This window comes from Platichthys flesus, chromosome 15 (genome assembly GCF_949316205.1).
Source record: "Platichthys flesus chromosome 15, fPlaFle2.1, whole genome shotgun sequence".
Classification (NCBI taxonomy): domain Eukaryota; kingdom Metazoa; phylum Chordata; class Actinopteri; order Pleuronectiformes; family Pleuronectidae; genus Platichthys; species Platichthys flesus.
The window spans coordinates 14998476-15124675 of record NC_084959.1 but is presented as its reverse complement, the minus strand read 5'-3'; the positions used below and the strand labels follow the sequence as shown (position 1 = coordinate 15124675).

General features: G+C 42.1%; 1 protein-coding gene across 2 annotated transcripts; it reads left to right on the top strand.

The window, feature by feature from the left end:
• The first annotated feature begins 22712 nt into the window (after positions 1-22712).
• LOC133970208 (seizure protein 6 homolog) lies at positions 22713-106531 on the top strand. 2 transcript variants are annotated; one of them, XM_062407088.1, is made up of 18 exons: positions 22713-23111; positions 67574-68257; positions 68721-68842; positions 80434-80626; positions 89532-89717; positions 90757-90925; positions 91519-91685; positions 91779-91973; positions 93024-93162; positions 99854-100050; positions 101309-101503; positions 102045-102236; positions 102908-103102; positions 103285-103323; positions 103410-103518; positions 103619-103715; positions 104441-104505; positions 105436-106531. In XM_062407088.1, exons 1-17 carry the CDS (start codon positions 23027-23029, stop codon positions 104462-104464), a joined length of 2988 nt encoding a protein of 995 aa, XP_062263072.1. In that variant the 5' UTR covers positions 22713-23026; the 3' UTR covers positions 104465-104505; positions 105436-106531. The 2 variants fall into 2 exon arrangements, with proteins under 2 accessions (XP_062263072.1, XP_062263071.1); XM_062407087.1 differs by lacking the exons at positions 104441-104505; positions 105436-106531 and having other exon boundaries at positions 103619-104433.
• The last annotated feature ends 19669 nt before the right edge of the window (positions 106532-126200 follow it).

The following is a 126200-nucleotide window of genomic DNA, read 5'->3' as shown; positions in this document are numbered from 1 at the left end:
AAAGACGCAGCAGAGTTTGCTACTTGGGAGCCTCTCTTTGTTTGCACAGATCATTTCCACTGTATCGACAACTGCACAGTAGTGGGCCCTTGTAACAAAGCCCAACGGTAGACTCAAACATTGTTTACATTTTGCAGAGGTCTTTGCAGGGCCTGGGGAACAATAAAAGCTTTTTTTTGCTCTTCCCGTGTGGGCCTTGCTATTAAAGTACATCAGTTTTAAGCACTCAGCAGAAAGAAGGGAAATCTTTGATTTATCATATTTCATGCCATTCCATGCCTATAAAGCAAAAATAGTAAAGCTTTAAAAAAAATTGCTAAAAGCTTAGGAGTTGAAAAAATGAAACGTTGTAGTGTCCATTACCGACTTCCATGTTGTCCCTATCTCCTCTCCAGAGCATGCAGGTAGCCAAAGACACCCTGCTGTGCGCAGAGCTGTTCAGTGCTTAGTGTCCTGCCAAAGGAGAGTTTCTGTCACTGGTTAATGTGTGTGTGTGTGTGTGTGCGTGTGTGTGTGTGTGTGTCTGTGTGTGTGTGTGGGTGGGTGGGTGAGGGCGAAATGAGGACTTAGGATGTACTCTACGGCAGTCTGCGGAAACTAAGGGATTTGAAAAGGGTGTAAATGGTCTTTCTCCCTGTACTGGCCCCTCTCAGTGGGAAAGTGTTGGAAAGATCATTTACCTGTTTTCGCAAACGCCTCTAGCACTCGCTACTGCACTGTACTGCAATTTCATTCACAACTTTGACTTTCCCTTGCTATATGGTTATAGACAGGATATTATACATATATATATATATATATACATACAGTATATACATACAGATAATCAGCTCTGAGGTCATACTCTGAGATTTATAGAATTGGCTGATTACTCTCAGATTTGGAATGACACAAACCCCACCTGTTTCAACTCCCACCCACTGTGAGGCCTACTTCCGTTTTCAGCTCAGCACAAGCAAGACAATATATCTACTGCCAAATCAGACATACAAGAAAGTACTTTTGTAACAACAGTATTTTTTGCATCGTTCTGAATCCTGCTCAGCTCTCTATTGGAGGCAACTTTATTGTCCATATCAATTAGCGGCCAAACAGATGGGAGGGTTGACTCGGGCGGGGTTGGTGACAGAGACTTGCGTAGGAGGCTTGCAGCTGCATTTAGCAAAGAACCGCACTCCCGCATTTGCTGCAGATTTGATTGGCCGAGAACGCTCCCCATTCTCCCTGCAGCTATGTCCATGTATAACGGTCGATTTCTAATGATCCTTGAATCTCCAGGTCCTACTTCCAGCCAGGAGGCCATGTTGCTTCCTGCTGCCAAGCTGTGCCGCTCCACTTCATGGTCATCACATTCTGCACATGAGCATGCCCCTGTCCCGAAAGATCCCTGTGCCGAGTATTCCAGACACTCGTTCACTGCAAGAGCATTTTTCTTAAGATGAATTCATCCCCTAGAATGCCGAGGTCTTAAAGTTGGAAAATAAGAGTGAAAACGATGCATCATTGTGACTTTACCAGGCACTTAATAAATTCCTCAGGGCTGTCAGTCCACAAGTCGTTGCGCCGGGAGATAAAATGTTCCCGTCTCGGTGCCAGCAACTGACAGCTTGGTGGTCTTTACTACAAAACTCACCAACGCCACACCAATAAACTGATAAATAGCTGGAATTAACTATGCATTTAATTGCAGAATTTATAAGCATAACTCACGGAGCAGATGGAAGTCGTTAGAGCATTTTCGAGTCACTTTATTTAAACCTCAGGATACCGCACTACATCACTGTCCAGAGGAGCATGCTCCTCTCCAAAGTGAGATTTATTTTCAACAAACACAAAAGCCCAGTGGCCATTTGGCTCTGAACCGGTGTTGGACCATCGTGCCTGGCATGTGCGTGGTGGAAATGCTCTGCTGGAATCTACAGCAGGGTCGGATGGCTGTCGAAGACCATCTGCATATCACTGACGTCAGGTGGCCCTTATAGTGTCATTCTACAGTATAATTCTCTGAAAACTGAATTCTAATGAAGCTGACCTGTTTGTATGTTATGGAAAGGGTATTTAAAAATGTTTGTGATGTCAAGCTCTGCACAACAACAAATAATGTGACATATGAAGTCTAGAATCATCAGAATTAAGTGTCAAAATATAGTTCCGATATCAAGTGTAGTGTTTTTAAATGTAGCCATCTGAATAGCTATATATCAGGGCGTCTGATATTTGGAGTTGTATTTTTTTGAAGGTTTAATTTTGTCCTTTCTGCAGTGACTGAAAGAAAGTAATTTCCCCTCGCATCTGATCCCTGAATCGAAAACATAATTTCTTTTCCATTTCAACTTAACCTCGCCGAAATAGGGGGAAAGCAATTTGAGGCCGCAGCCAATTGGATGAGCTTAAACAGTTATTCAAGAGGGAGGGGGGAACCAATCAACATCCAGCCGCGAGGCAGTGAATGGAGCTGGTCAGGGGCTGAATAATTAAAAAATATATGCATAAAGTGATAAAGTGGTCCCTCAAACATGTCTGGTGATGGACAGTCGGACAGTGAGCGAGTCGGACACGATACTAATGTCTCCTCTGTCGTCCGGTCCTCCCTTTTGAGCAGGGTCCATCTCGCTGCTCATGTGGAACTGAGTCTGAGTGACAAGCCGCTGACATTTACAATCTCTCGCCCTCAAAGTGTGGGAAAGCTTGGCTGTTTCCAAATGCGAGTGCAGTGGATGGTCGGACACATCATCTGTGAATTTTCATATATTATGCGCATAGATCATTATTTCGTGGCTCGTTTATTATTCTCTGTTGGTATTTTCATATTGGGCTCATTGCCTTGTGCTCTCTCAGTTGGATTAATTCGTTGGTCGTCAGAGAAGAATGATTTGAGCAGAGATAGATAAAATACAGTTAATTAAAAATAAGCATATTACACCATGTAGCTGTCACCCTGACATTTACGTGTTTAAGTCGTTAAGGATACTTTAATGACCTGGTATGAAGGCCCTGAATTACATAATAATCTTAAGATATTTTATAATTTTCTTTTCTTTTAAAGCCAAAAAGGGATATATCTGTTGTTATGGGTAAATTCTGCACAGCTTTAATTAAGGGCTATTTATTGTGATAACAAAAACACAGAATCGGATTAAATATCAAAGAAAAATAATAAAGAAAGGAAAGGACGATATATTCTAATGTTTACTTGCACACAAAAGGACTTAGGTCTAAAATCAGAGGTCATGCGTAAGGAATTTTTTTTTTTATGTCTGGAATACGTGTTTACTGGTAGCACAAAGACAATCTGGCAGGAAGTGGAACACAGGTGGTATAAACACAAGGGGGTCTGATAGGTTGATTCAAAACAGATGATCAGACTAAATCTGACAGGAAAATTAACAATAACAGGAAGTAGAACTAACTGAACTGAATGAAGGGACGATCTAACAAAATAAAACAGAAAATGAAGTCTAGCATTGTCCTTAGTGCTGATGCGAGCTATCACATTTATACAGAGAAATACATGGTCATAGTAATTTACATGTATATTTATTTTGTATGTGTATATGTAAATGTGTATGTTGGCAAAGCATCATGAAGCAAATTTAACAAAGTTATATGTCAGTACTTCTACCCTATAATGACGGCATAATAGTTTTATAAAATAAATGATATCACATGCTATGAAATGATATTGACTATCCGTTCACAAACCTGTGGACACTTGGGGTGTAAACCTGCTTCAAACACTACAGACTTTTCCCTGGGACGATACACAAACACAAAACCTGAGTTCCCTGTGACATAACGCCTACCTGACCACGGACAGATGTTGCTAGGATCCTTTGTGTCCAGGTAAATGGTCGACTAATAGGCTCTGAATTATTCACAAACAGCTCTGGAGGTGATGCTGTTAACAACAATGAACCCAACATGGAAGGTCTATTTCCTCCCCAAGACTTTTGCAAGGGTAAAAAATGAGCCGCGTCCTTGGAAGTTCAGCCGAGCCCGGCTATGTGTAATTTCCTCACCTTCATCTTTTGCTCTGCTCATCGAAGGGCACGCAGTCGGAAGTTATTCTGTGTTTTTTTTCTCTGTTTTTTTTCAGAGCGCTGCTTCAGTTTTACTGAGCACAAAACCTTCACACACTCAAGTGGCACAGATTAATCCACAGTGCCTGTCGACCTGCGACGAGCCTCATACAGTGCAAGGACATGCATTTATTTCACTTCTTGCTGCGGGGGCCAAACGTACAGAGATGTATAGTTTAAAGCTGTCGTCTCTCACTGCCGGCTGTTTCCTTGACTAAGCGATACAGCGTTTCAATGAGGAGTAAACCCTTACCCAATCCTGTTTGTGCATTGTTCCCCCATGTGTGAGAAAGCTGGTCTCATGAAGAGCTACAAGGTGTGTTTATAAATCTTCAACGTTAGAAATTATTGGATGATTTGAAATACCTTTCCTGTCAATGTCATGTGGCGGCAACAGTGTATTCTCTATGTGGCAGCTTGCTTGCGGCCTTGCTCAGGAAAATAAGAAAAGGCACGCATGTCGGGGCGGCTGAGGGGGTAGAGCGGTCGTCCTCTAACCAGAAGGCTCGGATTGATCCCAGTCTTCCCCATCTGTATGCTGAAGTTTCTTTGGGCAAGACACTGAACCCTAAATTGTCCCGCATCGAAAAAGTGCTGGCCATAGATGCACTGTGTGAATGTGTGTGTGAACGGCACATAACAGTACTGTAAAACCCTTTGAGTCATCATCAAGAATAGAACACCCCTATATAAATACAGACCATTTCAAAAATAGAGCTGGCAGTGTTATTCAAGGTTCACAAAAGCCTTTAAGTGGTTATTATTTTTAAGGCAGTATCACTAAGTACAGACAAACAAATGTGGTGAAGGGATTTATTGAAGAGGCAGAACTAGATGGTGGGCTGGAAAAAATGGCATGCTCCCAGTACAGCTAAACTGGTTGATTTCTTCCCATCCTATTGTAGTTTCATCATGTGACAGACATGCATTTGACATAACAACTCCAATTCACCGGCACCAGCATCATCACCAGCCACAACACCAGCACCGTGCAGCCTTTTTTCACCGAGGCAGTTCAAGGGCCGGAGCCAGTGGCAAATCTTCAAACGCTGAGATCCACCGTTTTCAAATAAACAATGCTTGTTGATTATTGTTGATTGTTGAGCTTGAAGTCTGTGATTATGTTGCTGGTAAAACACGTTTCGATGTAGAGACGTATACAGTGATGTCAAAATAGTCATTGTGGCTTGAGCTTGCCCATTGCAAAGCAAAAAGGTTCTTAAAAGTTTTGCAAGTTGAAAACGAAAGAAAGCCATCTCTGGCACAGACGCAGCACTAGTGTTCAATTTTTCTCCTTGGTTGAAAATGGCTCCATCATCATTTAAATTTCTGAAGAGTCTACACATGAAGATTTCATCTGACTTTTAAATTGGATTTGTTGTATTTCTTTTTCTGTTGCCACATCATAATCAATATTACTATCAGTGCAGTGAAAACATGAGACACTCAGATTTTGTTTGGACGAGACATTCTTTGATGTGACTAATAGCATGACGACTAAATTGAGTTTCACATTCGCTTTTGACCTGACGCTATAGCACTATCCAACATGTGGCTAGAATTCACTTTGTGGGGCCTCTATTGGATTTTGCAGAACATTTGCACTTATTATATTTCACCAAACCAGACAGAAGTAAAAATGGGGCTGCTGTTGAACCAGTAGAGGCGATAAACATTTTCTTTTTCTGGCGTCTAGCAAAATAGCCAGAGAGAGACACAGTAACACTACCGTTATAATTGCCACAAACGAATACTAGAAATCGCTGCTGAAATATCATTTGAAAAGATGAATAATTGTCGGATGTTTAAAACACACAAGCACCTTCAATGTTGACAGGAGGAGGATGTCTCCTGGATTTGATCACAGTGCCTTTTGGGAACATGGTTTTCACTCACTGATTCATCTCCATTCATCCAAAAACTATTTTTGTAACCCCTGGCCAGAACTCTTCCTGATTGGTTCACTGCTACAGTCACTATTTATACAATGTTATTTCTCAACCAGACCTACCTACAGTTTCCAATGTGGGTAGAAAAAAATGTATAATGCATTTATGCAAGTTTAATTTAAAAGTTTAGGTCATATTTTTCCGGTTTTTACTATCTTCCCATGGCCACAGAATAACATGAACAACAACCATCTCAATTAAACGTGTGTGGTGACAGTTTACCTCCAGATATTGTTGACCTGTGTATTAAGAGTACGGCCTGTGAGAGGTATATAGTGTGCAGGCTCTGTCACCACAGCCAGTCCCTCAAGGACCGGAGGCGGCTGCAAATCTCAGAGAGGCTGCCTCAAATCGAGCGACGCCGGTTGATGGATGGCCTCTGGCATGATGTATAGCTGTTGCATTCTCCCCACAGGGCCGCATTGGGTTGTGTTTGGTCAAGTGACCTCCGCTTCCTGTGCCTTGCCGCTCGTCCCTGGAGCCCAGATTGGCTGTCCGGGTGTAAATATGATCCATGGGCTCTACACAGGAGCTGCTGAGCGATGGGCCTCATTGTCCGGGGGACGGAAATCAGATTCTCCCGGCTTTGTTCCAGCAGCCTTTTGCACTCCTCCGTGGACCAGGGATTCACTGCCTCTAAATTTGGTCGGTGAGTGATACTGTGTTAAGTTGGAACAGAATTAGTGTAGTGCATAGATCAGTGTTATGCAGAATGTGTTGACACGCTTGATAAACCTATTAAGTAAAAGAGCAATGCAACTCTATCTAAATATATTAAAGATCTACAGCATTCTTCATTATATCTTTTGTGAACCTTTATTTCCGCCCGAAACTGATAAGAGATTGCTGACAGTGATCAGTGCCATATGAAATACTATAGCATGACGACTAAATTGAGTTTCACATTCGCTTTTGAGCTGACGCTATAGCACACTACAACATGTGGCTAGATTTCACTTTGTGGGGCCTCTATTGGATTTTGCAGAAAATTTGCACTTATTATATTTCACCAAACCAGACAGAAGTAAAAATGGGGCTGCTGTTGAACCAGTAGAGGCCCACAATTATTATTTTGAAGTCTATTTAAATGCTCGTAATCAAGGTTAATACCTCGTTCATTCAGAGGACGTTTACCTATATTAGTCTCTGTGTACTTACATGTTTAAATCTGGGTTAAATATCTTTTGCTGCAGAACAATTATTATTTATGACAAGGGGGTAATGGGAACGCTCAGTCAGAAAAAACAAATCCATAAACTGCACAATAGTCCACCTAAAATCCTTCTTAAAGCATTACCCGTCATTGTGGCTCAGAGGCGCCGTAGCAAATTTGTAATTTCTCACTCTGCCATCATATGATTCTTACTTTCACTGCCATGCACTGCAGTGCATACCACACCACTAAATAATGGGTCACTGAACTTTCATAACATAGAGAACTGCCAGGCGCTGACACAATACATTTTCCCCCTCGCTATAGCAACTCTGGTAAATACACACTCTGAGAAATTAGATTTGGCAGGTCGTTCAACTCTCCCCCCCTCCGGGGATATGCAACTTTGCGACTGCAGTGTTGTTTTTTTCTTCCACTTTTTCGGCTTAAAATAAACTGCTCACCTGAAATCCTCTGAGCAGTTTGCAGATTTGACCATTTTCCTCTTACCTCTTCAAATATTAGAAGGCAATGACGGGAGCTGAATACTGACATATTACCCACTAATCCAAAAGCGTGTGAGGGAATCTATCCTTGAATTATGAACATTTTTAAACCCTTCTCCTTTTTACTAAGAGTGAAATCAGGAACAGTGCCAAATGCAGAATAAATTGAAGGATTAAATTCACCTGAAGGATCATTTTCAAATCACAGGAATGTTTTAAAAAACGGTTTTTAATCACATCATTCCTGACTGAGCAGTGGAAAGAAAGAGAAAATAGAAAATAGTCAAAGTGAAGGAGTTGGAGCCAAAGTTTGATCCGGAGGAGCCACAGCTTCTTTGGCTCCACTGCTCAAGTACATTTCAGTGGCATTAGCCTCACCTCCAACTTTGTCCAGAGCTGGTGGCACTGCTCGGGGATAAAGTCCAGCTCACGGCGCTTGCAGATTATTCATGTATGTCCACTGCAGCTCCCTTGGCAACAGCGAAGAGAGGGACCCATTCAACACATGCCGCTCCAGACGCGGAGATGCTGCTCTCTGTACAACACCATCACTCCACTTAAATCTAAAGATATTGCTGTGTCTGTTTAGAGATCTAGTTAAGAACATGAATCATAAATCAATATCACCGCTGAGGCTGCAGACTTCTGTTGTTGTGGCATCCAACCTTTGCTGTTTGACAGTTCCCCCGCCTTCAAGATGCTGCTGACATTGAGTTTGTCAGTTTTGTCTTTACTTGACACAATATTTTATTGTACACACACACCTTCATCTTTCTTACTTTAAGTCAGCCTTTCCTATTTCTGTTTGACATGAGCTACATGCAAAAGGTTGAGGTTTGAGTTGCCCCGCAGCAACCGGAGTCTGCCAATCGGATTTGCTCTGACAGAGAACATCTGCTGAACCCGCAGATCTAAGTGTGACACATGTAGAAACACTGACAATCATTACAAATTATTTAGACTATTGTCATGAGGATTTGTTGGAAGAAGGAATTCAATTTGACAAATGAAGGTCAGCTTACTTGTTATTTAGAGTAACAGTCGATCCACCACCTTGTCCTTTGATATACTGACATACTTCACTTAACCTTTGCTTCTAATGACATACCCATCCTCCCCAGCTGTAATTCATGTTCAGGGTTTATAAGCAAATACAAGCACAGTGACACACAAGCAAGATATTTTTCCCTCATAGCACTGCTGCACCTGCGTTCACCCTCTTCAACATGACTCTTAAGGAGCTTTCACACCAAGTTTGTTTGGTCCATTCATTCACACTTTTTGGTTTAGTCCACAACAGGTGAAAGATGCCTCTGGTTCTAGAGACTAACATTGTTTGGATCAAACCATACATGGTTCAATTTTTTGCACAATATAGTATCTGAACGATGAGGAAGTTCATTTTGCTGGTTGTAATACCGTAATGAAATTTCAAAATCTATTCATTTTCTCCCTTTAAATAATAAAAACTACATTTTTGAGGCACTTTATTCAAAAAATGTATTCAAATACATTTGATGCTGAATTGACGGCACGTCGTTTTAGACACCAGCCGTCTGCAAACCACTCAATGCCAATTAAAGGCAGAGGCAGCCCACGTATGTGATGACGAAACATAAGGTTACAATGGAAGTCTTGAGTGCGGTTCTTTAAATAGCCCTCCAACTTCATAACGATAACGTCACTGAGGTTTTTTTTTAGAGACATTTTTCTGTGAAGGACAGCAGTATTTGAAATTCCTTTTTAAAGTCAGCCGCTGTGAAATTATAACTTTTATTCTTTATTTCACATAACATTATCTCAGTAATCCTGTTCATCTGTGGTGATTCTGTCTGCTTCCACTCCTCCTCACTGTCCAAAGGTCTCCGTTTATACAGATGAACCCGACCCCCTGCTTCTGTTCTGGGTTCTAAGGGAAGGCTGATGCAAAACACTATATCCAAAGAACATATAGTTGGAACAGAGATGTTAAATTGTTGTTTTTTTAACTCTGCCAAGCGGGACCCCTCTTTATAAGTTCAGAGTCAGGGTTGTGCACATGCCAAGTCGAGAATGGAAGGAGATGGTTGGGAGAGCGTCTCATCTTACTGCCTCTTTCTCTAAACTTTGAAATAAGCGCGCATCCATACACACACACACACACACAGAGACACACACACAAAGCCAGCATGATTTGTGTATAAAGTGGAAGGCGACCTGCTGCTCAACCAAAATTACATTCTGGCAGGTGTAAAAATTTGCTCTGCAAGGACTCTCCACACCGGTTGATTTTACACCTGCTTGGCCATTTTACAGGTGCTATTCATGGCAGCGAAGACAGCACCTTCCTCTCTCCCTGGTCTCCACCTCACCGGCGGCTCCTGTGCCTGCCAGCGTGGTAGAAAGTGAATCATGTTAATTCAGGAGCCAGGAGCGGATTCAGCCGTAGAATTGTATTTCTACAAGACAGGTGAGATTCATTAACTCTCTGCAGCTCTGGTGCACTGGCGGGCTTCTCACCATCATTTTTATCTGCCCGGAATCCTGTGAATAATTAAATTCACTGAGTGAAATATTGACTTTATAGTCTTTCCAGACATAAATGTTTCTGTAACCTCTATGGGCAATATTGGTTTGAGCTGATAGGGACCAACCATAGTAGCATCGCTTCATGTGTATATGTTAGAGGGCTGACCGCACACGTGTATTATACATATTGAAAAAAAGCAGTTTTAGAAAAAGGATACTTAATTAGAATCTCTTGATTGAGAGAGACCACTCTCTCCATTATCTCTCTTTCATCCCTCAACAAATACTATAAGCTGTTGTCAAGCTACATGCATCAGCTTCAGTAGAAGAGTAGAGGATTGTGGTTTCTACATAAACATCTACTCACCAAGGTTATGTCCGTAAGTCCGTCAGTTTGTCTGTAAGCAAGATAATGAAAAAACTACAAGACGGATGTCCACAAAACTTGGTGGAAGGATGCGGTGTGGGCCAGGAAAGAACCCATTCAATTTCTGTGCAGATATATTTAGATAGATTAATATGAGATTGTGCAATTTGGTGCAGATAAGAACCTGGTTTCATCAGGAGGCTGTTGGCCCCCACACACTTAGAAGCTCTACTAATGCAATATGCTAATGCTGATGCATGAATTGTTAGTAATTAACTAATAACCTTTTTGTTGACTCTCTTTACATTCACTTTAGCATTTTATCGACCTCTACACAATGTGAATAACTTAGTCATTTTTTCTTTTTGAAAGGCTTTGATTGACTCTCAATAACTGAAAATAATGGTTAAGTTTTCAAAATTTCTTTGAAAAATAAAGGTACAGCCTGTTGACGGTCTGACAATAACACTTTTCAGCTACTGTTTACAGGATGTAGTACAAATAAAAACGCAATTAGTACTCAGGCAGACTCCGGATTGTAGAGTACAAATCTATGATTTTGTGACTACCATCTAAATTAATACGTTCTAGCCTGGCTGTAAATTCAGTGTGAGGATAGAAGAGGTTTATTTTGTGATTTCCTGTGTGGGGGCTGAAGGACCCCACGTCTTAATTACCTGTCCCACCCGCATACAAGCCACACTGTTTATTTTTGGACCTGTTCATACTCGGCTTTCTGCTGAATATTAATGACACTCTCGAGGTTGCACACAGGTTAATATGCGTCCTTTCTGATGAATAACTAAGGGCTAATGTATAATGCATGAGACCCGCTGTTCCCCGCTCGGGGCTTTGTCGTCGTCTCAGGTGTTGGAAAGTATTGGGAGCCACCATCTGGATTTTTTATTTTTATTTTTTTGTGAGTGTCTAAAATAGAGTAATTGCTGTAAGATCCAATTGAACACCACATTAACTTCACTGAGGAAATACTCTGCTGTCAGTTGCAGAAATTCTAATATGGATTTATTGAGTTTGCTGCTTTGAATTAGAGTAAAGTAAACACTAGGAGAGGCGGTGGTCTAGTGGCAGAAACTTGGACTGTGGGCAGAGAAGGTCTCTGGTTCGTCTCGGGTTCGACTCCACGGAGAGACAACAAAAGACGAGCCTGGATTGATCTGTCCAAAAATCCAAGAGTCTCCCTACCCTGTCTAGTGCCCCTGAGCAAGGCACCTTACTCCCCAACATCTGCTCCCCGGACGCCGTGCATGGTCGCTCACTGCACCAGATGGGTCAAAAGCAGAGGTTACATTTCCCTGCATGACTGTGCCTGTGCATGTCTGTGCATGTGTTTGGGACTAATAAATGCATCTTAAAGGAAACAGCCAAGATGAGAAAACCAAAGCCATGTAGGGCTATAAATCGTGTATAGCTGATACCATCATTGCCCGGGGGGTTCTCTCCATGTCCATGTGCTGTACATATTTACTGTACGCTGAAGGCATTTGAAGCGAATACTCCCACCATTCTTCATGCATTTAAAGTGCAGTTCTCGGCTGTTTTAAGGGCAGTAGAAACCAACACATGCCTCCCCATCACAGTGCTCCATGACTGTCTTGTCTCCAGACACTGTTTTGTAAAAGGAGCTGCTGGTTTTAGAGGCGGCGGCGGGAGGCTGGTGAAATAATGGAGGGGAATATACGAGGATGGCCAGAGGCTCTGAATTGTCAGCTCGCTGAGTGAAGCTGCTTTTGCTGGACCGGCTCACAGACCCCAGTGCGGCCATGTCCATGTAAACAGAATATTTATTTAACTGTCTTCATGGCATGTGGGACTGTACCAGCTCGAGTAAATTGCTGCACTTGGATTTATATCGGTCTCTCTACTCGACAGAGACCCAGGGCTTCTGATCGTGTGTAAAACTTTCCCTGTTTATTGATTAGTTGGTGTATCGATTCAGGGGAGCATGTCAGTGGAAGATACTGTTGTTAGCTCCTTGATTAAAACATTCTACCACTCAGCTATTCACCGTGGATGAGCAATTTGAAATGTGTCTTTTCTGAATGGTGGAAAAAAATTGTTTTGTTTGTGTGCACGTGTGTGTGTGTGTGTGTGTGTGTGTGTGTGTGTGCTCGGTCCTATCTCGTGATGACACATGTCTTGCCCCATGTTGTGAGTGCCCCCACTGAGCTGTAATAACACACCTCACTGCTGTCTGAAATATTCATAGCCAGGTAAGCCCATCACTCCGAGTCAGTCACATGGATTCCTTATTATCACCCCCTTCTGCGCTCCCCCCAGGTCACTTTATTCCACCTGCCTTTTGCTGCATCCCTCTCCCTCCTCAGCTCCTGGCTGCTCCTCGCGTAGCAGCCCAGTGCAGAGCTCTAAAAATGCCACTGTCCCACTCTTTATTGAATTTCTTTTTATTCCCCACTGGTTTTCAGCCAGGGGTTGGCACAATTCTTTGACATATAGGATACATGTTTAATCAGCACCTTTATCATTTATTTATCAACAGAGTTGAAAGAGTGGAAATCTGTGAGATCCTTGTTGCATGTGATCTGTGTCGCTGGCTGCTGCAAACTCAGATTCTATACTAAACATTTATTTCTTATAGTTTTGTGGTTGAAATTCTCTCTGTAATAGCCATTCATATATATGTATATATATACATATATATATAAATATTCACTAAATACCTCTTTTTACAGCTGCTATTATTGTTGGAGGTGGCATTGACCATTTGCACCCTGGATTCAAACTGCCTATACCTACGCAGTCTGTTTATACTGAATATGCTATATATTTTTTCATTTGTATTATATTTTGCTCAGTGAGTATTTGTCAAACTAGTAATGAGCTGGTACATGAGAAACATATTGAATGGCCTTTTTGTAGTTTATTAGGTTTGTGTCTTCCTGCTTTCTGACAGACTTCTTCCTCAGAAACTACACAGAAAACCTTTCTTTTCCTATTGAAACACGTGGAAGTGCATCAAAACATATGTGAATTCATCATCCTTTGTTCAGAAGCTGTTACATGGCTCAGCTTTTGTGATTTGCAGGGGTGGAATAGATGCAGTGTTGTGGAGCACAAATACAGCCGAGCAGAAGTGTCCATTAGTAACAGCAGAGAGCTCAGTGGCCACATCAAATACAGCAAAGCATTTCACATTGAATAATATGAAATGATGTATAACATGACCCGACATAGCTGATACATGTAAACTGCTGAACAAAAGCACATTTCATAAATAATGCTGTTTCAAAATATATTGTAAGCCTGAGCAAGGGAACCTCGAGCCCTTACATATGCTTACTGGATCATGTTGTAACCTGTTGATCTATAAAGAGTCATTACGTGATACTGGTTCGTTAGCATAAGAAAGACCACCTCTCTACCACTGTAGATCAGTGGAAGAGTGGGTTGACCATTAATCACTGGGGTCAGTCATTCGATCCCTTGCTCCCACATGTTGGAGTATCCTTGAGCAAAAATCACTAAATCGCTTCTGCTGTGCCTCAACCTCGGCAACTGATTATAACTGATTATAAGAAACAATAGAGAGGAAAGCAAGCTGCTCTTTTTTAGAACATTCCGAAAGCAGGTAATAGCAAACATCGATATCTGCTCCTCTCTGCTGTAAAACGCTTTTCCTGGCCAAACCGCTCTCATGTCTCTGCAGCTGAAGCCGATCAGAGAGGTCAAAGTCAATCCGCACCAGGTCATGGCCTCAGCCCGGCACCATGAGCATAACTCTGAATAGAATAACATCTTTTCTTTTTCTTTCCATAACGTTATTTTTACTTATCTATGCTGTTTTGCTTTCCTTTTCAAAAACACCAATAACGGCTGCTAGCATCCATCCACAATCCTTTACATTATTGTCAATGGAGTTCCTCTCAATTTCAAAAGAGAACAAGCCAGATGAAACAAGTATTTACAATCCACACAGTTTCAGAATTTCAAATTTAAAACCTTAATTTATTCAATAATTTACAAAGTCACGTTCGGAATCTTACCATCATGGCAAAGTAATGATTACAGTACAAGAAAGGAGCCAGATGGCATTATGGGGATCAACCGTTTTTAAAAAGGGAGGTCAAGAAAAAAAAAAAAAGATGTAGATACATAAAGAAGGATCTGGATCATGGTCCTGTCTACTGTTACAGTCTAATGAAGAATCCAAGTCCTCAACACAGTACAGGAAATCGTGAATCCTGTTGCCTATGTCAATCCCAAACCACAGTGCCATATGAAATACTTTCTGCTGAGATGTCACAGAGGAAACTAACTGTAAGGGTCAGAGCTGTGAAGAATAGAGCGCTACCGAGGATAAATCTGAAATACTTACCTTTATTGAAGCTTAAAACTGAAGAGACAACCCGACAGTGGTCACCGACCCTGAGCTATTGCTTTGGATGTGTTTGTGAGAGATGCTGTAGCCTCTGCTGACACCTCACATGCAGTAGAACAGACAAAGGTGAGAGTTAAGCATCTGGAGAATGAGAGGGATGGGATCTGGAATAGAGACACAACCTGGTGAGGAAAGAAAAAAGCTATGATAGAGCATGTGTGTGTATTGGAGCAGCAGTGCAAACATGAATTTAGTCACTGTGTTTGCGGGGTGTTTGAAATATAAAAAACATTTGTAGTGACTGTTATTTAGCATTTGGCTTTAACCATAGAGCTCTGGTCTAGAGCTGTTAACAATATACTGAACAGTCTGCGATACAAGAACCTTTCATTACCTTGAACAGACCTTTGCTAAAAATGAATCCGTCAAGAGAAAGCAACTTAAAATGTCCCTTTTAAATAGTGTGTCAGTTTCAGAATGCGTTCATGATCAATAATAATAATAACACAATTATGTGTAAGTCAAACAGCTAAACTTTTTCAAGATGAACCGTCATCTTCTGGGGAATGAGAACATGTAACAGAATGACTGCCCATCCTCCCTGACATTTAGTTCTTCAGAAACATTTCAGATACTCGCTGTATTACATCTGTACAACCATCATCACACCATCCTGCTCCACTACAAGAAGATACTGGGGGAGATGAATCATCTCACTCCAAATCATTTGTCAATGAGTACAATCTCCAGCAGTTACCTTTTACATATAGTTAATGTAGATAGTTGCACTATAATCCTTTAAATCCTGCTGTATCTTGAAATGTTTTCAAGTCTGAGTTTCACAATTGTTTTTTTTTATATATAAAAAAACTAAATATGTTCTGCGTGTCAAAGATCTATTGTAGCAGTATTGCCACTACTGGTTTGCAGTGTCACAGATAGTCAACTTGTCATTGTTTATTAATATTTTGACATAAACATGTGTATAATGTGTGTTTGTGTGTCTGTCTGTGCGCGTGATCGTGTGTGTGTAAGACAGAACGAGCAAGAGAGAGCAGAGGAGAGAAAAGGGAGGGAGAAACACAGTTTGGCTGGAAGGAACAAAATAAATTAAGTCTGTTGCAATAAAGAAAAACTGCCTTTGGAGCCTTTTCAGTAACAAAGACTTCCCATGAAAAACATATATATATATATATATATATATATATATATATATATATATATATATATATATATTAATGAAAAAATTGTGTTTTAATTGAATAGTTGTCTTAATATAATAATGAAATCCAAATGAAATGTAATGGGTACAAGAAAGGAGAGACAAAAACCTGATTGTCAAAATTCACCCACCACCTTCCATTAGAGAAATTGCTAATACCCTTTTGCCGAGAATGACACAACTTTCCCATCATCGAAGCTGTCAAGTTCGAGAGAGCTGAACAATGATTGCTGGCTGGAGACACCGGCCCTCCCTCCCTCTCTCTCCCTCTCATTCTCTCTCTTCTGGCAGACGGGGCTTTTATGGCTGAAAGTGGAAAACAGCCGGTGAATTGAAGAAGGTGAGGCGGGCGGGTGGCGAAGATGAAAGGTGAAGCCGAAGTGGCAGAGGCTTTCATTTCTGTGACTCAGGGCCTGCATGGTTTAACAGGATGTCACTAAACCAAAACACACACGCAGCCCAACGGACATCTGTGTGCCATGAGTGTGTGTGTGTGTGTGTGTCGGGAAAGCGTGTAAATGTGTAAGTGGGGGGCAGATCTGTTGTCTTGTGCAGCCACCCGCCTTTATCCTCACTTAACTTCTCATTAGTGGCTCGTGTGACATTAGGCGGCAACCTGTGACCAACCAGGCATGGTATATGGGCGACGCCCGCTTGGAGGGGGCTGGGGATTGGAGGAAGGGCGGTGGGGCTGTTTGTGTGACTTGTTGTCACTTGTCAGGTACCGCGGCCACTAGCCTTGAGATACTTGGCTGTTGTCTGCGAGTGCTTTATCATCTTGATAAATGCGGCCTTGGAGCGGTGCACTATCAGCATGCTCAGAGGCATGAGACACACTCTGACTAATGAAAAGAGAAGGTCAAGGAGAGGGAGGGGTGCGGAGTGAGAGGAGGAGGAGGAGGAGGAGGAGGAGGAGGAGGAGGAGGAGGAGGAGGAGGAGAGACGCTGAACAGAGATGTGCGTGTAAAAGGACGGGACGACATGTCACACGTCCCTTGAAAGGTTTGTGTTACAGTGGCAGAGAGAATGCTCCTTTTTGAGATTTGAATCAAGGCTCATGTGTGTCCCTGCCATGCAAGGTGTGTAGGTGCTGTTTGTCTTTGAGCATGTGTTACTGTGCAAATGCATGTTTGAGGTTAATATGTCGAGGCCCATCTGGCCCAGCCCTATTCTGTACATACAACTTATTTATGATTAGTTGCATTTTCTCACAAAAGACAAATTCACTACAAATGTTCAACATGGGAGAGTGAAGAAAAAAAACTTGAAATACTGCGGTTGTATGTCTCTGCACAACATTGGAGTTTCAATCATCTACATAAATGTTTTTCCTGATTAATATAAAGTCCCAGTGACCTTTAAACCTTTAACCTCTAAGATCGTACATCTGTTCATCTTGAAGGCCTATGGACAACTGATCAAAAACATAATAATAATTAATCAGTGAGTCCTAATGAACATGTGGGCAAAATCTGAAATAATTCAGTTGAGGTTTTTCCTGAGGCAAAACGTTTGTTTCGAGAGGTCACAGTGACCTTTGACCTACACAATCCAGCCATCTTTGATTCCAACTGAAGGCTTGTACCACATTGGAAGACGTTCCCTCCAGCTAGTCCCATCCGAGCAAATCATAAACATACTTTGTAAGGCCACCGTGAACTTTGGCTACCAAAATCAAATCAGTGAATCCTTGAGTCCAATTGAATGTTTGTGCCAACTTTGAAAAACAGTTTTTGAAATATTGCTTGCACAGTTATGGATCAGACAGACGGACGGACGGATGGAACCTGAAAACATAATGTGATATAATATGAAAACATCCCAAACCAGGCCAGATAAAATGTTGGAAGAAAAACATAAACACATAAATATATACATACACATCCATACAAACAAACTGATGTATACATCAATATTGCCCACGTGTATTTTAAAAAGTGTTATCAAAGCTCTACAAGCAGAGACCCTGCAGGAAACTGCTCGTCTCTGCCGGGTTTCTCATAATTTCTCACTTCACCCTTTCAATACATTTATCGCGCCACCTCCGTGCCACCGTGATTATGATCACGTTTGACAAGAGAGGTTACATTAATTCTCTTGTACCTGCATTACCGAAGACATATTACGTCTATCATGAATGTTATTACAGCAGGTGTTGAGAATTTCCAGTCCAGTGTTAATTTTGGAGTCATCAAAGTGACAGCGCTGAGCTTGGGAATCCTTTCAGGCTCATTACCATAGTCCACGGAATCTATTGGCAGGGCCCCCGCATGACTGGGCAGACGATGCTCCTGCCTGGCTGTCAGATAGAGTCAATGATCTGGGGGGTTAACAGATGATGCTCAGTCTTTGGGGTCAGATCCACTCTATTCCCACCGTTGGAACTGCGTTCAGGGCAGAGTGAGCACGAACAGGCTACAGACGTGTAGTTTCCTGTGGAAACCAGGAAAACGGGCGCAGCTGAGAGAACCGTTTCCTCCCCATGCTACTGTACCCGACTGTTTCAAATCCATGGTGCAGTTTGTGAAATTCATAATTTTGAGTCAGAGGTCAGGTGGAGCTTGATGAAACCCCCCACCCCCATCCTTCCTTTTCTCCTTCTGAAAATGGATTTGTACAGAAAGCTTTGGAAAACTGTCGACGGCACAGATGACTTGCTCAGAGGGAGCTCTTTTCCAATGTTAATGAGGAGCTCGCAATTAACTGGGCTCCAGCAGGAGGAAGTGCAAAACAAAAAAAGGGGGTGGAGGTGGTCCCCGAGGGGGAGTTCAATACAAAACCACAAGCTGCACTGAACTATGAATGCATAGCATGGTCGATTAAGATGAAAATTTATGTTTATAGGGAAACTGGGTCCTTGAATTTGCAAAGGCTATGATTTAGCTTGGATGTGAGTATATATAATGTTTAGGCATTGAAAATAAAGGATTACATTCTATAGAAAAAGCACCGTCTATGCATTTTTGTAAGAACCTGTATTCTAAAGGAAATAAAAGAACGTACCGACAAAAGGTTTCTTTTTTCCTGACACAGCTTCAAATAACATTCACCGTTGTGTAATTACACAATATTGATGCTGAGAAAATCCAATGCCAACTGCCACACACGTGAAAATACAAAGAAACTGTAATTTCACGTATTGTGAAAAATCTGTATTGTGTTACTAATACTATTCTTTTTTTAAATACAGGTTCTAGCAATCGCACCAAAGGAAGAAGCTCTGGGAGGGAATCGATGCTTTTAGAGATTCACAATCCTCAGCGGACAAAATGCACAATAGCTCTTGCTGTTGTGTTCCCTATGATCAGACTTCTCAGAGTGATTACTACAATTTGATGATTTAAACTGTTTGTCGCACTGCTGTGGTAATGATGCAAATTTGCCGTTAAAGGAAAAAAACTCCTTAAAGAAAGTTTTAAACCAAAGAATCCCCTTAAAACCTAAAAATCAACAAAGAGGAACGGTCAGCCAAGGATTGTGTTGCAACACATGAGGAAATGGTCCCCAGTTCTCTCCCATTTTCCTCCCATCAAACAGCTGGAGTCGCAGCGGCACACAGTCTGATGCAAGACAAACAGCGGTAAATAACAGGGAGCGGTGAACGGATTTCAGGACAGTCCTCTAATTGGAACTGTTGGCTGAAAGGGGTCACGGCTGTGCACTGCCGATGTAATGCACGTTGATTAGCCCCGCATGCATTTGTGAGTCCTGTAACTGTGATACTGTTGTTGTCTGTGACTGTAATGTGGACTGTAATTTGTAGGGTTATAATGCCTGCGTGGGCAGGGACTCATTGATAGCATTTGGCACACAGCCTTTGCTCGGATGAAGCACTTAGCCGAGCCAGTCAATCTAAATATCAGATGGCGCTGTGAGTCAGTAGGAGTGTGTTTGTTCGCCGGCACACGCCACGTAATAATCTGGCAGTCCTTAGCCATCTAATGAGCAGTCATCATAAGATGTTTTACATAATACTGCCATATAAGATTACCTTAATGCTTGTACGGCCTCGCCACTGATGTGTGCCTCATTACCTTGGGACATTGGTCATTTCATTTCAAGAGTCTGATTTTCATTAACTGCTCAGCCCCCCTACCCATTAGCAGAATGAAAGCTCGGCTGCAACCATCTGGCTGCCAACTAGACCTCAGGGCTGCTTTATGGCTCCGCTGAGCTCCACTAAAGGGAAAGTTGCACTATTAAATCCCTTTTTTTTCATTTTTTTTTTCAGCGTCAGGCCGGAGGGAGCACGGGAGTGATGCAAGGAGAGTGTCCCATGCTCGGGGGATGTGAGGGGGGCAGGAGGGAAACAGAGATAAATTAAGAATGCATCAATAGAGGAGACAGAGGGAGGCAAAGTGAGACAAAGTCAAATCGAATCGGTAAAACAGTTTACGTGAAAAAGAGGAAAGAAAACAGAGACAATAAAGGAGTGTGTGTGTGTGCGTGTGTGTGTGTGTTTACAATGATAATTCCTGAAACTTATTCTCAGTCAGAAAGTTTCAGGCCCTGAGGTGCTAGAGAAAAGTGAGAAATTCATCCATGGACTGATGATAACAAATCCCACAAGGCTTATGGTTTAGTACTGCATGTGCAGAACTCAGGTGCACATTTCCACTGCTGCCACTACTTTATTTTTGGAACGAGTGGTCCTGCTTTTGAAATAGCATGTGCTTACATATACTATTGCAGTGTAGTCAACGTGTCTCACATCCCCCATCTCTATTCTCATCCTCTAATTACTTTTGTTTTGATGCAGTTTGTTTTTTTGTTTGCTCTGCCTTGCAAAATCAGACGTGTCTGTGGGCGCCCGTCAACCTGATGTGTCGTCCTCCATGCAGGTGACACAAGTGCAACACAGCAGCAAAGAAATCTCTCTGTAGACTGTGGACCATTTGGGAATTTTACAGTCGGTGCATCACTTGTTGAAATTACTAAGTGGATGAATGTGGGCACATAGCAATTAGTTAACTGGCTATATCAAGCCAACTTTGATATAACACAGTAATATGACCCAGATAAGAAAAGGGGTGTAATGATTAGCAGGGTAGATGCTATCTACTCATACTTTTTCGATTATTCCAATGTCATAAGGGGCGAGGATGTTTATACAAAATTATCTGACGAGTTATTTCTGAATAATCACTTCTGTCAGACTGGAGGATGAGATTGTTAATTAATGAAAAGCACGGCACTCTGTGGAGACGAGTTTGCTGGCTAAGAGACTCTTCGATAATTTACCTTGGACTGATTAACTCCTGTTACAAGAGCAATGATGTAATATAGATTTTTCAGGAGAAATCACCTTTTCACTTATTTAGACTCTGCAAGGAGGTCAGAGGTCACAGCAGAGGCCCCTTGAAGCTTGTTCAAGTGCTGGCTTTCTGCCGACACAGGCGACTATAATCCGGTATTCCTTTGAATGTGTGTCATTGTTTGTAACTTTCTTGTCATGTCACTAGATACTATCTTTTACTGGTTTTGCTTTAACCTTTATCCACCTTTCTTCATTTCAATTGTCCTTCGAGCACTGCACAGCCATTACAGATTGTCGCTGGCAGAGAGATACAGCCCTGCAACATAAAATGAGCTTAGACAAAAGACTTGACCTAAGACCCCGAGCGACTCATCTCATGATTATTTCCAGCACCTCAAGCCTCGTCATGTAGACTGGGAATGTGATTTAAAAAAATAACCCACAAAAATTTGAATCAGCTGCAGCCCTGCATGGAATTAGGGTCGGTAAATAAAGGTCACGCAAGGTAATGGTGGAACGGACGCAAACACGCATATATAAAAAATATTTTAATCACGCTCACTCTGAAGAACAAACATTGGATTTCTGTACAGAAGACAAATCGTTCAATCTGCCGTTCTGTCTTTTTATGTTGATATTGAAAACATGTTTGCCTCCCACCGACAATATCTCAAAGCCTCTGATGGATTACTGTGCTTTATTGCATGTGATAGACTCCTCACTCACCATTGTGTCCTCTGAGGCCAGGGAAAGACTGGGAGGACAATGATGCCAATAAAACCAAGGAATACAATCATGGCGGTGTTAGCGCAAATAGACCCACAAATGGGTGGAGACAATCGTCTATTTTTTATTTTCTTTATTTTAAATACCCCCCTCAAATTGTTTTGATTCAACTTTGAACAGTTCTTCCTATTACTCTGTTATCCGTGTAAACATTTGTGTTGGTGGTGAGTTTGTGAATTTCTGTTGCATCCTGTATGTTCCATATTTTGTCCTTTATAAAAAAATTACATTTAAAAAAAAAAAAGGGCTTGGAGGAGAAAAAACTGTCTGTTGGTTTATTGTGTAATGAATTAGCAGCACAAGATTCAGTAATTTCCTGAATATATCCACATTTTCTGTATATCTGACCATTATAATGACTGGACTGTGGATGGAAACAGTTAAAAAGCATGCTTGCTGATAATCAGATGTCTGTATTTTTTTTAAATAAAGGTTTTTCCCTCCATTCACTAACTCGAAGGGGGCTGTTCCCTGCGCTGACGCTAGGAGCTGTCCGCGGTGCTGAAGTCTCGGCTGCTCTCTCTCCTCTCCATGTGCCGCCAGCTCTCACCGCCAGGAATCCGCTGTACTGAGCGGCCACATTACAAAGAGACCTCCGCATTTCACTTGATTACCCTCGACTCTTTCCACTCCGCCTGTCGTGGAGGAAGTGCACCGGCAACCAGCGCGGCTCTCTTTCTATCATACAGCCCGTACTACCCTCGCATTGCTTATTTTTGACCCCCCCTCCCTCCGCCGTATTGTTTATTCTTTTCAAGCCCTGGAAGTATTTCAGTTTTTTTCTAACACAAAGACGCGGTGTGCGGCTGCACACGCGAGGAGCGACCTCGACTTTCGTAGACATGTGTGGGCGACAGGACTGTCAATTCAAGACCCTGCTCGCGGTTTTGGTTCTTGCTGCCGCCGCGGGCAACACGCACGGGCAAGGTAGGAACTTGGGGTTTGCACGGAGGTACTTTGTGTGGGGACTGTTCCTTCTTTCAAACTGTGGAAGGCGAAGCTACACAGCTCAGTTTGGGGAAATGACAGCAGCTTCACGACTCAGTGTTTGTGGTTGTGTTAACAAAAAAAAGAAATGCTTGCAAATCGAAAGTCAATTTGATGTGTGAAATATTATAATAAGCAAGGTGTAAAAGAGAAGTCACAATACTGCCAAAAAAGCAAAAGTTGCATGCCACAAATAATTCCTCCTTACACACACACACATTATGAAATACCACTTTTTTCTTCTTCTCAGATATTAAATCAGAAGTACGCAGGGGCTAACTGAAAATCGTTCGTCCATGTGGCTCCACACTGCACACAGAGTATATGGCTAATTAGAAGTTATAGATCCCAATATTTTGCCACAGGGTAAAATGTGTTTAACAGTCAGTTACATAATGGTCAGAACTTACAGCACCTCGTCAGAGCTGCCCCGAGTGCACGTACACACAGACACACGCTCACAAACACACATTTGAACACAGATGCAGCTTGAAGAAAAATCCTCGGGTGAACTAATAATAAGATATCCAAGCTACATCGTTTTTTTGTTAATCCATATTCAACCTAATGTGGTCGGATCCCCCTGTGACATTCTTATTTATCTGCTGCGACCCGCAGAGTAAACACTCAGGGAGGATGACTTGTTTGGGCACCGAGGTCTGTGTGACAGACGGTGCTCGGTAATAAGACTCTAATCCTCGGGAATTGCTGAAGATTATTGACCAAGCTGTTTGACACAGTTGAGTGCTTGTGGGAAGCGGCCACGGATCCGTGCACAGTGGCCTTGTCCTAATTATTTCTCTATTGTGCGTCTGCCCTCTCTTCATCATCACTATAACTACGCTTTCTCTATGATTCGACTTGTCGGCAAAGTTAACTTACAGTTATTGAGGATGTACAGTAAATCTCATTCTGTTAAGATAGTGGACGTAGACATGAGTCACACCCGGAGGTAGTGAAGGCAGATACAGTTTGTCCACTATGCTGGACATAAGTAAGGACTTTTATATTCATATGTAGTAAATACTAACATTTAAATAATCAGCATTAAGTGTTAAATATATAGAAACAATTACAATTTGCACGTTTGACAGTTTTTATTCACACACTTGATTTGACCATGAGTAACATACTTTATTATATCCCATTCCTTTTGCATGAGGTGGAATAAATGCCTCTCTACGTCTTCTTTTGATGAAGCCTTTTGTGAAAGCTTTCCGTTTGTGGATTGAAAATGAACCCATCTATGAGAACCGAGTGATTTCTAAACAACACAATAACTATGAAAATGACTTTGTCCTGCTGCGGCAGTGCGTGTCATTAGGATTCATCTCAGCTGCATCCAAAATCTGCCGGAAAAAATTATCTCACACTATCAACATAGCCCCTGCTGATTGAATTCCATGGTAAAAGAGAGGTGCTGCGTTCCTTCAGCAGAGTTTCACAACCTCAAAGTGCAAATCCAATTATTTGTTGTATAGCCTAACTCCCGCAGGAGACATTTTACATTCTTTAAATGTTTAATTAACTTCTTTAAGTTTACACACACTCAAGCAGCAGTGAACTATGAAGTAGTGCTTATGGAGTAGGATTATTTGTTGCACATATCAAAATAAAAACACCTGCATGGTTCAGTCACGGCTCAAAACTCCAGGGAGAGGACCAAGTGCACCGTGCACTTTTTTCTTTTTCAGAAAGATCTAATTAAACAGGCCCCATTAGTGAATTCTCCGCTGATGCTTGGCCAAGAAGCCTTCATCTGCTTGTAATCCTCCAAGGTGGGACATTTAACATTTGAATTCTGTTGGTTTTGATGTGTTGCCATAATCAGTTTAATATACATGAGTGAGAGATAGGGAAGTTTAGGTTTACAAGAGGTCTCACTTGTGGCACAGCCGGTGAATTTGCTTCAGTGTGATTCTCCTAAAGTGGGAACACAAACACACATCGACTGGAGCTCACAGTCGTGAGCACAGGGACACAGACGTTTTGCAAAGAACTTTGAGAACCGTGCCATTAGTTCCCCATGTGCACCGAGCAATTCATTGTGCGAAAAGAGAAAAATCGTCCTTTTCAGTTAATCGTTTTCCTTATAATTAAAGCTTCAGAGAGGGTCATCAAAGGTACAAGCAACTGATTGTTCCTTCAACCGTCGGGGGTTTTATTTTGCATTCATGTTGCGTTGTTCCTTACACTTGCTATTTGCGGTGCAAGATCAGACTGCTTTTGTTACTGGGGATTTTCACAATTGAGATTTAACAGCACATCGATTGTGACTCATAAAACACTCATTTCTAAAAGCTGATTATGTATTTTCCTATGTGCCGCACGACAGAAGTTATCAGCATCTCTGAAGATTTTTTTTTTTTTTTTTACAATACCAGTACGCAGGATTGTTTTATTAAAATCTCACTCGCTGAATCCTCTGTAGATATTAAATGGGAAAACATTACAACATTGCTGTTGTAATTTTCTTCTTTGTTTTGTGAATTATTATTCGATTTTATTGGCTTCTATGTTTTCATGCCTTTTCAGAGTCGGGGAAAATGTGGATGGATTAAAGATTCATTAAGGAAAAGACTGTGCAAGAAATACAGTATTTAAGACTATCGGCACAAAGTATAAGTTTATAATGGATAATGTTGTTATGCTAATGCGTTGGTCGAGCCTTTGTTGCATTTTTCATTCACATTAGAAAGAGGAGGTCATTTGGGGAGAGAGAGGGAAAGATCGTTAAAAGTTTGATCAAAACCTCACCGCCCTTCGACTTCCACTGCAGAAAACAACAACAAGAGAAATAAAACGCACAACCCCTAAATCTGGCTTTTCATGAGGCACTTTTATTTCGTTTGTCCCTGACCCGGATGTTGTGTAGAAATGTCAAAGGCACTCAGTGGTTCTGAGTCTGCGCTTTCCTTATATCGACATTTCATCATCCTCAGAAATGGGTAAATAAAATAAAACATATTAATTATATTTTAATATGAATGAAATCAGCATTCATTTCATTAGAACATTAATGTATTTGTTGTGGAGATATGTGTTGCATGTTTAATAGAGATTCCCAGCGACTACGTTTCGAAGACGTGATTTTCCAAATTGTAACAAGTCATTAGCGCCGTGTGAGAACGCCACAGGCATTTAATTATCTCACTGCAGATCTCTGAGTGACAAAACTTTCTGTGAACGTTAACTTGCACAGGCAACCTAAAGGCAACAGCTTCAAGTCGTCACAAGTGCTATCAATCAAATTTATACCCTGCTTTGAGCGTTACTTTCACAGGACCCTGTCACATACGATTCTGTGTCAGAAATACCGGAGGAACCAACACTGTGGAAATCGTCAGACTCAGTCAAGGTGGGTGTACTGAAACTTGAGTACATTCACTTAAAAATATATTAATCTTTTACAGCTATGACTCATTCATTCCCAAAAAAACGGCATCAATTTTCTAGATGTTTTCAAATTGTGTAATAAAAACATGACAGATACTTAATAGCTAATCGTGCGTCCATTTCTTGGCCGAGTGAGAGAAGTACTTGAAGTTTTACACAAGTTAACGACATTCAGCGAGGCCTATTATCTTTATGCCCAAGCATTATCTTCTGGCAACATTGCTGTGTAATGATCTGGGAGTTCGGAAAGTTTATGAATCCTACAGAGCTTCAAGTCTCTGATTTGGATTTAGGACCAAACACGCAGAGTCAGATGTAGCACTTCCAAAAAGCCAGTTGTGTTTATTCACACAATTTCAATCCAAGGAGTTACAGGAGTGGAATCTAAATTAGCTGAACAGGACAGATCAGGGTCAGGCAGGTGAGGAGGCCATGTCTCCACAACCCCAGGGATTGGGACTGAACCAGGGAGAAACCAGAACAACAGAGTGGGTGGATCTGGAGCTCAGGGAAACTGGGATTCATCTTCAACAAAACATGTTGGGAATTCCAGTTTGTCATGGCACAAATACCAATGTGGCAGATCCAACGATGATATTGTGTAGGGGCTGAAGAAAAAATGCTTTGGGGAACTACTGCTTGGTGCACGTCATTGTCCAAGATTGTGATAACAACAACGTTGGTTGGAGGGAATTCCCACAGTCAATTTCAAATGTTTATTTGGCATATACAATGATATTGTGAGGTATGCATTACCATCTTTAAATAAGAAATCAACATGTCTGTCTCAGTCTGGCTGTGATGTGCTGCTTTGCTTGTATTTACTTTTGTACGACAGGTCTGACTGTTCCCTGTTCCCTCTCTGACTGTTCCCTGTTCCCTCTCTCCTGTCCACCGCGACACAATGCATGATGGTATACTGGTTATACACTATTTCTTCAGGATGCATCTAGGGAAACAATAAGTGCACTATATAAAGTATAAAAAATGTCACTAAAAATAAGGACAGCGCTACAAAATGGCTAACTCACAATGTAGTGGTTTGTGAGTGGTTTTCGGACCCAGTCGGGGTCTTTATACTGTGGAGAACAGGATGATGGGATGAATGCAAGCAGGTGAATGGACCAGGAGGTGGGAAGGCTCCAGAGCTGGGGGGGGGGGGCACTGGTCTCACACACACACACTGAGAGGAGAGAAACAGACGGGAGACAACAGTGGCAAACTGCAAAATCCTGAAAGTGTGTTGGTTAAGTTCAGAAGATTAATGACTCATTTTGCACAAGACATCATTATAATATTTGACAAAACTTAACACAACATATTGCATTTTGGATTGCATCAATCAACCATGAAGAAAGATGATTTGTTCTGCTTGACGGGCTACAGACATTAGTTTGTAATCGTGAGAACGTCTCTTAAGTGGCAGTTGGGTGAGTGAATGATTTCATGTGCTGTTGAGGTTGTGGTGCGAGTGATGGCCTTACAGTTGAGATCAGAGAAGTTGGGTGTGGGAAACCCTATAATATTCGCAAACAGTATGGGTTATATATTGTAGTAGTAGTAGTAGTAGTAGTAGTAGTAATACGGGTAGTAGTAGAACATGTTGAAGAAACAGAACAGTAAAGCAGGATGAGTTGGATATCACTTTAGAATATTCTTGATGCAAATACCATACAAAATAAAATTGCATAATTCCAACATTCCTCTAGTTCTTAAAACAAACTGCAAATTTCACACATTCAAAAATATCTGTTCCGTAAATATATTTTTCATAAAAACAGGGAAAAAGTTAAAAAATTCTCTTTTCCTGCCATATAAAAAAAATCCTGGATCCAGACCAAAATTGAATGGCTTCACTTGTGACCCATGATGCATACACCGTAGTGTTTTGGATGCCGCGTTTGCCGCCATAGTAATTCACAGCCATGAATTTCGCGGCAAAGGAGTATTTGATTTGGTGTCGAGTTCAAATGTTAACAGAATAAATCACTCCACCTTCAAACGACAAAGTCAAGACGAACTGAAATACACTTTGCCACGAAGCGTTGGTCTTGATTCCAGATTAATACGGGAAGAGGATGATATTGGAATCGACTCCACTGAGAGTGTTCGAGATAATGAACCCACAGAAAGGAGGGAGGAACGTTTCCCCGCTTTTGTATTGACACCTGTTTTCACCACAGCGGAATGGAGCTCATTTCATGTTCCGAACCAGCACTTTGCGTGTGCTCATCTAACCCAATTGTGAATCTCTCCGTTTGTCTCGCTATAATTAGAGGTCACAGCACCGGCTTTCTGTTTCCCCCGAGCTGGAAGTGTCGCTCGTGTTTCGCAAAAATGAAATCTCCCGGGATCATGGCGCGCTTGAAAAAAAACCCTGAACTTCCTCTAATTCTAGGGGAGGTAACAGAAATCATTCAACACCTGTTTGTTAGATTGCCAGTGATTAACTCCATCAAGGGCTATTCAGCATCTGTGTGCTGTCATAATTAGTTTAACTTTCCCAAGGCCTGTCAATGGTAAATGAGAGTCATTATGCCAGAGTGGCCCTCTTCAAGGCTTGGCGCCTGCCTGCCTCAGCCCCGCTCTGTGCCTGTCTCGGTCTCTTTCACTGCCTCCTAGGTGGAGCTCACAGCTTGGCTGAATGCGACTCATTTCCAACTCTTCATGTGCAAATGCTTCTCTCGCTCCGTGAGACTGTTCTATGCATCCTAATTTGAGTCGTCGCCTCATATATTTTCCTCCGCTTTTCAAAAGTGCGAGGCTTTATTTTTGTCAGAGGGGAAAAAAGTAGTATTTCTGTGAGGATCTTTATGGATTTCATCAGTGTTTTGCACGGATGCGTTCACAAACAGCTGGTTTTACTCTATTTAGGAAATAAATCTTTGTTTCGTCACTTAATCTGACTGTACTCGGTTTAAATCTAAGTTTAAGTACTGTGAAGCGATTAGACTCATATTCCCCATATTCATTCTATGTGGTGGCTTCATCTTTCAAAATCAGGCCATTCAGAGAGAAAATGTTTTTATTTGAATTCGTTTTCGGAACAACGTAACAGCTTCTATCCACCAGGCAGATTAATATACACTGCTCAGAGTCACCAGTATGACGGACACAACAATAGCATACACTGACTCACACTCAACACAACAGACAGCTGTTGCAATAATGTTCACCTTGAGATTCTGCTGCAGCTCTTTGAACAAAACACGCTTGTGTATATACAGTAGACGTGTATGTGCATGTGACTGTATGTATATATACATAACATGTATTTATATAACTATATCATATTATTATTGAGCCAGACCTATGTTCAATATGTCTTTCCTGCCATTTGCTCAACTCATAAATATGAAGTCTATAGGTATAATTAGCTTGAACGTTAAAGTTACACCAACACTGACATCACACTCACGATCACCACTGTAATTAATATTGACCGTGCTGGATACGCTGCCATTTAGCAATTAAGCTATTAAATCAGAACCATGATAATATGAGCTACTGTTCAAGTGTCTCTTTATAATCCCTACACCTAGAGATACGTGTGAACACAGAGATGACAAAAAGGGTGCATCTTGATATGCTATTCTCCATTTGGTCTATATTCTATCGCAAATTTTTGTTTTGTTCTGACTATTAAAAATAGTCCATGCTGTAGGACTACCTGTTAGAATAAAGCAGTCCAATGCCGAGAGGAGAGTTTTTTTTTTCTTGATTTCCCATTTCCCACTCTGTTTGTTTAATCAGTTTGACAGTCTGGATAGACCTGAAATGGGTTCTTCCGTTTAAACAACTGCGTGAGAGGTTCCTGTGTTTTCTCAACACAGCAATCTCTTCGGAGATTTAAAGTCACACGTTTGGGATGAAATTGACAACATACATCGTCTGGCGGATGAGGGAAATTTTCTCTGCTTGTGCCGCTCTCCTTTTCAAAGCAGAGAATTGTGGTCCGGCATCCAGCAGGGAGGGCAATGGACTCGGAAACTGGTCCTGGTTAGTTGGCGGTGGTTGCAATTTATTCTGAGTGAGGACTACCCCTCCAGCAAAACCCTAAATGAAGCTATGCCTGCCACTTTTTCAAGGCTGCACGTCACCGGCTTACTTTCCACCTGCTTTGCCTTTGGCCCTGCACCTTATCGATCGACCAGTCGCACACAGAAAAAAAACAGAAAAAAAACAGTTGGCATGGTGGGGCTCCCCCAGGCCGAGCCTCCTTCCCGCACCTTTCACGCTCTGCCTGGCTGTGAGCACACCTCCCTAATCAGCACTGGCGTGTTTTGGGGGCTGCAGTTGGGATGGCGCTCTGAAACAATTAGGCCCGGCGACAGCTCTAGCTCTCTTCCCCCTCTTCTTCACGCCAGATCCCATCCAGAAAGCATTACATCTGTGCCAGTGGAAAGGCTTATGTTAGGTCAGAGCATGCTGTGTGGAAAGAAGCAGGTAATAGGCTGTGTAATGTGTTGGGGAAGGAGGGGGGCAGTTTTTAGTATTCACGGTTAGTTCTGACCTCTGGCAGGCTGAGCCACCCCCGCAGTAATTTCCTCCGAAAAGATGTAATTGAATTCATCAGGATGAGTAAACATATTATAAGTAGCACAGAAAGATAACAATGTTGTGGATAGATCAAGGAAGGGGATAGTACCTCCGCGAGTAATTGAAAATGGCCAAAGACAAACACGAGAGGAGAAAGTGTGAAAGACGCGGGGGGGGGGGGGAGTTATTGCGTTTGTAGCTGGAGTGTGTCGGCTTTTCACTCCTCGTGTGCTCTCACAAGATTACTTCATTTCTATTCCCAATGATGAATGGTTTTAAACAATACTTATTATAACATCACCCAAAACAGTGCAGTGGAAGTAACATCACTGAAGTCAAGGATATATCCACACGGCTACTTTAGTGTAGTAGTGTACGCAACGTCGGGGCTGGGGTTGAAGTCTGGACGGGCAGAAAGTAACAATGATGTAGAGACTCACATCCACGTCCTGATTGGGTGTTTTTGGTCATGAGGTAGCCTTTGCTGATTCGGCAGGATCCTGTCACATGACTCCCTTCCATAGGAACACTACAAGCAAGCCCCTGTAGAAATGCGGCATGGCCTACATGTCATTTGGCGGACATTTTATCCGAAGCGACGTATAATTAGTGCATTCGGCATCTATGAGGGGCCATTTAGGAGTTCAGTGTCTTGCCCAAGGACACTTCGGCATGCAAATGAAGAAGACTGAAGATCGAACAGCCGACCTTCTAGGTTGAAGAACGACCACTCTACCCCTCAGCCACGGCCGCCCAGGTGTTGCTGACCCTGTTGTCTCTGCTATCGCTGTTTTGCAGTTAAATTCTGCAACTACAATGATACCACTGTTTACACACAAAGAAGACAAGCTATTGTTTGAGCAACTGATAATTCCCGTGTCCAGCGGGATTCGCATGCCTTCCTGTTTACACCGGCACACGCATCCCCAGCGTTATGCATTTTAAGGTGTGTTAGTATGGATTAAAACTGATAGAAAAGAGATTGTTTTTTGCTGGGTTCAAATGAACATCACATCCATTCCTGAGCATTTTGTCCCAGCTCATGTCTTCAGTCCAGACAATACAGACGCAGAGAGGACAGCTGCCATGTGACAGCGGGCCTCTGTAGTGAGACTCGTCCAGGCAATGTCCCAGAGGACCTTGTCTATAATTTTCAGGTTCTAACATCGACCGCCATCTTCATAATATCGAACGTTGTCGGTCCAAGCGCCTGCCGGGTGGTCGGGCAATTGTCTGTCAGTTACAAGGTAGACCCTCCGCCCCCCCCCCCCCGCTTCCCTCTTGCATGGGGAGCTGGCTCATTGTGGCCGTTTCCATCTGTCGAAGCAGTGGGATACTCACCCGTATGAATGGACTACTTAGCAGGGCTCTGTGAGACCGCGCCATTGATTGCCGTACTGTAACTCTTAGCGGTGAAGGCTGGGCCTGACATTTAGATCGCGTGTGACAAAAGAAGTGATGCAAGGCTTCCTATTGATGGAGGTAAAGCTTTGTGAAGCTGATAATACCGTTTACTGCAAAATAACATGACTGTATCGCTTAATATCTGGTTGTGTTACCTGTTCTTTACATATCAGTTGGTGGATGGATTTCAATTTCAGGTCTCACTAATGAAACCTTCGGAATTTTGTGACGCTCCTCCCCCAACTCATTATAGCTTATTTTCTCCTTATTTACTCAAAAATATCTAATAAATATGCCAATCCCAATTCTCCTCCTCCAGTGGAATGTTGTGGTTTTGAGTGACAGCTTTACGATCGTTTACCATTAAACTCGGAACAGAAATCAGTAACCTTATCCACAGCCTTTAAAATCACCAGGTCAGCATTTGTCCAACAATTTGTATTTCAAGCAAATATCTGCAAAAGAAGGACATTCCCATCAGCCTCGGCTTGTGATTGAACTAATTAGCTCTGCCAAGGATGTTTTCCTCTACTTCTAGTTCCCTACTTGTTTGTTAGTTAGAAGAATCTGCAAAAAACACTAAAACTAAAATTTGGGGAAGGGTAAAGGAATGATGATCGGGATCATGGGGAAGATGGAGGATTCTTTTTTTTTTTATCGACATTGCAAGAACATTTTCATTGATTTCTCTGAGAGTAACTCATGCATCTTGATGGGAAAAAAACTGATGAAAGGGATCTGATAATTCTGTGTGAAAATGAATGCAACTAAGAAAACAAAAAGCAGATCAAATTAGTCAAATTAGGTGTGGTTTCATATGGCCTCAGCAGAGGTATGATCTCTCTTAGGCTATCGACTGCCATTGTAGTTACAAAATATTCACACGCTAACCCCTCAACCAAGGTGCTGAACATCATTGTGTTAGCGTTTCTTTTTGTGAGAATGTTTCCATGCTGATGTCAGCATTCGGATGCAGAACATCACTGTGTTTAAGTAAGAGCCACCTACATCTGCCCATGGACACTCTTGTCATAATCTCAGTGTGCTCATCTCTGGAGTAACCCATCAATATGATTGTCCTTTAAGGACCTTGCTGAGAGTGAAGAGGCCTTCTACCAAAAGTGTTTTTTCAATGAGTCATCCAACCTGCTATAAAGCAGAGACACTAAGCAATTGACTGGGAGGATCTTTCATTTTTCACCTATTTTGTTCGTTGTCTGAGTAGCGCTGTGGTTTAGTTGAAGATCCTTAATTGTGTTGTAAATATCAGGAATACCTCGGATGTCCTAGCATGAGAGAATCCTACTTTTGGTTTAGGTTTTCATGTTGCATTCTTACATTTTTGAACTGATGCATTCGTACAGGGGGAGTATCACTTGCCGACGGTAAAATGTTCATCTCTTCCATGAAACTGCTTATGGTTTTGCTTTTTATCCATCATTTTACACGTGAGACTGTTACATTTTCCTCGGTAATGTGTGTGCATATTGTTAAACTTTTCCTCTTGGTTGCCTTCTTGTTGTTCTGGGGCTGATGTGCTGAAGCCTGTAGGCCCATGTATCCACAGAGCATGATGTATTTCAATTAATTGGTTATTACTCAAGCATTGCACTCCGGTGATATATGTAATTACTCTCTTTCTTCCTTTAACCGAATAAAGGGTTTAATGCCATGACATTAGTGAAAGGTCAAACCCCAGGAAAATAAACTGAACTTATTTTACATTTCATGCTGTAGTATTGCTGTAGAGTCACATCTACAGTCTGTCGTTTTTTTACTTATTCTAGTGTGAATATGCCATAACCATTACATAATATTCTAAAAACCTTATCAAACGCCTCATTTAACCTGGAGGTTTGAAATGTAGCTCGGCAGCATCGGGGAGGAGCACATATTCACTGTGTGAAGCCTGGCTCTGTGTACTTTATGGGATTATGAGTGAATTATAAAAGGCAAACAGAGAAAAGGAATTCTGACAGTAGAGGATGAGCTCTGCGGATCTTCGGACAAGGCCTTTGATACAGTTTGTCCGTGGCAAACTGAGAGGCTCAGGAGGCCAAATGACTTTCTTTGTAATGCCATTTGTAGCACTAACTCCTGTGATTCCCTCATGTATAAAACATTGAAATGTGAACATCACTGGAATGAAAGAGAGTCAACCATCAATGTCAAATTTGCCAATTTACTGTCCTCCAAATACGGTTATTTAAATCAATTTTGGCCAAAATAAGTAATAATTTCACAAGCAACACATTAAGAGTAAAAAAATCACCAGTTCGAGAAGCAGTCCAAAGAAGTTTCATTGTAATAAGAAGTTCTTTATGGTAATTGCCAGTACTTCCGTGGTCAAACAGTATCATCAAACCAACAACCGTTGTAGAAACACACCTAGATGTCTTCTCACCAGGAATAGTGATCCAGTCTGACCATTGTCATAAGCAGATTATTACGTCCATTTACTAATCCTGTCTTGATTTCTCAGCTCAGCGGGGCTTTAATCCTCAGATCATGGTGTTCACCACTCTGTTGTACTGTTGTAGCATGAAGGGTTGTTTTTCTTTAAATCCACAGGGAATCTGATGTCCGTCAATGAGCAGGTCTGGATACACAACATAGTGAAATGATTGTGTTACATTGGTCATGATCCAGTATGAATGGTGGAAGTCAATGTGGGATGTGGTGACTCAGCTGCTTTGCGAAATAACAAATTCATCTTGCACTACCCACATTTATTTGGCTATGTTGGAGCAGGCACTCTCTTGTTTTCAGGTTAGCCTTGGGTTGGTGTCTTCGGTGCAGCAGGGAAAGCACATTTCTCAATCAAGGCCAGTGATAGACCGGTGATCTGTCCGGGAGGTACACCCGCTCTCGCCCAGTGTCAATGAGGACTGGCTCCAGCCCTCACAGGACAGAAATAATGGATGGATTGATGTCTAAATCTATCATTTAGTGTAGAATCTACAAAGGGAAAACCAACCAGATCCCAGCAGCTGTGACACAACAACATCCATGAGACCTGCCGTGCTTTTTAGAAATGCACAACTTCAAAGAATGCATGGTTGTCTCGCCATTTCATCTCTCATCAACAATAGACAATGCTTAAATCGCACGACAATCTCTTGGCCTGAGTACCTGCCCTAATTATAATATACATATATATATTGGTTCTTTTTCGCTATCATGAACACATCTCTGTTTTCCTTTAGAGGATGTTCTGCAGGAAAAAAACAAAACCAGGATGTTTTTCAGATGGCAGTATTGGAAAAGGAGGGAGAGTATTCCTTTTGGAAGATCATCCAGAAGTGTCCATGCTGCTAGCATAACACTCATACGCTCCTCGAGTTCTTTTCTCCATTCCTGTTGCCGCATTGTGCACGAAATGTTCTGCTACAGCCAGATGTCTTTTCACCAGGACAAAAGGAATAAATCTGGATTCAAGGACAGCTGTTGAAATAATGACTTGGTTAGACCCTCCAGAATATAGTGCGGTATCTTATTATATATATGCACACTGGGAGAATATGATTTTCTGGCCCCGGTGTGTTAATCATTCTGGATTCAGAGAAGGATGGAAGAAGAGGTAGCATTAAAGTGGTAGATTTCATTGAGGAGCACAGCACCTTCAGCAGGGAGGTTTTATCATGTGTTTTCATGGGAAGAATTGCGCCTCGGATCAACTCCGGTAGCAGGTTAGAAACACATTGAGAAGGAGGGTGTAAAAGTGAGAGCAGTTATAGAGAAGAGGGCAGACATGAAGACAAAGTCGTGGGGAATCGCGTCCCCTTAAATCCTTTTAGCGGTATAGCATTAGATTCACTATTTTGTCCATGCTTTTCATCCAAAGTGACTTAACAAAAACCAGGAGAGCATACAGAAGCCCACGCTGCTCAAATGGTTATATTCATGAGTGTTTTCATTCCCAGCATCCAGACAAGTGTCATGTTATTTCATGCCCAGGTGTACACAATAAGGAGCGCTGTTGGCCAATGGCCTGTCAATGTCAGTGACCATTTCCGCTTGAAGGTGACACGCTTGTGTTTATCTGAACTTATTATGTGTCCCCCGTCACGGGCGCCTTTCTTCTGGCCGGTAAACAAATCCAGACAAGGTTTTAGCAAAGCTGTGAAAAATCTCATCAGAAAAGTGCACCACTTGGGCCCAGTGCAATTACCTTCTGTAAATGAAGCTCAGTCTATCCGGCGTGGCACTCGCCCTCTGTGCAGGCGGGTTTTTCGCACATACACCGTGTCAACAAAGCGGCGCGGGGCCCTGCCGTTCAGAAGGTGCCAGGCTGTTTACCTTTGTTGCTGTGTGGATTGATGAGGTGGCTGAGGCAGAGGCGGGGGCATGAGGAGAATAGTTGGGAGTACGGCTGTGGAGAGAGGTGTTTCCCCCTCAAAGGCGGCTAACTGAGTTTGACAAAGCTGTTTCTGCTGAGAGGCTGCAGGGACGCGGCTCTGGCCCGGCTCCAGGAGCCCCGGCCTCTGCATGTGGACGCACGCTTGATGTGTAGCGATGAAAGGTAATGCAGAGACAGACGGGAGGAGACAGCTCCCAGGGAGATTGAGAGTTTGAATAGTGTGAGTGAGAAAATACAAAAATTAGATAATGCACGGTCTGAGGTCCAGGGCAGATCCATATCTGACATATTTGCTGGAGCTAACATTTTGTCTAAGCCAGATCTAATCACGGTATTGAGGGATTTCATTTACAAAAAAACATCAGGAAAAAAAACACGGTAACTTATTGATCTTCCACAATTTAACCTTTCAAATCTGAGCCAAGAGAAGACTATACAAGCTAAATTATTAATTAAAGAAGTTTTCTTCATTCCTCACAGCCCTTCCTGTTTTTACTTAGTTATTCTGATTCCAACCTCTGTCCTCAGGCTCTCACACATTCTGTTTGAATTTGTCTTTCTCTCTTTAGATTGAATAATTCTGAATTCGGTACTTCAGAATTTCCTGTTCGTGTGGCATTTAGCCAACTCTACGGCTTTTATGCGGGACAAAGCGCCATGTGATTTTTGCACGGCTCCAACTGCCAAGGAAATTGGATTAAACGTCAGCTGTGATTTTGGAGTCATTTCATTCTGCAGCCTCTCCTCTTATTGTCTGCATGTGCACTCTCCGTCTCCGCATCCCTCGCCATTTGCGAGGCTGCTCCTTGTTCGAGTTGAAAAGGTTAAAAGCTGCAAAGTTGATGATGGACTTTGGATTTTTTTCCTTCTTATTCACTGCACTCGACTGTAAATGAAATCAGGGATAAGGGAAAGGTCTCAAGCCAACTGGATTTGTCCCCGTACAAGCCAATGCGATTTAGAAGCTCACATTTAATTTCACAACACAATCCAGTCTGTCCAAACTGATTATGAAGGCAAATATAAGGACGCCATTTGAAGGCACCATTTCAAAGAGATTCTAAAAGTTCACAAATCTTTTTTTTATCCACTCATTTAACTTTCTGTGCCCATCTGCAAAAGGGACGGATCTGCAGGGATTACGTTGCAAACTGATTCTTTCAACGTACGTGTGGCTGGAAAAACAAATCTTTGTAACAACTAGAAATGAACTCAGTCGAGCGCATATACCTTCGCCAAGGACCGACAGTCCCTGTAAATTCAATCAAGCCCTTATAGCTAAGCAAACAAAAACAATGCTGATCACAAAATCATAAACTGCGTAGAGGGATGATGGGTAAAAAGACAAACCAAGCAAAAATGAGAGCATACTGCTTCCCAGGCAGACACCTTAAACTCAACCAAGCTGCACCGAGCTACTCAGAGGCATCAGTCCCCCTAAGTATGCCTCATTTTTTTTCATAAAGGTCCATGGATTTTTTTCTCGAGAAAAGGTTTCATGGAATTTTGATCCAAGTTGCAAGATACTAAAGTCCTGTTGTGTCTCATTAAAATAAAGTTTTAACATAGTTACGTGTTGTTACGATCAAAACATCTGACACCGTTTTTTCACGTGTTTTCCACTTTTACTGTCATATTCAATATCAAGATATTTCTACCAAACTGAATGAGGGCTCAGGATCCAAAATAGTTAAGGGTTTATTTATTAATTGGTGAGAGCGTTGTTTTTTCGAGCGAACATTTTCTTCATTCGTTCTTTTCGTGACATTTTTTGTTGGGGGTATAAGAAAAAAGACGAGACATGTCAGAGAACAACAACAACAGGATGCACTCATGGAGTGCAGCTAAGACTACACATAAAAGTGCGAAACCCGAAAAACAAAACTTGAATGTAGCTAAGAACATGTTTGAAAGGTGAGGGGTACTTTCTCAAGAAAACATTATGAACAAAACACCCGCTCCTGGGCTACGGTGGTTCGGGGCCTTTTAAACCAAGAATTATTGACCAGTAGACTCACTGGCAGAAATCGCAGGGAGGTGTCATATTCACGCTTTTCATCGACTCATGGACAGATCCTCTGAATCGAAGTGTGTTAATAGATCCCCGGGGGAAAGACATATCTTGTTGTTTCCATGGTAATATGAGGGAGGATGGTGGGCTTGCAGAGACCAAGAAACTTTTACTTGATACAAGGTGAATTTCAGACAACGGTAAAAAGCACTAAAGCCCGATCTTTCAATTTAGACGTGTCAAGAGTCTAAATAGAGTGGGACAATACAAATTAATCATGAAGGACAAAAGAAGTCTGGAATGATTCTCGAGGGGATGCAAGAGAAAAGGGTCAATACAACAAACACACACACACACACACACACACAGACACACTGTACAAACTCACAGTGCTCCACCATTAAGCAAATGGATGTGGAAAGGCACTTCAGTGTGTTTGCTCTTTGTCTCGGGCCGTCTGAGGATTCGGCGAGTTTGAAAACAAACCCCCCCTTGATCTGAAAGCTCCGAATCACGGAGGAGATAGATCAAAGCTCGTGCCGTCCCTCTAAGTCTCTTCCGTTTGTGTCGGGAAGATTGAGCGAAGGAAGGGGAGATAAAGAAGGAGAGGAGAGTGCAAAGTTTCCGCGTGTGTGTGTGTGTGTGTTTGCGTGCCGGTGCACTCGGTGTGTCTAATTAGGGTTGTGTTTTTTTTCCCGGTAAATACGTCAAAGGGCGGAAGACGGTTTTGGCGGAGAAGGGCGCGGAGGACAATCCGTGTTTCTGGGCTTCGCACACGCTTTGTCACACGAGCAGCGCCCCCCCCCCCCCCCCCCCCCCCCCCCCCCTCAGACACGTTGAGACAAAATGGGCCTGATAAATGATGAATACAAGTGAGGACTTGAAAATGTTACGGCTCCTTTTTTTAAATCATCTGAGATTCCGTGCCGTGGTTCTGTTCCTTGCTCATATTAGCGTGTAAGCTACAAACAGTGATTTTAAAGTTTTAAGAGCTTAGATACGAGGGCTGTCCTAGCTCGGCCAAACCAATTAGAAAATTGCAACAAATTTACACAAGGCCCCCCCGCCCCCCCAGAAAAAAATGATCTGGCCCGGATAGTGATTTCCTTCATTAAAGCATTCGGGCCCCTCGCATGTTCTCGGCTATACCCTGTGTTCAGTTAATGATTATACAGAAAGCTGTCCTTCTGGCCTTTATTTGAAATACTTCCTGTGAGAGAAGCGCCTTAAATTAATTATGTTTGCCTAATGAATAATTAAGCCAAGGGAAAGATAATTTGGTGTTACGCAGCGAGCCAGGCCATTGTGCATGTAAAGGAACTGGGGCTCTGCGTGCCTGGCTGGTTTCACATCGGGAGTGTGAAATGAGAATTAGCAAACAATTTGCCTCCTGTTCCATCCTTCACCATGACTAGAACATCAGCGCTGATTATGTCTTGACAAGTGTCAATACCGAACGCCTATTTGTTAATGGGGCCAGGCATATGTCGTTTGCGAGGTGTCCGGTATTGGATCTCATAAATGCTTGCAGCTTGTCAGGATATACTGCGGCAGAGGTTGAAGTGCAGCTCTTATGACGGGAGACGTAAACAAACATTAATAGCTTCTTCTCTGCGGAGGTGAGACGCACAGGGCATGAGATTAAGCCACGAGAGAAGGCATTTAATTACCCAGGTCTTGCAAGTTGTCACGGCGGAGAAATACATGGGAGACACCGGCGCAGGACTTTAGAAGGAAATCAGGCACTCCAGCGATAAGGTTTGTCGTGAAGCTGTCTCTCCAGACCAAGGTGCTGCGACATCAAACGATCCCATTTAGGTATTTATATAAATGTGTTTCACCTTCATTGGAGAAAATACAATTTTTCCTTTCTCCTTAATCCACTTGAAGGCCTCCTCATTCCTTCACAATCATTTGACTCTGCCTTTCTTTAGCAAAATGCAAACCTCGGATTCCTGCAAGAAGACTATCTCGAGCTTTTTTATTGCCTTTTCAGGTGATGTGTCGGATCAAACTAATACTTAGGGATGCTTGTTCTTGTGCACTAATATGCACAGATACATTCTAATAAGGCAAACAGCACTTACAGTTCCTGTTTTGTTTCACCCCAGTGATTTTATAGACACACACACACATGCACACGCACGTGCACACACTTTTCTTTCTATCTCCGTGTCCTCTCCCCCTCTTTGTCCCTCCCCGGTTCTAAAGACTGGCCAAGAAATCGTTGGCTCACCAGAGAAAGGGCAAATCCTCTTCAGCCAATTTAAATTCTCCTGAGCGCATGCTGCCGACTATTCCAAACTAATTAATAGACATGTTGTGAATAAAAACACTTTGATTATGAAAAGAGGTTGCCCCTCTGCCTCATTTTAGGCTTGTCATTAGTATGAGGACACATGTGGTGAATAGCTGGAGTGTTAGTACCGGCGGCCCGAGACAGCCGCAGATGCCCTCGCTTGATTAAATCTCTCGCTCCATGTTTTATTCAGGGCTGACTGCGTGGACCCGGTGCCACAGTGTGTGATTAGCCATACCTGTACCAACAAGAGAGCCAGGGCAAGCAGGAGAAGGAGGGCAAGGCCTGTTCTGAGGGCAGGACACAAAGACATGTGACCCCGGAGCCCTCGCTCACACAAGTGCACTCCATCACACACCGCCCTGCTGCTCCCTCTGTCAAAGTGACATACAGCGCAGATCTTCCTTTTCTACAGCACCACTAAACCTGCACTTGCCCGCTTTTATTTATGTGGCTGCCCCTGCGTTGTTAAGGTGTAGCGGCACATTGGCTGCAACTCCTTCGTGCGTATACTATATCAGCATAAAAAAAAATGTGTTTAGATATTTGTTTAGATTTTATTTTACACATATATGAGTGTGTTTTCTTCCTCTGCTGTGGCGTTAGAGTCACATGAAGTAACCCTCCAAGCATGTGGCTGAGTTTAGAAAAGACATGTAAATGCTTGTTATGATTTGATATAATTATAACAGAGTTAGAATACCTAAACATTTATATAATATATCTTTATATAATAAAAATGATATGTTAAATATGTGAATTGTCATGTTTATAATATATATATTTTAAATATAATAAATATGATTAGTTAAATACATTAAATATATAAATTTATATTGTTAAAATCTTATGTTAAAAATATTAAATGTAATGTCTTTAAATGACTGTTGTATCAAATCATTTGTCCATATTATCCAAAAAATGTAAATGATTTATACAAAAACATGCAAATATTTCTCAAAAGTAACTAATTATAAATCTGTAACTACAGACAAATCATGAGGTGTTGTCGGGTAAACACAGAGTCGTTTTTTGTGGAGAAAGACATCACACATCACACGAATGGAAAACACGCACGTTGGAGCTGTTAGTGTTACACTCCACTGCTTTATTGATCGTATGGTTGTAGTGTTGTAGATCTCAGGGATGTTCAAGCTCTCCAAGCTGGCTGTCAACATGTGGTCCTCAGCCCAGCTGACGAGTCCCAAGGGGGGGAGGGGGGAGCCGGACCCCCCCTGCAGGAGCCATCTGTATCCTGGACAAGACAATCCATCATCCTTCGCCACAACGCTCAATTTAGGGTTCTCCTGCAGACAGCTCGAGGCGCTAGTCAACAGCTTTACATGTGCACGTCGGTAATGAGAGCCCTCGAAAGCTGCCTAGTGGCTCTCAGAGCAGGACTCAAGGGCTGAAGGGAATCAATGAGTCCACCCGCCAGGCTGAACCCTCGCCCGTCCTCCAGGACTGTTCAGATTGCGGATTTCTTCTCTAATTGTCTCGTTGTGGAGGCCAGCAGCACTAAACTTTAGAGAAGGACAAGTAATAATTGTTAAAGGACACACTACAGTATTCATTTAAATGACTGCACAATAACTGCTCGTGCAGTTAAAGATCCTGAAAAATTCTTCCTGTTATCTATAAAGCATCGCTTTTTCTACCAGACAATCTAACCAGGATACTGAGGATAAGGAAATTCCTGCTTGAAGCAACTCTGAACCTTTATGTTTGCTACGCCCTGTGGCCCTGAGTGTACCACGTGCAACAACAGTCGTCCGAACATCCATTAGAGCTCTTGAGTATTTTGATCATAGTGTAACTCTGCTTGGGGCACCCCGGAATCATATTTATGGCGCTAATGGCTGGTGTTGTTGTAGATTTCACAGGAAATTTACATTTTCCTCTGCCAGGTATGTTGACTTATAGCTCTCTTTCATTTACATCCTGGGGGCAAAACTTACAGGGGAAAGGATGATTATACGCAATTTATGGAACTGTGTTCGTTCATTGCTCGAGGACTGCCTGCTGCAACCGCAGGAAAGTGTTTCTCATTAATTTCCCAGGCAACATGGATGTTCCAAGCAACCCCCCCAGTCACATGCCTGCTTCCTTAACCCGAGGCGTCCACCGGCCCATCGCTAGGAAACACGTAAATATACCTCAACCCTCCAGCCACGTCTCTGACTCGGTGCAGAAACAAGAAACCGCCATGAGAAGGTCCGGGGGTTGTTATCGTTTACAGTGCTCAGCTGTACCCTGCTGAGAATGTGTTGATCCGAATGGCCGCCTGAGCCGCTGTCACCCAGCGAAGGTCTGCTCGCTGGCACATGTGCTCACATTGCCCGGATTCAAAGTCTGTCAGTGAGTGATGCATTCATCTGTCCAGCAGGTAGAGCAAGCAGAATCCATTTTGTGTCAGTTAATTCAATCAGCCTCGGCCGTCTGCCGCAGGCTGACGCTGCTCCGAGGGGCCGCGGGGTCTTCAGAGAGAGGAGCCAGAGGAAGGATCCCGGAAGGGGGAGCGGGGGGGGGGGGGGGGGCAGCCCACTGCCATGGCCAGATGAGGCCGTGTTACACACCGACTCGGCGGCTCAGGAGCAGATAGCTGCGGCTTATCGAATGTAAGCTTCGGGAAAGAAGGCCAGTGGGCACTCCCAACAGTCCGTGTTGTCACATTGGGTTCACATCTCGACATTACAAATCTCATTCTCTCACGCTGGTGCGCCGCGGCTCTCACGCAGTTTCACGATAATCGCGCAGGCCGGACATCTAAATCCCCCCTTCCTACAGGTTCCCAATTCCACGTGAGACTGGATGTTTTTCTGAACCAGATTCAAAAAAATGCTGGAGGGGTTGGCAGGACACAGACAAAACGTCCATATCGTAGATCACCAGCCAGTGAGCTTCTGTAAGGGGGGATTGGTGTTGTAAGATTTGACATTGAGGGGATTCAATCGATCCAAATATGATTTAAAAAACACTTTAATCACGCTGTATCGAAAAGAATCAGCAGACTTTGCACACATTCTTCACAACTTTGGGAATGGGAGGAGTGAGAGAAGCCTAATGGGCCATGTGCAGTCTGAGCACAAAACTGTATCACTACTGGTAATTAATTGGAATAGAGTTTGAAAACATACATTTACAAGGTCAGGAATCATTCCATATTTAGTCACTGGTGTACCTTTTCTTTCTATTTTTTTAACCTTTATGCATTGAATAAATGTTTTGGCTAAATGTGTTTACAAAGGTTCAAATGTTTATGGTATCCATAAAACAATTCTAATTTTCAAAACTCAGAGATTAATGATTGCAAAACATTAGTTTTCCTTAAACTAGAAAGGATCCGTTTCTGCCGCAGCTCCCACAGTGGTAAAGTCGGATGCTCTTTGAACAAAGCTCTATTGGATTTCCATCACCACAATTTTTATATCACAGGAATTGTGAGCTGATGTTTTCGTTTCTATTCTTAGCCAGACAAGCCTCCAGAGGGCCCCTTTCTTTTATTTTGATCACGCAAGAATCCAGATTTTCCTTTCTTTTTTCCCAGTAATGATCCCCATCTTCCCCATCTGCGAGGATGCCAGCATGACTCCCCGTAGACGAGCAGGCAGTCTGAGAAATTAAAAGGGAACATCTCAGCCATGTGGATATACGGAGACGCTTCATCTCAAGCATTAATCATAGCATGAGCTCTCCTTTAAAGGGAAATACTACACGTTATGTTTTAACCACCCACGTAACCGCGCAATACAAAGCTACAATGCTCTTCTGCTTTTCAACTAAATGTCGAATCAAAGTCATCTTTATTTTCTTTGCATTTTCCATCAGCTCGTAATTCTCTGTATCAGCTCAAGTGAATGCGTTCAGTTTGCATTTATACAACATGTTTCTGCTCAAACCCTGTGAGTGTAATGTATGTCTGTGTCTGGGGATATGTGTGTGTGAGTGTTTGTGTGTGTTGTTCATGGCGTGTGCGTCAGAGCACTTGAGCATGTGGCCAAAAGGACTGTCACTAATAACGGAAATTAAATTTCTGTAGATAAACATATGGAGATTGCAGGGTGTGAAATTGACTTCAGGCTGTGAAATTAAAGGCAGCATCCAGCGAGGTGGTGTTCAGGGGGCGGGGCGTTCTCCACTGTACGCGTGTGTATGCCGCAATTCAATTAGCGCCCTTGATCATCTCCTTTAGCAAGTCTGATGTGCTGTGACTCTGCGATCCACGCCGCGAGACGCCGGCTCAATCTCGGAGAGATGTTTGATTTATTTGTTCATTAGGAACTCCCTCTGCAGTCTCAGACCTCTCATCAATCCCCGTTCACACTCACCAGGCACAATCAGCCGACGTTCCGTCCCATAGCCAAAGGGAAATAAAAGGAAAATTGGCACGCATCGTGGCCATTGATGAGGCCGTCCCCTGCCAAAATGTCCAACTAACCCGTAGCGTGGTAATCTCATCCAAAGTGGATTGAATATTGAACAGTTTGGCGTGTGTGAGGAAGGCGAGTGGGCTAGTGAAATGCCAGGAGGATTAAGTCGGTAGTGGATGTAGCGGCGTGGCAGAGGCATGCTGTCCCAGAGTTGCTGTTTTCTCAATAATAGAAATGTCAGGAAGAGGGAGGAGGAAAGGCGAAGAGGGAAGAGGGAAGAGGGAGGAGGAAAGGCGAAGAGGGGTGAGGGGAGCCTTTGAAATCACAGTCGAATCTTTGGTATTAGTGCCCACTCACACCAGCTTTGGAGTGGCATTAACCTTTCCCGGAAGGCAAAATTCAACACATGTGGTTTTCAAATTGTCTGCACCCACTTTGTTTGGTACAACCCCCCCCCCCTCCCCCCAACAAATACTGCGGCGTGAAATGCAGTCTGTCTGAAATTCAATCAAAATTGTATTCATTAAGCCTTTACAACGGCAGAAACCCCCGCTTACTTTTTCACAAAATTTGATAATCCAGAACAATCTGTTAATGAGCAATGGCGTTTAGTGAAACAAACATTAAAACAACCTTGCCTTGAGGAGGACGTGTTATTCATATCCATTTTTTCATGCTTTATTTTACAATGTTTTATCTCTCCCTGAGCGATCACTTTGTCGGCATCAGTAATGCCTATAAATCCTACTGTGGAGGAGATTAGTCTGCGAGAATCGCTGCTGCCTGCAGTAATTAAAATTCTGCTGGATGGCCCGGGTTTCTGCCGCCGTCATCTCCCCCCAAACATCACTCACTGTCTGTCTAACTCACTCTCTCTCTCTCTCTCCTTTCGTCCTTTTGTCCCTCTCAGAAGTTCTAATCAATTACAGTGCATTTCAAACTTGGTAACACCCGTCTTTTTTCGTGCGGAATTGGACGATAAGCGGGACGAACAAATAGCTTTTTCTCCCACCAGAGATTTCCAATGACAGCCATTGGACAGACATCTTTTCTCAGGGTTGGTGGTTGTGCTGGTGTACAGTATGTGAAAGTGAAAAGATTTCTCTGGCTTTTCAAAAAAGGCAGGTGGCAGAGAACGACCGGTGTTTGATTAAGGCTGGGTGAGACATTTAAATTCACAACATGACGGGCAAACAAAGTCTATTGACTCGTATTGATTGGCTGTTTAAACTATTATTCTGCAGCACAAATCTTCTGCAGCGAGGTTTAAACGTATTTTTTTGTAAGAAAAAAGATGTTTACTTGTCAATAATATATTTAGAATTGTACGTTGCTCATCATTTTCTCTCAACAGACGCAATCTTCACAAATGTGTAATTGCAAAGGGGCGTATCGGATCGACATGAAATGAGAAGAAAATAAACAATACTTCTAGAGCCAGGCAAAAGTCTGAACATTTGAAGAAAGACAAAACACTTTCACCGAAAAAGAGAACAATTATTAAAACAATAACAAAATGATCAAATCATTGTAAGGTGGCATTGTAAGCTTGACAATTGCATTCAATCACAGATGGAAGGAAATGCTATTGTGCGTCCTGTTGCAACATCAGCTCTATGCCGAGTCTGTGCAAACTCTGAAGCTTGTTTCTGACAAACTGCTTAATCATTTCAAATATTCACAACAAAACTTGTGAATCATTGCACTGGACCAATGCAGCAGTTTATATAATCTGTGGATGGCCTCTGCCGATCTGTCATCATTATCATCATCTCAGAGAAAAACTGTGTTTTCTTCTCAAACAATAACTTGACATGCAACACAGGACATTTAACAAATGACTGTAGTGAGACCTTGACTTTTACTTCCTTAATTCAGAGTATTACACACACACACACACACACCGCAGTGTAACACTGTACTATATTAAACAAAATGACAAATCACTGTGCGTTAAATAAAAAGTATTTTTCTCGGCTGCTTCTCGTCTCTCAGTTTGCGACATTAAATCCATGAGCTGCCCTCTGCCCCTCTGAATGAGGAACACGGGCTCTCCGCTTGCATGTTTGGATTTCCCCTCTTTTACTTCGGCACTCATATCTAAAGTGCAGTTGTTGCAACCGATTTGATCCCGACCACGTCTTAAGAATGATCTTAACTAGATGGTACAGACGGCGATGTCCCCAACTCAGAGAAGCAGCAGTGCACTGTGAAGGATCTTTGATGACAGTAATCTGCCCTGCTTTGCAAGCTGTGCAACCCGATCGTTTATCAGACCATATAAATGGTGCCGGCGTTCCTATCTGTTTTATTTATTCCTGCTCTAGTATCTCCACTTGTTGTCTCACATGTCAGCTGCTTGTGTCTGCTCTAACACACGCCCTTTTGTCTCTGAGTTACACTGATGTTCGGATTGTTCGATAAGTCTGTGTCTCATTTATAAGTTCCCAGAGGAGTTATGAGCAAAATCCCTGAGTTTTAATCAACAACCTTGGCCGGCTCTGTCGGCAAGCCGGTTTTGTTTATGGCGCTCCGTGACCTTTTACGGGCCATAAAACTCCACCTGTGCCAATCTCTGTGTCGACGTAGGGTCATCGCTTCATCAGTTATCTCTCTGCTATAACGGCAACGTGACCTAAACTCTCTCTGTCCTCAGCCATCAGACTGAGAGAGATAGATGGTTTTATCTGTATATGTAGCCACTGCGCTACACGTGCTGATATAAATTCGGCTGATAAGAGGAGCACTTTACAGGCCAGTCGGCAGGTCGGGGCTGCTGCTGAGTTTCCCTGTGCAGCATTGAAAAGAGGAGGAAATAAGATCGTCTGGCTGAACCCAAAGTTAACTGAGATGAGCCCAGTAAACGACAACTTATTTAAATATTTGGCAGTTTAAGTAACAGAACGCATTTGTCTGTATGAACTCCATGTTCAAGATCCCGCCTCGAGCCTCTGCTCTCAGGATGAACCTCCTCACCAGATTATCACGGTGCACTGTGCGACACGTCCCTCATCCTCAGACCTCAATCCAGAGAGTCAGCCATCAGCACTGAGCTTGATTACAAGATGGCAGAGGCCATCGATTGAAGAAACGGTTTAGTGGAGTGAGCGACTGGCGGTCTGGATTGGAGGAGAACCGCACGATTTATTTAGTTTTTGAAATCCTTCAGGACGAGCTGCACAGGATGCCAATTAATTCCAGTGGGCAAAACATCTTTAAACCTTGATGGAAAAACCGATGTATGAACCTTTACTCTTCATTTTTACAAAAAATGCATAAAACGAAAGTCGGCGTATTGAATCTTACTTTTTGTCCGTAAACATATTTTCTTTGGCATATTAATATTTCATTTAGATTCCTAATCCCTCCAGTCTTTTGCATGAAGCTTTTTTAAATCTCCCTTCTTTTTTTATTTTACTCTGACCTCAAAACATTTCGTTAGCGTGTGTGTGTGTAAGTGACTTTGATTCGGGTGCAGCACATTAAAATAACGGCGACGAGGTCCGATGCTCTCAGGCTCCAAGTCAGACTAAATCTCTCAAACACAAAACACTTTTTTATTTGTTCGCTTCCCCAGGAGAGGCTTTGAAACCGCGATGATACGTTGCTGTGAAATGAGAAACAGCAACTCGTTCGGGCTCGGTTAAGATCAGCATTAGCATAAACTCCATGTGAAGAGCCGTGCACGAGGGGAGCTGTCCCCTTAACCTTGCGACTGGCACCGCCTGCGGCACCGACCCACCGGCGTGTCGGACCTGCCTCGCTCAGTAACTCCCCTGCAGGACGGAGCAGACAGGTGTAGCTGGAGCTGTGTGTGGCTGCAGGTTGATTCAGTGGTGATGACAGCGGATGCTATAACGAGCCCTTAACATTGCCCCTGTCATATTTAACTGTTTAGGTCGCAGGCTGCTGTGACACCGAGGCCCTATTTAAGACCTGTCTCCGGGCACTCACACTCAAAACTAATAAATGCTGGGTCACTCAATTTTGCCATCACTCTGAATTTAATTTAAAAAGGAAAAAAAATCATTATTTGACACTGATCTTTATCCCCAGAACAAATAGATATATTTAAGGCAACGTGATGATTTAGAATAGGGCTTGCAGTAACTGTTTGCTTCCTTTATTTCTGCTGAAGCATGGGACAAATGTCAGGGTAAGCTCTTTTTCCACAGGAAGCTGAACTCATCAAACATTTAACAATGAGACAATGTGTATCACATAGTATCTGTTCCCATTAATGATGGCTGGGATGTTTTCCCCGCTGCGGGTAGATCTGCCAAGATTGAAAGGATTAGACCCGGGTTTTATTTTCCATGGTGCTGCAAACCGCTTAACCTTGCATTGCGGTGACAACCGTTCTCCACTCAGATTAACCAGCGAATGTTCACACTGGCCAGATGCACTCTGGGACAGTGCATGTTTGCTGTCCTGTGCAGGACTGATAACAATTATTATATTCCACAGAAATAAGGTCCGGATCGCAGAAGAGAGCTTAAACATTTATTATCGAGCTAAAAGCAGCATTAAAAGTGAACAGCAGGAGCAAACTTCAGACCAATGTCTTCCACAAGGAAAATAAAACACAGTGAGAGGTATCCCTAAGTGAAGGGTTTTAATTCTGAAAAGTAATTTATCAATCAGGAAAAGGAAATGTATCTTTTTTAATTTGATCAAAGATGATGTGTCCTCCAGATAGTGCCAGTTTCATAATTCTCCCTCTTCACTTAATTAATACCTCAGGTACTGATATGTTTCATTCAATGCCAGAAATCATTTCATAGCTGTAGTTTTTCAGTTATTCAGAAAGTTGATATTCTAATTTCAATTTGAACTTTTAATTTATACTCTCTCCTACTATTAATATGCGCTTGAACTGTTTCCCACAAGGCTTCAGCCAAGAGCGATTGTGGAGAGCAGAAATCTGATTACACAAATATCTGACTTAATCTTTTCATGTATGAAGAAGAAAAAATCCATCTAAGCCAAATATGGGGAATGATGATTTCTTTTCCCCTTTTAAATCCGAAGGTCAGAGAAGTAACATGTGATTTGAAATGTGCACTCAGTTAATAGAACGGCGTTTCAAATGATCTATAACCCTGAAGTTGAAATGAAAACATTTCTTACACAGAGAGTGCTTGCAATAGTTTCCCTGAGATGCATCAGAGAATCACATATGGTGCCATGCCACATTTGCTGTCTTTCATGCATTACCTTGTTCAAGTAAAGATGTTTAAAAATGTACATTTTCACAATAAAGCAGAAAAGTAAAGAAAGCTCCACATCAACATAGGATATCTTTCTCTCTGTTCACACCATGCTGTTGCAATCCCAAACAAGTCATCGCTGAAACAGAACAACAAAGTTGAGATTATTTTATTCTGAGGTTTGCATTTCAGAGTAGGATGTGTTGCACTGCATTGTATTTGTAGCCATGTGATTATATCCTTGTTATTCTCTCTACATGAAATTTACCTTGTGCTATAATTTAGTGTGCAATTTAATTAATTGGAATCTGGCATTTATTACTTTTAATCTTGAACAAAACACCCTTCAAACAATCCTTCCATTTCACTGATGCCTTCATCCCGACCTTTACCGTGTACACTTTGTGTACGTGGGTTCTGTGGGACGGCTCAGCAGTGATGAGGACTGACATTTGTGATAAATGCAGTGACCATAAACTGTCACATCACAGCAGAACCCGCCCCCCGGCCTCTCCCGGAGTTACACTCGGCACCCTTTCCCCCCCTGTCTCTAGTTCGTGCAGCGCCCCCCCCCCTTCGGCCCTGCGCGCGTCTGATGCGTTGGACACACTTGGTCAGGGTTCACTTTGATAGCAGCTAAAGTGAGTCACATAGTGGCCAAAGGCGTCAGCAGCCAGTGTTAGTCACCATCTCTTCACCTCGCCAACCTAGAAGCCTGTTTCGACTAGAAACCTTGGACGAACAGCAAATGCAAAATTGTGCAGGAAGATTTTTTCGTATGTGTCCTTTAAAGACACGAAGGACACCGCGGGGAAAGTGGATGACAATGGGCTACTGACATCAGGTGGCACACGCTTTTATTCTTTTCATCTCCCATTCATTCACCCACTTTATCACTCGCTGACAAGTTGTCACTCTCTCCGAGTCTTTTGTCCTTTTGAAAAAAAAAAAACCACGCTGAATTAGTCACCCTGCTTCATGCATGATACTGCCACTGTCGGTCCACTTCACTTTGAAAGCAGATAAGAGAGAAGTTTTTGGGTCATGTTTGTGGAAACCTGCCAGAGGATACTGATCAGCGCTGATAAGGTTTTTCATCACCCCCCCCCCCCCCCCCCCAAAAAAAAATGGAATATTGAGAGTTTCAGCTCTTAACTTTTCTCTAAACCTCTAATGTGAACAGATCTGTGAGAAAAGCAAGGTTTGAAACAGGCTGACATGTGACTGAATGAACAGTAGATGCTGTCCTCCGGTGAAATCTGTTGCAAGAATTACGAGATGCGTCCTGAACGGCAAGGTGTCCCTGCAGTGCAGAATGCAAGAGAACAATAACAAAACATCAGAACATAATTTTGTCATTTTCCTTACTGGGCGGCATTGTGGGGCAGTGGTCAGCACCTCACAGCAAGAATGTTAGTGATTCAAATTCCAGATCGGTCGGGGTCTTTATGTGTTGAGTCTGCATGTTCTCTCCGTGTTTGCCTAGGTTTTTCCCCGATTCTCCGGCTTCCCCTCACAGTACAAAGACATGCAGGTTGGGGTTAGCCTAAGTTGATACGCTGGAGACCTGTCCTAGGTGCACCCCACCTCTCCCCCAATGTCAGCTGGGATTGGCTCCACCCTCAACCACGACCCTTAAAGGATGAGCGGTATGAAAAGTGAATGCATGGATGGATCCATCTTACCTACAGCCTCTAGTGGTCAATTTCACAATCTGAAAAAGAACCACAACAAACCTGCACTTCCCTCACCTGCAGGTTCAAAATGAATGGAAGCCTACCAATCTGAGGGAAAGAGATTACATGGCAATGAACAACGCTTTTACTTTGGCAGTTTGATTGTGCAGCACACCTTTGATTGTGCAGCATAACGATAGCACATCACGGATCATCACGGCGCTGGAGTTGAAAGGGAGGCTTGTGTGTGTTTAAGCTGAAGAAAACTAATGTTTCTCTCGTGCTTTAAATCAAGAACTGTTCATCTTCTATCTCGCCACGTAGCTTCAGAATAAACAAACAGCTGCCGATGCGAGCTTCCGCTTTGATGTATGTCTCTCGCGTGTGCGGTGGCACGTGGGTTCACGTAGTCGTGGGTGTTGTGGCCACCTGCTGTCTTCAAATGATCTTGAGGAGCTGCGCTGGATTCTCAACAGGGTTTCAAACAGAGGCACACAAAAGAGACCCGAGAGGGAAGATTTCCCTCATTGCTAGAGAATTGCCAGTAATGTGTTGCCTCTCACCAAATACTCCACGTTTCTGTTATTTGTGTGCAAGTCGGTCCAGGTGGTATCAATCATTCATTGTGTTTTACAATGCAAATAAATTACAGTAGATTTACATCAAAAGGCGGACACAGCTTTCAGTGTAGTCACATGCTGCCCATTTGTTTTAGGAGTGGAGAAACACTGAGACTCTTCAGATCCACGATAAGTTCACATAAACATGTTTGGATTAGAATAAGTCAAGACTATCTCACCAATATTAAAAATTCCATGTAAATTATTATTCTAAAGTGGATGTGTTTTTGCATAAGTAATAGACACCAGAATGTACAGAGAACATTTGTTAAAAAAATATATATATAAAAAATGTTTATATAATATGTTATATAAACTAATTCCCCCTCACTGATTTTTATCATGCATTCCTCTTTAGGTATAGTAGTGTCCCATAACTATACCCAGTGAATTATGTATGTAGGAAGCGTTGTTCTGCATCTTAGGTTTTGTGGGTTTAGCAGCCCCCCCTTTAAATAACATCACCATAGTAGCACAATGAAAAGGAAACACTACCTCATCATTTATTTTTTTGTAAAGAGAATAATATATATTTCTAGGACAAATACACAATTTCAATCTCTGCTCTAAGTTTTATTCAACCACAATATCAGACATTTATATTGTAGAGCTCTTTGTTATTGTGTGATTAACAGAACAAAATCAGAATCTATTATTATTTATACCTTTCAGGTAAAAAACTAAATACATCTGCTCCAAACAGTTCATGAGGAGTTTCAAGTTTGGAGAAAATTTTATGAAAACTGTAAGTGTGATAAAACCTGCACAGCTACAAAGGATGGTGTCATCTGCATATAATCAATGTACAAGCCTTTAAATCAGAAATAGAGCAGCACAGAGTCGTCTGTGATCTAATACTTAGGATATTGATGAGCATAGAAGTAGCAGAAATAGTGCTAACTTATAAAGGAGATATAAATAAATGTGTGAATAATAATGATAAGGATAATAATTTCCGTCATTCATTAACAAGTGACCCAGTATTTGCCAGGACAGGATATTTGACACTGGGCGACAATCTTTTAAATCAGATCTGTCACCACATTTATTAAGAGGATGGAGATAGGCAGTAGTCACAATTATCTGAATAAAACTAGAGGTAAAGCAACGATAGCAAATATGAGCTACAAGCAGCTGTGCTATAAAATGTCAAAGACAATTGTTCCACTTTGTTACTTTTCATGCATGACCGTTGCTTTATCCCAGTCGAAATATGAATGTTTGATAAAGATAAATTATAACAGTTTTTCTCTTAGTACAGTAATGTGTTTGATCGTTGTTGCTTGCAGAGATCTATAATTAATCTAACTAAATTAATGATGCACAAATATAATGCCACCCACACAACAGTTTATTTTCATCAGGGAGGGTGAGAGCATAACGACAGAATGGAACATTTCAAGATTTCCACCGAGCTGAAGCAGACAAATGTTTAAAGATGTATATTATCAGTGGTGTGAGAAAGATGGAAGGTTTAGGCTCTAAAATGTCTTTTCCGGCCCTTAAATCCACTCAGGCTAAGCCACTTTAATTTCCTCTCTTTTATTTTTTCCCTCTGTGCTCTTCCACACAGATTTGCTCTTGCACCACATGTGTTTGTAGATCCTCTTAGGGTAGCCAGGCTTGAAATCCAATTTTGGTGAAGCTATAAAGTACAAAATAAACGAATAGATAAGTAAAATAAAATAAAGTTTAGAAACTGTGATGATTCTTTTCATTTCTCTGGTGCCAGTGGAAAACAACTATGCACCTTAGGTGCAGTGAGAGGTGTTCTTGAGATTGTACACTTGAAGTCAACAGTGCTAATGTAAAGTTTGTTTGCAAAAAAACAACAGCTTGCCAAGAGACTCGTTCATCACCTGGGTTTTGTTTTTGCCATCTGCCAGCGCCTCAATTTTATTGGTTCTACTGATTCTCTCCAGTTACGTGGCGTGGTAATTTACAGCACTTCATAAAAACGTGCTCTCGCACCGTGAGGTGGAGCCCTCCCCTTCTGGGAGAAGTTTAAAACGGCTCAGAGCCGAGTATTTGGAATCTCTCAATCATGAGTTCACTGCTCTGCCAGTCACATTTATTACGGCAATAATGTAGATTTACAAATAGATAAAGCATCTATGGCGAAATATCCTCTTACTGTATGATTGCTTTAATAAAAATGTACCAAAAAACTGCGTTAAAAGTCAAGGTGATCAATAAATGTGTACTTTCTTTATTTATGAATGAAAATTGGCCTTAGACCCAGCTTATAGCAGAGTCATCATATCTCCTCTTATTATCAATGAAAGTATCATGTTGTATTTGATCCGCCCAGAGCATATCTCAATCTGGCCTTTTCACGTTATGTAAAAAACTGTCTTCAACAAAAACACATTTCAGTCAGACAGCTCACGTTCAAATGTTTATTTCAACAGTAGAACATGTTAGTTTTTGGTGTCTAGGCTCCGACTTCATCACCCCCCAGATATGATCACATATATGATGGGGGGGGGGGGGGGCGGGGTGAGCAACACGTTGGAGGCTACAGATGCACGCTGGGCTGGTGCAGGGGCTGAAGCCACTGGCAGCAATACTGACGCAGCAGCGGGGGGCAAGCAAAGGGACTGATGGGGAGTTTTCTCACCTTAAATAGACAGCTAATAGGGTGGGTGTGTACTATCGATGGTTGTGGAGGTATGTCCCGTGGTGTTTGTCACGTGATTGGAGCAGCTCAGCCCGGGTTGGCTGCCTGAACGAGCTCGCAGGCGTCGCTCCATTAATGTGAGAGAACAGGTCTGATCCTGAATTGCCACAGGTTGCTGACGGATTAGTAAACCAGTGGATAACAAATACGTGTCGCTTCTGGAGTGGAGGGTTGCGAAAGAAATTTTTTAGCTGCTCCTTTCTTTGCGAGAGGTCAGTGAACTGAGGTAAACTTCATTTGTGGCTACACACAGTAAAATTATATTCTGACCTGTGGTAAACGTTACTTGTTTCAGTCTGGTTTATTTATAGATTTTAATTTTTTGTTGATCGCTACATACATTTCTAAAATTCCTTTCAAGTCACCCAAAAAATTACAAGCACAATTGACCTTTTTTAAAATGTACAGTAGACTTAAAGTGTATGTCTCGATATACGTCTCAAATCGTTTTCTGTGAAACCACTTGACATGATAACATTGAGTAGATTCAAAATAAATGATTAAATTTGGCAGAGTATTATATATTTCATTTATATAGTTTGACTTCAAATTCCTCTGAATTTATAAAATTAATTACAGAATTGCGTTTGCTGTTTTAAACTTGTGGGCGGTTTAAAAAATGTATCAGCAGGAGGTGGAGGTGTTGGGAAACAACAGCTATTAGAGACCACATGCTGCTCATTTACTCTGATGATAACAGAGCGGTGGTTCATACATTTTTAAGAAACCGCACATCAGGAAGTGTTTACTAACATGTGTGTGACAATGCCAGCAGTGCTGCATATCCCGAGTGTTGATATATCCAACACTAACTGTAGAGTAAAGGTTGAGCTCTTGATTGAGCACCTTTTAGTTAAATAACACTCGATTAACCTGCGGATGTGAAACACGCGTTCTCCTTCCGAGCGGCGGTTCCTCCTCGGCTCCGAAGGGTCCTGGGTCTGTCAGACCTGTACTGGCAGCAGCATCATCCATCACTGTCAGGGTTGATCTTGTTTCCCCTCACCTCCCAATAGGCAGCTCGTGTTTTGGTTTACAGCGTTTATGTTTCCAGACTTGTGCACTCACAGGCCCTCACCTGGCTTTGCTCTCTGCCATCCCCCCTGCCAAAAAGCATAAAACTAATTTCAGCATTACATGCAGCCAGCATATTAAAATGCGCCTGCTCCAAGACATCTCTCGCTCCCTCTCCCTCTCTCCTTCATCTCTCCCTCCAGGATTTAGCTTATTATTATAGTTTTTTTCTGTATTTCACATTCAGAATCTGGTTTTGAGATTGCTGTGAAAAATGTTCTTTAAATTGCTGAGATTCCAGGCAGTTGTAATCGATAACATTTTTGAAACGCTAAATGGATTTTCATTGTTAAGAAAGATACGAGTTTTATTTTAACAACTACTGTTACGAGTCTGAATCCAAAACCTGCTACAATGGTAAAAAAAAAACAAAAGTGGAAAACAATTTTTTTTTGCCACAGCTGTCCAACTGACACTAAAAAGAAATGTTTCTAAAACTATCAATCAGAGGGCTGAACACAATCAAAACGAAAGCTCAGGTGTAAGAAGTCAGGCTGTAGTTTAGATCAAAGCCCCCCCTCCAAGAAAAAAACACTTCTGTTTAGGTGAATATTGGCTCTGCAATTAGATGCGGTTTTCAAAAGTGTTTCTGTCACGTCTATAGCGAAGAAAATAACACCTCCCTGTGAGAGTGAACACCTAATGACGGGCCTTTCTAACTTAGCCGCGTGGCTGGCTTTCCTTAAAAGAGATTGCACCGTCATCTGTCAAAAACACACAACGACTTCCAAACACATTGTGTCTCTGCTCTCTGGACTCTCCCTCTCTCTCCCTTTCTAGCCCCTTTGACCAATTATGCCTTATTTTGCTCGCTCGCCTCAGAGGAGTGCACAGGGGAAAAGAAAAAAACTTGTGCCGCTCACATTGCCCTAGTTGACTCTGGCAGACGTAAGTGCCAAAGAAATGTGAATTCTGCCTGACAGTCGGCTCACACCCCCTCCTTCCAACCAATTGAGAAAGTTAAGGTTCACACTTGAATATAATCTTCTTTGGACTCCTTCAGCGATATTAAGCCCAGTTTTTTTATATCTCTCTTTTCCATCGCCAGCTTTCTTTTTTGAGACAACAAAACAAAGAGAAGCAGATTCCCTGCATGCTATTCTGTGCACACTCTGCATTTGATATCTAACAAATGTCTTATGAAGATATAATATTCATGACATGATTATCTAACAACCTCCTCATGGCAGCATTTGTGGAAATTAGCAGCACTGGCCTGGGGTCAGAGATCAGAAGCCTGGGACCACAAACTTGATCCCGTCAAATCCTCCGACTGATCGTTAGATAAAAGTATCACGAAGCTGTGCTCTATCATCCTGTAACATGACTTAGCACGACTATTTAGTTTCTTTATAAAAATTATTGACAACTCAAAAATTTGACAAACATAGTGTACATGTGAATTCGCAGACTCTGTAGGTGTGTTTTATTAAATTTCAGATTCCTGTGAATAGAAATGAGCCAAAATGTTGTCTGGACCTAAAACAACAGCCACCTGTTTTGAGAAATGTTCGATTCCTCTGAAGGCGGAGCCTCAGCTTCCCAAAATATTGGCTGTTGCCCGGCAGAGGCTAATTCATCGACAAAAGCCAATGGGATCCATCATTGGATCATCTCAGACAGAACGCTGTAGAACAATGAGACACAATTACATTCAGTCTTAGATGTGAGCAGGGTTGTGCGTTTGATGCACAAGTGGAAAAGTCATAAAACAGGATTTGAAGTGTGTGGCTGTTTGTGTTTGCGTTGCGAGCGCAGCTGGGGGCACAGATCCCACCATGAAGGAACAAATGGAACAGCTGGTCAGGTTCATGGTTAACTGTTCTGGGCCTGAAGTGAGGATGTTCAGGACACAGGCGAGAAACCGTGTGTCTGCTTTATGGAGAACGCCGGGAGGCCGGTTTACACGAGTGTTTTTTGGCGAGTGAATGTGAGCAACGTGGGCAGTTGTGGTGTGGAGTGAAGTAAACGTAGCCAGAGTGAAGTGAGCATCGAAGTTACCTTGAAGTTTGTCTCGTTTATCTTTTGCATTAATTGTCTTGGTGTCTTAAGGTTCTCTTCCATTCTGCTGCCAATAACAGACCGAGCGGGGCCACCTCACAGATCTCTCCCCCAAGGCCTCGCCACACACCGCCTTGCTTTCACAAACACCTGACAACATGGACACAAGAGGACTGCATCTGTTAACAGAGGCGACACATGGAAGAACAACAAAGACTTGTTATTGTCAGCGTGTTTACCCGGCGCTTTCAAAAGGCTTCCGCCGGGGGAAGAAAAGTGGAGACGTTTCTTGAGACAGAAATTCCTCAGTACGTGGCGTGTGACTAATTCGCCGGCGTAACAGTCGTTTCCCGTATTGGCGGGTGTAATCGTTGTACATGGTGCATGTCAATCTATGACACGTAACAGATAAGGTTGAAAATCACCCAGTGTTGTCCTTTGGTAGTGTTCCTTCCTGGAGCTGATGGATTTGTTGGGGCTAGGAAATGGTTTTGAGAGAGGGACAGGGTGCACGCCATCAATCCACGCGCTCGTAATGTCAACGCTATGCAGGACATAGAGACGATTTGAAGGAAAGACAATAATTCCGCTTATTTAATCTGTCTTTTCTCGATTTTCCTCCACCTTCACAACCGCTGAAGCATTTAGTGAATTCGTCGCGACGCAGTAATCCGCCACAGATTTCAAAGTTGTAGGTCTTGTTTCACCCAGAGCTCCCTAATTGACTCCACCATGGAGTAAATGAGAAGAAAATGAAAAGATAAATTACTCTAATGGAAGGAAATGAAGTGTGAAAAGAGACATTCCTCCCAATATTTTCTAGAAGGCGGCGCGTCAGTAAATTGAAATACAACAAGGATTCCGGCTCCTATACGAGACACATTTTTGCCATGATTACAGAAATGATGTAATTTTAATAACCAGCGTTTGTACAAGGAAACATGCGCTCATCATTTAGTTCCCTGGTAGAAAGAAGGAAAACGGATGTTTAGATGCAGGAAAAATAGGAATAAATGCGCTATTGGGATTACAAATGAATTAAAACACATTATTACCCTTAATATGGCTTCAACCCCTCACCACACAGTTCAGATTTGCTTAAGGTCGACCCATTTACCCTCCGCAGCTTTACTGCTTTGCAGTGGATTTCATGCAAATAGCGGTGACGGGCGGCTCTGTTTTCGTAATGCTCCGGCTTAAAGGTCAGGCCTTATGAGTTTCCCCCCAGCACCATTAATAGACAGTTTGTTTAAAGCCTGTCTGAAGGACAATGCCCAATGAACCGGAACATAGACAGGCCATATTAAATGAAAGGGAAAAGTTTTGGTTCCGCTCAATGAAGTCAAAGGGCAGATGGAGGATGAGAGCGCGTCTCATCTCAATATGCTGTTATCTTCGAGACTCCGAACCCAGACAGCTTCGACGTCGGCGTATCTATGCAGCTAGGGTTGGTGGTTTTTAGTCTGTAAATTACTGTGATCGGGAACAGAACTGTGACCTGGTAATTTTTTGTTTGTTCTTTGCAAAGCTTGTTCTTTCAGCCGGTGCGCACCTAATTCAATTTGCTTCATTCGCTTGCGTCGATCTCTTCAAAAATGTATTTCCACTTTCGTGCACCTGTCACACCCCAAAACCAAATTAAATTATCAATTCATTAAGTTGAATAATGGAATCATTTATCAGTGTCAGCCCATTATTTTCCGTAGTCTCTCCTCGTTGCTTTATGCAAACAAGTGTGGAATCGGCACACGCCCGAGGAATCGCAGCAAATGCCGGGCAACAGGAAATTTTCACCTCAGGTACTGAAATGGATTCGTGAGCGCAAAGCTCCAGGGGGGAGCCCATGAGGAGCCCAGGAGGAGCCCAGGAGGAGCCATGTAGAGCGATCTGAAGGCTTCGTATCTGAGCCCAGTGGAAGCAGCTTATTGATTTGCTTGTCTAGTGGCTCTCTGTAATAATAAGGAAATAAATCCCCCTGGATATAAGGAGATTGATGTCAATCAGCCGCCTGCCTCAAGTGTGCCTTGTCCCATCTTATTAGCGCTCCGTCTGTGCACTGAGGGTTCACTGATGACTCCATTGATATGCAACTCGAGAGTGGAGGCTGTCTGTAGCCGTCTTGAGGAGGATTCCCCTGTGATTGCTCACCCTGTCATCTTCGCAGACGGATAAATTCGAAGGATCCTCGAGAATTGTTCAGAGTGATATACGAGAGTTTTTTTACTGCACTTTTCAAAACCACTCACAATTAGAACACCTTTTATTGTAAACATGTCACTAGAGGTGAGCAGACGTGCTTCCTGATTCCTTTACTCATGCCAAAGAAAAGCAAATAAGAAGCTCAGTTAAGATACGGCACAACATCCTGTTACGTTACACTGACGAAAGGAAATGGTTAAGCAAACAACACATTCGAATAACACTGTTAATTCATGTGTGTGTTACCATTAGAGATAATCTTTTGGTGTTGGTTTATATATATATTATATAATATTCTGTATAATCTGTGATAAGATGTTTAGAGCTCATCAGCCGATATTACTGGAATCATTGCTGATCTTTTATATACAGCAGCCATTATATCGTTGAAAATTCCTTCCTTCCTAAAGAAGATATTGGTAACGGGCAGTAAAGATTATGCCCGGACAAAATTAAAACTGTGATAGTTATGTATTTACTTTCCTCAAGTTTCCATGCGCCCATCCCAGGTCTCCCAGACTAGTTCTACCACAACTCTCACCTTTGTCTTGATGAGTTTTCACTGCACGTGACATGTCTGATTTCTTTTGCATCTATAACTAAGAGGGGGCTACATATTTAATCTAGTTTTAAAACAGGGTTATACATTAGCAACAAGGATGGTGTGTGACATGATTGCTGGAGGTGATGGAGCACATGGGCACAGTAGGCTCCTTTAGAACATACTGCGTCCCATTTTCTTCCTATGAGACCTGAGCATATCCTTAATGTGTTCTCCTGAATCTGCTCGTGGAAGAAACACTTAGTGAATTTCCCTGAGGACGATAAATGGTATTTTATTGTATTTGTGCCACTGCTCAGAACAGTGTCATGTCATTTTAATTACCGCCTTTAATTTATGAATTAGCGCTAATTACCCGGCTACGCCGTTGTGTAATGAAACATGGTTACACACATATAACCTCTCGAATGTGCAGCATGGTATAGAACTTAAGCTCCACCCACTGTAAATCTAATTTTAACGTGCTGCAGAGTAACAAGCTACATTAGATTTCACATTAGCTTCCGTCTACTACACTTGCTGCAAGACATTTGCGACCACTACAAGTTCAGTAGAATACACACAACTTTCACACACGTATGATCAGTTCGTGGTTTCTTCCAGTGGGACTTGAGGACTTATAATGATAGGATGACACCTATTGTGTGAACTTGACAGAGCACATCAAGATCACTTTGTTGTGACAGTGCACTGGTTATGAAAGCATTTTACAGCACATCCATACCTGACTGGAGTCCCTCAAGCACAATAGATTTAAATTGGCTGCCCATAGGGCGTGATTTTCTAACTACGTCTGGGAACAGGTGAGAGCAGAGCCCGTCTGTGTTTACATGACATCGGGTTTTTGGGAAGAACGGTTGGGACTTTCTGAGCTTGACAGTTATTCAAGGACGGACACAGAAATGTATGGTAGAGTTAAAGCCTTATTATAGGAACAGTATACAAACTGATGGCTATAAAATAAGCAATTTATTTTTGAACAGCAAAACAATACAATCTGACATACTGGTGAACATATTTCCATCAAAAAGCTTATTCTATATGGACATTTTTAAAAGGTTTTTAAATGACATATACTCAAAACCTGAACAATGATAACCAAATTGTCCGTCTAATTGTCTGCCATGTTTTGAATCTGGTAGGGGGTTGCTTCAGCGGCGGTCAACCAGATTCCCCCGCTGCAGCCTCTGGCAAGAAACCATGTTTTATAAATATAGAGCAACATCATCTATTAACTCTCACATGCTCTGCAAATGTATCACTACTTGCTTGGAAGGCTCTGAAATGAAATTATATGGTTCTAAATGGTCTTATAAATTGTTCCCAGCTCAGATGCATTTTCGTATATGTCAGAGTTTATGTTTGTAAAAATAGTCACAGAAAGGATGTTCCATCGCATTTGCAACCATTGGCTGTGACTCATAAGAAAATGCACTTGTTAGATTTTAATATTTCCTTTTGTGTTTATTGGTTTGCATTACACTTCTATTATATATTTTTCACAAATTAAAACATAGTTGTCAGCCCCTTTCTCGGAAACTACAACTGTTAACCGTCAATTAAGTTCCAGACATGAGGACTGTGCATGGCAGCTGTAGAACATGCTCATCTGTAATCACCACAGTGAGGTCTCCAACCTGTACACATTGATCCTGTATCGATCGCTGTATGAGAAACTCAGGTTTAAGCCAGTTCTCCGCTCTTACTCTGCACTTTCACTCGATATTCTGACTGAGGGGCAGCATGGATGTTCCAAGACTGACCAACACACATGAAGACAAACAGGGTGACAAAGATTAGAAATCATGAATAACTATCATCTAAGCAAAATGATAATTCCTAGTGGTACTGTGGTGTGTATATGTTTGAGATCCCTCTCTACTTTCCAGTCATGAGGGGTGGGGCGGTCTTTTATTCTTGAATCATTTACACAGACCTCAGTTTACACTCTTCATTCTCTCTGGTAGTGAGATATGTCAAATAAGCTTAGCTTGCCTTTATAGCGCAGCTTTGGCTGCTCTTGTTGTGACAGAATAAGGCTACAAGGAAATGTCTCTCCTCCATCTTAGAACATCAAAAGGTCTTTGAATTGCCTCTGTCGCCAGGAAAGATAGATGAGGGGTTGTCGCGGCCTCAAGTAAAATGTAAAACCATGTGTCAATTCTGTCAGCCCTGGAGAGGCTTTGTAGCAAAATGGTTTACTCTTCCTCTTGAATAGGCTGATCAAACTTTTATTAGCACGCTGGATGTTGGTAGAACCACTCTCAGCAAAAGTGTTACAATGGCTGGAAATTGCTTTCAGAGTTTTATGAGCAAAGCAGCTTCTCCTGTGGCTAATATTTCCCATTTGAGAGCTAAATATATGCCTCCTGCTGTAGTTTTCCCAGGTTTGAACTTTTACCCTAGCAATAAAAGCAACTGCACTTTTAATCAGTGCAGCCTAAATGAGCTGGTCACTCGTCAATCCCATCGGCTATTGACAAGGAATTAGCCTCTGGGGGCAACCACCATTATTTGAAGGCGTCCGGTGTAGCCAGTATTTATCAGGGCCAAGACTCTGACCTGTCCTCGCCGCACAATGTTTACAGTGCGACTAGTTTTTTTTGTCATGAGTCAAATGTTTCCCCACAAAAAACAAAAACGACGATGGACTCTGGACGTAGGAGTTTTAGGTCCAGACAATATTTTGCCTAATCTCTATTAAAAGCTATCTGCAAATTAATGCAGGTAAACGAGTGAGCTGATAGCGGATGCAGTAACGGAAATCTTTCGAGCTGTAAAATCTTGTTTAGAATTTGTAGATTAGTCTATTAGAGACTGCACAAGCTTTAAAATGTCATCATAAATAGTTGCGCACCATGCACCATCAACCAGAAGTTGTACGTTTCTGACACTGTAATTTTTCCACTGCACAAATATGTATAAGGAAAGCTCAGATATATTTGCCCTGAAATGAATTTTGAGAGCTGCGACGACTGCATTTTTCTCAACCGACCTTTGACATTGAATTAACCGACCTCTGCCGCCCAGTTCAAATGAATCTTACATCTGTTTTGACCTCCATCCGAGGCTCGCTCATCTGCATGGAGCGCAGCAGCTAATAGAAAACACTCACCGTGATGATATCTCAGTCACTCGCTGCCTGTGTCAACAACATCCTTTCATCTACAAGCATGAAAAGTGCGCTGGCAGCCGCTCCGCCTCATTAAGACAAACCGTCACCCGGAATGCAAGCTAATTAAGGTGTCAAAGCAGACAGCATTGTTTCATGTAGACACGCTGTATGCACGTTGACGCATAAGAGGATTATATGAACTCCCTCAGTCTTTTCCGTGTTTACCTCAGACACCTTTTATGTCATACATCAGAACCTGTCGAATTATTTTTGATTAAAATGTCCATTTTGAAGCTGCATGTTAACCATTGCAGTATGAAGCTGCTTTTCTGCCTGCCCCTGCTCAAAAATGAATGCACCTCTGCTGGGTTTATATGAATAGTCTGGATATCTACACAAAGGCAACACTGAAAAAAAATGTCTGTAAAGGTGTAGGCATCAGTATAGGTGTTACTGGGTCGGAGCAATTGAAGATGGAACATAATATAAAGGAAAGATTTCATGTCCGCCTAAAAACAAAAATATTATCGCCATTAAATATCATGGAGCTGTTGCCTTAAACCTCTAGGAATCCATAGCACAACGTCAGAATATTAGCTGTGCCCTGCACGTCCTATTCTAATAAAGTGAAGCAGAGCAAAGTCATTGAGGTTTTACTAGAGATATGTACAGGCATCATCTCCTAATGGCCATCTTGGAGGTCTCTCACTATAAAACTAATTTTATTTTCACTTTTATGTCCCTATAAGCATTTATTCCATCTAAATGCAACTGTCCTAAAAAAAAGTATGTCAAAACAGAGGGATGGATATTGCATTAATGCCGTTATGAAAGCAAAGATTTATAGTCGGCCGTTGTATTTTGAGTCGTCCGTCATCGTCATATTAGGACGAGTTCCATCAATATTTCATTATTATTTTGTTTGGCTGTACCTTCACATATCTGCTGTATTTGTACCTCTTTCATAGCAAGGTAGAAAGAGACCCAGCCAGCACACAACAGCAAGTCAGCACGAGATCATTTCAAAACCTCCCAAAATCCCCAACGGTTTAACAAATGAGGCATAAAATCTAACTGGCAACCAGCTGGACAACATTTGATCATTTCAGAATCAAAGCCACCGAGGACACATGAAGAAGTTCATCTTCACTGACTTTCACATTGTTTGGAAAATTATACACAAAAATAAACAACCGATGCGAAGGAAAGGCAGCAGATAATAGGCTGAATATGGTAGAAAACTCTGAAACCGATATCGGGTTGTCCTTTTAGAGCTGTAAAAAAAATGTGCTGATGTTTGCAATGGGATAGATTTGAGTTCACAATGAATTTTATATGAGGCTGTACTGTACCTCCAGTTATATTTATCTAGTCACTTTCTAGTTGGGGAATCTCTGCTACTTCCTATTTCCCCTCCTCATTTAAAGGGATGACCTTGTCCTTTAACGTACAACCCTGGAGGCTGATAAGACACATGTCAGACAGGTGTAACAAACATGTGCAGCTTTAATCTTTACAGTCTGTGTTGCTTAACTCCCACTGACGGTATTACTGTGTTATTCATTGACTCGTTCAATACTCCTTAATTAACCAGTAAATGCATGTTCCTGAGGGAGACTTTCTCTGACCTATGCATTTATATATCACTTATCTATATCATGTAAACTGTTGACAATGGTGATGAGTGTAAAAAAATAAATCAATAATTTTGCAAACATTCCTTTGTGCAATTTCAATTCAGACACATTACCTGTGCAGTGCATGGAAACTTCTGGTCGAACATGATTTCTTTTCATACACAAACTTCTAAATTTCTAGTGTAGTTCATTTTAATTGAGTCATTGCACTGGTGCAATTATCTCCCTTATCTGCATGTATGGATGTTTTGCTGTTTATATCAACAGTTTTCTGGTGCGCTTGTGAAAGTTGTTAAGGAACAATTCAGTGGTGGAGTTCCTCTCCTGTGGATTGTTTTTAACAATGCCTGCACTGTGTTTGAACAAGGTGTTTGTCTTAGTGGGTTGGGGAAAAAAACAAGAGGAAGTAAGACTAGCAGCCTATAGAGGGAGACCTTGGGAAAAAAAATGGGCCTTTCATCCTTTAAGTAACCAGACTTTTTCTCAATGTTTCTCGGCTCTGAGATTTCCCTGCCAGTTGTGATTGTGGAATTCATCTTTGATAATAACCAGGCTCTTTGCGAGCCGCTTCTGACACTGTCACTAGAAATCTGCAGGACCTCTACGAGAATGTCCTTTATGGCAGTTCAATGGAATGTGCAGTATAGGGTGTCAAGTACTAAAGGGAAACTCTATATCATGACTTTAATACTTAAGATACATAGTACTATATACATATACATGTTCCAGTATGCCAACTCAGTAGACAGTAGTTTAAGTTTAAAAGCTTCTATAAAATGTATAATGGGGCAGTGTGGCCTAGGGGGTAGAGTGGTCGTACTCCAACAATAAGGTTGCCAGTTCAAACCCCACTCTTCCCCATCTGCATGCCGAAGTTTCTTTGGCAAGATACTGAACCCCTTAATGGCCCCTCATGAATGTTGAATGTACTTATTGTAAGTCGCTTTGGACAAAAGCATCAGCCAAATGACATGTAATGTAAATAATAAAGGCTTATACTGAGCCCAAGCTGCACACATACAAAAATGTATTAAGAGCTGATTAAAATGGCAACAAGATAAATGTGGAAGAATAACACAGGAGGACTGTCGCTCAGCTCATTAGGTACAGATTTAGTGGATTATAGTTTGATCTTTCTATAAATAAACTCACACACTGCTCCTGTGTACCGTATGTTGCTTTTGCAGTTCACTGGACTGTTGTATTTTGCACAACACAACCAAACTATCTTTGTTCCTTTTTCTCTCAGGGCCAAATGAAAGCAGCGATGTCAGAACCAGAACTCCAGACAGTGACGTCTTCACACACTCACCAACACAGGACACAGAGGGCGAAGTCCACTTGGTTACCACCGCCTCACCCATGAACATCCCCAACCACCGGCCCGTCCTCAAGGGAATGCTGTTTCACGAGCACCTGCTCACGAGGGACTTCCAGGGGGACCAGCATTTCTTCATGAGGGACGGCTCTGTGGCTGGGTACCCCACCATGCCAGGCTCCATGTCCGCCTTGGACACGGGAGACGCTGCCACTCAAGTGGTGCCCCACGAGGACGCCCCCGCTTTCTCGGACATCGCCAGCACTGCCACTCAGGCCGCCACGCCCTCGCTGACCACGTTCACTCCTACGCCCCCAAGGCCGCCCCTGTCTCTCCCCAAGGAGAAGCCCAGCGGGGTCAACATGGCACAGCCGACCACAGACTACCTCACCACTCAGGTGACACCGAGTAATAGAGGTTCAGGGGGGGGAAACTACCCAGTTGTTGCACCATTGTCAACGAAGATGGAGAAAGACGAAGCGAGGGAGACACCGCTAAAACACAAAAGCAGCTCTGATCGTCCTCTAACCAAGATAACTGAGGTGACCCGGGTAGAGGCCACCACCACAATGTCCACAACCATCATCACAACCACCACCATCACACAAACATCAGGTAGGCACACGCTCACGTTTTCTCTGACTTTCAAACGTTCCGGTGACTTTAAAAATGAACAACAGCAGCGATGAAATTACTCTTTCCGTCATTGTAAATTCTAAACCGAGTGTGCCTCCCCCCCAAGATTTAACACATCCTTTCCAGAGGACAGGGAAATTAAGCGTCAGGTCATCAGCATCACTGCTGTTCTATTTTACATGCGGCGCGCGGCCGTTCTTCTCTCCACCGAGGGATAACAGAGTTGCTCATGTGTCAGAAACAATCAGATTTTCCCTGATGTGTCCCGCCCGTCCTTCCCACTGCCCGCGGAGGGCTGCGGGCCCAGATGAGCAGTGTCGAAGAGGAAATCTGCAGGCGTAGTTAGAGGGTTACAGGGCCATGGAGACCCAGGTGAGCCGTCACACTGATCAGTGGTCCGGGGAAAAAAAGGAATCAGTCGTCTTCTTTACTGTCTCCACAGAGCCGTGCAGTCTGAATTTCACTGAACCTGAGGGGAACATCGAAATCCTGCAGCAACTTGACTCTCGAGCGGAGTGCAACTACTTGATCACTGTTTACCTGGGATACGGCATCGAGGTCCAGGTCAGTAATAATGGATGACTAGAGTTGTCCCCCATTGTTATATTGTTATTATGAGGGGTGGGGTCAGTGTATCGGGGTCAACATACAGAGAAAAGAAGCCCATTGGCTATCGTCTGATGATAAATTAGCATATGGGCTGAAATTTTGGGGCTATTTGTGTAGACAGAGGATATAAGAGCCAAGCCTCCATCTTCTGTTTGTCTGACATGACAAAAGTTTAACGTTTCTCACAAACAGGGATTCTGTTTGAAGGTGATTACACCTGTACGACATTTTGGCTAGTCTCTATTAACAGCTATCTGCACATGAAAACCGATAAATTAAAAAGCAGATGGCCGATGGATTCCGGTCAGTGTGTTCTGCCTCTTTTACGCTCAATGTTTACCTACAGGCAACCAAAGCCTGCTCAAACATAACCTGAAGGCATCCGGCCCAAAGAGACCCGAGCCAAACCAAGTTCCAACAGGGAAGAATCATTCTGTGAGGTTGACAGTGCTAACCACTGCACCACGTGCTTTCCATTACTATCACAACGTCTTATGTGGTGATCATTTTTAACCACCATTACCACCAACAGACACAAGTTGTAAATCCAAAATTGACATTTTATCATTTTTGAATCTGTCGCGGCAGACACCCAGGTACCTATTTGCAAACTCTGTGTTTTCAGGGCAAAATAAACCCATTTGGGATTGAGTTTCTGACCGTGCAATGAATGAAAGTCCACAATTTATTCTCCTTTCAGCACAACTAGTTTCAGTGGCAAGTTGCTAAGTTTGTTGTTTGATGGTGAGCAGGCGGAATAGAGTAGCCTATTAGAGCTTATTTCACCGGAGACAGCTGCCTTTATTTGGAAATGGCACGAATGAGAGCGCTGAGAAGGAAATAAAACGTTCAAGTTTTGGGCCATAAAACTAAGACAATTAGCGGAAAGATGCTATAAAGCTCAACAGAGCTGAGAGGAACTGAAGAATCGGGGAACAGTTTGTGGACTTTTTAGTACACGAGCAAAACTACTTGTAATCAATTGTTAATTTAAAAAATAATGACAATGACCATTTCACCATGAACTGTGCTGCCCCTTTCTTTACGAGGCACTAAAGTAATGAGTATAAAAAATTTAATTCCACCACAGAGGAGCACTGACGTGTTTTGGTTCAGTCTAGGCTGTGACGGAGTTTGCTGTTGTGGTATGGGTTTATGGAGATAGACAGGCAGCAAATTGATGGGTTGAGGGGGCGGATGGGGCCACAAGTGACAGGGACTGTCTCAGGTTTAATGTTTACTTGTTCGTAAAAGGTTATAAAAATTAACTGGCAGCGTGCTATGTGTGGGTGTGTGTGTGTGTGCGACTGTTCTCTGGCATTTACAATTCTTCAAACGCCTCATTTACCACTGGAGACTTTCAAATGTGTGAGCTTTGTCTTGCCGCCTCTGGAGGGCCAAGATAAGTCTTGACAGAGTATATGTTGGAAAGTGGGTTTTTTCCCTCTGAAAGCTTCCTCTGGGTAACTTAAGTAAATCTTGAACCACTTATAAGCACAGGCACACTCACTCACCTGCACTCATACATGCACACACACACAAACATTTCATCACTTATGATTGTCAGCGCTAAACTTTCACATCTTCCGCATATATGGCACTGAAATGTCTCTCCTGAGACATTAAAAAACTGTGGAGCTGTAAAGGGAGAACATAGACGTATAATCCTCACATGTCCAACAGGGCCGATAAAGAAAACAGGAGGAAAACATGTGCTTCAGCGCCACAACGTGAACAGATGGGACCACTGTCTCTCTCCCTCCTACTGCTAAACTGATAATGATCTAATGGCAAACTATAGAGACAACTTCTTGGCACAGCTCAAGAGAACGGGGGAGCCGCAGTCTCTCTCTCTCTCTCTCTCTCTCTCTCTCTCTGTCTCTTTCCAGCGAAGACGTAAACTGACTGTCGATAGAGAGATAAAATTGAAGTCAAGCATTTGTCATAGCTTCTCTTCAGCAGCGTGTGAAGCTCCTCTGCCTGGAGGCTATCCAGGTCTCAAGGTTTTAAGGGGATGAAGGAGATCACAAGAGTAGGCTTGTGGAGCTGTGGAAAATGTTATGCAAGCAGCACCGTTTTCTCTTTTCCTCATTTTCGACATGTTCTTAGGTTCGGAGGATATTTATTTCTCTGCAATTTACAATTTATAACCTCGTCCTGCACCTGTGTTCTTGAAATAAGCAGGAAGAGGTGGATACACATTTCGCTGTTGTGCAATGGGATTTACTTGTTTGATTTGACTTATCTTACACCATGTTGACACACACACACACACATTCACCCACACACGTATGCAGACACCTGGAATTCTAATCTGAGAGTTGGAGAAATGCACCTGGAATTGTAACACCTATCTGGGATTCCCTTAGGAGTCCTGAAATATATAGAGAATGCTGCTGAAATGAATCAATGCTCCCCAGCAGGAATTGAACCGGGGAGGGACATCATGCTTACCATTACATCATGCACCTAGTGGCCTCCAGCTGGTGCAACATTCGGAAAGGTTCAAAAGTTAAGACTGTTATAAGTAATAACAAGCTTACATAGGAAAAGACTGCATCCCTGATGTCACACAACATCACAATGGCCTACATTTGCATATTGCATGGGTAAGCAGCTCTCGTCTGATATGCCCCTTACAAAGTCAGGCCAAGCGAGAGAGGACGCCAACGTTACCAACATGCGCTGGGAGCAGTTGACCAATCACAACAGAGTGGGCCAGCCGACCAATCAGGGCGGACTGGACTTTATAAGGAACATTGGAGCATGTAAATCTTTATTAACTCACAATGAAATTATGAATCAGAATATAAGCACACATGTCTCCTTTAAGATGATCTATGAGACCAGGTTACAATGCCAATGTGTTCATTTTCTATTGGAAAGCATTTGATAATATGCATTTTCTGTGGAGCTTATTTTGTCAAACGTTTAAGACAAATACTCTGTCCTGTCAGTATGAATCCTACTTTATCATGTTTTATTTGTCCATTTCCCATGATTATCCTTTAAAATCAGAGTAAAAGAGATGAATGACTAAATTGACTGCCTCCATTTTTCTGGTGAGCCCATTTGTCATCCTCGCACAAACCCTTCTGTCTATTTCCGGTCAGATTATGGACAGTTTGTTGATTTGTGGCCATTCATATTTTCCCCCACACGTGTTACACTGTGTCTGTTCCACGCAGGAACGTATGTCTTCAGTATTCACTTGATCAGCCGGGGCTTTGATACCATTGACAGCGTTGAACATCACCATGAGGAAAGATGCTTGTGTTCCACACTTCAGAGCAGAGGAGCTGTAGGAGGGACATTATGGTCGAGGTGCGTGTTACCTATTCTGGCAGCCGGCTGCCGCTATGGAAGAGAGTCATCATTACAGCAGACAGACCAGCAGCTTGCAAGGTTGAAGGAGGGAAATTGGCTTAGAGGAAAAACTCTGAAGGACAGATGCGGCGACTATATGATAAATATTTACGCCGGTGTACGTAGCTAGAGTTCAGTAAATAAAAATAATAGGCCGACAGTGTCTGTCAGAATCTTCTGATTTGACTGTGAAGAAATAAACAAGATCAGGGCTTTTTTTCCTGTGTTTAGTCAATACTCCTTTAAGCAGTCTGGCAGTTTTCAGGAGAGGGAGGATGAAAAATGTATCAGGAGAATTTACTGACCTCGTCCTTACGGTTCAACCCCCCCGCCACAGCTAACAGCATGTAATGCATTGGCCCTTCCGATGACTCCGTTTGCATTATGATTAATTTCCACAATAATTGCACAAATATTAGGAGGCTGATGTCACAGCAACTGTCAGTACCGACATAAATAAAAGTAGCCAAATATGCGAAGCAGGTGAATGAAATTTAAACAAATACAGTGCCAACAATCAGTTAAGAGGAGAGATGTGAAGTATAGATTTTTCTGAGACATTCCCGGTTATTATATTAAGGTTAAGAAATGATGAAAAGCTTTAAAGTCAGAGTGGGCTACTGTATTGCAAGAGAAAAGCTTTTTTCCAGGGTTCAGTTCACTCACTTTTCATGTCCTTGAAACTGCAGCTATATAATGAACCATTATTAGCATTCACTCATCGGTTTGGCTGTGATGTATTATCATTATTATTAACATTGCTATTAGCAGAAATAGAAGTTCTGTTAATGTTGGTGCTAAAACATGTTTGTGAGCATGTCAAAAGAATCTGTCATTCAATTTTGGATTATTGAATTATAACGGCAGAGATATTTTCTAATGGTTTAGCTTTAAAAGGATGTAAATATTGAACATGTGAGTGTACTGAGTTAGCCTGACACTGCACTGTATAATCACAAGAGGAAATTAAATCTCTTGCCAGTGTTTTGTCGATATCCTAAGCACATCTTATTTCTGCCCTCATCTCCTCCTCCGCTTTGCCACAGATTTAAGTCGAGGACAGACGGACGTTTTCCAGAAGTGGTCTTTGGCATTAAAGTGCTTAAAACCTTCTTTTTTTTTCATTCGATCAAATAAATCCTGTGGGTTGGCCGGCTATCAGCTCTTTGCAGACCATCTGTCCCACTATGATTTTTCTCCGTCTCCTTTGCTCAATGATCTACCTGCCTGGGCCTCGAGGAGTTAGTGCGCTCTGAGGGCTTTGCACGGGTTGTCCCCGGCTCCGTTTCATGGAGGCTCCAACCTGCACCTTTGCTAAAGGAGAATGTATTGTGGGACGACGACTGAGAGTGGTTGATACATTTCAGGGGTTAGGAGCCCAGGCGTGGCCAATTTCTTTCGCTGCCTCGAAGACTTATTGGGGAAGTGTTTCTTTTTTTCTGACAGGTTTAAAGCAGGATCATTCAAGAGGATGGCCAGGGAGAATATTGAGGTCAATACTCTGTCCATCCCTCTTCAAACTCTTTCACCCTCTCCTTTTCTCCACCATTTGATCTTTTTTCTTATTTAATCTTGGTCCTCTATGCTGTGGTTATCAATGTCCAGTCTTGCGAGGAACCTGGTAATAAAGGAAGACACAGGCATACATTTACATTTAGCTTTGCATGCTAAAAGAAAGCCTTCTCAAAGTTGAATTGCACTCAGTAGAACATATACATCCGCCAAGGCCCAATAAAGTGCCCTTAAATTGAATTCAAATTGCACACACCTAAAGAAATCAATATCCTTAATATGCCTGATATTCTTCATCTAGGTCCCTGAATTATTACCAGGGAAATCTGTGAAACTCTCAATTTAAAATGCTAACATTTTTTGTTCAAAGATCGGGATTGTATCAACTCTGCCACGCATTAAGCCTGGCGTCCTGTTTTATTTTCTAACAGCTGGTATGTAGTTTACTTTATTTAGTAATTGTTGTAACTGCTCACATGTATAGGTGAAAAAGTATTATTCAAGTTGTTCCCGTGTCCAGTCGGACACACATGCCCAATGTTCGAGTATTTACGTTATATGCTTTTTCAGGTGTTAGTATGGAAGGGAAAGGAAAGTGATACAGAGCCACAAAGCGTGGACACCTGTGGACAGATATTACTGTTTGAAAAACACCTCTTTTAAATGAAATAGCAGTAGTATGGATAAAACCTCGACGGATTCTTCTGACCCATACCGTTTACGTCGTAATCAGCTTTTAGCGTAATCCTGCTTACGAACAAACAAACACTTAACAAGCAACAAACAAAAACTAAGGTGAAAACATTACCTCCTAAATAGAAGTACAGTAATTAGCACATCTGATTTTGTTTCTTTGAAGAAAACCGGTGACGGTGAAATGTTGAGCAGGTTTGACATTGTACCAGAGATGGTTGATTACGATATTAGAAGTAGCCCTTTGGAGTTTCACAGTAAATGTAGAATTATACTTTGGTAGGAAAAGAACACAACTTTTCTTCCATTAATTAAAGCTTATGAATATCAAACAAAGGCTTTAAGTCTCAAGGGGGGGGGGGGGATTATAGCTTCCAAGTTCTTCATCCTCAAATGACTGAATATTGTTTCAGACGATTGCAAACAAACCAAAATAAAACTTAAACAAGGAATGAGCCCAAGGCTGCGTGCGCTAATGAGTTTACAACTAAAATGAGGATAAAGCGCCGCTGGCCCTTTAAGGATTGAGATGTAACAGAGTTTGCCATGTGTTTAAAGCTAACCTCCAACTAGGGGGGTTAACGATTGCTATTTGATGCTGCTTCTTCAACCATGCTCCCCTGACTCCAATCAATAGTCATGTTAATAAGCTGCAACAATACCTGACACACAGCCTCCTCTCTGTGCTGCTTGAATTGTCGTATTGATCCCCGCGCTCTCATTTTAATTTCAGTATTCCTTCCCCCCAAAAAAAAGCAAAGCGCTGACGGCATTGACCGTGGCTGAGCGTGGCTGAGGAAGGGAATTTTATTTGCTGTGTTGTTGTTCAGCGACTGCCAGTGCTCTCATTAGATGGAAAGAAGGTTTCACCGAAAAGCAAGTCTTGATTCCTTTGTTTAAGAAATAAATAAATGCAGCGGTGCCAGTGATCTTTCCTCCGTACGTCTGACATATGGAAAGTGATATTTTTAAAAGGTAATGCACATGTTTTGGCGATTATGCGACTCGGGTCCCCCGGCTGCACGAATGGCGCCGTACGTCGCAGAGATGTTGCCGGAGCTGTCTGAGTAATGGGGACCGGGACAGGTTTGCTGCCTTTAATCTACGAGAGATGAGGCAGAAGGAAGCCTTCATCATGTTGTGCCTTAGGGGAGTAAAGCAGGACATAAAGAAGGCCAGTTTGATCTTGATGAGCTTTTTAGGGTGTCTGGGCTTTGCTGAGATGAGTTTTCATGGGGCCCGGCCATCCTGAGAGAAATGCTTTCAGGTGACACTAATTGCTCCTCCACCCAGCTTAGCTGTCATAAAGGGAGGAGACTCTGCCTGACAGGAGGCCGTGTTCTCTCCCGGCTCCTTCAGCGTCACGACGAGGACGGGAGAGCTAAGATGCAACGCGAGGAGAATTTGAAGGATAATCAGCAAAGCGTGAATGTAAATCCATGCAAAAAATTGCACGCTGCAGCAAATAAACCGAGGTGTCGTAAGCCCAAGAGGCAAGTCAGAAAGTAAGGGCTGATTCATCAGAGGGTAAGAATCTCATCTCAGGGAAAAAGTGTTTCCAAACGCGGAGGGTCTTAACGTTTGCTTGACTCTCGGCTTCTGGAGAGAAAATAAAAGGATGATATTGGAGAAGACGGTCACGGTGGAGCGGTGGGATTTGGTAAAAATCCGATAAGTGACAAGGAGCAAATAAGTATTGTGTCCACCGCCTGCCTGCAGCACATTCTCATTAACACGCAGCTTCTGCTGATTGGTAAGGATCCATTGTTTTAGACGACAGGGCAAAACAGGAAATGGCCTTGGCTGTTTTTTGTAGAGGTGAATGTTCAATTAAGATAACGCTTTTCAAATAATGAGCAGTGGAAGACGAGTCTTTTGTATGAATTTATCAGGAGATGCACAAAGAACACCAAGTGGATGTGGCGCAATGATGGGTGAGGCACCACTATGCTCCAGTGTAGAAGCCGGTGGGTTTTATCATCAGCAATGATGAACCTGCAGCTGGTGAGGCCAGTTGCTGTTGATTTATTGCCCCCGGCAGCAGGGTCATTTAATTTCCATGTATAGTGGGATCGTTTTGATTATACATACTGCTCATTTCTGCATCAGCAATGGCTCCTGCGAGTCCCCATAAATGTTCATCGCGGCGCACAACCAGATGTTTCCTGCAGTAAATTATCAGTGAAAATACTACACTGAGAGTAATTAACTCACACTGTGTGCTTACGGATAAATTAATAAATGAGTGAATAAAGATATATGACGGATTGTTTCTATAAATCCATTAGGGGAGATTTCTATCTTGTCCGAGTTGGGTTTTTTGGAGAGAAATGTCCTAATTGCATGGTACAGATTAGATTATCTCTTGGGGATTATCTCTGGGACTATGTCTGTATCAGCAGTGGGTCTAGTCACAGATTAAAAAACATGCCAGGGTGCTTTCTGTTTGTATGTGATAAGATGGATCTTCACCTCTGGTCATTCTTCAGTCTTTAGCACTGCAGCACATTGTAATCTCAGTTTTACAAAGGTCTGCATATAGAGGTCTATGTATAGTTTATATTATTACACACGGTATCTTATTTTTTTGAAGCAACATTGGTTGGTTGAGGAAAAATGCTTGTGAGTGGAAAAACTACTTAACTAGAATATTTCTTACAACCGCTGCAGTGTTGAGCCTTTTCCTTGAACCGGAAAAAAAACAACAACACTAAACTGCACATTCTGTCCTCTATCAACACAAATCTCAAAATGGAACAAGCCACTGTAGAGATGGCATCCTGTGATAATGTTGTGGTTGGTGCAGATGTGTGCTTGGTCAGCCAAATCCCCATTCTGTGTCTACTGAGGCAGAAATTTCCAGCAAGGAGGACAGAAAGCCTGCTCCCATTACAGTCCGGGGGAACATGCAGGTGTGTGCGTGTCTCTGTGTGTGTACATGCACAGGCATGCATGTACATGTATGTGAGTAGTGAAAGAGAGGTAGAGAGAGTGAGAAAGTAGTGGTCCCTCTGGGCATTTGGCTGCAGCAGTGGTGAAGATAAGGATAGTGTGATGTCTCCTGACATGGTCAATGATTCATAATTGAGGCAGGACAGCTGTTGCTGGCTGCACTGACAGGTCCCGGGGTGGATGACCGATGATAGGGCCTTCTGGGACCAAACTATCTATCAGTCCAAATGTTCACTGTCTACTATCAGCTCCCCCGTCCTCCATAAGCCTCCCTGGTATATGCAAACCCAGAGGTCACGGACCTGCAACCTGTTTGACCTCAGTGAATATGATGAGTTGTTGTCGTATCACAGATTGCACGTCACACTGATGTGCACAGGTGTTCACTGAATAAAGATCAAACTCTGCTGTACTTATTGTTCTATGAGGTTTTGCATTGCGTGGTCGGACACAGGTGGTTAGGTAGTTTTTCATGCAAACTGGTTGATCTAACAATGAATGCATCTGCATTGATGAAAATAGAGGTTAAAGAATTGTTATTAAAGCCTTGCCACGTGTGTGTTAAATGTAATTAACTGCTTTTTTATGACATAAAAAGGATCTTTAATGTTCTTAAAAACTACATGAAATTGGTTTTACATGAAACACCAGGTTTTCACCAGTTCCGCAGTTTAAGCAGGTATGGCATCTTGCTTTCACAATATTTTGCGGAACATTCACCATCTTTCACTCACCAGTTTACGTATTTTTACTTAAAACAAAATTAATGTTGCAGTGGAAATTAAGGTGCAAAATAAATTAAATGCTCAGGTCTTTTTCACTGGGTCTGAACTCCCTGATAATATGAATCCATATTTTACATGTTGAAGCTCCCAGAAGCATTTTCATATCTCCTGATACATGAAAATATTTTCAAGATTAAGATAGATAGTCAGGACTGCAATGCACAGAATGAACAATCTATCGCTATAGTAACGATGATATTAAGTCTTGATTATCTTAACTCGTTAGACCCGTGGTTGGTGAAATAGGAGTTTATTATTCTTGCCTGAACCTTTAACATTGGTGATTTTGTTCTGTCCAGAATACACTAACACCACTCACACACTCAGTTAGGTTGTGATCTGATATTAACAAAAAATGAAGAGTAAAGTTAACACGTGAACCAAACTTGTGACCAATGTATCAAGTGGAAGTTATTTGTGTTATATTTAACAGTTTTCGTATTCATCAAACGACCCGGATGTAGGGGTCAAATGTAGTTAATCTGGGCTCAGGTCCCTGATGTGAAAGCCTTTTACTGCACAGTGAATTATGGAGATTTTATATTACCAATGTCACCTGATTTGCAAAACATCTAAGCCCTCCATAATAACTCTGAGACAAAGAGGCAGAAGTGAATATAACTAACTGTGCCTCGGGCTGCGTCATTGCCGTTGCCCTTGAGAAACCCTGAAACAGGGATTCTGAAATCATATGAGATCCCTATTATTACTCCCTGTGACACAGCTGAATGAGGCTCTTACCACAACTGCAGTACCTAAACTGGCTTTTATGTATTAAAAACAAACAGAAATGATTCTGTCACTCAGACACAGCATAGGAATAGCTGCTGTCTGATTATTTCAGCTGCTGTTTAACTTAAGCTCAGAGTTTGCCTGAAATCCAACAGAGCCGCGTCGTGTCTGATTCTTGTTGTGGCAAAAATCGAAATCGATTGAAGTGGCCGACCTCATGGATCATTCTGGGAGAAGTCACCTCTAAGCTCAGTCTCCGACTGTCCATTAGCCCCGCTGTGTTCATTGTCAGCTCCCCTTCGACTGACTGGCAGCTCGTCAACGTGACCAAATTCATTTTGCTGCCACTGCTGTGTGCAATGTGTCCGCCCTGTCCACTGTTTCAGCTTTTCCAGGCTGTTGCGCTAACACCCCCCGCACACATTATCTCAGCCTATATAGGACAGGCTTTCTTCTGCTCCATGGCTTACCTGAGACCTAAGCCCACTGTAAATGACAGCATCAGGTTTCTGGACACGACATGAATTACACTGCTGGCTGAAGCAGACGTGGTTGAATTAGCTTCGGTGGTGCACTCGTCTTTCAAGGCAGGAGTGGGATCCATTTTGGATTTGAGTGCAGGATTTTTGAAGCCTGATGTTTTTTTTTTATGTAAGATGGCCAATTTAATTTGAGATATTTGAATGTTGATCTTAGTGTAACATTTGCATGGGCTATGGCTTTTACACGTCAACGCAAATAAACGGACGAAAATAGCAAATCATTCAGAGGCAAATTTCAATGACCCTGACTATTCACATTAAAGAAGTCGTGATTTAGGGAATGCATTGTAAGGCTTGATTGAAGAAATCATGCCTCTGGAAAGTAAAAAATGGAATCTACATCAATATAGGGAAACAATATCCAACTAAACCTAAAGATTCCATTTGATGTGTAAGGATAAATTATTATTATTAATAATAAATTATTACTAATTATTTTTAATTATTTTCTGTATCATGGTCACTACCGTTTCATATTTTCTATTTTCATTACAATAACACTTAACATCATTCCACTTTATCCCCAGCACCTGCTTTTTGTACAGTGTCTGTTTTTGCAGGTTGTTTGTTTCATACTCCTATTATGTGTAGTTTTAGAAGTGTACATATTGTGATCTCTTTCTTTTTTTTTACAGTGCTCCGACACTGTTACTTTAATTCTGTTTTTCTATTACTGCTGTAACAAGTGAATTTCCCCATTGTGTGGATAAATAAAGAAATCTAATCTAATCTAACCTAATCTAATAAACCAACAGTCGAGAGCAATGTGATTATTTATTTATCAAAAGTCAATGAAGTTTACCTACTGACCTTTTCAGTTTTGACATTCTTACAGTAGAAAAAAAAATACAGTGCAATGACTGTTACACATGTGTAGTCTACACCCTCTAGACCCTTTGATAAAGGCTAACCTTGTCATTATAAACAACCTCTAATCATATGGCGTGTGCCCTTTTCATTACAGGTGCTAAATGTGAGTGTGCTGGAGGGCGAGCGGGTGACAGTGGAAGACACCGGCGGCCGAGAACCCTTCATCCTCGCCAACGAGACGGTCCTGATGAGGGGTCTCGTCCTGCGCAGCTGGAGCAACCAGATCTCCCTCCGATTCCGGAGCGACCAGCAACACAACTCTGGATTTCTGCTGCTGCATTACCAAGGTGAGCCAGTGCCACAGCTGTCGTCTGTCCAACAGTTCCTCGGCTTCTCACTCTCTCTAAATATCAAAGTCTCATCGGCAGCGACTTTGACGTCAAGCAATGCCTTTACGCAGACAGCTCCCATCACTATTTAGTTGAATGTGCTCGTGCCAACAGCCATGGTTCTATCTGGTTGAGTGTGAGACAATCTTTACTAAAACGCAAGCGAGCAGGGATTCTCCTGCCTCACTGCTTATCGTGTTGCAGCTAGAGCCCAGCAAGATAAGGAGGAGGAGATACAAAGAACTGACTGAGCATAAGAGTAAACGTTAACTGTATGCAGTGAGCACTTTACTTCTCACCAAACCCTGCATAGTTCAGAGTACTATGAATAAACTACTGCACAGCTAGTTACCTTGAGATGTGATAATTAGCCACATGATGTGTAGTGAATCTTTTTTTCCGATCTCATTTTTTCCTGCAGCGCCAATTTAAAAACATCTATGTAAATCTAGCTAAAGAAAGATTTGCTGTGTGTGTATGGTTTTTGCTTTAATTTACTCCAAATGAAAGTTTTCCGAAGAGCAACTCTTAAACTGTCAATAGTCTCAGATGAGACTAACCTGCCCTCTCCAACACAATCTCAGGAGTGAAACAGTCACAACATTTCTATTTCAACAATTTAGTAAAAACGGTGCAATGGAAAGATGCTATAAAAGAAATACAAGGAAAAAATGTTTACGAGATGAAAAGGAAAGTAAGCAGAGTTATAAGACAAAGTAAGGTTAAAAAGGCAAATCCGATGAAAACCACAATCCGTTATCTTTGTTCCATCTTTTGTTGACTCAACAGACCCCTGGGAGTCCCAGCTGTGCCTTGTATACACCCAGCATCCAATCCAATAATCTCCTTGCACATAAATTAGCTTTTTAAAGTCAATCTCACTGCCTTTCTACTCAAACACATTGCATTTTGTGATGATTTCATAAACTGCCACCAGGATGGGTCGGTCCTATACAGTGTGTGGCATCAACTGTCCCGTTGAGTTAGCAAGGAGGAGGCAGGAAGCAGGATAGGTCACTATTTGGATTCCCCCAATCAAGCTAGTTTCCTGAACACGGGGTCCAACTTTCACACATCAAAATGTTATTAAATCTGATTTATAGCGGGAAGCAGCAACAAACCCTGTCAGTAGAAAATACTTACTGTCTGATGTCGGCGAACATGATGACCCATAAATAAATCCCCCCCCACCCCCGCACCCCAACGCTCTCGCTTGTGTCGTGCGTGACATTGATCTGCCGCGTCCGCAACAATGTCTGTTTATCTTGGCAATCACACAAAATGGCCACCAATTACATGCCCCATCGATTCTGGTTGATGGTGGAAGCTGGTGGACAAAACATTCATCCCACCACGTCACCGTGGCACTTTCATCATCGGCTCGAAAAATGAAAGGCACCATCAGAACAGTGCTGCTGACGTGAGATAAATCAGCCCATCGCTGTGGGATGCGCGTGTGTGTGTGTGTGTGTGTGTGTGGCCAGGCTGAATGATGACAGCGAGGGGTCAGCACAGATCACACAGGGTGATGCAGAGATGGGGACAGATGGTGATAAATTGTTGAAAGGTATTACGCTGTCAGGTGCACTTTTCTCCTTCACTCTCCTTCGCTCCTCTTTGCATTTGGCAAATATGATTCTGCGTCATTTATTCAAAGAAGGATAATTTATTTGTAGGTGGATACTTTGTCCACGTGAGCCACATTCAGAACTCTGCAGACGCACAAGGTGTAACACTATGCACTTACACAATATTGGGGGTTGTTGCTTTAATCCAGCTGGCTGCTGCTTATTTTCTGACTTGTATTCTCACACTGCTTCATGAAGGACAATGAATAACCAGGTCTTTCCTAGATGTCCCATGCCGATATTAAATCGTTAAAGTTATGAAAACTATGATCTTAACCAGTATATTGTGTGGTCAGGTTAATCTTCGCAAGAAAATATCCATCCATCTTATTTTTGAGGGGGACTGGGGAACTGGAGCCATTCCCTGCTGCCATTGGGCAAGAGGCAGGATACACCCTGGGCATGTTGTCAAGAAAATACATCTGTGGTCATCCAGAGAAGCAGAAACTAGAATAGTAATATGATCATTAAACAATATGTATTACCGGGTTTCTCATGTTCCATGACATATACCAAACATAGAACCAGAATAAGATGCAGTCGGGGCAGAAATAATAGTGTAAACATACCCATCACCAAAGGGGCTAGTACAGACAGACTATGGTGACAGTGCAGGCTGGAACAGCTCAAAACAAAGTCCTTAAAAATGATTTGGCCATGGATGAATGGATCCCTTTCAGCAGTGCCAGGAGGTCAGGCCTCAGGCAGCACACTTGTCCCTGGGTTGCTCACTGTCTAAAATCGTTCTTAATACTTTGGTTCAAAATATTTCAACACAGAACCTTCGCAGGCTCGGCTGCTCACTCCTGTTGCATTTGATGCTACAGAAGATAATCCTGAGCATCAACCGTTAAGACTCCATGAATCACTTATAAAACACTTCGACCTCGATATACGTCTGTGGTCCCTTGTTGTCACCGGTAGAAGCTTGTGAAAACATCGGATGTGCACATGTGGTTGTCCAACAACCTATTTGGTTTGTGTCAATGCGGCAAATTTAGTTGGACTAATGAGAAAAACTGCACTGAGACGATTTCTTGAAGACTGGACGTATATCGGTGGCACGGAAGATATTTCAATTTGCGTTCTCCTACTTGGTAAGCAGAGTTCGCGTATCACCTTGTCCTGTATAATGGGCTGTGAGAAATGTGATTGGACAAGTGTGGCGAAGGACACAGAGCAGTGGAGGGATGGATCTCAGCTCAGGGTAATTAATATCTGCTGTAGCGTTGGCTCGGCCTGCGATGGCAGACTGATTGATGCCTCTATAACATCAGCAGTGAGCCCGACACTTTCAACATGATGCATTTTATTGTTTATATGTAAAGAGTGGGAGGGGGGGACATGTGGGGCGAGAGGGGTGAACCGCTTCTCTCTTACATCTTTATTATCCTCCCTCAGTCCACACAGATCTTCATCTGTGATGGAGAGTTTGGCGTTTTCAATCGTACATTTAGCAATTATGTCCACGGACAGCCCAAGCAGCTCTAAGTGTATTTACAATTAATCGTGCATGTAAAAACAGATAACACAAATAAGTGCATCCTGACTTTGAATACTGTGTGAATGAACCCTACAGTATTGGTTACTTCACTCTAAATCCAAAAACATAAATACAGATGATCATATTGATTTACCTTCTCATCTATTTGCACACATGAAAGAAGGGGATTTACAATAGAATTGTTAAAAAGTGCATTTATTGTTAGTTTTTTGCTCTTCAGGACAAATTCAGTCACCCTGCAAATAAACGTTTATTACTGACACTACTATTCTTGGCAATATGTCATTACATTGCAACCTGAAATGATAAGATCGATGAACTTGTTGTTTTATTTGAAACAAGGCTGCAATTTAAACTCCTAAAATTGAATTAGTGTGGCCCTATGCATGCAGGGTTGTAGAGAACACACTTTATCCTCAGGGTTTACGACCAATTGAGCAAAATTAAATCTCTACCATTCTTCTGAAAGCATAAAGATTGGTTTATTAAAGCACCGTAATAATTTTTTACCTAACAGTACAGGATATATATACATATATATTTTTCAACATGGGTCAAGCATTAACGTTGCAGGTACTGATAAATAAATGTAACACTGCACATGCAATTGTACAACCCAAGATCCATTTCGCTCAAAAAATAGGAACTGCTTCATTTTATAACAACATTTAATGATGACAATTTTACCATGAAATCATCATTATCATAATAGCTTGAATTGACATTTCAGGGTTTTGCGATATAAGTAGAGAATGACCAAAGGGAGTGGTGCTTTTCCAGAAATGACTTATTAACTGGAACTAATGACTAATGGCTAACAAGTGGGGTGGTGAGAGAGCCACTGCCACGGGCATTGATCCACTATGTGCCACAATTTCTCAATAGCGTTGATAATATGCCGCCTCTAGTCCTGAGTTATATCTCTTTAATAGACTTCATCGAGTAGATGACCATTGAAATTTAGTTTTTAACCCAACCATATAAATATCAATGGGCAATGGCAGGACGTCGGTCTGGCTTTCTACAAGTGGATTCGCTTTCCGTGAGACAACACCATCGATCTCTCTGTTAGAGGAAACGCTTTGGTGCACAGCGAGGATGAGACGCTGGGACAGAGGGACAGTAAAGTTGTCAACAGAGCATGAAAACACATCTCAATGCAACACGTGGAGGATAATATTCTGTCCTTATACCGCCATTACATACAACCTACAATCAGCCCCATTACTATTTATGTTTCATTTCCCATTTACCTCCTGCACTCGTCGTTAATCCAATTCCAGCTCTCTTCTAGAAGTCACCCAGCCAAGACTTGAAAAACAATATTGCAACAGTAATTAAAGTGAAATGCATTTTATTTGTTTGTAAAAAATGTGTTCCGTGCTATCATTGGCTTCATCGCCTAATTTAGTGTGCCCCATTATTGGCTGGAAAGCGGTATTCTCCTTTTGAAGTACTCAAGCAAATGAATAGCGTGCATGCAGCTGAGCATGGCTCATTTAAGGCAGCGGTGTGTGAGAGTCGCATGAAGAGACGTGTTCTTCTAGAAAATGTGGGCTCTCTTTAAATTATTCTCAAAAGTTGGTCTTCAGCGACTTTTGGGCAGACGGCTGAAAGAAGCCATTATTCATTATCGAAGCCCAAGTAGAGATTTGTGGTTCCATATTTTAAACAAGGACAAGGGAGGTTGTAATTTCAGATAGGTGAGAAACAGAAGTAAGCAATATAAACAAAAACAATAAAATGCAGTAAAAAAAAACTATATTGCTGATGCACCGATAAGCAAGAGAGGGAAAATAAAGGATGGAAGTAAGACAGGATGTGTTCCTGAACTCCGCTGAACAAGTTCTGTAAAATAACAAAAATAAAGTGGAAAAACAACTACTTTAGGCCGATGTTCAAAGGACTGGATTACATAATGGTTCAGACAAGATTCATACTGCATTAAGAAAATCTTTCTAACTAAAAAATAAACTGTCATGCACCAAGCTGCGTGTTCAGTTTGTTATCCAGTTTTTTTGTTGTCTAAGGATTTCTACCATATGGCTAATTTAAATGAGTGTGACAATTCTTGTCATGCGTTTGTTCATTTTCTGAAGTGGGGTTTATCTGTTTATTCTCTTTTTTCATTCATTTGTTTCCTTTCTTTTTCTTCCATTTGTAAATGGTCTGCGTTTATACAGCGATTCTCTTGATGACCACTCAAAGTCGTTTCACAGTTGATTTCTGCCATTCTCCCATCCACACACATTTATACAGAGTGCATCTATGTGCAGCACTTTCTCCATCATACGCTGCAATTTGGGGGTTCGGGATTTTGCCCAAGGACACTTCGGCACATGGAATGGGGGAGAGTGGGATCAAACTGTTTGGTTAGTGGATGACCTGCTCTACCACCTGAGCCACAGCAGCCTATATGCCTCTCTGTACTCTGGCTATGCAGAAAAATAATAAATATTTTGCAAAACAGAAATGAGAAGAAAACCTGCTCCGCCTGACCTAAATGACTTGGAAATAAAATACATTGAAGCATGAAGCTTGGACCCAAGTATTTAGGGAGTTTATAGAATTATTGTCGACAAAAGGAAACCAAACGTTGAACCTGGATTGTCAACAAGAGAACTCTTTTATATCCCAAAAGCTGTTTTGTGCTTTTCCACACATTTTGATGCTTTGATGTTTAAACCTGTGATGCCCTCTCCTTCAACTAAATATACCATTGAATCTACCTCATGTGTGAAAGGTGTTTTATAAATAAAAGTTCCTTGTCTTAATAGTGTGAAGTGAAGGAAGTGGGTAATCCATATTTTACATCAGGACACCATATTATTAGATTGACAGTAAACATTACCTTCATCATGAACATATTGTAATAAAACAAGCCTAGTAGGTTTGTATGGCAAGTACAAATATTTTACACTACATGTAAATGTGTCTCCTGGTCACTCACTTACCCATAAACTGGCCATGGTATAAAAATATTAAGAAAATACACGCATTGCACTGGCGTACATTGGCACTTCGTAAGAAGCACAATACACAGTATTTTGGCAGCAGTCTTATTCATAATGGACATTTTCTTGACATTTTTGTCTCAGTTTGAATTGAAATGCTGCTCCATACCAGTGTCCTTGTGGAAGAGTATTGCCTTTCCCCCTCTTCTGAAAAGGAAACAATAACTAAAGACATAAGCTCCACATCTGCTTCCTGTGGCTCCGCTGTAGCAGCAGCTAATCTTCCCGCCTGCCTGCGCTGTGGATCTATTATTTGTAATGGCAAAACAATCAGTCTTTATGGCCCGGCCCGGCACCTCCTGGAATGGAGGGAGTGCGTAATTTAATACTGCAGGAATTGGCGCCCTCAATTTTTTTGCCTCCGGCTCCCAGTGCATGCTCAATGGGGATGTAAATGCTGCTATGATAATGGCAATAACTAGGTTCATTGGAGATAGTGATAAACTATAAATTGAATGGATGACCCAGGGGCAGCGTGCCTCGTCCCCGTGGCTCACTGATTCACTGCGGCGGAAAAGGCCCGTTTCGTTATGGTGGAAACCAGTGGCTTGTGTAAAAGAAAAACCCAAGTCGGCAGATTAAAACATAGTAGATGGGGCCAGTTCTGCAAGCTTTTATGGCCATTTTGCATTTGGGGCTCGTTTTCCCTCGAGTTCGAGTTCTTTTTTTTAATAGAAGAGGCAATTTTTGAATATCCAATGTGGCTTCAAGGTAATATGAGAAACCTCGGTGAAGTGTTGTTTTTCATCTCCAAATAGCGGACTGGAATGAAAGCACTTCAAATCCAACCTGCTGCAGAGTGTCCTCATCTTCTTTTGAAGAGCTTAACCTCCACTTTCCCAGCATCTGTGCACACATAGACCTCAGGCATTTTCAAGTATTCACACGTGCTGCCTCGTCTGTCAGGTGTCAGATTTGCTTTCCGCATTTCCGACAACGCCTTTTGTTAAAGGAAATGTGTTAGCTATTCACTAGTGTTGTGTTTGGGTCAGCTATGCCCCCAACTACCCAAGAATAAACCGTTTTTTAAGCTGCGACTTTAATAGTCGTAGCAAATATGACCTTTAAATTCCCGATAAGATTTTGCCGTTGCTTCCTCGTTGATTCATACACACAGAGCATCTATCAGGGATTCATCATGCAGTTGAGTAGGACAAGAATCAATCAATGACGAGCTGAATGGAAGAAACCAATTTTCTCTGCAGGCTCAAACACACCTTTAAATACATGCAGCTGGAAGTCGTCCACATCTTAATTCAGTTAACACCAAATAACCTCAATCATATTTACATAAGTAGATTAAAGGTGTTTACCCTACATGGCCCATGCCAGATTACAATCATAATTGCTTTTAAGGCTGCAAATGTGATTTCAATGCAGACGGGTCCTCCAGCTGCCCTTTTCCTTGTTGTTTACTTCTACTATTAACTCTTATTTAGGTGTTATACGTGCGCTCCATTAACGCGAAACATGAAATGCAACTTTGCAAGAGTTGGAGTAAAGTCTGTGTACTTTTTTTTCGCTGGAGGACAATCACACTGGTTGGATAGTGGGCCCAATTACGCTGCTTGTTATGTTGTTCGCACATCTCCCGAAGTTTTAAGCTTTTATACTGGTCATTAAAGCGACCACACTAATGAGGTAGAACAGTGTGGGTATTAGACAGGAGGAGAAGCTTGTTTAATAGCTTCCATTACAGACTTGGTTAGCTCACTCCATTATCCACGTAAACTCCGTCCCATCATAGCCCATTGATTTAAAGCAGGGACAGGACAACAATGCAGAGCGAGTCCGGGAACATTGATCTTACCCGGCTGTAATCACGACTCTTTTGACAACTGCCACCGAGGCCATTCCTCTTCCAGCTATCACATTACCGACCCACTATGATGTTAGGCTGATCTGCAACGATTTCTATTTGTCAGAGTGTTTTGCAGCGGACCACGCGGCGACGTTAATTACTGTTGTGCTGCAAACATGTCTCCGCACATTTGCATAATACAAACTGCAATCCATTAGGAGCGCGAGTGTTTAAAAACAAAGTTGAGGGGTGGTTATAAAGCGTATGAGAATGCGTGTGTCTGTGTGTGTGTGTGTGTGTGTGTGTGTGTGTGTGTGTGCACTCAAACATCCAAATGTGTATTGGGTGCTCAGCAGTGGTTTGGACAGACAACATGGTCAACAATGCATCAAAAAACAACAAGAGTTCCACACAATGTAGGACAAGGAGGATTATGTTTTGGAGCCAGTTACCATTGCTCCCTGTATATTTTGGCCATAATTGGACTTTTTTTTTGAATGAAACTCTGAGTCTTGGGAAATTACATATCTGAAAACTGAGTTTGTTGTTTTTGAAATGAAAATTTCCCGAGGGCTTCGCAACGCTGAAGGAATATTTAGATTGTGATATAATAAAAAAATATTAAATAATATTAGAGTTAGACAAAGCGGCTCTCAGTGTTTCACCATGAGGATCATCAGGATAATTAACTGAGATTGGATGTAGAGAACTAATTGCATTGGAGGATGATCATGCTTTCAGTTTTAAAACTCCGTCTAATCACTGTTGGGCATCACTAATACACACTGGACAGAAGACTGCAACAAGCATCCTGTTCAATACCCCAAACTAATATTCACACAGTCGAGATTAATTCTACGATAGATACAAGATACGATCACCGTTGCATTCTCTGTCCTCCCTTCTCTCTCCGTAGCTTTTGTGCTGAGCTGTGCATTTCCCAAAGAGCCAGCTGGCGGGGAAGTGTCCGTGACACACCTCCACGCCGGAGGAGAGGCCTACTTCAGCTGCTTCACCGGCTACAAGCTGCAAGGCCCCAAAATGCTGACCTGCCGCAACGCAACCACGCCTTACTGGAGTGGGAAGGAGCCGCAGTGTGTAGGTAAGAGCAGCTGGATTCATGTTTGCCAGAAGGACCTCAGCACAATGTTGTTCCTGTCTTTAAAATGGTAAATGGTCTGTATTTATTTAGTACTTTTCTAGTCTTGACAACCACTCTAAGCACTTAGCAGAGCAGTTAATTGCCTTTCACCTTTTCACACACACATATTCATACAGGGCATCTAGGGGGCAGCACCTTTTTTTCTTTACTGAACAGCAACATCATAAATGTTCAAAATGCAATGTTAGAAAACTTTTAAACTCAGTTTGACATTGTCTTTTTTTTCTTTTCTTTATTTACCTTACAGTAATTATCACTGAGTGCGGCGCAGACTTCGAAAATGATTTTTATTCATACTTTCTGAATACTGAACCAAATTTGACACTGCACTTCCTCGGGTCCTTAACAATACACACGGCAAGAGGAACAGACATTCCACTGACTAGTGGATAGATGTGCAAAACAGAAGCATGTTAACAAATGGATGTAGCCCTTTCCTCTTCGGCTCTCCCCAACAATGCAGGTGATGATGATTTACGGCGGCTCTCACCAAGTCGTCTCCTATTGAGTTGATTACTTACAGTTCGAGGCCAAATGAGTGTGTTTGCATGTGATTAGCAGCACGTTGAGCTATTATTTGGAGCCGGGGCAAAACAAGGGCCACTGGAGCCGCTGCCTTAATTAGAACTGGGCCGCATGACTATCCTTCTCCTGCTGGTGGAGGCTCATCTGCCAGTTTCCCAGCGTTTCTCTGTGGCGGCCTGCAGCTGCTCTGAACTGATAGTGGGTGCTGCTGCTGTTTTTCTCTTTACAAGTCCATCACACCACAGTCACACGCTCTTAGGCCCAGGTGAGCCCGCCAACAGTACAGCCCGGCCACAGTCCACTGGACATTGATGATATCTATGCTCAGACAGGGATTTTTTTTCTCTCTCTCCAAAACCTCAACCATGGCTGGTGTCATTACTTTTTTCTCACCTAGTCCCCTACCCTCCAACTCTTTGTCCCCCCCCCCCCCTCCCTCTTTCTTCCCGTACAGCATCCTGTGGGGGGATGATAAAAAACGCTACCTACGGCCGTATCGTCAGCCCTGGTTTCCCTAGCAACTACAGCAACAACCTGACGTGCCACTGGGTCCTGGAGGTCCCCGAGGGCCACCGGCTGCACATTCACTTTGAGAAGGTGGCTCTGGCAGAGGATGATGACAGGTGAGTGTATATGCATAAAGCTAAAAAAAATATATATATCACAGAGTAAGAGGTCGCAGGGAGGGAGAATGTGGGCTTTTTTTGGCTAATAGATGGCACCGTGGCTTTAAACTCATTTTCTGAATAACAGCTCCTCGGGATGGAACATTAAAACCCTCAGAGGCTTTAAATAACCTAAATCTTTAGGGAGTGACAGATGGATTTGAAAGGACCCTTTATCATTCTAATCCTTGAACAGTGTCCCATCAAGCGAGTGAAGTGAAGGGACTACAGAAGGTAGTGAGAGGTAGGAAACTGCAATTGCATTAGATTCTCTTTTTTTTTTTCTCCACTGATCCACATGGCTATCTTCACACATGGCCATTCACCTCATTACCAAGTGGGGGAAGAATGTTATCGCAAAGTTATTACAGGCACCACTGGAAGAGTGAGCAGCTCCGAGATAGCTTGGAACTTTTACGTTTCTTTTACCTTTCAAGCCTCACTTAACGTCTCTTTACATCTGTCTTCCGTCTGTGTGTCCCTGTGTGTGTGTGTGCTCCTGTGTGTGTGTGTGCTCCTGTGCGTGTGTGTGTGTGTGTGTGTGTGTGTAGGCTGCTGATTAAGAATGGCAACAACATCGACTCCCCCCCTGTGTACGACTCCTACGAGGTGGAGTATTTGCCCAACGAGGGTGTGCTCAGCACTGGACGCTACCTGTTCATAGAGTTCACCACAGACGGGACAGTAACCTCCACTGGTGCAGCCATCAGATATGAAGGCAAGCTAATCATGCAAACATACAATACTGTGCACAACTTGTCAATTGTTTTTTTCTCCCTGCAATGCATTGACACATTTCTGTCCTCCACAGCTTTTGCCATAGGCATGTGCTACGAGCCCTTTGTGAAATACGGCAACTTCAGCAGCAGCGACTCCACTTACGCCGTGGCTGCAGTGGTGGAATTCTCGTGTGACCCCGGCTACACGCTGGAGCAAGGCTCCGTCGTGATCGAGTGTGTGGACGCACAAAACCCTCAGTGGAATGAAACGGAGCCAGCCTGCAGGGGTGAGTCCACAGATTGCATCTGCCTGAGTAATAAGGCAATATTAAATCTTTCTTCAAAAAATGTGCCTCCTCCGGAAAAGAACTCCGAGCCAGATATGGCTGGCCTGAGGACCTGAGGTTGTCATTGTCTGTTTGATCAGTGCAGGGGTTAGTTAAGTCTCTATTCAAATATTAAATACCAGTGGCAGCTAACTGTATCGTCTTAAGCCCTTTCCTCTGATCCATGATACATTTCCTCTTAAAACTGTTACAATGATTTACTTTGATATATGTATAAGCAGGGCAGATATTAGAAGAGCTTAAGATTAAAAAGGCATACAGCCTGAGAGGGAAACTGCCACCACGTAAAAGACTGAGCATCATACTAAACGTTGGTCGAGCCCTGAGCCCTTTGACACACACGCCCACACACACACGCACACACACTCCCACACACACACACACGAAATGACCTTCGTCCCTGTCTTTGTTGCCAGCATAGTCATTTTGCCACACACAGTGAAATTGAAAAGCTCTCTAGTAAAGCCAGATAAGGGGAAATTAAATTTCTGTTCCTTTTGGTCATGGTCACCAAGCAGTTCTGTGGTAGCATGCAGTTTTCCTGTCAAAGAGCTTGCACGCTGCTTTCCAGCTGGGCTTTTTCTTTAAGCATCAAGGTTGTGGTAATATGAAGTCATGTCGTAGTTCACTTATCAGAGCTGTAGATATTTGTAGTATCTTTCATCCAGTTATATTACAAATCACATAGATTATACATAATGCATGTGAACAATCTTTATTCATATGCAGATTCTAATAGAGTAGCCAAAATGTTATCTGGACCTTAATAATGGCCATTGTATTGGGTTTTATGTGGAGAAATATTGGTCTGTAAACAGTGTATTGGGAATGGAAGATGAAATCCTGGCCTGGATCTCTACAGAAACCCCAAAAAATATTGGCCCAAGATTGCTTATATTTTATATATTGTGCTCTAACATGTTGTCTTCTTAGTGATTCTCAGCGTTAATGCATCTCTCAGCTTCAACCTTGTGTGTGTGTGCTTTGCAGCTGTGTGCAGCGGCGAGATCACCGACTCCGCCGGCGTGGTTTTGTCTCCCAATTGGCCCGAGGCCTACGACAAGGGGCAGGACTGCATCTGGGGCATCCACGTGGAAGAGGACAAGAGGATCATGCTTGACATCCAAGTGTAAGAGACTGTGCTCATGTGTGAGACTAGCATCTGGAGGTCAATCTGACCTCCTGTCTGATTTCGCCAAGTGATTTCTAAACACTTCATCTCCTGACACAAACGCACACTCTCCCCCTTCTTCTCTCGGTCACATGTTACACACACATTGGGGAAGCGTTTGCAGTCGCTAATTAGTGTTTTTTTTTCTTCCCACCACTTGCTACATTAAGAATTCTGTGTACCTTCTAGCTCACTCTCTGACCAGATTAGCCAGTAAGCCTCCCTGCTCCCTCTTCCCTGGTGTGTGTCTCAGAGTTGGCTTTGAAATGAATATGCTCTGGCAGTGAACTTCTCTGAGCCACTTATCCGGCCTTCCCCCAACTGTAATTCAACACACACTCAAAAAGAAACACATGTACACACACACACACACACACACACACTCCATTTCACCCATCTCTCTTAATGCACGCCAGAGTGTCCCCCTGAACCACACACACATCACGTCCCTGCCTTCTCACCCAACTTATTGCTCTGGAGTGCAAACAAAAACACTTGCTTGCTTTCATCAAACAATCTCCATCTCCGTTTGCTCCCCCTTCTACGGATTCATCCGTTCGCCTTGTGTGAGTGATTCACACAATATTTCAGCGAACATGCATCCTACGGAGCACAGAGAGCATCCAGCATAAGTGATTCGTGTTATCGCCCGAAGCGCTTGCACACAAGAGGGCAGAGAGAGGTTACAATTAAACCAGCAGGAATACTGCCCGAGGTCTCAAGAAAAACAGAGTCACCGAAATCTCAAACTGAGGCTATTCTAAGCCGCCGGTCATCAATGTTTGTGTGCATTGATGTTTGTGTGTCATCAATGCACACAAACACTTTTTCTCAAGGTTGGATTTCCAATATTCAGAAGTCACTCATTCTTGCTGTAAGAATGTGAAGAAGAAAGTGTGATGTTGGTTTTAATTTAATGAGGTTGCTGGAGTCCACACAGAAGAGTTCCAGAAGACAACAACAATATGTTTTTTTTTTCCGAGCCACTCACACTTGTTTGAACTGCTCTTTTATTACATTTATTTAAGTTAAAAGCTGACGAATCTTTTGTATTTGAGAAATTTAGAGTAAAATGAATCAAAACAATGTTTTCTCCGTAAGTGATGATAATGACTGTATTATCACTGAACTCATAAAGATTATTTGAACAACTTCATTGCATTACATTTATATAAGTAGAAATCCTTTTAGAAATGTTCTTGAATTAAATTCAAACCACATTGACTAAAGTCACGGCCACAGTGGGGAAAACACCTGATTCACGTTCTTTTCCGATCGGTGCGAGTAAGGGGGCGAATAAAACATCCGCCTCCTGTGGCAAAAGCAAATCCGCAGAGAGGAGTTCAACTTTGGTGAGCTTTGACCGACCATGTCACAGCATCAACCGATAACACCGACGTTTGTGTGGTTGACTTAACTTGGCTGTGTCACATCCTGCTCGATAACAAATGATTCAAGGGATTCCCTCATATCTGTGGCGTATAGGCAGAGAGATTTGAGGGAGAGGGGATGTTTCCTCACGGGCCCAGCTCTGTATGCCGCCGCATGACCACAATGCACATAATACCCCCCCCCAACTGTTTATCTCCTCGGCTTTCAGGCGCTGAGATATGAGCCATCACTGAAATATGATCCACAGATCAAACGGAAGATATCAATAATACACAATGTCTGAATGCCACACAGGAGTTTGTGCGGGCCCCGCTTTTCTCTCGGTTATTTCGCCGAAGCTTAAGACTTAGTGATTAGTGACTGATGTTCAACCGGAAGTCAACCGGTGCATCTAGGGTAAGGAAGACGGAAAAAAGGATCAAGGGGGGAATTTTTCCATGCAGCCGAAAAAAACAAGTTTGATTTGACGTAAACTTGATTTTCATTCAGAGATGTCTTTTTAAATTGCACACGGCCTTAAGTTTGTTTTTAATCTGAGCCACATGAGGCCACTCGCGGTAAATGAATGGCGCTGTGATCCATCTCAAGGGTGGTCATGCGTGGCAGCAGAAAAACCCACAGCCTGTGTGATCCCCGCGGACCCCCCCCCCCCCCTCCCCCCCACCCCCTAATGTCTGTTCCGCTCAGGTTGCAGAATAGCGCTCGGTCAACATGTAACTTGGGGCGGACGGGTGTTTATTTGCGCGCGTGTGCTATGCATGTTTAAGTGGCAAAAAAAAGGCTCTCGTGGATGAGAGCTGCCTCATTATAAGGGCGGGCACACACTTTCCCACATTAATGAGAACCTTTTCTATATTATCATTCATCGCTGTGTCTTTGCTGGCAATTACAGAGGAGCGCTGCGCATAATGAAGTCTGATTAATTAATTTAGGCCAAACAGGAGGGCTGGCTCTTTGCTAATTAGCATGGAGCGTGGCCCGAGCGAGAGCCGGAGACGAGAGCTACGGCTGATATCCCCACCTGTGGAACGCAGCAAGGTACAAAAAAAAAATGAAATAGTAAAACAGGTAACCATGTGGACTTTAGCATTCAGGGAAGATCCAGAAGTGTTCCACAAGTCAAGACGGTGAGGAAAGTCTTGTTTTCCAGTGGTGTGTGTCACTCATCTGAGCTCGATCAGGAACGTCTCAGATTGGACATGTTGGGTTCACAGAGTCCTCTAGTGGAGACTGGGACCATTACAGCAGCAAATCCGCCCATGTGGAATGTATATGAAATTAAAGGTCATTTTTGCCCCTTAAATTCAAATGCTTAATATATGTACGGGAAGATACAGGCGTTGGAAGTCTCGACACGAAAAAGCAATTTCCATTCTGCCTGAGTTGCGGGAGATTTGTTGTCTCCTCTCTCCGACTGGACTTGACAGGTCAGCGATTGGTGACAAAACGCCCCGAGGCTCCAACAAAACACAGCTGTCATCCCCTCAGGTGTGAGCCGCTGCCCTTGGTTCGCAGGGAAGTTTAGAAAAAGGGATTTTTTTTCTCTCTGGAACTTTGCCTTTCGCTGACCTACGGACTGTGGAATTTAGCATGGCTTTATAGAGAAGAAAAGAACGATGAATATGAGGAGACGGGGTTTGAATTTCCCCCTCGCCGTCGTTAGTCATCAGTGCGGAGCGCGGGACGGGGAGTGATTGCCTTCTCCACCCGCAGGGGAAACCGTTTAAAAAAGGAAGCCGGGGTGGGGCTGACATTTGGCCGAAGTGATTGCCAGGTTGCCACGTAGAAGGAGCCGAGCGGCCTGTGGTGACTCACCGCTGGGCGAGTCCGGACCGACGGGCTCGCTTCACTTGGCATCCTTCACCTTGTCGTCACCGGGGGTTTTAAATACACTTCAGACGCTGGAGCAAAAAAGCGGTCGGGGTCAGTTGGAGAATTTGAAAACCCGAGGTCGACTGCAGCATTCGTGATGAGTTAGTGCGACTGGAGAGGCTATTTAGGATCCCAGGGCCGAGAGGAGAGGTTGCGATGTGTCAAGTGGGAAACACGGGATTTGTTATTGCTGTTGACTATAAATCTGGGTATTTTTCCCGGCAGGTACAATATGGCTACTCTCTTGACCTTGCATCTTGTCTAGAAATCTGACCAGAATTCTTGATCGGGAGTGAAATGAAAGAAGTGCACGGGGCGGATGGAAAAAGTAGAGTTTGGTGATGAGGTTGCAGAAGTTTGAGAGACAGAACACATAACACAAAAGAAACAGTAACCGACACAAACTAAAAAAATATCAGATCACATTCATTAATAAATCATTACAGCCACAAGGTGGTCAAAGCGGCAACTCGCATATAAAGAGTGAGAGTGAATCTCCAGATCCAACCAGATATATGTGTTAGGCACAAATATGATAAGATGTACTGTGTGTGTGTACAGTGAAAGCTTCATAAATAACGAGGGAAATCTATAAATAAAAAGATAATTATCTATCTAATATCAGCAGGTAAATTATTCAACTCTTTTTTTCACCCACGACAGGCACTCGGCCCATAATTCTCTTGTGGCAGGGAGGAAATGGAAAACCGATCTTTCATTTTGTCAGGTGAAACCAAATTTATCGGCTAAAGTTTTACCAGCAGCACATTTCACAGAATTTGTGGCATTGAAATGTCCACCCCCCCCCCACCCCCCCCCCCAAAAAAAAAGAAAATGTCACCCTGAGGTATTCAAGTCTCAGCTTGAATACGTCTCATCGGAATAGACGCAGAGATTTATATCTGATTCTTGCATAGTCAGATATAGTCAACATAAATACGCACGATCTGTTCCTGTAGTCTGGGTAATTAGAGCTGCAGCGGGTGAGTTTCTTTTGATTTTCCACTGCAGCTTGTTTCTGCTCACAAGTTCTATGGAGACTCTGTGGGGGAGGTGGCGAATAAGAGATTGAGGCGAGGTAAACAGACTCGGGTCATTTGTTCCCTTTCATCGCCGTGAAACACCGTCAATCACAGACAGAGCCGACCCACGGTGGCTGTGTTTGTTTCAACAGAAGCCGCAGAGAGGGTGTAGCAGCAGCACTCTGTGAATATCCAGCTCCGGTCAATCGGAGGCTGCCAGCAAAGGGAGCACGGGAGCAGACCGGGAGCTCTTCATGTTGAAGCACCATCTATGTTTCAGTACGTCTTGCTCTCTCTTGAAGTTTAAAGGAAAGAAAACTCGGCCCACATTTGAAAGTGACTTACACAGTGAGTGGACAGGTGAGTGGAACCAGCCAGCTCATCAGCGTGAACGTAGAAATAGATCTGTTAGAGGGATCCGTCAGCCTTCCAACATCCATATTCTCAAACTTTAAGAATTGACAAACCCACGAAACTGAATAATCAGAGAGTAAAATGTCTACAGAGTTGAATTTGACATGAGAGGTTAATATTCTTGTTTTTCAGCGAGATCACGATCTTCTTTTAATCAGATGACCACAGTAACAAAAAAAAGGATTCTTTACTTTTATTTCCCTCGCTCATCTTTAAAACATTATGCAAACGAGATGTATTTTTGCTGCTTGCAGCTACTTTAATGGGGATGCGTCATTGCACTGTGTTGGAGAATTAGCATTTTTATTATTTATATACTTTCGTATGCTCCTAAATGTTGTTGCTTGGTAATTGTTGTGGTGGTGTGAAGTGTGCATCTTTATTCACGCCCATACTTTTCACACCGGGATTAAGGATATTTATAACATATCTTTTGTCTTTGTGTATTTCACTCAAAATTTTACACATTACAGATATTTTTCTATTCTTCTACAGACGTATGGCTGAATTTGAATTTACTGCTTTGCAAGGATATTTGGAATCAGTGGTTTTTAAGCCATACTTTCCTATTTTCAGGTTGTCGGTTCCTTAGAATGATCATTTCTGCAACAAAGTCTGACGTCTCTGTGAAGTCTATTTCCATGTGTGTGCCGATCGCCCCGGGAGCCCATTGATTTGAATCCCCTGTCTGCCAATCAGGTGTTCGGTGACTTTCTTTCTTTCTTTACTAAGAACTACAAACAACAGCACAAACGCTGCGTCAGCATTATAATTGTGCACATCTGTCTCCCTTCATTCTGACGTCAACGTGTGACCCGGCATTTCTATTCTGTTATTTAATCTGAAAAGAGAAACAAGCCTCTGATGCCACATTTACTTATAGTTCATATTTTGACTCCCTGAGCTCGACCTAAAAACGCAGTTCTGCAGCCTTTTGTCTTCAAAAAAAGGTCAACAGCAAACAAAGTGTTTTTTTTTTTTTTTGCAAAATGCAGGGGAAAAGACAATAACAGAGGATTTGACAAGAAGGTGTGATCACAGTGAGAGGCTGAGTCAGTTTTGTTTTTTCCAGATATTGCAACTAGCAGTTGAGAGAAAGGCAGGAGAGTGTTTCTGCCGATCTGAGAAAAGAGCTTCTGCAGGGGGCATTTGATTCAAAGAATTACCCCTCCGCGTGTTTTGAAGAATGGCACAGTGCAAATTATTACCATTAAGTCCTCGGCGGCACAGCTTGTGAATATTAACCATCATCCAGCCAATCTGCGGAGCTATTTCAACACCAGCCTCAAGGCACGTGAGGAGCAACTAGTTTCCCCCGCTTATTATGTCAGCAGGGAAATACAACTTCTGCTGCTTATTACTTTTTTTCATCATCCCCTGTGTGCGAATAAATGTCAAGCTTTACTGATGCTATATAAAGAGGGCAAGGACATATGAATCACCAGATGGAAAAGGTTAATGCATTCTTAAATTAATCATTTTTCTGCAGACATCCTGTCAGACCGTCATGGCTGCCTTACGTTAAATTGTATGCAAACATTACACAGCGCTGTACAGTACACTTCTTTGTACATGTCTAGTGACCTAAAGGAAATTATGCTCATATATTTGCACGTATACACTTCTGTACATATTCATGAGAACCACACTCGGGGGCCGGAATCATACATCATGCATTATTTAGTGTTTACTTCACATCAGATTCCATCCAATATAAACAGATTGAAATCTTTTTCCAGAGTACTGCTGACATCGCTTTCTGTCTTCGGCTCCTGCTTTTCATCTGCCAGAGTGTGTCGCGGTCACTTAACTGTTAGAAACACACAGCGGACACATCACACAGCCGCAGACACGGGACGTCCTGTGGAGCTGCACTCTGTATATGAAACACTTTCCTTTCTAATCATGAGGGCGACACGTGACCTCTTTTGTCTTGTTGTTCACCCCAGCCTCCACTTGGGTAAGAACGACCTGCTGACCTTCTACGACGGCGATGACCTCACAGCCAACATCCTCGGTCAATACAGCGGCACGCGCACGCACTTCAAGCTCTACACGTCGATGGCCGACGTCACCATCCAGTTTCAGTCAGATCCCGCCACCAACATATACGGCTACAACAATGGCTTCGTGGTCCACTTCTTCGGTAAGACCTGGCACCTTGTTACCCAGCTAATGGAGGCTAGGTTGTCACCGCTGCATGTGTTTGTTGGTTGGTTTGTTTGTTTGTGACCAAGATTACGAAAAAACTGCTGAACTGATTTCAACGAAACTTGGTGGATAGATGCGGCGTGGGTCAGGACAGAACCGATTTTATTTTGGTGTGTGGACCGCAAAATTAATTCTACTGCCTTTAACATTGTGAGTTATATTTATTATTGTAAACAAATAAAGTAGAGATCTTGCGTAAGATATATATTCTGTACTGGTGAAGTTCGGTGTGAATCTTTAAAGTTATTCAGATTTCGTGATTCTAAATAATTATTTGTAGAGGCGGAATCTCATAGTAATTGTTTCAAACATTCCTTTCCGCTGTATCGGAGATCTGTTCCCCTCTGCATGTGAACAGTTTGCAGAACATTTCTGTTTATATATGTTTCTTGATCTCAATATGCAATAGGGTGATAAAGAGGCGTTCTCTTTGTTAAATGTAATTTCCTTCTCAGTTTTTGTTAGAGTTATGTGAAATACTCTTTTTTTTTTTTTTTTTTTATTTCAAAGATAAATATTCCTCCGCAAGACACAAGAAACACCAAAAAATGGTAATGACTATGGAACAAAAGATGTTAGTCATAGCTCGAACTCAGCAGGTTACCAATTAGGAAAAGAAAGCATCTTTGTTCCTTCCTTTGCCTCCTTCTCTCGCCGTGCCTCCCTGCCAGTCGGTTTCCTGTCTTATCCCAGGTGCACAGGATTAGATAACACCAAACACACGGAGACAATAATAGCTTACACTTGAACATCAGCTGGTTTGGCCCAGTGCTTTGTGTCTCTGGCCTTGTATGATGCATTTAAGAGAGACACAGATTGACTGGTGCCGAACCACATGCTGTGTTCCTCCACAGCAATCATCACAAGCCCGTATTTACTTGTTCCTCTGAAAGCGGCTGCTGTTTGGCGCAGAGCCGAACCGACAGAGTCGCAGTCAAATTCATTCTCTTGTGGACGAAGCTGTGGCTTTGAGGCGTCGGGATTTCCACAAGGAACAAATTCATCTGTCTCTTTTGAAATCTAGATCCCCTATAAAGAATGATAATCTAATATTTACAAGGCCAGAAAGTGCAACGTTGAATTATTCCCCTTCTCCCAGCACCAGTGTCTTCTCTCATTGTGCTCACCATTGTTGGCATTTAAAATGTTCCTGATTCTAAGTCTCCTCTATCCTATCAACGCAAACACCTCAGAGGTGGCGAGGAACGACACGTGTTCGGAGCTGCCGGAGGTCACCAACGGCTGGAAGAGCACGTCCCACCCCGATCTGATCCACGGCACTGTCATCACCTACCAGTGCTATCCTGGTTTTGAGCTGGTCGGCTCGGAGATCCTCATGTGCCAGTGGGATCTCACCTGGAGCGGTGATGTGCCAAGGTGTGAGGAAGGTGAGGGGAGAGCACACGGAGCGAAGAGCGTGTGAATGAGAGGACGACGTCCCGGTTCCATGTGCTCCGATTCATCCGGTTAAAGTATTGCCGTGAGCACATTGGATTCATTCTTTTGATTCGATCACATCATGCAAATCTCATCCTCTGAGGGCAAACCTTGATTTTGAGTCTATTGGATTTTTTCGAAAGCTCTTGAAAAACCTCCCACGGTTTGTATTTATTTACAGAAATGAAAGAAGAAAAAAAAAATCATAATCACTTCCATGGATAGAAGACAAAGATTATTTGGTGTTTATACACACTATAAAAAAAATATCAAAGTAACTCGGTTTTGGATAAAGACTGACGACACAGGTATATACTGTATTTCAATTTTTAATGTGTCTGTTTCACAATGAGAAACACTGCCACAAAGCCGGGCCGCATATCAATTGGAAGGCAGCTGGAAGCATCTACTTTTTTCTGTCTGTTATGAATACACCCTCGTGCTTGTCATTTATCTCAGAAAGGTTATCCTAATTTTGGTTTTGTGCTGCAGTTATGACGTGTCGGGACCCTGGAAATGTGGAGCACAGTCGCAGGGTGGTGTCGGGCAGTCGCTTGATCGTCGGGTCCACGGTGCAGTTCATCTGTAACAAAGGCTACGTCCTGTCCGGCAACAGCCTCCTCACCTGCTACAACCGGGACTCAGCCGCGCCCAAGTGGAGCGAGAGGCTGCCCAAGTGTGTCCGTAGGTCACACAAGTCACACTCACGTGCACGTACTCTTACACACTGTGCAAGGGCTGTATACATGTCCGTCCGACCACCTGTGCCATTCTTGTGAACATGATGTCTGAGGACGTCTTGAAAGGATTTTTTTCAAATCACCAACAAACACAAGTTGGACTCAAAAATAAACGTATTCGATTTTGTTCGTTATAGGTCAAAGTTGCTTTCTTCAGTTTTGGAAGAAAAACTTTCACTTGGACTCAAAGATGAACTGATCACATTTTGGTGGTCAAAGAACAAAAGTCAAGGTCACGTGGCCTCATGGTTCTAGTTCATTACATCCGGTACAAACATTCATTTTGATATGGGTTAACTTATTAGAATTAAGGGGGTCATAGGTCAAAAGTCATTGTGGCCTCAACTAAATATGTTCAACATGTTGTCTCAAGTTTGACTTTTGGGATCTTTTTCAAATTTTGACTAGTTGTCACTTTGACAAGATTATTTTGATTAGATTTCAGTGGTCAAAGGTCGAGGTCATGGTGACCTCATGAGTCGGACAAATAAATGCATGTACACTGAAACTGCAATTGTTATAAATACAAGAAAAGTGCAGCATTTCTAATTTCACCTGTTGAAAAAGATGCATGCGAATATTTTCGGTGACGCAAGATATTGTCCCTCCTCTCAGCCGAGAAGTACGAGCCGTGCAGGAACCCCGGCGCTGCCTCCACCAGCGTGCAGAGCTCTGAAAAGGCCTTCTACCAGGCGGGAGAAACGTTGACCTTCTCCTGCCACTCCGGCTACGAGCTGCAGGGTGAGGCCGCCGTCTACTGCGTCCCCGGACACCCGTCACAGTGGAACAGCACCCCCCCGGCCTGCAGAGGTAAACCACAGGAACACGCTGTACCGAAGCTTTCAGAAACATCACATACGGACACACAGTGCAACCTGGAACATACAATGTGCTCTTGATTTTGCTGCTGTTTGTAAATGCAAAGACTTTGAATCCTTGTTTTCTCCCTAAGTGTAACATGCTCAGACTTAACTGCAACTGTGTCTTTGTAGCATCTGCAACCCAGTATGAGAACGAACGCAGGCTGGACGGTGAGTTTTGTACAGTTGTGGTATCTTTTCCTTTTTTTGGCATATTTCACATAAATAATGTTTGTGTTGTTTTTTCTTCCCTTCAGTTGTTAATAGGGATTATGCCATGGAGGGAACCAACATCGCCCTTGCAGTTTTTATTCCAACCGCCATCATCTTGGTGGCTGTCCTGGGGATTTACGTCTACTTTGCAAAGTAAGCACTGACTTGTGATGCCCTAATTTGTTTTCATTTGCAACCATCAAATGAGCCTTTACAGGATGTTTACAGGATGTTTGTTCTCTCTCTTTCTCAGACTGCAGGGGAAGTCGATCAGAATGCCATCCTCCTCTCCACCGTACGACAACATGACGGAGGAGTCAGCTTTCGACAACCCGATATACGAGAGTGGAGTAAGTACAGACGTCATGAGCATGCAGGACGTGGATTCACACAACACCAGTGTGCTCTCCTGATCCTCTCCCATCTGGCCGTCCCCCTGTCGTCATCTCATGTTTCACCAGCAGAGGGGGGCATCCACCACCATCTTCACCCCCCCCCCCCCACCAAGTCCATCATCAGTGAGACCTGGAGGTCCAGCTGATGATGAGGCTCACATATTAAAGAAAAGAACTCTTTCTCCTCATCCCACGCAGACACAAGAGGTTTTTTACCTCTTCCATCCACGACCAACTGTTACCTGACGTGTGTCACATGTCATCAACATGGTGGTTTGTCCTCTCATGTCATATGCATGTTTCACTTTTCATGCTTCATTCACCAGATGGGTCAAAATTCACTTTTCTAGTCTAAACCGCTCTGCACTTATACAACTGTTTATGTATATAAGTATTATTCATTTACAGATTATGTGTATGTATTTAAAATGAATAGATGAGCCAATAGACTGTATTGTTTTAATAAACAAATATATATATATTTAATGTTTTACCATCCAGTGTTTATGTTCCTGATGAGTCATTACATTAGACCCCTGCCACAGCCATAAGCTTCTGTGTGACTAGTGACTTTTTGTTCTGAAGACTTACGGTTCATTGATTTTGTATATGTCCTATGTGCTTGGTCAGTTGGTCAGTTGCTGGCATGTCCTCATCTTTTTCCCCCCCTGCTCCTTCAGCATCGGCAGAATCATAGATACTAAACCCAGTCCTCCTTGGCTGTAAACTGCAGAACAGCTATGAGGTGAGATCTCCTGACTCTGCTGCTGAGAGAACCCCCCCCCCCGACCCTTCAGCCACACACGTTTGACTACCACCCTACCACTCATACAGCACTCTCATGGTAGAGTTACCTATGTTAACAGTTATGTGTATGCAACATGAATGTCACTTGCACACTAGTCTTATGTCGATGATTTCTAGAAATCAAATTTCAATCAAACAATTCATAAAATCGTACTTAAGCCGTACTTAAACATTAAACGTGTGACTCCAGAAGTGATTGTGACAGATGGGTGACAACATCAGTTAGGGCAGGTCACTCTATATATGTGCATGTAGAGGATGTTATTGTGAAAAGCTCAAATCAATATCATTTGGGATAATGATTTGGGGGGAGGATTATTAGTATCATTAAAATTATTGTTATTAATTTTAACATCGTGTTTGAACCCAGTAACCGAAGCAGCTTACAGATAAGTGAAAACCTAATAAACCGTCGAAAAGATAAGAAATAAATTAAATAAAGAATTGTGGTTCTAAAAATAATGTAGGCTATTTATGAAGTACCTAAGAAAAGGAACCAGTGATACTGGTGTGATGATTGTTATGATGATGCACTTCCCCACTAAGATAAAATCCAACAGCATCACCTCTGGAGATATGATAGTATCTGTGTTTGACTATTCATACTGAATGTTGACATCACAGTGGGTATTTTATCATCAAGTTGAATAGTCACCTCAGAAGACACATATATCTTTATTACAAATACCTTTTCCTTTCATCTAAAGCGTCCATCATTTTGAATCAAAAAATGTATAATGTGTAATACATATGTTGTGATATTGCATGTTTATTTGTATCATATTATACATGAGGATCTTGTAAGTTTTTCACTCAAAAAGTTTATGAATCCTGTTTCTGACTGATCTGTTTTGTCTGGTCTTCACAGGACAAATGAAAAAAAAAAAAAAAAAAACGATTAAAGAGGTGTCCATGTAGAGACCTTAAAGCAAGAGTTGCTTAAGCGTGGCCTTGTGGGACCCTCTCTGCACTGCTCATCTTTCCCTCCAACGTTTCTCTTTTTTCTTTTTATTCCGCAAATGATGATATTCTTTCCATATTTCCCTTTGTGTGGATTACTGTAAATACGTCTCTGTCTCCACGGTCAACTGTGAATCTGTGGGTCACCATGGTGATATTTTTATAAAGTAAATTGCTGATGACCGTCGGTGATTGTATGTTTTGGAGTACTTTTTGACGACCTGAGCCAGTAGCAGTCAGCGATCGAGGGGGGATCGACCTCAATAATCCGTTATTGAGGTGTGTTGGATACAAATTCCCAAATATACCCAACATTCTTTGGAATTTTGGCCATGATCACTTTGTTTTTGTATGTATGGGTCTGCTATTTGTAAATAAACTGCCTGTCCAATATGAGTGCCTCACGACTAACTATAACCTGAGAAATCACATGTGAATATGTTTGTTAATCTTTCACTCGACTATTATTTCGTGCCGAACATTCTCAGCACTGCAGGTGTGCTCCGTTTTTTTCCCAGAAGCACACAAAACCAAAAGATTCATGATATTTTCCCACCATGGCTGACGACTGGTTCCCACTGCGTATCGCCTCAGAGGATTCCCATGGGACCCATCAGCTGTGCTTAGCGTCACACTGTCAAGTCTGCCTCAAAGAAAAAGTAGTAGTAGTACATTTGTGTGTGTTCCAAAATGTGGTTGCACCTCAACCTAAAAATTCCATTAACAACATGGTTTTGCCAATTTATCAATGCAGACCACTGAACAAATAAAATCCTGCAGTGTGCATGGATTTTTTTGAATTTATATTTTGGTTCACATTGTTGTGGTGCATCTGTTTGTGTTCAATTTTGTAGGTAGACCTTGTATCAGTTTGGCACATCCTTTACACTCTAACAAATACATTTCTTTCAGCATCGCAGCTGATGCAGCCACATCCAGGAAACCAAAATCCCCTTCACATATCTATAATCCTCTGATTACTAATAAAATTAATTGTGGTTTAACGTGTTGTCGTGTTTGATTCGTCGATCAGCATGATTGGCCCTTTTTTCACATGGGACATTTTGACATCCATCGAGTCATTGGAAAAAAATCTTTTATAATCAGACACCATTGAAACTATTCTAGAGTTCACTTTTTTACGATCATTAGAAGAAGAGTTGTTACTTTAAAACAAACAGTGATATATGATTTGAGCACCAAATAAAAGTTGGTGGTACACTAGCTTACCACTAGATGGCAGCATGCACACGGGCTTAATTCATACAGGGTAGTGCTCTTACTTCGACGCAACATATAAAAATAACACTTTAACGTTTCAATAAATGTGATAACATTAACAGGAGGAACAGAAATATGATCAATAAAATAATCCTTTATTAGTCCCACTGTGGTGAAACTTGCAGTATTACAGAAGCAAGAAGGCAGTCAGGAATACACATCTGTCAAGAGATAATAAGTAACATGCAATACTTATAATGTAAACAATTAATATACAGTGTAAACAGATTGTACAGTGAAATTGATTGCACGCTAGACATTGAATTCCGCAGATAGAAGATTAATATTGCACAGTTGAAAAGTGAACCTGTGCCAAAGTGCACAGGATCTGTCCAAAAAAAAATCCAAGAGTCTCCCTACCCTGTCTAGTGCCCCTGAGTTAAATTTTCCTACCTGCTTGAGTGTGCCTTTGCATGTATGTGTTTGGGACTAATAAATGCATCTTAATCTTAATCTTAAAATATGTTTATTCATACCAAACACATGCACAGACATGCACAACACACCCATGCAATGGCAGGCAAATTCAACCTCTGCATTTAACCCATGTGTGTGCAGGACACACAGAGCAGTGAGCGACCATGTACGGTGCTCGGGGAGCAGATGTTGGGGGGTAAGGTGCCTTGCTCAGGGGCACTAGACAGGGTAGGGAGACTCTTGGATTTTTGGACAGATCAATCCAGGTTCTTCTTTTGTTGTCTCTCCGTGGAGTCGAACCAGAGACGAACCAGAGACCTTCTCTGCCCATAGTCCAAGTTTCTAATAAACATCTGATAAAAAGTAGCTTCCAATAAAGACTAATCCAAAAAATAACCACGGCAGAGAGAATAGTATACTATCAGGAGCATTGCATTTCTGTGTGCAAAAATTAAGAACTGGCAAATGTGTACATTTTAATTTGTCGTATAATATTTGGTTTAATTCAAATTGTACACACTTGTTAGTTTAGACGATTGCAGATGCAGATACTGAGCTTTGAAGCAACAGATGTATCCACATTTATGATAAAATAAATGAAATGTGACACACTTTGTGGAAATAAGGTATTGCAGTATAAATGAATTTAACTTCTGTGTCTCATTCAAGAACTGTGTTATATTACTGTGCCAGCAGGTGGCGGTCTACTCCTAGGTTATCTATGATAGGTCAGCTTTCCCTCAAGTGGATCATGAAGACCCTCTCCCACACTGGCTTCTCCCACAATGCACTGGTGGTGGGCTGCGGATGGCTCGCAATTAAGCTAAAATGCCCCAACTCACAATCCAATGGAGACCGGGACATGGCAATTAACCCACTAATACAGCGGCACATTAGAGCTCCCTGTCTGTGGCGGCAGCCCCGCAGCGCACAGGACGCTCACCACGGAGACGGGGATGCAAATTACGAGGGATAGTTTAATGTAATGACCCATTCATAGAGTCTAGAGTAGAATACGCATTCAGCTGTGGTGGTTTTAGGAGGATCCAGCCCCATTGAATGCTCAGTAAAATAGGTGGAGGAACATAGACAGAGGTGATACAGGAGCCTGCCATGTGATGTTTGCAATTTGCAATCACATTAATACAGTTTTAAAGATGATGAATGCTACGCAGTACATGCACAACCATTTCCACTTGTCTAGGAAGATAACAAATTAATTAGGGTAGTTTCTTTTATCACTTTCCGATAGAAAAATGTAAACATTCCCCAGTTTGCTCACATTTCTGAGGCTCTTCCTCTCTTTCCCTGCAGCGGGGTTCCATTAGTGTGGTTAACATGCCATTAAGGGGGTGTAGCCGGAGAAATGTCAACTCAGTAATGGAAGCCGGACGGGTTAAAGCTGTCTCACCTTTGAGGGAGCACCAGGTGTTGGAGAAATGAAGGTTGCCGCCAGGGGTTGGTTGCTCCATTGAGGCTCTGACCCTCTCAAGCCTGACCTTTGTTCACATAGACCTGCAGTGTACGGGCCACCGCACTTCATGTTTATAGAAGACATGTCTGCGCACCATATATTACATGTGCTGTATATTTAAGACTTTTATTGTTTGTTTGTTTTTAGGCGTGCAAATCCATCTCTGGAAGTTTAATGGTCTTTATGTTTTAATTGAATATGCTACATTTGCAAAATGTAGATTTGCATACAAAGACATTTGCAATTTTGTTTAATAGGCCATGTTATATTGTAACGGACTGATGTACAGTCATAAAACTTAAATGAAATAGAATTTGAATACTAGAATGGCACTTGTTAGACAACATGTCTCCACTAAGGTCCAACAGTCCCTTTAAATTCAACCAAGCTGCACCAATTACATGTTAAAGAAAATGAAAAAAAAAGTCCTGGATCTGCCCCCTGATCCAGATCCAGACCAAAATGTAATACATCAACCTTCCATCTAGTTTAATGGAAATCCATCAAGTTGTTTGTGTTTTCTTGTTTACAAACCAGCAAACCAACAAACAAATAGACAGGAGTGCAAACCTTGCCAGGGCTAAGAATTGATCTTGAATGAGAACGTGAGTTCTTATTTATTCTCGTAAGTCTGAAAATGATTTCATTCCTTCCATGACCAAGTTTTTAATCTAAGGAATAATGCCTACTGCCACAGCACTGTGTGTGTTGCAGGGCTCGGGGAGCAATGGCTGATGGGAGGGGGGGGGGGGGGGGGCTTCCATGTCCTAATCACACATGCAGACAGCGCTCTCACTGTCTTTGTTATTACAAAGTGCAGCCCCAGGAATCCATTTTGCACTAAACAAAGGGTGAAGCCTCCGAACGCCTCCGGTTTGGTTTGATGTGGCAAAATGCCAAATCTCACTCTCCAACCACACAGGGTCAGAGCTTCCTTAATACACACTGATCGCCACGACTCATTCAAACAAAGAACTGCGTGAATCCGCTGCCATCTCCGACTTGTAGACTCACAAGAGGCATAAGCTTACAAGGAAAGTCACAATAAGCCGAGCACTTTCACAGATAACTTGAATCACACAGTTTGGCAAACTGAAAGAAAGGAATAATGCAGCGTATTTTTATACTTATTGTCATTGGGCAAGAAGATTATCACTGTCTTTGAACTGCTTTTGATTGTATGTTATATTTGCCTCTGCCACTCATGGCTGCTGAAGGACAAGAAACATCTGCACACACCTCTGCTTGTTTGTGTGTCAACATGTGTCAACATCAATCACGTGACTTTTGACCGATGGGATGCAGGGAAGAGAGCGCACGTATTGTGCTTTTTCTGAAGAAAGATATTTTATCCATTGGCAAAGGCGATATGCGACTTCATAATTAAGTGTCAGTGATGTTGTGCCAGCATTGACAGTCAGTGATAAGGATGACTGGATTTAGAGGAGAAATCAAACTTATATTGTATCCTTTCCATTGAAGGGTTTGATTTGCATTTATCTGAACGGTTTTTGTTCTATTTATTTTTTTGCTGCTTTATGCTTTTATGTGGTCAATGTTTTTTACCTCTTCTTGTGAAGCAGTTTTTAACATTATTAAGAAATTGCTATGTACTGTAAATAAATATTATTATTCTTATTAGTATTAGTAGTAGTATTTGTAGTAGTAGCAGTAGTAATAGTATTAAATATATTAGCCTGCTCATGTTAATCCTCACATCCGTCTCTTATTAGAACTTTGTCGCTCCAGATGATGAACCTGAGAGATGAATTGAGTATATGAAAGGAGTGAGGGGATGGATGGATGCATAGGAGGCTGCAGGGTAAAAGGCTTGAATGCTGGCAGAGGTGGAAAAGAGGGTGGCTGGTCATCAAGGACAAAACAACTCAGGGTGGATTGGCCAGCTGTAAAACACAGCTCACACAGAAAGTAGAGTAGATTGTCCTCCAATCACAGGTGATTCAGTCCTCAGACCTAAGAGTTCATATGTAGAAGTGTCCGAAAGCGAGACAAGATACTGTAAGCCACCATTTTTAGACGGTAAGTCCTATAAAGGGTGAAAAATGGGGAATCCCGGAGTTAGTAGAAAAATAACATTTAAAAGATTAATAAAATATAATTGAGGGGTTTGAGATATAATGGAAAATTTGCTTCTTCAGGAAGGAAGTGGCTCAGAAGGCCAGCACACCATTTTAAGAAAAGCATCCTGTTACTTTACCGCCATCACATGTTGCTCTGTTTCAATAGGTGCTGTGAGGGAGACCTTAAAGGCTGAAAGAAAGACGTTCTTTTTCTTGAGACGGATTATATCTTACGCAGAATAATTTATTCTCAAGCTGTTATCTATCTGGCTTCCTAACTCAACCGTGGGTCCTACACTGCAATAGAGAAGTACTGTAACTCAAACATCTCCCTCCGACTTTAACCTATGTGCTGTCATTCTGTGTGAGAGAGAGAGGCCCGAAAACAACACAATATGTGAAAAAGAATAAAACAAAGTCCACAATATAGACCTGAAGCATAAAACAGGTGCAAGAATGATCAGAAAAAGTATATAGCTGCTTAGACATGTGTGTTTTTGTGTTTGACAACAGCCCAAAGTGTGTCTATACTCGCTGTTGTTTGTAATTGTGCCTGTTCGTATGTCTGTGTGTGTGTGTGTGTGTGAGTGTGTGTGGCACAAAGATCCCACCTCTGTATTATCCGAGGTAGAGAGCGCGAGAGATGAGATGTTTTCCTCGCAGGATGCAGGGCAGGTTCCAGACTGAGGGGGTCTGAGCGGAGGTGGGGGGGGACAATAGCGAGAGAGCCAGAGGGCGGCTGGGGAGTGGATGAGCCGCTGAGACGGTAATGCAGCATGACACCTCTGAAATGAATCCCCGGGTTACCATGGTGAAAGAGCAGGACGGGACAGTCTCAGGAGCCTCAAATAAAGCCTGCTGTAAATGATGTTTGATTAGTATTTAGATCATGTGCGTGCTCGGGAAAAGACATTTTGTCAGCTGCTTGTGCACCGGCACCTCTGCTATTGTTCAGCCTGCACCAGTAAACCTGAAATATTGGAGCTCATCTCGGAACGGAAATTCTAATCACAAACTGCCACCTATAGAGATTGATTGTTCGACGGGTAATGGGGGGGGGGGATCTGTGGGAAAAGGACAATCTTTAAATTTGACATCTCTCCACCGTTTTCTTTTAATTCAGTGAATATTATTCTTAAAAGATGAACACATTCAGTGTTTTTTGTTTATCAAGTCATTTTTCTATCATGCAGCACCATACAGATTTTAGATTTGAGACGTGTTCAGGGAGCTACACCATTTTAACAAAATCCTGTATTGGTCCTAAAACGATTTGAGAAAGGCTTTCAAAAATGTGTTGCCAAAACATCTATAAGTAACATTGTATAAGTAATCCAAAGCTGTTGTTTTTGTGTTAGTCAGTGTTTTTCTCTCATTTTAGTCAAAAGCTAATTCACCTTTTGACTAACATTCCCAACACAGTGTGCAGGTGTGCTGGGATATCAACGCTCCATCCCATATGTAAATGTGCAGCAGAAAATCCTGTGTATAGAAGCTTAAGAGCAGGGAGGTGTCAGGGAGTCGGGCCACATAGCAAATGGGGAGTCACGGTGAGCGGGGCTTTCTTATTTACTCAAGCGTCTCGGCACGTTAAGTAGATTCCATTCCATTTATTTCCCAATCAGCAGGGACATTGTTGTATGTAAATGCGTGGTTATGTAAAAATCTGACTGTGGTAGATGTTGCATAAACAAGCATGCACACAGACATAAGGTCAAACTGTGAAAACCCATTCAAAGTATATAGCCGGAGTTTAATTATACAGAAAACAAATGTAAAATGGCATTTGGAGAACAAATATCGCCCCAAACCACATTTAAATAGATCCAGATTTGTGTTTTGGGTCTGCACCAAATTGCAAAGACTTATATCAATCACCTTAACATGTCAGATTATTTTCATCAAGATCCATGATTTATACGTCAAGAAACCAATACAAATCTGATCAGATCTGCACCAAATCCACCAAACCCTTCCACCAAGTTTCATAATAATCCGTCCTTTATAGTTTTTGCAAAATGCTGCTCACAAACCGACAAACAAATAAACAAACGCAGGCGAATACACAACCTCCTCAGCGGAGGAGGTGAAGCACAGTTGAAACCAGATCAGCATAAACATATTTCAATACATCTTACTAATTGAACAGATAAATGTCATTATATATGCAATACAGAATTAAATTAATGTTATATAAGGTATGCTTTGATGGCATGTTGTTGCCCGATTGCCAAACACCCACAGTCATTCCACTGCTGCCTCTCCGCTTCTGTTTTCTCCTGTCAGCCGATTCTCCTGCTTACCAAGCCCGAACTAATCACGTCTGACTGCTATCTGTCTGCGTCACTTAAACACCCGACGCCTCGTGCCCCTCCTGCCACCGCACACTGTTAAAGGACGCGACCATGCATCCACAACAGACGCCTGCTGAATGTGTATAGACAGTCATTTCAGTGGAGCACATGCTGGGTTTTAAAAATACCAAACTGCTTTCATACGTTCATCTGTTCTCTCTTATTCCTGTTGGCGGCGGGGTAAAGTAAGTGGTGAGGGGTCTTACCTCAGGTCGATCACAGGTTTACCACACAATCACTCACTCACACCTACAGTCTGTTATCAGCGCGTACCTGACCTGCGCTGGAGGAAACACAAATTAAAAAGAGGATGCAAACACAGGTCAGGGTGGCCATGGTAACCAGGGAGGATTATTTTCAACAGCTCTGGTCTATTAAAGGATAACACGCTTGTGGTGATGCTGATCCTCACTGATGACCGCTTCAGTGTGTTTGTTATGAATGAACAGATCATTTGCAGCTGATTGTGTTGATGCAGAACTCACTACTGATTCAATTAATATGAAATCGTTACCAGTTACAGAAATGTCAATAATCCAAATTAAGCCATTAACTCACCATCATATTATCAAATTGAGACGACATAACATTAAAGTTTCTCCTGATTTAGTTAGATTTTTATATCAATCACTCAGCAGCACACTTATATTTTTTTCAACCCACAAAATGCATGTGGTCTATTACTACTCTATACCCTGCCCACTACTCGTAGGATGTAAGAATGACTCAAACCTTGTTGTTTGAATGGCTTGGCAGACGATAAATATATTTGGCTTCTCCTAACGCCATTCTTTGTTTCTTTTTTCTTTCTCAATCGCGAGCATCTTGGCTGTAACTCTTCCTCACCCTCCTCCTCTTCCTCTTGTTCCCTGTCTTGTCTGTCTAGCCCAGGTTGAATGTACAGCAGGGGGGTGGGGGGGTGGGGTGGGGGGTGCATCTGACATAGACGGATTGCTCCGCCACAGCTTAAAGGTGACTGCGTCGCTCCTTGCTCCCTAAAGCGCTGGATCATTGGAATCCATCATGGGCAGCAGCACTGGTCTCCACAAAGAGAGATCGCACGGGATAGATGACAACAGATGGGCAGCACGGGCGGGAAGAGGAAGGATCCGTCTCTGATGAGAATTAAAAAAACGGCATGGATAAGAGAGAGTGCCACCAGAAGACCATAACCCAATGCTGAAGAGAACCATGGTGGAGGGATGGAGAGAAGCAATGAGGAGCTTCACCTCCGGTCACAGAGGCGTGCACTGGGGACGGGGGCATTTATCATCATTGGCTCGCTCCTCCATCCCTTGCTCAACCTGACATCCCTCCGACTGTTGACATAAATCATGATTTCAGCACAGCAGATCCCCTTCTTGCCATGGCGGGGAAGGATCTGCAGGTCATATTGATTTCAGTGTCGTCTCACACATTTCAGCTCAGTACAGTGATGCATAATCATTACCAATACTGATTTGGAATTTGTTGGCCGTCGGTAAAATGTGCCTTTGCAATGCTTGATGGATGCATGTGATGCCAAGACAGACTCCACTCCCATTTTCTACCTCCTTTATGTTGATGGTTATTATAGGAAACACAAGGATCTTGAAAACCAAAGAAATGTTTGTGCTCCAAACAGTAATACAGTTGAAACAGTGGAGGATATAGGATTTATCTAAATCGGGGCTACAAGGGGGCCATAGTTTACCAATATATGTCCAACATCCATGCACGATTCCTTATTCAGTGAGTTGCAACATGTTTTCAATGTTTACCCCGTCGCTTTGAGCCGAGCAACTCACCAGTAGATATTTTTCCAAATGTTTTCCTTGTTTAAGCACATTGTGTTATTCAAAACGTTATTTTGTTATTACTATTATTATTATTGGTAAGTGACTTTTCAGAGACTACTGACAAGTCAGGGGCACTCAGGGGCAACTCAGATTTCAGCTGCCCCATGGCCCCACCCTTGGAGTGAGTGGAGCAGCTACTTACACATTAATAAGTCCACTGTTGCTGTGAGGTTGAAGCTCATTTGTCAAGCGCTACACATTTAAACCATTAGCCTGCAGTGCACACCTGTCCTGCGGCCTATTTGAGCCACACATCATTTAACAGTAAAAGAAAAATATACATCTGTAAGTCAGTTTTGAAATATTTGATTAGCCAATTCTACTATCTACAGTATTGTGTGTTATTCTGATGATATTTAACTATCAATTTAGACCATTTCTTTTCTAACGTGGACATGGAAGCTACAGATACACTTACAAATAAAAATATAAATCAGCACCTGAATCATTAAAAGTCATAAATGTTTCATTTGAAATCTTCTTATAATTAAACATTAAAATTTAACACGTTCTTTAATATGTTAACCAGGAGGCACTACTGCACAGGACTAAAAGTGTCTTGATTAATCACTTTGCAGCAAATGTATTTTCAAATTATGCTATAATTAGTCATTTTATTATGTTTCGGGAAAAGATGGAGGAGATTTCAATTGAAAGAATGTGAGTCCTTAATAACAAAAATGTTTCATTAAAATACAAAGGCTACATATTTGCATATTCCACGTCCTCAGTGCAAAAACGTCTTGGTATATCCTGAACTGGTAAATATGACTGGACTCTTGAACTTATATGTAGAAACAATTCTGTTTGATATATGGTTATATTCATAATGCCTGAAGACGACTCTGACAGCAGCCTGCTTCGTGAATACTCATTTATTCACTGTGCCAGTTTCAATGTAATGCGAGTGTGTCAGCCTATTAGGCATGAGTCCTGGAGAGTGATGTCTAAATATTAATTAGCTCTAGTTATTGATTGTCCTCTACTTCCGTAATGACTGTGTGTTATTTTTATATTAACTGGTAAAATGATTTCCTCTCCATGCTTTTTCTTGTCTTACTTGCTGTCTGACCGTTTTGTTGTTCACTGTATTACTGATACTAAAGTCAGTATCTTTTCATATAAAGAACAATATATTAGTGTTGCCAAATTAATTAACTGCTGATATATTTATCATGATTCACATTCCCATTGTTTTGTTCAAATTATAATTTATGGCTAATTTATATGAATAAATACTACATGACAGCTTATTTTGACCATTTAACTATAAGGCAATCAAAAATTTAATTGACTGCTTTTTTCATGACAACACACTGAACAGTAGTATAGAAGAAATGAGTACAGCAGATAATGTAACTATTATTTTCCATGATACTTAATTTGATTTCAATCTTAAATGTCTGACTTTGACCTGTAGCATCTCCATTATCCTGCAATGAACACGCCAATATTGATAAAATATTGTACAGATGACTCAATCATTAGTTTGATTAAAGGCTCAATCAAATTCAATTGAATAAATATAAATAACTATACTTAGGGATACACCATAACATGATAGAAAAGAAGATGGAGAGACAAAAGGAGAGCATTAGTAGATGAGCCACACTTTCCTCCTGACATACCATTTTAATGGTGCCCAGGTTTAACTACATATATGAGGATTAAGTATGAGGCCCATAGAACCTAAATAAATGATTGGAGGGGTAATTGCAGTAGCCCGGGCTTTTGATAAAAGACCATATTACCCTAATGATAAAACATGAGTGTCTCCCAGGATCCCTCTCTCAAACTGCCTCTTTGGCCTTTAGTTTTACAGCCTAGACCTCAAGACTCCCTTAGCTGTCGCCAGCACTTTCCAAGATAACCCAATTAGAAGGACAATGCTCTCTTTTGTTTGATAATTAGCAGATTATTATCAGATAGCATATCTTGCTATGAATACTGCCATAACACGAGACAGGGGCCAGATCCCAGTTATGGAGCTGAAGTGTCATTTCCAAGGAGACCTCAGCAAAGATATGTGGATCTGTGTGGCTCTCTGTTGAGGAATGGTTCAACGAGTCCGGATTTTAAACTAAGACAATTCAACTGTCTAAGTGAAATCCGAACAAAGAAGATATCCAGTTGATTAAAAAACGTTGAAAATATGTGTTTTTTTGTACACATGTTGTACCCCTACTACATATTTGTTTTACATATATATATACCTTCACCTGGTGGAGCCTCCGTGGCACTGGGATGGAAGGACACATTTGTTGGCTGCATTTGGTGGAGCTTTCAAACTGGGACAGTTTAGTTGTGTCGCTGTGACGCGATCGCTCTTCAATTTCAGCCTCCAAGTGATGATAACAATATTTTTTTTAAATGAGAATAATAAGAACCTGGCTGCTGGAACCTGATTATGAGCACTATTCAAACTATAGCATACAGTGTTTCTGTATCATTAACATGCATTATCACAAGTCATGACATTATTACATTACATTACATTACATGTCATTTAGCTGACGCTTTTATCCAAAGCGACTTACATTTTTAGAACACTCATCATTTTATGAGGGGCCATCTAGGGGTTCAGTATCTTGCCAAGGACACTTAGGCATGCAGATGGGATAGAGTGGGATTCGAACCGGCAACCTTCTTGTTGGAGAGCACCCGCTCTATCCCCTAGGCCACACTCTCCCCCACATCTTCTTAACATGGTAACAAAGTCCACACATCAAGAGTTCTCTTCTTCATTAAAAGATTTTCTACAAGCATGAATACATGTACATTCACTTATATGATGATTGAGAAGAGGGGTTCCAGTGGCAGGCACAAGTGGACCATCATCACATCGGAGAACGTCCAACAGATCAAGGAAAAAACCACAGACGTTCTGCTCGAGTTCAGAACCTCAGCGGGCCATGCACTCCTCTGTCGTCGCCATGTGAACTGGAGTCGGACTCATACATTTTCCCTGTCTGAGCACAGAGTGCCACTTCGCTGGTGTAATTGGTCTAATTGTACCACACCTGAGAGGAATGACCACAGGAAAGCTGACACTTCAACTGAAGAGCTCTTACTGTCAATTACAGAGAAATTCAACCGTTTGAGTTTTACAGTGCACAGATTGTATGGTCCACTCACTAACCCCGAAATTGTTGTTTGTAGAAAATCTAAAAAAAATCTGTATTAATAACTTCTTGGGTGAATTGCTTGCATGTTACCAACAAAAATATAATCAAATGCAGTTTTGGGCAGAAAGGGAAAACATTGACATTGACCAGCTAAATGTGATGGTTTCTGAATGAAGATAATTTAACAAAAACATTTTAAAAAGCAAAATGCTGAACATCAAAGTTTAATCACGTAACGGTTGTGATACAGATAAGAAGAAAAGTGGCCGGCCTCACACGTGAAACTGTCAAAGCACTTCAATCATACAGGAGAATGGGAGACGGGAGGTGTTAATGGAGGGGGTTATTATGGCCGACTGTGGAGGCTGAAGCTTCTTGCCCTTCCACCTGCTCGCCGTGCCGTTTTCTAGTCGGCAGAAAAGCCTCCTCACCTCTAATGGCAGTTTAAAGAACATTTACCCACAAGTGTAATAATTTGCTCTAACTACTACAATTATGCCATTCTTGTTTTTTAAAAACATAGATGGGAACAACAGTATTTGTCATTGTAACTTGCAACTGGTGTTGAAGAGAAAGACACGGCTGAATTGCCGCTAGACTTGGAACTACATTTCACCCTTTTCAACAATAATGCATCTCCAATTATGTTTGTGTAAACATAACACAGGGAAAAGGTTTCGGCAGGTGGACAAAAGCCAGCAGCAGGAAAATGGATGGTTGCAAGAACGATGTCATCTATTTTTAAAGCGACATAGGGGTCATAGTCTTTTTTATTTATTTGTGTTGTTATTTTAAATGTCTTAACTTACAGGAAAAAATGAAATTTTAGCTACAAAGCTGAGTTGATCACAGCAGCTACTGTTTCATCTAATAAAAAAGTGTTGAAGGGATTATTCATTTCTGGAGGATGTCCCTCTAATAAAACATACAAGCAGTATATGTGCTGTCTTGAATGGGTATGTATACTGTATATCATCTAGGTTTTCATGATGTAGTACTTGTACTGTGCAATGACAATAAAGTTGAATCTGATCTAATCTAATCTAATGTTATGTTGCCCTGTCAGTTATAAGCACTTTCCCCTTTGGACTTACTCTCAAACGTATAATTCAGCCCCTGGGTTTCCTGTTTCTTTCCAGAATCCTGTCTGTGTGTGGCCTGAATATTTTGTGTAATATGACGAATGTCATTGATGGAAATTAGCTGCAACACAGCGACTCCTCTTCTTTTCCATTAGTGCACGTTTTCCAAAGCGTTTCCACCAACTGCACACAAAATTGCAGAGTTGCAGTTCTAGGAAACAGACAGGAAACAGGGAAAATTCCTCCGGTCAACTAAAAATAATCATCTGGCGGACCTTTGCCGACAAAACACCAAGTAAGCCTGATTCCAGGCAACACGGTGGAAAATCAAACATTGCTCATCTCTGTATACTATTGATATGTAACAATACAAATCAATGAAGTCCCCATTTAGCTAGTTTTAAATGCCTTTTCAAACCATTTCAGCTCTGTATGACTTGAAGATGTATTGCTACTGTCCATGGCAAACCACACATTTGATTGATGACAATTTCATGTTCATTTCCATCCAGACCAATACTGTTATGCACCTCATGTTATAATAATAATAATAGTGAAATCTTAATTCATATACCTCTTCTGAAAACAATGTTACAAAATATCTCACAAACTAAAATCACAAATAAAAACATACAAAAAAAACAAATACAAAATCAGTGATAAAATATAAAAACACTAGGCCTGTGTCAGAAATGTAAGCATGACAACCCGTTACAATAATAAAGAACAGAATTGTGTTAAATAAGGGAATGCGGTGCTGTAGAAATATATTTCAAGCTTTGATTCGAAGGAAGCTGTATAACTGCTGGAGGATGAGGGGGGGCTCTTGGCTCAGCCCTGATCTGTATTCACAGGATGGAAGCTCTAAACAAACAAGCGTGAAGAGCCCGATGTTTATCAGTTCATAATTTAATAACTTTTTAATGGTGAGCTCTGCAGCCGCTGGAAACACCACGAGGTTACACTGCTGTCAATGTCACGCACGGCTTGGTGCGTTGGGACACTTAAGACAGCGGAGGGGAGTCGATTTCACAAATAATCTACAGCTGTTTGCTTTGCATCAACACTGCCCACTTGAACTGTTTATCGTCTCCCATCACCAGTCGTCTCTTGTTTCTTTTCGTCTATTAGGAATGTAAAATGTGAACAGGAGGATATAGGAAAGGAGAAACAGAATAAGCATATGCAGGATTTGAGCCATATAGGGATGAGAGAGGAGACCCACTGAGCACGACAGCAGCAACGAGTAGAAACAGCCCGAATTGCCTTTTATGTATGCATCTCTGTGTGCATCAGTATTGATGTTGACCTTTGGCTCGGTGAATACGACTCCTGCACGCTCTCTGCGCACTGGTGTGAGCGGACAATGGTGAGCTGCTCTGGCAAGGAGTGTTTCTGATAAAAAAAAAAAAAAGGTCTCCCAAAGGCTCGGGCTTCATTTACATGACGGTGTTGCCACAGTGCTTATGGGAGCGTGCTGCATGGGGTCAGACTGTGCACTGTCGAATTTGATGAGAGTCGGCTGGTGATGGAGAGAGAGGGGTTTGCAGGTTGAGGGGTGAGGGGTGAGGGGGCAGGTGAACACCCCGAGGGAGACGAGTAACATTTCACATTCATGTTGCTCAGTTCTTATCTGAGAAGAGAACACGATGGACATTTCTGGTCATACACATTGCTCCCGACAAGATATCTACAAAACAGGAACCTGTGTAGACACCTCTAACCTCTAATGAGGGTTCACATTGATCTATCATCTATCAAGAAATACTTTGGCTCACAGATCCACCCACCCAGTGAGATGGTTAGATGTTCAGCAGCACTGACACATGACCTCTCAATACAGACGACAGATTCAGGAGCTGGAAAGTTGAGGGAGGATTTGCAAGAAAATTCATATCCAATAATTCCCCCCCTCTCATAAAGAATTAAGAAAATTCCATTTTTCCACTGTTTGGAATGATGAAAATTACCGTTGTGAACAAGATCGATTTTGAGGCTGTCTGTTTGTTCAATTCAGTCTGAAGCTGCATTATGGTTCGCATGGAGTCTTTGGACTCTCACAATATTTCTGTGGATCAGTGTCACTGAACCTTGGGAATAAAAAAAAAAGAAAAGCATGCTGAGCAAGAAACTGTCACCATCAGAGGGGATAATGTTAATTCACAAAAGCAAAAAACCATATCATGTGATGACTTATATGTTTCCTCAATATCTCCTCCAAAGGCCTTTTCACCACATTCTGTTTGGTGGTTTGAGTGGACTGTGTGCCCTCTACTGAGTGCTATCCTAGTTTGAAATCATGCAGTCGGACATTAAATTCAGTTTTTCATCTCTTTCAACTACAATAACAGCTGTGATGATGGGAAAAAAAACCATATCCAGGTAACAGATTTGTAATAACATCCAATTCAAATTTTTCAAAACCCTGAAAAGAAATAAGACCAACACTGTCAGAGAAGAAGATTATTAGTCAATATGTGACTTTTACCGTGAACATTTAAATGAGGTGGGCTGCCGTGCACGCTGTGTTTCCATGGTGTTGACCCCCCCTGCTGAGAGGCAAAGAAAGAGGTCATAGAAATCCGCAGGAGGAGGAGAGGCTTCTCACACGTGTGGAAAATATATTCAAATTGGACAGGTAACAGTAATATATACGAAAATGTGAGATTGCGCTGATATACTGTACACATTTAACAATAAAGTAAAAGAGATCCGTGCATTTGTCTTGTTGGTCAAATTGCACAATTGTTCTTGAAATAAACTGCGTCCAAAGAGAAGATAGAAGGGTTCTGTTCACTACATATGACTCAACTGAAATCAAATATTTGAAGTAGATTTTAATGAATGGATGTTCAATGATGCCACTGATGTTCCAAGTTCACCAACACTTTTTTTCCACTTAAAGGTTCAGTGTGTAGAATTTAGTGACATCTAGTGGTAAAGTATCATATTGCGGCTGAATACCCCTCTCCTCACCTCACCCTGTGGCAGCCTTCAGTTGTCATTAAAACTCAAAAGGTGTTTAGTTTGTCCAGTTTGGACTACTGTAAAAAAACAAGATGGCCTCCGTAGATGTAAATATAAAGTCTTTAAATATAAAGGGCCCATTCTTTGTTAAAGAAGACAATAACTCGTACAATTTAGATGAAACAAACTAGTGAAAACACCACCTGAATTATTGTGTATTTAAATTCTGCCAACAAATCCCTTTCACTTAAATCTTACACACTGAACCTTTAATGGTCGTGCTTGAAATTTGCAGGCTGGTGAGTGCGTGAACACATGTGTGATATACTTCATGTGCCCATGCTGGGACCCTGCGCCTGGGCTCTGCACTTCATATTTAATGCTGTGGAGGCGGATCGGAGCTCAGCCAGACTGGGTAACACCCATGAAGAGCAGGGGGCCTTTATGCATTTGCTTGATCCCTCATTCTTTTCCCATTTGCTTGCCCCTCCTCCTGCCATGACAGCATGATTAACCATCACACGCACAATAGGGGCACATGTCCCCGCGGCCACAAGCAGCTCCCTCGGACCTGCACGTCCTAATAAGGATTAGGGGAGAAGTTAACAAAGAATGAAGAAGTCCTTCAGGAGCCGCTAATTCTATTCGGCTGTGTGTCACTTTTCATCCCAGGTTATTCAGAGCCCCATGTTGGAACATAAGGTTTAATCCTCTTACATATCAAAGGTGGACAAATCATATTAATTTAGACATCGCTTCCCCGGGTCTAAGGCCGCATTATGCACTCGACACAGACCCCCGACCTCACCATCTGTTTGATTTTCTCACCTGCCTCTAACTACCACCCCAACACACTGCCACTCTCTCTTTTCTTATTCTAGATAGCTGTTGTTAGTCTGTATGTAAAATAATTGCCTTACAGATATTTCCCAATCAATTTATACAATTTAGTTTAATACACAATTTTAACGCTGAGGAGTCCAGGGCTATTTGAACTGTTTAGAGCTTTTAAAGTTGTCCCCATATTACTGTTTGTTGTCTTTTTATTTTAGCACAACATCAGATCATTATTCTTTCATCTTGACATAGTGTAACAACATTGTGATATATTTAATTAAATCTAAATTATTTCTTTCTATGCAGGTTGTTGATTTTATCATAACGTAGACGATATATCTTGCTGGTATCAAACTATTTTTCATCAACTTTATGATGGAACAACCATAACATTCATACTGTTTTTCATTGAATACCACATTTATGTTTTTATTAAATTTGACCTTGCGTTTAAAGCATTTCAAATATGCTGAAAAGACGATGCTGGATGATCAAGGATTTTGGTTTTATTCTTGCAATTTGAAAAAAAGTTGACCACCAACATTTTTTGTATCTGCAAACACATGCATTGACCCATGTAAGCTTTCTATTGTGCCAAGCGGGTTCTTCCAGATATAATCAGGTCCAACACAAGAGAAATATCACGAAAAGTCATTGCATCTCTGTCCTGTTCTCTGGTGTTACATCTGTCCACTCATGCAACCAACTTCATTTCCACTTGAATCTTATCAGCCTTCTGCTCGCCCTCTGAAGGAAACAACATATCCACTCTGACATGAATTAGCCCCGGACCGACTCATACTGCCTCACCCGAGGGAATATAAGTACAAAAGACTCGCTGGCTTTTCTCACCCTCCTCCCTTTTTTTCCTCTCTCTCTCCTCTTTCCTTTAGCACCACTGCCTCTGGTCGGTTTTCTCCCCCCCGAGCTCGTCCTCGTCACTCACCTGTCTGTGAGACATCAGGCTTCCCCTTTGTCTGACGGACAGGTGCTGGCAATGTCTGATGGAGTAATTTGCCACAAATGTGCAAAACACGACCGATCAGAGGAACGTCACCTGAGAGAGGCCCGTTTCCATTCCTCCCAAATACTGACAGATGGTCCCACTTCTCATTTCCTATCTGTCTATTCAATGTCCTTCTATATATTGTTGGTTGACTCTAGCTTTCCACACAAGAAAACAACCTGCACGTTTGAAAGTTTGACAAAGAAAGAGCCACTAAAGTACAAACCTTTACCAAAGCCACCAACAGTCCAATTCATTCAAGCTGCACGAAACTCATGAATATCAGTTTCCTAAATGTGCCAAATTCGTTTGAACCAAGATCAATTGATTATTTCTGGAAAAATGTATCATTAAATCTAAAAACGTCTAACAATGTTAAAATAACAAAAAAAAAAAATCCCGGATGAGTTCCTTTGTCCAGGTCTGTGACAGATTGAATGGGCTCTCTCGTGGCCTATCCTCTCACCACGTTTTTGTGGAAATCCATTCAGTCGTTTTGGAGCAATCCAGCTGACAATCAAAAAGATAGAATGACACAAAGAGCATAGCTACCTCTGCCAAAGCCTTATAATCTAGCTGCATTTAATTTTCTAACACTCTAGATTTCCCATGGATTATTAGTTGAAAAATCCAAAAGGTGGGAAAACGTCCAATATTGCAACGTTAAACAAAGTGTGCCTGTCAAAACGGACAGAGGTGAAAGCATGACCTTGGTTAGGGAATTAGCAAGGAAGTACTTTATGGTCTAAAAAATAAATAAATCTATGTAGAAGGTTAACACTGAAACCCATTGTCAAAAATGTAAGTGTGGTCCAGCTTAAGCTATTAACCTTTGTAGTTTATCTCAGTTTAGGATGGTCTGCTGCTGGTTTGACCAAACTGTGATGCATTCTCATCCTTATGTAAAACCTACCTGATATGGGAGTGATAAGACACTGTGGTATCAGGCTGTTCCTGCCACTGTTTGGTAGATAATCAAAACAAAAGATTCTGTGGTTCGCACAAAAGTCATATCTGATTCTGGACAAGTAGTAGTTACAAATGTGGAGAGCAGCTGCTGGTCTCTGCAGTGGATTCAGGGCCCAGGCAGCCCACCTGCCTGATGCAAATCCCTGTGTGATACGATGCATCGCCTGCCGATGTACTCGCATCACCCAGGGAAGTTTGACTGTGGCTTACATCATTGGAATCACCCCGACGGTATTACTGAACGCATCTCAGCACAGATGGATTTACATGAGGAATCATTTTTAAAGCTCCGCTCGCACATGTTAATGCTTCAGAGGATCATACTATGCCAATCATGGATTATCTGGGGTTCAAAAAGAGATTTCGAATGAATCACAATATTTCTTCTTTTTTTGGGGTTGCAGGCCGGCATGGGGTGTAATAAATCACAGGACAACAGAGGCAGTAAAATAAGGCAGCCTAATCCTCTGGGTTTAAAATAGAATTACATTTTTTGGGAGGTGGGGATTGATAGAAATTAAAATGGAAATCTTGCATTATACAAGCTCCACTGAGATGAATTTGAGATTTATACTCTGTGACACTACTAATAACACTATTGATTTTTCATCATGCTTCATTTATCTATAGGTATTTTCTTTTACTTAGACAGAATATTCAGATCACCAAAAAATACCACAATTTCTCAAATATTGGTGCAGAGCCAGTATAGAGTATGTTAATAAATCTTACAACAAATACCAGAGAATAACACTGTGGTCAGATTAATATTGGGCAGGGAAGATGCCTGTCGAATACGGTAGGTAATATAATGCAGTAAAGCTAAATGTAGGTGCTAATTTTTAATTAGACATAAAGCAGGCGATTCATCTTTCTGCCTCGAAGCTACGCCTTAGCCTAGACGTAGACATGTGCCCTACGTAGAGCCCTATGTCATACCCCTGACATGCCCCTCCCTAAAACTGTAACTATGCATGGAGGCAACACTGACCGCAAGAGCTGTGATTGGTCTGCTTGGTCCGACAGACTCCCCGGCATCTTTTTATTTGAGTTGAAGGAACGAACACAGACGACAGCTTTCTTTCCTTCGTTGCTGTTATTTAAGATAATAAAATAATTGCTCTGATACATCTATCAGCTCCAACTCCAACATGATCAACTCACCATTATTCTGAAGTAATGTAGAGACGCCAGAGAAGGGGTAAATAAGCAGACCAGAAATGGGAAGACACTCAGCACCAC

Bases quoted from the DNA above. Each gene is read 5' to 3' on its own strand.
- LOC133970208 (XM_062407087.1), top strand. From the start codon at position 23,027: ATGTGTGGGCGACAGGACTGTCAATTCAAGACCCTGCTCGCGGTTTTG. The intron at 68,258-68,720 runs GTAGGCACACGC...CTGTCTCCACAG, and splicing joins CACCATCACACAAACATCAG to AGCCGTGCAGTCTGAATTTC. The intron at 91,974-93,023 runs GTGAGTCCACAG...TGTGCTTTGCAG, and splicing joins AACGGAGCCAGCCTGCAGGG to CTGTGTGCAGCGGCGAGATC.